The sequence below is a fragment of the Acomys russatus genome, chromosome 26 (genome assembly GCF_903995435.1).
Source record: "Acomys russatus chromosome 26, mAcoRus1.1, whole genome shotgun sequence".
Taxonomy (NCBI): domain Eukaryota; kingdom Metazoa; phylum Chordata; class Mammalia; order Rodentia; family Muridae; genus Acomys; species Acomys russatus.
Genome location: NC_067162.1, coordinates 11,648,427 through 11,791,258, shown reverse-complemented (window position 1 = coordinate 11,791,258; position 142,832 = coordinate 11,648,427). Strand labels below are relative to the sequence as shown.

At 43.8% G+C, this 142,832-nt stretch overlaps 4 protein-coding genes across 4 annotated transcripts; 3 read left to right on the top strand and 1 right to left on the bottom strand.

Moving 5' to 3' along the window:
* Positions 1-2,667: 2,667 nt before the first annotated feature.
* C26H16orf87 (chromosome 26 C16orf87 homolog) lies at positions 2,668-22,864 on the top strand. The gene is made up of 4 exons (XM_051168829.1): positions 2,668-2,840; positions 9,163-9,259; positions 18,301-18,483; positions 22,235-22,864. Exons 1-4 carry the CDS (start codon positions 2,775-2,777, stop codon positions 22,351-22,353), a joined length of 465 nt encoding a protein of 154 aa, XP_051024786.1. The 5' UTR covers positions 2,668-2,774; the 3' UTR covers positions 22,354-22,864.
* Positions 22,865-52,731: 29,867 nt separating this feature from the next.
* On the top strand, positions 52,732-90,208 carry Mylk3 (myosin light chain kinase 3). Its single transcript, XM_051168833.1, is given in 14 exon segments — positions 52,732-53,325; positions 59,240-59,333; positions 60,203-60,599; positions 65,123-65,559; positions 67,347-67,452; positions 67,890-67,983; positions 68,659-68,768; positions 77,334-77,463; positions 77,465-77,476; positions 79,743-79,813; positions 84,282-84,410; positions 87,331-87,483; positions 88,949-89,081; positions 90,052-90,208. Coding segments are annotated over 14 exon segments (2,412 nt in total). The 5' UTR covers positions 52,732-52,839; the 3' UTR covers positions 90,112-90,208.
* Positions 90,209-95,631: 5,423 nt separating this feature from the next.
* Orc6 (origin recognition complex subunit 6) lies at positions 95,632-103,330 on the bottom strand. Its single transcript, XM_051168697.1, has 7 exons — positions 103,174-103,330; positions 102,003-102,132; positions 100,301-100,464; positions 99,880-99,969; positions 98,156-98,268; positions 97,397-97,465; positions 95,632-95,777 (listed from the first exon to the last, which is right to left on the bottom strand). The coding sequence occupies exons 1-7, from the start codon at positions 103,236-103,238 to the stop codon at positions 95,650-95,652; spliced, it is 759 nt and encodes a 252-aa protein (XP_051024654.1). The 5' UTR covers positions 103,239-103,330; the 3' UTR covers positions 95,632-95,649.
* A 252-nt stretch (positions 103,331-103,582) lies between these two features.
* Vps35 (VPS35 retromer complex component) lies at positions 103,583-141,468 on the top strand. The gene is made up of 17 exons (XM_051168493.1): positions 103,583-103,717; positions 109,928-110,026; positions 114,763-114,859; positions 116,957-117,080; positions 118,193-118,375; positions 120,733-120,946; positions 123,576-123,659; positions 124,137-124,246; positions 125,474-125,570; positions 125,675-125,823; positions 128,635-128,842; positions 129,970-130,125; positions 132,893-133,015; positions 136,989-137,168; positions 137,938-138,177; positions 139,734-139,877; positions 140,548-141,468. Exons 1-17 carry the CDS (start codon positions 103,715-103,717, stop codon positions 140,725-140,727), a joined length of 2,391 nt encoding a protein of 796 aa, XP_051024450.1. The 5' UTR covers positions 103,583-103,714; the 3' UTR covers positions 140,728-141,468.
* Positions 141,469-142,832: the final 1,364 nt, after the last annotated feature.

Sequence of the window (142,832 nt, the reverse complement as noted above, 5' to 3'; positions counted from 1 at the left end):
ATGTAGATTAAAAGCATGTATTCCTGTGGCTTGCAGAAGCACGGCAGCCTTAGGGCCAAACAGCCCAGCCTGTAGAAGGGGACTGAAGGAAGGGTTAATAAAGGTGGGCATTACCTATGGATCCACAGCTGGACAAGAAAATTGTTTTCCTCTACTTAGTTGTTTCTCTTTCCCATTTATAGTAGTAAAAACACCACTTCACCCCAGTCCTGCATTGAAAAGTAAAGTTTACAAAAGCAGAAAGCAAGTGGCTAAATCCTTCACAGCAGGAACACCATTATCCTGCCCTAATCTCACCTGCAGGCCACTAGCATCTCACAGGCATTCCAGGGCAAAGGTTGACAATCCTTAAGGGATGCCTGGTGCCATATTGTTTCTTTAGCCATCACAGGGGAGCTACGTATAAATGATCTCACAGGACTGAGCACTCTGGGTGAAGTGTCACTGACTGGGATAGAACAGGCAGTAAGGCACGCCTTTCATCCCAGCACTCGGGAGGCAGAGGCAGGCAGATCACTGTGAGTTCGAGGCCAGCCTGGTGGACCAAGTAAGTCCAGGACAGCCAAGGCTACACAGAGCAACCCTTCTTGAAAAACAAAACAAAACAAACAAACAAACAAACAAACAAAAAAGAACAAGCAGTAACATAGTGCCATCAGGCTGTCATGTCCCTACAAAGTAGACTCTTAAGTGTAATCTGTATTTCCCTGAAGGCTAAGGATGGTGAACACATCTTAAGTGTTTAATAGCCAGTTGTCTTCATTTCTTCTTTTTAAATTAAACGTCTTTCATGTATGTGTGTATATCGTGACGTGTATGCACCGTGCATATGTGTGTGTGTGTATCCACAGGGCCCCCCTCCTTTTTTTAACTTCTAATTTTATTGGCACCTGCTGTAATATCGCCTTCTTACCTCTAATTTCATTAGAGTTTTCTTTTCCTTTTGGTTATTTTGGCTGAGGGTTTGTCAATCTTGTTTACTTGTTTGAAAATCCAATTCTTTGGGCTGGAGAGATGGCTCGGCAGTTAAGCGCATTTGCTACTCTTGCAGAGCACTGGAGCTTGGTTCCTAGCACTGAGTGGCTCACAACTGTCTGCAAATCTAACTTTAGTGGCCTCCGTGGGCACCAGAATCCACAGGCACATACCGCACAACAACAAACTTTGAAAACTATCCTAGCCTTGTGTTATTTCATCAATCTCTTCCTTGATCTTCATTTTTTGTTTTTGTTTTGTTTGTTTGTTTTTCAGTTTTTTGAGACAGAGTTTCTCTGTGTAGCCTTGGCTGTCCTGGACTTACTTTGCAGACCAGGCTGGTCTCGAACTCACAGTGATCTACCAGCCACTGCCTCCTGAGTGCTGGGATTAAAGGTGTGTGCCACCACGCCTGGCTTTGTTTGTTTGTTTTTGTTTTTTGAGACAGGGCTTCTCTGTGTAGCCTTGGCTATCCTGGACTCGCTTTGCAGACCAGGCTGGCCTCGAACTCACAGGAGTGTGCTGGGTTTTGTGAGGGACTCACATCAGATCCTGGGATGGGGCCAGTCTTCCAGTTACCCCACCCACAGCCCACGTGATTCTTCTTCTGGCCCAGACGAGAACTTTTCTTCCAGGGATGTGTCATGTGTCATCTCTAATGTCTTGGGGGGTCTGCGGGAAATCTGATGTTGTCACACACAGCGGGGCCTCTGGAGCTGTAATACAAGGCTCAGTGGCCACACACACACACACACACACACATCTTTCTATCTTGCAAGACTACAAGATGATGGCGTCAACTCCAGATGTCATCTGCTCCTACTGATCCAAAATGGCAGTGTGTGTGTGTGTGTGTGTCCATTTGGATCGGGGAACACACTTTTAAATGATTTTACATTTTCACAATTTCGGCTTTTTTTTTTTTTTTTTGACAGGCAGCGTCTTGCTGTTGGGATATCTTTCCTACAGTACAGAGCATGAGGGTTCTTTCTAACAATTGCAGGCGCTTTGTGTGTTCCCTCCCTTTTCTGCAACTTTAAACCCAACTCACGCTCCTTTCTAAATCAAACTGTAGATTAAAAAAAAAAAAAAAATATATATATATATATATATATCTGTCTGCTCTGTCACCGTCTATCTGAACAAGAGCAGTAAAAGCTGGGATTTACAGGACTGCGTGGCATTGTGTTTCATTTTTCAAATGTTTCACTTTTAATTTTAGCCTAGTCAGTATCAGTGATACACGGAATCAAAACAGGGCAACCTCCCACACCCCGCCAAAAACAAAGCACTGTGGACTGTTCCTTGAAGGCAGATATTTCTTTTTCAGTGTGCCTAACAGTGGATTGTAGGCAATTGCTTATTGAATAATGTACTTTGAATCCCTGACGCTGGGAGCCTAGGGGTTTCATCGAATGTCTATTATAATCTGTCGCGGATTAGCATCGCAGACATTTACAGATATTCTGTTGCCAGTATCCATTTTCAGTCTCAGGTTCTGGGGCCGATAAGGGGGTGTGCCCAAACCCAGGGCCCGACCCACCCTTGCGTTGGTTGGTGGGGTCTCGTCGAAGCCACGCCCCTAAGCGGTCCTCCGCTGTGGAGGGCGTGGCGATGGGACTTCCCTGGGAGGGCCGCGGCCCTCCCTCCCCACCCTCCCACCCCTGCCCGCCCCCCCGGCACGCAGCCCCGCGCACGCGCACGCGCGCCTCCACGGCTGGGTCGCGGCTGGAGTGAGGACGCGCTCAGTGGAGCAGCGGAGCTACGGCGCTGCTGCCACAGCTGCTCAGGAGGGGAGCATGTCTGCAACTCGAGCCAAGAAAGTGAAGATGGCCACCAAATCGTGCCCGGAGTGCGACCAACAGGTGGGCCGGGCCGGCGCGAGGGAGCGGGCGGGGCGGGCTGGGCGGGCGGCCGTTGCTCCGCGGCGGTTGGCGGTGCGCGGCGGCCCGTGGCCCGGCGCGGGTGGCGGGGGCCTGGAAGCGGGGAACGGGCGCTGCCCGTCCTGGTCCCGGGTCGGCCCGAGGAACCCCTGTCTCCCCCGATGGCTTTGTTCGGGGTTGGGGAAGAGCACGGTGGTGCTGCTCCTCCACGGTCGCCCCACCAACCTGGGTGGCAGCAAAAAAAAAAAAAAAAAAAAAACAGACAAAAGGACAGTAACGGTGCTAACTTTTTGCAAATCTGTAGACTTCCGGAACGCCGCAAAACAAACCCCAGTTTTAATGTGTGATTTGTAGTCCTTCCATTACGTTGTTAACGGAACACGATCGAATAAAGTCGGCGTTGAGGCTCTTGCTCTCTGCGTGCGCCCCATCCCACTCCTGCTATTTACTCTTGTAATTTTGACATGTTTGCTTCCGGATATTTAAAGAATAAAATATGCGGCTTCGTGAATTTGAAGTCAGTCATATTTAGGTTGAATCCATGGAGTAGTAGTCGTAATTTTAAAATAACAATCATTTTTTCATTCATTAAAGAAATATTTAAGTGCGCCTTATTTCAGCGTGATGAACAAAAACTCGCTCAATTAAAACCATCCTTAAGGCCCTTCTTGCCGGTATGCAGATCCGAGTATACTTATGTTTCCACAGAACGAATCTTTCTAAAATGACTACCTTTCTCCTCCCCTCCCCCTTCCTTCTCTCTTATTCTGTCTCCGGAGTCACTTGAAATGGGTGGAGTCTTAAAATAAGCCGATTTTTAATATATTACTTAGGGCGCGTTCTTGTAGGTTTCCTAAATCTTTTAACAAAAAGGTATGATGTGTTTTATTCAGTGTGATTTATAGGCAATGTTAAAAATGCTGATCACGGAAAGTGGTGCAAGCAGAGTCGATAGAGCGTACCAGGATGCATTACAAAAACAGTCATGTTTTCCAAAGTGTAGCGTTACGCGCATTCTTTCCACCAAACTAAATTTTATCAAACTTGGACTTTGTGATCAGCCTGCTGGCAGATGACTTCGATGTTTAAATCATTTCCAGTTAAGGCTTATATAATATGAATTAATGCATTCAGTTTCTGTAGGACACAAATCCCTATAAATCCTTTTCTTGTTTTACTTGGCATAAAGTAATCTTTTGGGGGGGGGGGAATATCTGTTTTTAATAGCCCAGCCAGGGGCCAGTGAGATGGCTCAGCAGGTGAAGGAGGTTTCTGCTCAAGGCTGACCTCCTGTGTTAGATCCCCAGTGCCTATGTAAAGGCGGAAGGAGAAAACTGACTACACTGACCTCTGACCTCCACATCCGTGCTGTGGTACTCAGACCTACACAGTCGTATACACACTGATGGTAATAAAAACTGAAACGTGAAAAAAGCAAGCAACCCATAAACCCTGGCCAGTGGAAGAGCAGAAGACGGTAAAGTTGTGCTCGTCTTTGAGACTGTTGACGAAATCAGGTTTTATTTGGGAAGATGACAGTCATCTTAGCATACAAATGCACCTACCTGTATCTTTTTCCATTTTAATGTTGCATATATTTGTGTTCGTCCATGGGAGTCAGAGGACAGCATGTGGCAGTCTGCTCTGTCCTTCAAGTGAGATGCGCAGGTTTGGAATTGAGATTTGGCAGCTGGTCGGTCCCCTTAACTGCTGAGCCTTTTCCCAGGCCCCAATGCATTCCTTTGAATAAAACCAACTCGATCTTGGTCTGTTTTGGATGCAATAATAAATTCCACAGACTGGACATACTAATCTGCATTAATCTGTTTTTTCACAGTTCTGATGGAGTTGAAGGCCAGGGTGTGCTCTAGTGCATGTCCTCTTGGCTTGTGGACGCCAGGTTGTCTTCTTGGTGTCCCCATGAGGCAGAACTTTTTACTCTAGTCTCATTAAGGCCACTGATCCCATTAGGAGATTCCACTTTACTTAAACTCAATTATCTTTTGAAAAGCCTTACTGGGAAATTCTATCACACTGGGGTTTAGGGATTCATTATGCAAATTTTGGACAGTGGACACAATTTAATCCTTTCTAAACTAGGAACTTGGCTTTGTCTTCTTGGCTTCTCAATACTGAAGAGAATATATATGACGGCAAATGGGTTTTTGGTGATTTCCTACTGGTAAGGTTCGAATCCAGGACCTTGAACCCTTTGATTTTTTTTTTTTAAATAATAGTAATTGAGTTGAAGAAAGTAATAGGTTAATTTTAGCTTTCTAATTACTTCAAAAAATAGAGGATTTTAGCTTTCAACTAGAAAAAAATTATAATTGCAAGTAACTTTTAAAACAAAACACTAGGTTTTGCCAAGATTATAAATTATTTCATAAATATTGAGTTACATCTTGCTTATAGTTTTCTTTCTTTCTTTTCTTTCCTTTTTTTTTCTTCCGAGACAGGGTTTCTCTGTGTAGCCTTGGCTGTCCTGGACTCACTTTGTAGACCAGGCTGGCCTCGAACTCACAGCGATCCCCCTGCCTCTGCCTCCCAAGTGCTGGGATTAAAGGCGTATGCCACCACGCCTGGCACCTAGATAGTTTACAAACATAAGTGGCAAATCTTTAAGATTTCTCCAGTTGGCTAGATCTTCTAAACTTAAAAAACTGGTACAAGCCGGGCGTGGTGGGACACGCCTTTAATCCCACCACTTGGGAGGCAGGGGCAGGTGAATCTCTTGTGAGTTCAAGGACAGCCTGGTCTACAAAACAAGTCCAGGACAGTCAGGGCAGTTACACAGAGAAACCCTTTCTTGAAAAAAACCAGAAAAAAAAAAGTTCTGGTTGTCTTGTGAACCAGAATTCTTGAAAAGAAACTGTCTTACAAAGGCTGATTGATTAAAACTTGAGTGATGTGGAGAGGAGGGAATGTTACTGGCTCCATTACAACTTGAGCTATCTTTAGCCCACTAACAGCCATTGCCTGCCCCTCTCTGTGTCAGACCTAAGTCTGAAAAGATAAAAAGCCTTTGGGATGAATCAGCTTAAAACCCTAATTTCTGACCAGTCAAAGGGCTAACAGACTTGTGAGATGACACGGAGGCCTAGCAAGGGTGTCTCAGTTGGCTGTCACCTCCTGCTTAGTGTGTCCGCCTGTGTATGTGGAAAGTGCTTTGATCGGGAGTCTGTTCTCTTACATGACAAGTTCATGGAGCTGCTTTCATGTTGGAACATAGCGTTTGGGGAACCTAAATCTGTTCCCAGGTCTTGGTTCCTCTGTATTTAGCACCAGAACCCCCACCCCCACCCCCACCCCTTTCCGGAAGTGCTGGGTGTTTGCATCAACAATCTCAATCTCTCATGTTTTAATGTGAGCCTGGCCTTTAAAGGCTGAGCCATCTCTCCAGCCCTCAGTTTCTTTCTAAGTAATCGCCGTTTTTTATCCTTGTTATTGACCTCAGAAAACAAAAACAATGAGATATCTTTTCTTTTTTCTTTTTTTGGTTTTTTTGAGACAGGGTTTCTCTGTGTAGCCTTGGCTGTCCTGGACTCACTTTGTAGACCAGGCTGGCCTCAAACTCACAGTGGTCCACCTGCCTCTGCCTCCTGAGTTCTGGCACTAAAGGTGTGCTCTACCACGCCCAGCCCCCCAACAATTAGATTTCTATAAATGAGTTTTCTGTATTGGTTTTGGTTATTTTAGGGATTAAATTAATGAAATACTGTAGTGCCCAAACCTTTTTTTTTTTTTTTTTTTTTTGGTAGCATTTGAAAAACTTTTTTTTTCTTTTCTGGACAATTTCAAGTCCAAATTTTTGCTTGCAGATTCTATCAGTTTTACCATTTTTATATCTAATAGGTTTTTCTTCTCCCACAAATACCTCTTGAATGTCTGTTTTGTGCTGGACACGGGTCTAGTCACCAGTAATATGACACTGAGCAAATGTGTACCCAACTCCTTTTCCCCTTTAAAATATACAACGTAAGTATTTTTAAAAGAATAAATTGGTAAATAATGAATCCTAATAAATAATGCTTTTGATTTTTTTTCATGAAAAATAAAAAATAACACCAGAACTTAAATTATTATTAACTTAATGTCAAATGAAATTTAAGGAGTGTTTAGGGTATTTTTATAAAACCCCCCTAATGCTATAAATTAACGAGACTGACATTACTTAAACAAATTGTTCAACCTGCTTGAAAATTCTTTTTATGGGATCTGATTGCAGTGGTTGTGGTGTGTTTTTGTTTCGTTTCGTTTGTTTGTTTGGTTTTAAATTTCTGGGGCAGGAGTTGAGAGGGATGTGCCATTTTAAAACAGGATTTTAGAATGAATTAGCTCAGACATAGGAAAGTATCTTGAGTGGAACTCATTAAAAGAAATTATCTTGCCAAGCAGGTGGTGGCCCAGGCCTTTAATCTCAGCACCGAGAGACACAGGCAGGCGGATCTTTGTGAGTTTCAGGCCAGCCTGGTCTACTGATAGATTTTTAGGACAGCCAAGACTACACAGAAAAATCTTGTCTGGAAAAACAAACAAACAAAAACAAAAAAATAAAGGAAATCATCTTATCAGTTGAATTAGTTATTGGGCACCTGGGCCTCAAAACCAATTTCCACCTGTTAATTATAGAAATAGTTTATATAATTTTACTTCTTATTTTTTCTTTGGAGGTATTGTTGAATTCAGTACATGCTAGGCAGGTACTCTACCATTGAATTATTACATTCCTAACTGTAAAAAAATTTTTTTTCTTGTGACAGTGTCTAAACAGGCTGCCTAAACTAACCTTGAACTGATTGTGATTGTTCAGCCCAGGCAGGTCTCGAACTTGTGTTCTCCTTCCCTCAGCCTTCTGTGCTAGAATTATAAGTCACATCACCGCGTCCTGCTGTGGTCCTTTGCCTTTTTAATTACTTAGCTAATTAGGGAATGTGTGTACAGCTGCTCCCATGTATGTATATAGGGTACAACTGTTGAGAGTTGGTTCTCTCCTGTCTCTTACCTGGTATTGAATTTAGATCATCAGACAGTTGTTGTCTCTTAAGTGTAAATTAAAGATCTTGTGTTGTAGTGGGCATGGTGACACAAGCTTGTCATTCTAGCACCTGGGAGGTAAAGGCTCTTAGAAGAATCAAGAATTCAAGGGTAACCTTTGCTATATAGGAAGGCCAGTTTGGGCCACATGAGGCCCTGTCTCAATAAAGTGAACACCAGGGCAGCTGAGGTGGTTTGTTCAGTGGGTGAAGGTGTTTGAAAGCAAGCCTTATAACTCGAGTTCGAATGCTGGGTGTGGTGGCGCACGCCTTTAATCCCAGCACTCGGGAGGCAGAGGCAGGCAGATCGCTGTGAGTTCGAGGCCAGCCTGGACTACAAAGCAAGTCTAGGACAGCCAAGGCTACACAGAGAAACCTTGTCTCGAAAAACCAAAAACCAAAAACCAAACCAAAACAAAACAAAAAAACTCCAGTTCGAAGCCAAGTAAAAGTGGAAGGAAAGTAGACTCCACAGGGCCCCCACCTCTCTCCTACACATACACATGCCACTAATGATAATAATAATATATATATTTTTTTTGTTTTTGTTTTTTGAGACAGGGTTTTCCTGTGTAGCCTTGGCCATCCTGGACTCACTTTGTAGACCAGGCTGGCCTCGAACTCACAGCGATCTGCCTGCCTCTGCCTCCTGAGTGCTGGGATTAAAGGCATGCGCCACCACGCCCGGCTAATAATAATATTTTTAAAATGAAAAAGATCCAGTGTTCAGTACTTGAATGTAAAAATAGAAGTGCTTTCCCTGCTGTGGTGTTAATAGCCCTCAGTTGTTTGGGTTCCGCTCATGTGAGCAGTGCTTGGTTTGGTCCATTTCTTGTTTTGTCCTTTTGTGAACCGTGGCTGATCTACCTTTTCAGTTTCCATTCCTTATTCTAGCTGGGCCTCTCAATCTTCTGTTTATCTTAACCACAACCTTAACCACCCTCTTTTTCTCAATTTGCTATAGACTGCTGTCAACTTAACAGTTTAGGCAGTGTAACTGCCTTTTATCATATTTAACCTCCCCGGTCCTGTTGTGTGAAGATTCTCATTGGCCACTCGTATCTGCGCACACTTTCATTGCGTTTAGTATTGATGAGACTGGCGCTGTAAGATCCTCAGGTGTCATAAGCGCTAGGAAAGTGTCAGTGCTTGTGAAATGATAGCTGCCTCAAAGAGCTTTTAATCTGTGGTTCGCCAAGAGCTTCCGTAAGTGCTGAGAAACTCAGCAATGCAAGAAGAGTAATCCAGTTTTTCTTTCTCCCCTGCAGATTCCTGTCGCATGTAAATCATGTCCCTGTGGTTACATATTCATTAGCAGGAAACTACTAAATGCAAAACATTCTGAGAAATCACCACCCTCCACAGGTAATTGTAAAACTTAAACAGAGCAGTTTAGCTCGTGGCACTGGTTTATTTTCACACAAAGTTAACCCCTTATAGCACTGATACAGTTTGTACTACAGCTTTTATTTTTATCTATTTAAAATTGTGTTTAAACACATTAAAACTATCTTAATAAGAATAGTAATTGCTGTTGGGTAGGTGAAGGGCACAGCCTCCCATCTGACTGTCACCACCCTCTCCCTGCTGCTCTTTGTCCCTGTCCTGTCTGTAGAGTCACAGCTTGTGAGACCCTTTGTCTGGCTCCTGTCACTGCACAAGGTATTTGGCGTCACTGTCTTTGTTTTCTGGGTTAGTACAGCTCTTTCTATGGATATGCCATCATCTGTCACTTCGCCTTTTGGGAGGACATTGTCTTTTTGTTCCCGTTCACAATGCTAGTAAAATTTGTAATAACGTCGAATTTTTTTGTTTTATTTTTTATTTTTGCTATTTTGTTTTTGTTCTTGGTTTTCGAGACAGGGTTTCTCTGTGTAGCCTTGGCTGTCCTGGACTAGCTTTGTAGACCAGGCTGGTCACGAACTCACAGCGATCCGCCTGCCTTTGCCGCCCGAGTGCTGGGCTTAAAGGCGTGCGCCACCACACCCTGCTCTATTTTTTGTTTGTTTTTTAAGCTTACAATTATGTCATTTCTCCTATTCCTTTCCTCCCTCCATTCCCTCCCTGTACAACCACATACTCTTTCTCAAGTGCCTGACCTCTGACCTCTTTTTCTTTAGTTGTTGTTGTGTATATGTGTGTGTATGAGAGTGTATTCCTAAATACAGAAATACAGCCTGCTCACTCCATATAACATTAACTGTACGTATGTGTTTTCAGGGCTGACCATATGATATTAGATAGTTAATTGGTGTGCCCCTCCTTGAGGAATATTATTTCTCTCCCTCTTGGCGTTCCTTAGCTTTGTGTTGAGGGCTCATGAGCTTCCTTTCTCATCCCTGTTGAGGTCTTGTTTAGGCAGCCATGTTGGTGAGACTTCATGGGGCTCACCCATGAGACTTGTGCAAACTTCCTGTTCCTCCAGCACTTAGAGTCCTTTACCCCTTTCCTTAGTGTTCCCTGAGTCTTAGGAGCAGGAGCTGGGCTGTAGATGCCCCAGCTGGGGCTGGACTCCACACTCTGCATTGTAGTTGGTTATGGTTTTCTGCAGTGATTTCCATCTGTTGTAAAGAGAAGGTTTTTGTTGTTGTTGTTTTGTTTTTGTTATTTTTTGTTTTTTTGATGAAGAGTAAAGTTTTTTGTTTGTTTGTTTGTTTTAATAATGTCTGGAAAAGAGTAACTTGGTTCAATATGACTGGAATTTATTTTTCACAATTCCCTGCTTGAGAGTATTTGGAAAATATTTTTGCTTATACTTGTTTCTTTTTTGTTAATGTGGACAAATTGGATTTATTCAATAGGCATGTTTATTAAAGGATAAACCTTGTTAATTTAATAAAACTAGAAAAGTGAATTCAGAAAGAGTACATTGGCTGGGTGGTGCACGCCTTTAGTCCCAGCACACAGGGACGCAAAGGCAGGTAGACGTGTGTGTGTGTGTGTGTGTGTGTGTGTGTGTGTGTCAGGTCAGCCAAGGTTACATGGTGAGAGAGACCCTGTCTCAAAAATGAATGAATGGAGAGACCCTCGCATGAGCATGGGCTCTCCTGTGATGCCGTGCTCATTGCTGTCCTGGAGTTTATGTTCTCATGTGTGTGAGGTAGACAGTGCAGATAAGCATGGGAGAGAGCCAAAGGGCCAGTCCTGTCATGTGACCGGAGGCCATATTTGGTATAAATGCTTATGACAGTCTTTCTGAGGTAATGATATTTAAGCTGAGCCTGAGCAGGAGGAAGCGGGTAGCTGTGATAACAGGCGGCTATTCCAGGAAGATGAAAGAGTAAATAGTAGAGTTAGGGCCAGTGAGATGGCTCAGGGGGTCAAGAAAGATGCTTGACGAACAAGCCTAGAAACATGAACTCAGTTTTCAGAACCATGTAAACGTAAAAGGAGAGAACTGAGATGTAGGCTGTCCTCCGCCTTCCCAGGTGGACTGCCAACACGAGGCTAACTTGGGTCATTTGAAACTCAATTAAAAAAACAAACAACAACAAAAAACAGAGGAGGTAGATGGTCTCCATGGGAATGGCACCCCAGGGTGTCCTCTGGTCTCCATTTGTGCACATACAAGTGTACACACACACACACACACACACACACACACACACGTAAAAAAAAAAAAAAAAGAAAAGAAAAGAAAGAGTTATCTTGGTAATCCATACTTTATAGGGAATTTTAAGAAGTACATTTGAAAGCCGGGTGTGGTGGCGCACACCTTTAATCCCAGCACTTGGGAGGCAGAGGCAGGTGGATCGCTGTGAGTTCAGAGGCCAGCCTGGTCTACAGAGTGAGTCCAGGACAGCCAGGGCTACACAGAGAAACCCTGTCTTGAAAAACAACAAAACAAAACAAAAAAGGTCATTTAAAAAATATAATTGATGTATAATACTTGTAAATATCTATAGGGTTTAACCCAAACGTTTAAATCGTACAAGTGATGTATATGGCCAGAGCTATTAGCATTTGTATTTCCTCAAACACTTATTTCTGTAATGGGAGCTTTCGGATATTTTAGTTATTGGAAATCTGTTGTAAATTATCGTAAACTGTAGTTACCAAACTACGCTAAGAACACTGTCGAATTTTATCTTGGTACATGTTACTTATTCTATTTTTATTCCTGTCCTTTGTGCCTTCCCATAACCACTGTTGTGGAAACATGACAATATACAGCATTGCTGGTTTGTCCACTGTTTATTTAATTTAATGCAATGTTCTCTGTGAGGTTAGTCTTCATTGTCAGCTTTATTGGATTTAAAGTCACCTAGGAAACATGTCTCTGGGCATAATGGAGGGGTTTTCCAGAGCGTTAACTGAGGAGGGAAGAGCTTCCCTGAGTGTGAACACCATTCTGTTGGTTATGGTCCTAGACTTAAAGCTCATGCATACATGGGTATGTGATTTTACTCTCCAGTTTATCTTTGATGAACACTGAGTTAATTCCAAGCTATGGAGAGCCACTGTTATGAGTGGTATTGGAGTAAACAGAGAAGTCTAGGCAAGTCTTTCATGTGTTCATTTGATTTGCCTTATATGTGTACCTAGTAATGGAGTCATTGGGTCATATATGATACTTCTAGTGTGCTTAAAAAAAAAATCTGCACTGTTTTCCATAGAGGTTATACTGTGTTTTTATGAGCATAAAAATATGTACAGCAAGCACAAAAGACATAACTCTCACCTCAAAATCATAGAGAATTTATTCTGATGCCAAATATGAGATAACCCAGGAACACAGATGTAGCCTGCCTTAAATCTCATGCTCTAAAATGGTAACAGCTTGATGAAGTTTTAAAAAGTAAGAGAACAAGAAAGGCTACAAGTCCAGGCGCTTTTCAAATACATTAGTAGAAACACTAGGTAGGTGAGTTAAAGCAGAACAGGGAAAGCTCTGCTGTTAATCTGATGCTGTTGATGACACTGAGATTTTTACTTAGTGGAAGCTAGTGAGCTCTGATAGGTTTCAAACCACTTTGTCTGTTAGTCAGAAGGATAAAAGGTAGCCAGGGTAAACTGTGTTAGGTTCTGCGCCTGCAGCCTTCCGTCTCTCCACAGTCATTGAAGTTCTGTTGAGTTAATCCGCCTTGCAGTTCACCGGCAAGTGTGCATTTTTACAGGATCTTTTGTACTTAAACAGTAGGACTAGGCAAAGCCTTTTCATAGTGCAGTCTTAAAGCAATGGTTAGAAATTTTAAGTGTACCTAACCTAGTATCTGGAATTCTTTTTGAGTAGGCATGTAACTTAAGACTTTGTTTATAAGCACAAGGAATTAGGTGAAATTTCAAGGCATCATATTGCAATAGCAAATGTTAACAACCATACGTCACAAGTAGGAGATTGGTTAAAATAGGGTACATCATTTAGAGAACAGTATGTACTAGTTAGAGTGATAAAAATTTTTATGTACTGACCATGGAAAACTTTTCAAAGCAATGTTAAGTGGTAGAACTCCATTAGTCCCTGCCCTCAGCACTGGGGAGTGTATGGCCTATTATAAACAGCGAGGAGTTTTTGGGCTGGAGAGATGGCTCAGCCATTAAAGCGTAGGCTCACAACCACAACATAAGGCAAGGAATTTGTAAATGTTTACAATTAATTTTGGTGAGAAGAAGAGAGATAAGTTTTACAAATAAAGGACTATTAAGAAATAACTGGAGCCAGGCATGGTGCCTTTAATCCCAGTATTCAGGGATGTCTACAAAGTGAGTCCAGGACAGCCAAAGCTACACAGAGAAACCCTGTCTTGAAAAACAAAACAAAGAGAGAGACACACACACACACAAACAGACAGACATAAGGACCAGTGGGATGGCTCAGTGTGCTGGGTGGAGACATCTGTTGTCAGTCTGAGTGTGATCCCCAGACCCATGCAGTGGAAGGAAAGAACTGACTACACAAGTTGTCCTCTGCCCTGCACATGGCACATTCGTGCATGCACATGCACACAAAACCACACATGATAAGTAATAACAAAAAATAATGTTTTGGGCGGAAACCTAGAACCTTAGGCAATTATTCTTTAATGTATTTCCAAATGAGATACGTGTTACATTTTTGTTGTATGAAATAGATAAGTATTTTTAAAAAGAGAAATGGACCAGCAGCTAAGAGCATTGACTACTACTCCCCCAGAGGACTGTGGTTCAATTCCCAGTATCCTTATGAGGCTCACAAATGTCTATGACTCCAGTTCCAAGGACTTCAGCGGCTCCTTCTGGCTTCTGGAGCATTGTATGCATGTGGTACATAGAAATACATGTAGACAGAACACTTGTACACATAAAATAATAGTGTAAGAATTGTTATTAATTGAGGATTGCATTTCTAAAATGAATGGTTGACTGACAGTTTAAGAATTATGCTTTTTAAAGGGGTAGAGGTGTAGATTAGCGGAAGAATGCCTCTTGCATACGCAAAGCTTTTGGCTCAATACCTGTCACTGTTGCTTTAAGCTGTGTTGCCCCTCGTGTGTGTGCGCTGGCACCATGTGCTGCATTAAGCATGGGAGTCAGACAGTAGCTTTCAGAAGTCTGCTTTCTTTTCACCATGGTACAGGGATAAAACTCAGACTGTCAGGCCTGTGCAACTTCTTTACCCACTGAGCACCGCCCCCCCCCCCCCCAAAAGCTTTGCAATGAAGCCTGACGTTCAATATCTATATTACTGTGTGGCCCCTGCTGGCCTAGAACATGGTGTGAGCCCAGGATGGTCAGGTCTTCCAGGTGCTAGCATTTGTGGGCCTGCACCACCGCATCCAGTGCTGAGAGATTTCTGTAAAAGAAGAACTGAAGGAAACTCTGCTTCTTAACATTGTGAATCTACCAAGCCCACATTTACTTACTAGGAACACATGTGCTGGCATGCACGTTGGAAGTGGGGTAAGAAGACAGCATGCCAAAACTGGTTCTCTCTCTTACCATGTGGGTTCCAGGGATCAAAGTGCTCCTCGCCCCCAGACCATCTCAGCCTCCCCAGAGTATTTCTAAATCAACTATTTAGCCAATTACCATTACTAAGGGAGTGTTAATTAACTCAGTGTGCTCTATATCTTTAAGTTTATTTTCCAGATGGAGACTCTCATTAGAGGTACCATTTTACAGTTAATTACTGGCCGTATCTTTTCTTTCTAGAATGTTAACTATAAAACTTGTAGAATAAAATGCCAGCAGAGGTGGCACAGGCCTTTAATCTCAGCATTCAGGGAGGCAGAGGCAGGTGGATCTCCTGAGTTTGAGGCCTCAAAACAAACAAACAAAACCATACACACACACACACAAACTTGGTTTTTGTTTTTTTTGTTTTTGTTGGTGTTTTTTTTTTTTTTTTTTTTTTTTTTGGTTTGTTTGTTTTTCAAGACAGGGTTTCTCTGTGTAGCCTTGGCTGTCCTGGACTCACTTTGTATACCACGCTGACCTCGGACTCACAGCGATCCGCCTGCCCCAAGTGCTGGGATTAAAGGCGTGCGCCACCACGCCCGGCCCCATATTTTTTATATGGGTGCTGAGGATCAAGCTTGAGTTGTCATGCTTGTGTGACAAGCACTTGCTAAGCTGTCTCTTCAGTCCCTAAAAGAAAAGAAAGACCTTTAAAACTGAAAACACCGTACTGTTTTAAAACATTAATGAACATTTCTTAATATTGAATATTCAGCTGTTTAGTTAGGGTTCTGTTGCTGTGAAGAGACACCATGACCACCACAGCAATTTTTTCTCCTGAGACAGGCTGTCCTGGACTCAATTCGTAGACCAGGCTTGCCTCGAACTCCCAGAGATCTGCCTACCCCTGCATTTCTGAGCACAGCAGATCTTAATAAGGAAAACATTGAACTGGGGCTGGCTCACAGTTCAGAGGGTCAGTCCATTATCATCATGGCGGGAAACATGGCGACGTGCAGGCAGACATGGTGCTGGAGAGGGAGCTGAGAGTTCCACATCTGAGTCAGCAGGCAGCAGGAACACACACACACACACACACACACACACACACACACACACACACACACACACACACACACACACACACACACACACACACACACACACACACACACACACACACACACACACTGCCTTGAGCTTCTGAAATCTCAAAGCCTACCCTCAATGACACACTTCCTTCAACAAGGCCATACCTACCCTCCAGTAATGCCATCCCTATGTGTCTGTACGGCCCATTTTCCTTCAAACCATGACACCAGCTTCTGTTCATATTCTGTTTCCCCACTGTCCTAGTTTGCTTTCTGTTGCTGTGATAAGACACTGACCAGAAAGCTTTGTTGTGCTGGTATCCTAGTGATGTAGGCGAGCACATTCCTTAAGTGACCTGTTTTTTATAAGTTGAAAGTCAGGTCTAAAACTGATGCGACTGGCTTTCATTGCCGGTTCTGCTTCTGCTTGTGATGAGCATTCTTTAGACCCGCCAGACATTCTGCAAGAAAGGTGGCAGGCAGCAGCCCCACAGCGTGACCCAACACAGGAAGGGAAAGCGGTGGGTGGCAGGAAACAGTGCACTGCAGCGGGCAGGCCAAGCTATTCTCCCTAAAGCTGCTAAAACTATAGAGAAGACTGTGCTGAGACTCCAGTGTGTTGAGCCCAACTGCGGACCTAAGGGAGCACTAGCTCTTGAGAGAGGTGAACTTTTGACCGGGGAGGCTATGTAAGGAGAGAGGGCGCTGGTCCAGGTGTAAGCTGACTTCCTTATGAAGACAATAAAAACACAAGCTTTTACTCAAAACCAACAAAAAAAACACGAGACTGGATTGTTTATTTGTATTTTTTACCTGACTATAACAGATAATTCGAGTCTGTCTGTCATTTAGTGATGTTGGTAGTTGATGTTTAATTCATTGCAAGTTAAAAAGTGGTGATACTCTGATCTCTCACTCATTTGTTTTGTAGGTTTAATAACTTACAAATGAAAATTTTCTCTGCTTGCTCTTTGTTTAGCAAATGATGTAGCCTAACTAGAAAGACAACAACAGGCTCTTTAATATTATTTATAATATATGTCCATATCTGTGTGTATAATGCGCATGCGTATGAATATATAGTGGCTTATATAATTATCTGTAGCGCCATGTATATGTGGCTAAGTAGTTTGAACTTTTAATATCATATACTGGAAGTTTTAGGATATTCTTGTTACAGCTGTGTTGCTATTGTTTTGTTTTCTTTTAATTAATTTATTTTATTTGCATTGGTGTTTTGCCTGCACGTATGTCTATGAGAGGATGTCAGATCCTCTGGAACTAGAGTTACAGACAGTTGTGAGCGGCCATGTGAGTGCCGGGAATTGAACTCAAAACCTCTGGAAGAGCAGCCAGTACTCTTAACCACTGAGCCATCTCTCCAGCCCCTTGTTTGTTTTTGAGACAGGATCTCTTTAGGTAGTTCTGGCTGTTCTGAAACTCTATGTAGACCAGGCTGTCCTCAAACTCACAGAGATCCACCTGCCTCTGCTTTCCAAGGACATGCGACGCTATGTGTCTCCACCCCCCTCCCCCTTAAAGATCGGCTCACTGCGTAGCTCCCACTGGTCCTGAAGTCGCCATCTTTCCCTCCTAACAATTGTAAAGTTGGGTATTTGGGAAGTTAGCTCTCTGATTTTTGAAGTTAGATGCATTTTGAAGTAAAAATATTTTAATCTTACATTTTGATTTGTTTGGCGTACGGGGAGTAGCTTCTTGCAGTGATGAATCACTGTAGTAGTAAAGTGTCTGGGTTTCTTACTCCATTTATGGAACAAGATTCTGTTACATCAGCGATTAAGTGAAAATTCCTTGTTTTCTGTGTCATATGTCATATGGGTGCTCTGTGCTTTTTTTTTTTTTTTTTTTTTTTTTTTTTTTTTTTTTGCTAACCTTTGTTATGCCTAAGGCCAGTTTTGCGTCTGTACGTTTGACATACTTAATTCAATCAGTAATTTAGGGGCAGGAAGCAGCGGACTCACCCTCCACCCTCTCCGCGTATTTCACTGTGTTAAACTTGGAAAGATGATGAACAGAGCAGAAGGGTTGTGGTGGAGTAGTTCAAACTTACAGGGGCTGAAATTACAGCTGCCAAATGTTTTCCCTCACAAGAGTGTCTCTAACGGGCGCAGATCTGAATCCCGAATCTTTGTCCTGTGTGTGTGTCTGTGTGTGTGTTGGGGGAGTGGGGGGTGGGATGGCCAGAGTTGTGTGTGTGTGTGTGTGTGTGTGTGTGTGTGCGTGTGTGTGTGTGTGTCTGTGTGTCTGTGAGAGAGAGACAGAGAGAGAGAGAGAGAGAGAGAGAGAGAGAGAGAGAGGTGTGTGGCTGGAGTTGTACAGAAGCACAAAATAGCCAGAAAGTAAAAGGAAGGTGCTGAGAACTTGGACAAACAGTTGTTGTGAAGCCCTAAAATAAATCACTTTTATTCATCCGTACAGAAAACAAACACGAGGCCAAGAGGAGGCGAACAGAGAGAGTTAGGAGAGAGAAGATAAATTCTACAGTAAATAAAGATTTAGAAAACAGAAAGCGATCTCGAAGTAACAGCCATTCAGACCATATCAGACGAGGAAGAGGAAGACCGAAAAGCACGTCTGCCAAAAAGCACGAGGAAGAGAGAGGTACGGCTAACCCCGCAGCCTGCTGTCAAGTGTGCTGATAAGAGACCGTAATTCCTTAAGAGTAGTGAATATAATGGGAGCTTTGAGCTCTCACGCATAAAAAAAATCACAATTCATATTTTGGTTCACAAACATTTCCTGTTTTTCATTGCAGTACTGGGCTTTGATCTCAGTACACAGTCCAGATAAGCCTCGACTACTGAACCACACTCCGAGCCCTTACAAAATACAACACCAAGTCTTACTTGAAACATAAAGGGTTACATTATGTAAAATCCACATTGTTATAAACTGGTGGTAAAAAAAAGTTCAAAGATAATTGTATATTTACGACATATTTCAGATACCTGTAAAAATGTACTTTAAAAAAAAAAGCAAATCTTTATATTTATTTAGAACCCTCAGCCAACACAACTTCATCTTCAATATAATTATTATTTGTTAACTACATTTTGCATTTCTTCAAATACTTAATGTTATATATAAAAATATTTTCTCTAAAAATGCAAATGTTAGCTGGGCGTGGTAGTACACGCCTTTAATCCCAGCACTTGGGAGGCGGATCGCTGTGAGTTCGAGGCCAGCCTGGTCTACAAAGTGAGTCCAGGACAGCCAAGGCTACACAGAGAAACCCTGTCTCAAAAAAATTAAAAAAAAAAAATGCTGCTCAGGAAAGAGGAACAAGTGTGGTTGTAAAGACAAAACTCACCTAGAAAATACTTTTTAGAATATCCGCTTTAAAATACTGAAAAACAACATGAAAAACCTTAATAGTTTTAAAAATAAAATTGAAGAAAGAATCCAAGAAGTATAGGAATAAATGGAGAAGATGTGTGAAAGTCTAACATCTGTAAATAGTTTTAGAATCAGAGAGTGTAGAAGACGGAAGACAAGGACATTGCTGAGGAATTCCAGAAATCTCTGCACACCTGAGACACACTGAAAGGGCCCTGAAGCCCCAGCCCAGGGGAAGGTTAAAGTGAGAACAACGCGTATCGTCGTTCTGCTTAGCCAAAGGAAAAATATCTGGACTTTCAGACAAAAAGAATAATCAGTATATTTGAGTGAATGCAGTGGAATACTGCCTCATGAGGAACATACGGGTCTATATGAATAGCACTAGAAAGTGTTAAAACACAGAAGAAAAGAAGCTACACACAATATCTGATGACATTTATTTTAGTCTTAAGAAAAAATCCATTGGGTCACAAATGAGTGCAGTGTGAACAGGAGGGACTTTCTAGGAAGGGACACAGGGATCTTGTGTTAGTTACAAACACAAGGTTTGTGTTAGTGACTTCTCTGTTGCTGTGATGAGACACCGTGACTGAAAACACCGTGTAGAGGAGGCCTGGGCTTGCGCTTCCAGAATGATACTGGAGCATTATGGTGGAGAGGTGCGGCAGGCATGGTGGCAGGAACAGGATGCAGAAAGCTCACATCTCCCCTACAAGCTTGAAGCAGAGAGGGCAAAGGAGGTAGGCAAACCATTTAGGTCTCAGGGCCCCATCACTCGATGCTGTGCTTCCTTCAGCAAGACCACACCACTTACCTAACCAGCCCGGGACCAGGTGGTCAAATGCCCAAGACTGAGAGGTAGTTTTCGGTCAACCCAACAAACTAACATTTGGGTTGCATGAATATATGCACCTGTCAGAGCACAGTATTTCATGGTATGGAAATTAAGCAGTAACTTAAAAAACAGCTTTTAAAAATGGTTTGAGAGCTAAGCGTGCTAGTGCATGCTTTTAATCCCAGCACTCAGGAGGCAGAGGCAGGTGGATCACTGTGAGTTTGAGGCCAGTGGGGTCTACAAAGTGAGTCCAGGACAGCCAAGACTACAGAGAGAAACCCCCCACGCCCCAACCCAATTTTTAAAAAAATTTTCTCAAGCCGGGCGTGGTGGCGCACGCCTTTAATCCCAGCACTGGGAGGCAGAGGCAGGCGGATCGCTGTGAGTTCGAGGCCAGCCTGGTCTACAAAGTGAATCCAGGATGGCCAAGGCTACATAGAGAAACCCTGTCTTGAAAAACCAAAAAAAAAAAAAAAAAAAAAAAAAAATTTTCTCAACAGTGATACCAGTAGTCAGAAGACAATTTATGTCATTAACTGCAATTTACTGTGAAAGTAGACTAATGATACTTTCTGAAATCCAGGGTTTCAAAAAGTATGCTACCCATTACTCCTTTCTCAGGAAGCAACTGAGTGTTGCATACCCCACAATGAAGAAGAGAGCCAAGAAAGAGCACTGGGATCTAGGACAAAGCAGCCCAGAGAGGAGGAGAGGCTCCATTGGAAGAAGGACTGGGGTGAAACTGGCCTGGAAGCCTCCAGAACAGCCATTTCAGACGCAACAGATTGGGGCACTTGAAGAAACCTTCCCATGAAGATAAAATTATGTGTGAACATCCTGAAAGATGTGTACAAGTAGAAGAGAGCTGAGTTGAATTAGAAACGAGAACTAAGCAAATGAAGAATCACTTAAGGCTGGGGAAGTGCTCAGCAAGCACAGGCCCTGCCGCCAGGCCCGCCGCCTCAGCTGGGGCTTTGAAACCCACAAGGAAGGAGAGAACAGACTCTGACCAGCCATCCTTAGCTTCTACCTGTGTGCACGCGCATTCTCCCCCCCCCCCCCCACTCTCTCTCTCTCTCTCTTACAGAATTAAATAAATAGGATTCTTCTGAGAAAATAGTGGTACGTCAAGAAATGTAAACACACTCACAGTCATAATGTAGACATTGAAAATTGATGTTATTAAAATTGTGGATTAAATATAAGATGAAGGGATAAGCAGAGCGTGTGAGACATGCAAAGAGCGAGCCGCTAATTTTCTAGAGTAGAAGATGAACACAGAAAGCTCAGGAAGGAGTGTCATACAAGAGTGTCACATCGCTGCAGGCTTGTTCCATAGCAGCAGGAAGGAGCAACGCACGGGAAGTAGTAAGAAATTAGAAATATGCACATAAAACCAAAACAAGCCGGCCGTGGTGGTGCACGCCTTTAATCCCAGCACTCGGGAGGCAGAGGCAGGTGGATCGCTGTGAGTTCAAGGCCAGCCTGGTCTACAAAGCGAGTCCAGGACAGCCAAGACTACACAGAGAAACCCTGTCTCGAAAAACCAAAAAAGCAAAACCAAATTTTTTCCAAAACGAATTGGCCAAATTTTTTGTATGCTTAATTTTGATTCATGTAGCAAAATATTAAAATAAAAGTAGAATTATTTTAAAATGTGAAAAATAATTTGGAACATGCCCAAAGATGTTGTTGTGGTTGATTTATGGCTCTAGGGAAGTTTTCTCTTGTTTAATTTTCAGAGTTTCTGCTTTGAACATGGTTTGCTTTTGTTATTGGGTAGAAAAAAGATAGCAATTGCAGAGTAAGTTGTTTTTTCTGTAGTGAGGCTGAAGGGAAGATGTTAGTGTATTCAGAAAGTTATGGTTGGTGACCCAAGTGAAAACTTAATCTTGACAGAGACAGTTCATACTGGTGAGGGGAAAGGAAAATAGGAGATGCTTACAGAAATTATATAAATTAGTAGACAAATAGAATTATAGTCTCCACTTGGTCTTCACTTCAAATTTCATTAAAAAGTTTCAGTTTAGTAGAATTACATAGTGTAGCATTATTTATATGTACACACACACACACACATATATGTTTGCCATTTAAATATTTGAAAGCCTCAAAAAATGTTTTTAAGCTACTGCACCTGCTACCTTTATATTAAGCTTTCCCTTTTTCTTTCAACAGAAAAACAGGAAAAGGAAATTGACATCTATGCTAACCTCTCTGATGAAAAGGCTTTCGTGTTTTCAGTCGCCTTGGCAGAAATAAATAGAAAAATCATCAATCAAAGACTTATTCTCTGATACTTGTCTGCAAAATCTGTTGCCACTTTCTTCAGGATTACATCAGCAAATTCTCAAACAGTTGTGGACTCTCAGGAGCGCTCTGACTGTATGAATGAGGGCCATTGATTGCTTTTTTGTTATTTAGTCCGGTGCCATGCTTTGGGAGCAAAGCTGTATGTTTAGACTTTGCTGGGTTTTCCTTGTTTACCAAGGATTATTATCAGTGTTTTGTGTTGGGATATAACTAAATGTATTTTTTTAAAAACCTACCAAAAATAGTCCCCAAAACTGGATGGATATTTACAGAGTGAAGAAATAGGTGTGAAGGTGGAAATACAAAAACTAGGGCAGTTACAGTGCTTCATAGTTTTCAGGTTTGCACCAGAGATGCAATATTTTAAGTACTGTCAAAAGAGTGACTTTTAAATATATATATTTGAGTCTTTCATCGTAAACAGATTGCATATATACAACTCACTGACTTTTAATAAATTGGTAATTGATATTTTATTGAATGGAGAATTACGAATATAGATTATAAATTCTGTCTTCAATTGACCTTTTTCTTGGCCACTATTTTAATGATTTAAGGTAGGAGTTATATTTTCAGAAATCTTTAGGCAGTTTGAAAATTTGGGTGCTATATGAAGAAAAGCATTTAAGGCTGTGTCATATTTCAGATATAAACACCTTGTTTTCTTGAATGTTTATTTATTGGTTAAAAAAACTTTTCTGTTAACAAGATGGTGCCTGTTAACCTAAACACAGGATATATTTATTACATGCAAAATATTTCTTAGCTACTTGTAAACAGTGATGTTTTGTCTGAATGAATGTTCATTTATACATAATTCTGGTAATTATTTAAACTGTTACTTCATCCTGGGAAAAAAATAAACCTTAATATTGAAAGTGAGTGGATTAAATAGTGTGGTATAGTATTTGTGCTAGTTGGATGTTTGTAAAATTTGTGAAGTATTTCAGCAGTGTTCGCAGTGTTAAGTCACTCTTCCGGACACTCTTTGCACTTTGCCTGACAGTGTAGTGATGCAGCTCATCACACCTGTTAGCAACTTGACTTGTTTTCATTCTTTTTTCCCCAATCTGGTTGGAATTTCCACAGCTGTCTTGGGAAAAAGAGTCATTTTTAATGACATTTTTTAAAACGAGTCTTTTAAAAAAAAAAAAAAAAACCCTTACTGTTGTGTGTATGCATGGTGTGCATTAAAATGCATGCACACTCACACGCGTGTATGCCTGGTGTGCATTAAAGTGCACGCACACCCACACACATGCATAACAGTGCCTGGAAGGCTGGAACAGGACGCTGGAGTTAGAGTGCTTGAGAGCCACTGACTGGAACTGTTAGGCCTCTGTGAGAACAGCACGTGATCCTAACCACTGAGCTGACTTGTCAGACATTTTTGCTTTTTTAAAATCCCCCTAGTTTGTATATGTTTATTTTGAGATATACAATTATACATGTTTAGCCAGGAGGTGGTGGTGCATGTCTTTAATTCCAGGACAGGACAAAGAAACCCTCTCTCAAAAAAACAAAACAAAGCCACACACTTTTAATCCTAGCACTCAAGGAGGCAGAGACAGGTGGATCACTGTGAGTTCGAGGCCAGCCTGGTCTACAAAGCGAGTCCAGGACAGCCATGACCACACAGAGAAACCCTGTCTAGAAAAACCAAAAATTTAAAAACAACCCACAAAACAAAAATACATAGCTATGAGTCACATGGTATTATTTTGTAATGTTGTGGTACTATACCACGTACGGATACAACCTGTAGAAGGAAGAATTCATTCTGGACTTGTGGTTCCAGACGATTAGAGTCCGTGAGGATAGAGAAGGAAGGGATCCGAGGCCACAGCCCGCTGGAGCAGTAGCTGAGAGCTCACCGCTCAAACCACAAACAAGCGTGGTTCCTGTGACGTATTTCCTCCAGCCAGACCACACCTCCTAATCGGCCATGAACAGCCACCAATTGGGGACCAGGCATTGAACGGCTCAAGATGGGACCTCCTATTTGAAGGGCCAGTTTCAATTTCATCTGTCGTTTCCCACAACCCGTCCACATTTTTTTCTTCCTTAAGTTGGGATCCAGCAGAGGGAGCTTTGGAGACACCGTAGATAGGATGTGGGTTTTCTTAAGAACCCGCTTCCCCTCCCCCCACCCTTCCCAGCTTTCGTCCCCCTCCCTTCTCTGCCCCCCTCCAACCCCCCCAGTGTCCTTTTGAGAAGGTCTCTCTGTGTAGTGTCTCCCAGTGTGAATCTCAGTCTGGCCTGGAATTCATGGCTTTTTTTTTATTTTTTGCATAAATTGCCTCATCTACCAGCAGATATTACTGTAGTTAAATGCATTTGAAATTCCTAATAAAAGTTTTTTTCTTTTTTAATCTCTGAAACATAAAAACTCTTATTAGTTTTTTTTAATCAAAAAGTTGTAAAGTGATCAACATATAAGAACCTGTGTCTGGACAGAGAAATCTTGTTTTGAAAAACAAAACAACCAACAACAATAAAAGAACCCTCTATAAATTATTGACATCGGAATTTATCCATTCAAAACATTATTTTTAGAGAAAAGTCACGTTAAATTTTCATTGACCATGATAAAGGGTGGTGGCTGTGTTTGCTGTATAGAGAGGATTTTACTTCAGATGATATTAAACTGAGAGGTTTTTTTGTTTGTTTTTGATCAAAGGAGCCAATTAAATTATGCTTTCCTTGTTTGCAGTGTAACTCTTCAGGCAACTTCTCTAAACTATTCTCTAGTTGGTTTAATTGCAAGCTGTGATTAAAAAGCTAATCGATTTAATTCATCTAGATGTGCATCCCAGAACACCACATTGTTTCTGATATTGAAACTTCACATGTTAGTGTCCTTGCAGCAGGTTGTTCTGTAATCGCGTGATCTCAAACCGTAGTATTATCCATATATGATTATTCAATCTCTCTCTTTTGTTTTGTTTCTTTGTGTAGCTTTAGCTGCCCTAGAATTAGCTCTGTAGACTAGGTTTGTCTCTGCTTCCCGAATGCTGGATTAAAGGCGTGTGTGGCTGCCACCACTGCCACCACCAACGTGGCCACTGCATTTGGCTCCCACCTCTGCCACCACTGACATGGCCACTGCCGGCTATTCAAGATTGTTTTGTTGTTGTTTTTTTGTTTTTCAAGACAGGGTTTTTCTGTGTAGCCTTAGCTGTCCTGGAATCACTTTGTAGACCAGGCTCACCTTGAACTCACAGCAATCCCCTGCCTCCGCCTCCCGAGTGGTGGGATTAAAGGTATGCACCACCATGCGGCTCTATTCAAGATATTTTAACGATGATTACAAAATTAGATTAGGTGTTTGGGCTGGGTGTGGTAGCGCACTGCTTGCTCTTCCAAAGGTCCTGAGTTCAATACCCAGCAACCACATCGTGGCTCACAACCATCCATAATGAGATCTGGTGCCCTCTTCTGGCCTTCAGGTGTGCATGCAGGCAAAACACTGTAAACCTAATAAATAAGTATTTTTTTAAAATTGCAATCAGTGTTCTTGGATGCTACTGCTTTATCAACTGACACATATTTGAGTTAAAAACATTTATTTCTAATTACGTGTATGTACATATACCTACGTGTACATGATGAGTGTAGGTGTCCAAGGAGCCTAGAGGAAGACACAGGATCCTCTGGTCATCAAGTGCTCTCAAACACGCCGAGCCATCCCTCCAGTTCCCCATCACTTTTTAAAGATTTTATTTTCATTTTTGTGTCTGTGTTACCTGCATTATCTCTATGAACCCCATGGATATGTGTTGCCCTTGGAGGCCAGAAGAGGACATCGGGATCTGGTAGAATTGGAGTTGCAGGTGGTTGTGAACCACCGTGTGGTTGCTCGGAGCCAAACCAGGCCCTCTACAAATGCAGCACATGCTCTTAACCACTGAGCTGTCTATGGTGCCTTGGCATTTTATCTTAACACTGTTGAGAGCATCTTCATCTGTGATAGATTCCATTTCAGGGAAACCACTTGCTTATCCATAAGAAACAACTATCACATTTTTATTTTAAAGACATGTTTTCATTTATGTGTGTGTCTATGAGTGGATGTCACATGTGTGTGCATGTGCAGGTGTTCAGGGAGGTCAGAGGTTTGGTCCCCTAGAGCTGGTGTTACAGGTAGTAGTGGGGAGCCACCTGGTGTGGGTCCTCCTGGGAACTGAACTCCTGTCCTCTGGAAGAGCAGCAAGTTTTCCTAACTGCTGAGGCATCTCTTCAGCCCCCGTGCAAAGTCTTCTCTGTGGTGTAGTAGTTCATAGCCACCTTAGGTTCTGCTTCAAGTCAACTGTAAAAGTTGGAATCAGCTTCTTCCAAATGCTTTCTGATCCTTAAACAACATTCCTCGAGTTCTGATGGCTTCTGGAGCAGGCTTAGAGCCATCAGCGCAGTCCACTCCTAAAGCACCTTGCAGAATTTCTTGTGACCTGCAGGTCAGGTGCTCCTGATCCATGGCCCACAGAATGGACATGTGAGAGCAGGCACGTAAGCATTAGCCTTGAATATTTTTATTGGCACTCTTAGGGGACCACAGGCATTGTCAGATGAGCAGTAATACTGAGCATTAGATCTCAACGGTGGGCTCAAAAGACTCAGAATGCCATGCTATAAACAAATGTCATTTAGGCCTTGTTCCATTTTCTTAATGCACAACAGATTCATTGTGTATATCTTACCGAAGTTTTCAGAATGAGGATGATTGTTGCCCTAAATGCTGCTCCCAGTTGCACTGGGCCGCAGTGTCAGCCAGCAGACCCTTTGGAACTTTGAAGCCAAGCACAGACATCTGTACAGATATGAAAGTTCTAGGCAGTGTCTTGCAATATAAGGCTGTTTACAGATATGTTGAAAAGCCTGTATTGCCGCTACCTTCATCAGTGATTTTAGCTAGGTCTTCTCACAAGCTTGCTGCATTCACTTGTGCTTTTGTTTTGGAAATGGACATTAAACCTCTGGAATCCGCCTCTGCTAGCCTCAGCCTTCTCCTAAGCAGCTTTCCCACCTCCAGGAACTTTTCCTTTTGTATGGACAGCTTGGCTAACTACTTGTGTTCAAAGAGGCCATAGGTAATCTATTGTATATATGTGTAATAATATAAATGTATATGTACAAAAATAAAATAATTAAAAAATAATTACAAAAAAAAGAATGGCCAGTTAGTAGAGCAGTTAGAGTGCACACAACATGCTGTTTGACATCATGTGTGGGCATGGTTTGTGGGGATCTCAATATCACCCCAACATGCAGAAATACTGAAGAATTTGAAATATTTCAAATATTACCAATATTTTAAAATTTTTGTTTATTTTTATTGCATGTGCATTGGTGTTTTGCCTGCATGTATGTCTGTGTGAGGGTGTCAGATCTTGGAGATACAGACAGTTGTGAGCTGCCATGATGTGGGTGGTAGGAACTGAACCCGGGTCCTTTAGAAGAGCAGTCAGTGCTCTTAACTGCTGAGCCATCTCTCCAGTCCCCCAACATTTGGCAAAATCATATACTTATTCACCTCAGTGTTGCAGTGAATATTCAGTTTCCTCTGTGTGTGTGTGTGTGTGTGTGTTGCACTTATGTGCATACACATGAGTGTGTGGGGGGTACACTTTCCTGTATATGTGTGTTGTTTGTGTGTTCATACGTGTGGGTGTGTGGAAGCCATAGGTGGGCATTCAGGTCATCAAGTGTGCGGCAGATACTTCACTGACCCAGTCACTGGCTCAGCCTCAAATTTTCCATTTCCTAAGGAAAAAAAAATTAGGTGATGTGGGCACAGGGAGATGACTCTGTGGGGAAGAGGCGTAGAGGAGCTGCACTCCGGATGGGAGAGGAAGGCTTGATGGCTTCAGAGATCCCTTAATAACTGTAAAGTGGGTATGTTCATAAAGCGGATCGTGTGGTGAAATTTTGCTAATCTCTAGGGTTTGGAACGAAACAGCAGCCAAGGTTTGTGGGCACAGGGCAGCCTTTTGCAAATAAGCTTTGGGAGAATAGGAATCTTCTTTCCTTTGACAGCTGCTCAGTTTGTCCCTGAGCGGAGTGAAGGAAAAAAAAAGTCTGATGGGTCCAGAAGTGACAGGGTCCTGGGACAGGCCATGTTTAAACTGATCTGTGGAGCCCTGATGGGACTGCATAGAGAGGAGAGGTTCCTCTCTGAGCCCCTTAGTGGCCTCATGGTGGGTGGGTGGGGGGCACTATCTGTGAGGCGTTAGGAACCCAGATATGGAAAAAGCTATGAGGTCTCCCTTTATCTTGGGTAGGGGTCCCGGACAGACCTCTCCCATCTTAGAAGACCTGCCTGCTCACACACAGAACAGGATTTGTGGGGAGCAGATTCTCTAAAGGGCTAGAGGAAGAAGCTTTATCTAGTCTAAGTTCAGTTCCAGGAAACTTTGGTCCTTAAGAGCTCAGTGAGTTCATTTCAGCTTCCCAGAGGACTGTGGGCGATAAGGGATGTGGGACGTCCAGTGTAAGTTAAGAAAAGAAACGAGGTGTTGGGAGATAACAGAAGTGAACTCGCTGGACTGAATAGAGAGGTTGGGAGGCCAAAGAGGCGAATAATTGTAGACAGAGGGACCTGACCGGGTGATGGTGGAGGGTCCTTTGCTGGAGACAGGAAACTCCCTCGCGTCCCGAGAAAGTGTCAGCTAGAACCAGGAGATATTCACGTCTTTATTGAGGCAGACATGTCATTAGCCTGTGGCAGGCAGAAGCTCTCTCCTCTGGTGAGTGGGAAGGAGGTGGCCTGAGGTTAATACGCAAGCGGATACGTCAGTCTGGGAGAGTTGCCGAAGAAAACCCTCATCTTCCTGCCCAGGCCAGATGGGGTATTGTGAGGGACGCGAAAATATGATTAGCTGGGTGGAATAGGGAGTGCAAGTGGGTAAGAAACGTGCGTGCGCGCGTGCGTGCGTGCGTGCGTGTGTGTGTGTGTGCGTGCGCGCGCGCGTGCGTGTGCGTGTTGTGTAGGGGGAAGGGAGCTTGAGGCTTAAAGTATGGGGGTTCTCTTTCTGTCCCTTGACGCCCTGGTTGGTGACAGCAGCTTCCCTGGCCATTTTATCAGCCAGGGAGATATATTGCTTATTTTCTTTGTGTGTGGGTCCCCTGCAAAGACTGTGGTGGTGAATTTTTTTCCCCCCTCCTCGAGACAGGCTTTCTCTGTGTAGCCTTGGCTGTCCTGGACTCACTTTGTAGACAGGGCTGGCCTCGAACTCACAGCGATCCACCTGCCTCTGCCTCCCGAGTGCTGGGATTAAAGACATGTGCCACCACGCCGGCTAGTGGTGAATCTTTTGAACTGGAAGCCAAATATACGTTGGTGCTAGTGATACAGATACATGTAACTTTTGCCCCTCGTTAGGGATCTTAGATGAAAAATTTAAATGTAATTTCTGGGGCTGTAGAAATAGAAAAGAATAAAGCGAAGCCTATATATTATGGACTAGATACAAAATGTCTGCCCATAGGCTCATGTCTTTGAACGCTTGGTCTTCAGCCAGTGCACTGACTCGGGAGGTGCTGCAGTGTATCAGGGACAGGGGTTGGCTGAGGGAGTGTGTTGCTGGGAGGTGGGTTTTGAGGCCTACACCTCAGCTCCACTTCCCCGCTTCTGATTCTGTTTATGCTGCAGTGTGCGCAAACTGGTGCCATACTCCCTGGCCATCCTGCCTTCCGACATGTTTTCCCTGCCATGATGAGCAATATATTCCCAATCAAAATAACCCTTCCAGAAGTTGCTTCGTGTCAGGTGTTTGGTCACAGCAATGAGAAAAAGTATGAATGCAGAAAGTTGGTACCAAGCGGAGGGGTGCTTCTGTGATAAACCTGAGCACATGGTTGCTTACCACTCTAGAGCCGGTGGGACCTGGGGGAGCCAGGCCTGAAAGTAAGGCGGGCCGACCGAACACGCAATAGCCAACTTCATGTGGCGCATCGGCCAATTTATCTAAGGGTAAAGAAGAATCACATGCATAAAACATACAATCACAAGGAAAAGCTGCACGTGGCAGACGTGTCACATGTGGCAAAAACATGTCTTTCCGTAGAGGCATATAAGCAAATAAGCAATGGCCAGCTGTAATGAAGAGCAAACTGCTGCCCACCACACCTGGAGGAGCACCAAAGCACGGTCCAAGAACAACCCCGTGGGTTTGAAGACACTGAAGTCATAAGACTCTTGGTGTCTCGGAGTTGTTTTTACAAGCACTCAGAAATCGACTGTGTTCTGACACGTGCTTTTTGGGCCTTTGGAATGGATTTCTAGAAGAAGTGCTGAAGATCTGAACAACTATTTAGAAGATGTACATAAGAAGTCACTGTTCCGAAGGGGAATGAGGTTGAAGAGAGAGAGCCAGGGAGGGGAGAGGAAAGGCAGGAGGGAGAAAAAAGAAAGAGAAAATGGAATCCTTTTTTTTTTTTTTTAATTTGACTGCCTTCCATCAGTTCACCTTTTTGATTTGGTGAGCAGGTAAGTCTAAGGAACCATTCCCCCACAGTGGCCGCCAGATGGGTTTCTATTGAAGTTTTCCTGGGAACAAGGGATATAAAGATAGGAAAATGGCTAGAGTAACTCATAAGCCATCCCCCTTGTCGGTGACAATTCCAGGAGAAAAGCTGTGTCTGCGACGACTGATTGGGGTGATTAGAAATGCAGTGGTGTGGAGAGGTTGGGATGTTGCAACTCCAGAGGCCAACTACTTTATCTTGAACTAGCTTTAGCTTGGAACAGCCATTTCTTGGCCACTGCTGTCTTGGAACTAACACCCTGTGATTAATAGATTTAAAAAAAACCAAAACTTTTGCAATCTCTTAACTTAGTAAATCCCTACTGTGCCGGCTAGACTTAGATCAACTTGATACAAACGAAAGTCATTTTGGAAGCGAGAACCTTAGTTGAGAAAATGTCCCCACTAGATTGGCTTGTGATGCATCTTCTTGATTGATGGTTGATACGGGAGGATCCAGTTCACTGTGGGTGATGCCACCCCTGGGATGGTGGTCCTGGGTTCTATTAAAAAGCAGACTGTGAAAGTCATGCGGAGCAAGCCAGTAAGCAGCACCCTTCCTTAGTCTCTGCATCAGCTCCTGCCTCTGGGTTCCTTTCTTGAGTTCCTGCCCTGACTTCCCTCAGTAATGGACTGTTACCTGGAAGTCTAAGTGACATAAACCCTTTCTTCCCCAAATTGCTCTTGGCCATGGCATTTATCATAGCAATAGAAATTCTAACTAAGGGCTGGAAAGATGGCTTGTAGGTTAAGAGCACTGTCTGCTCTTCCAACAGTCCTGAGTTAAATTCCCAGGAACTACATGGCGGTTCACACCCATCTACAATGAGATCTGGTGCCCTCTTCTGGTGTGCAGGCACACATGTGGGCAGAATACTGTATATATAATAAATACATAAATATTTAGAAAGAAAAAGAAATTCTAAGACACTGTGGTGGCTTCAATTGGAATGGCCCCTAGGGAATGGCACTACTGGGAGGTTTGGCCTTGTTGGAATAGGTGTGGCCTTGTTAGAGAAAGTGTGTCTCTGTGGAGGAAGGGCTCTGAGGTCTTGTATATGCTCAAGCTATGCCCAGTGAAGCACACAGTCTCCTGCTGTCTGTGGGTCAGGATGTAGAACTCTCGGCTCCTCCAGCACCATGTCTGCCTGCATGCCAGCATGCTCCCACCATGATGATAATGGACTAACCCTTGAACTGTAAGCCAGCCCCGACCAAATGTTTTTCTCTGTAAGAGTTGCTGTGGTTGGATTGGAGAGATGGCTAAGTGGTTAAGAGCACTGGCTGCTCTTCCAGAGGACCTGGGTTCAATTACCAGCACCCACATGGCAGCTCACAACTGTAATTCCAAGATCTGACACCCTCACACAGATACATGCAGGCAAAGCATCAATGCACATTAAAAAAAAAAAAAAAAAGAGTTGCTGTGGTCATGGTGTTTCTTCACAGCAATGAGACCCTAAGACAGACACCTAGCTACCACCAACCCAAAGGCTAAGAATGTCATCAGACAGCATCTGGGAACTATAGAAAAGCTTCCTCAGCTGGGTGGTGCTGGCGCGCGCCTTTAATCCCAGCATTCAGGAGGCAGAGGCAGGTGGATCGTTGTGAGTTCAAGGCCAGCCTGGTCTACAAAGTGAGTCCAGGACAGCCAAGGCTACAAAAAGAAACTCTGTCTCGAAAAACAAAAAACAAACAAACAAAAAAGAAAAGCTTCCTCTGTCTTGCTGTATCTGCCTCTGATGGACCCACCGGTGTAGATTTATGACTTTGTTCTGTGAAACTATAAAACTTCATGAAACTGCTTCCACATTGGAACATGGAATTTAGAGTAACCAAAATCTGTGTTTCTTGGCCGTGGACACTCAAAATGGCTCCAGAATAAATTGTCCTCTTATTACTCTCTCTCTTTCTTCCTTTCTTCTTCCCTCCCTCTCTCTCTCCCTCCCCCTAACTCTCTTTTGGTTTATTTTGAAAAAGGGTTTTTCTATGTAGCTTAGACCTAGGTATGGACTCTGTTGACCTTGAACTTACTGAGATCCACCTGCCTCTGTCTCTCCAGTGCTTGGGTTAAAGGCATGCACTGCCTTCCTGACTCCTTTTAATATTTCGCTTTGGGTTACATAACAAGTCAAAGGGGTCATGGCAGAGAATGTACCTGGCTCATTTTTAAAGCCTCCACATACAGGGCCTGGAGAGGTGGCTCAGCAATTAAGAGCAGTTGTTGCTCTTTCAGAGGGCCTGAATTTGGTTCCTGGTACCCAACACGGTGGCTCACAACCATCTGTTCCAGGGAATCTGACACCTTCTGATGTATACACAAGCATGCAGGCAAGACACTCATATATAACATAAAATAAATATGTAAAAATGTTTTTCAAATAAAAACAAACAAAAAAAGCCTTGCACATACAATCTTCCCAAGAAAGCACAAATCCATTTACTGTTTGTTACTCCACAAATAATGTATAAATTGAAGCATTATTTACATTACATAGTTTTTCTTGCTTAAAAGGATTCACAAGTAGTCGTGCATGAGGGCACATGTCTTCAATTCTAGAGCTGTGTAAGCAGAGGCAGGTGGATCTCTGTGAGGTCAAGGGTAGCCTGATCTACACTGGGATTTCTAGGTCATCTGAAGCTACATAGCAAGACCCTGTCTCAAACCAAACCAAACCAAACAAGCAAACAAAACCAAAACGTAAAAAAAACCACAACCAAACATGCAAAAAACCCCATTCCTTATGAAAATGAGAATACAAGGTATACATGCTGTACAGGACAGGGACAATGGCCGCCCTCTCAGTGCAGCTGCTGTCAGTGGTAGGGCCACGCCCTCCTCACACATCTGTCTCTTCATCCTCTTGGTTAGGAGGAGTCTGTCCTTTTCATACAGGCTGGATTTGATTTTGTGTATCCCGAGTTCTTTGCCGCTTGTCCAAGTGTCAGATTTCTCTCCACAGCTGTAGCTATAACAGTTACCATTCTCTTTCCTATCCATCCACGTAGAAGTAGCCTAAGGTTTTCTCTTTTTCTAGAAAGTCCAAATCTCTCACTTTCTTATTTCATTGACCTTTGACAGATGTCCCACTCAACCTGAGAAGCCCACATCACAGCTGTAGAGAATTCCAACAGATCAAGCCGAAAACCTTAAGTGGATAAAATACAACATGTTAAACAATCATTTATAACATATAATAATATTTAGAAATATAGTTCAAAAAACAAAGAAATGACATACCAAGACTTTATTAAAATTCATGCTATCAGTGAGTGGAGAGATGATGGCTCAGTGGTTAAGAGCACTGGCTGCTCTCCCAGAGGACCTGAGTTCAATTCCCAGGATCCACATGGAAGCTCGTAAGTGTAACTCCAGTCTCAGGGGATCTGACATTCACAAAGACACACATGCAGGAACAACAGCGATACACATAAGATTTTTTTTTTTTTAAGTTCATGTTATCGTTTTCTAGCTCCTGCGTGAGGCAGAATCAAATTTCACTTATTTTGCTTATAGTCAATAAACCTTTTCACATTTTTGTTTTGTTTTGTTTTGCTTTGACTGTCCTGGGCTCACTTTGTAGACCAAGCTGGCCTCGATCTCACAGAGATCTGCCTGCCTCTGCCTCCTGAGTGCTGGGATTAAAGATGTGTACCACCACGCCCGGCTCCTACTCTCTTTTCCTAGTTTGGTCCCCACACACACACAGCTCTTCTTTCATAGCATCCTCTTTGTTGTTTTTCTGCCTTGCAGTTCTCAGAATCTCTCTCTCAGGGTCTCGACAGGCTGGGCAGGTACTCTGGCCAGTTAACCTCACTTTTGGTAGTGATCTTGACAGTGGCCACAGCTTATCAGAAAAACACTATTCTGGAAGCAGTCCCCTGGTTACCTGTTAAATACTTCGGGGACTTCCTTAGCTTTCTGGACCTGATCTGAATGACCATTCTATGACAAATTAATAAGTGAAAGTAACGCTGCTGCTGGGAATTACACCTGGCCAATCAATGGCCAGGATTAACGGATGGGGGACTATCCTGGACTACAGGCCTGAGTCCCAGATATCAAAGAGTCGTTTCTTCCTGTGGCTACACTGGGCAGTGCAGTGTGGGGCTGTGGGGCTGCCAGGAAGGAGTTCACAGTTATTTACACAGTACTAAGAGACGCTATTGCTGGGTGTGGTGGTGCACGCCTTTAATCCCAGCACTCGGGAGGCAGAGGCAGGCGAATCTCTGTGAGTCCACAAAAGTGAGTCCAGGACAGCCAAGGCTACACAGAGAAACCTTCTCCCAAAAAACCAAAAAACCAAAACAAAACAAAACCAACCAACCAAACCCAAACAAAACAAAACAAACAAACAAAAAACAAAACACAGAGATGCTATCACATTCCTATTAGGTTGTACAGATTGAATCATAGAAGAGTTTGCAGTGACACGGAGGAGCTCTCAGTGGGCTGGGGCCAACGGACAAATGCCACTTAGGTTTCCAAGGAGCCAAACTCCCCACTCACGCATGGCTGATGCACTTGTGTCTAAATGTGGTGCTGCCAGGGCCCCTAGCCAGCTTCAGGGCAGGAAATAGAATGTCCCTTTCTTCGCCACTGAAAACAGTCTGTGCATGATTTATGCTGGGGCCAATGAAAGAGCTCAGAGGGACAGCCAGCTGAGCGAGGGCGCCAGGAGAGAGCTTTCACAGCTCCTGCTCAGGGTCATAACTGTTGACGAGAGCCTCTTACCTGCCCAGGTCTAAGGACATCTGCCTGGAAGATGGAGCTATTTCCACATCTTACTGCAGACTTAGGAAAACAATGTTTCTGACTGGCCTCTTGGGATCCACAGATCAAGGCACTAGTGGAGTTCAGGTGACAAATTGACTGTGTGTTTGTGTTTTTTAGCAGTGTTTTGGGTGCATGCAAACCCTCCAGAAAGTGCTTTCGGAGTCCAGTTTTTTAAAACAACCACAATAACAATGACAAAAAATGAACAGTTTGTTGGTCTTGGGTGCGTACATTGGTTTTTTGTTTGACCAGGTTTGGGGAAATTGCATGTGTAATTTAGAGTTCATAGTGCTTTTTTCAAACCTGTTGACCTGATTAGCAATACAGATGCTTAGATCATCTGAAAATGTTGTAGCTAGTGACTGTTCCCCAATGCTCACTAACTTTGCTTTATTAAAATTCCCAAATTAATTATACTGTGTAGGTTATGAATTTGTGCATGGGGTCAAGAACCTATTTTCCTAAGTTGAATAGGAGTCTATTTAAAAAAAAAAAAAAAGGCAGTACAACTGGTATCATGGCTCATGCCTGAAATACCAGTCAGGACTTGGGAGACTGAGGCAAGAGGATTGCTGAGTGTTTGAAGACAACGTGGGCCACATAGTGTGTTCCAGGCTAGCTTATGTTATTAAGTGGCTGAAAAATTAAAAGTACCAACCCCCCAAAAAATGTTGCTTTTTCTCCCATGGGATTTGCTCCTTTTGAAGAGTTTTGTTTGGCTATGTCCAAGCCGTTGATCTTACATGTAACCACCACACGAGACTTAAAAATGTTCTCTGCATCCCGGAAGTGGCTTGTGTCAGGCCCCTTTGTCCATTCTTCTAGTCGCTTCATCATGGCACACCCCATCTTGAGAAATTCTATGAGTGGTTGGTTATCTCCCTCGCTGCTTTCGGTCTAAATATGTTTCAACTCATCTTATTAAATCTACTGAGTTTCGCTGGCACCTGGACCTGAGGACTGGTCCTAAATAGAAACCTGATGTTGCCAGGCCCTCCCAGGAATTTTTGTTTCTTGGTTTGTTTTTGTTTTTTTGAGACCAGGTTTCTCTGTGTAGCCTTGGCTGTCTGGACTTACTTTTGAAGACCAGGCTGGCCTGGAACTCACAGACATCCGCCTGCCTCTGCCTCCTGAGTCCTGGGATTAAAGGCGTGCGTCACCACGCCCGGCCTAGGAGTTTCGTTAGCCCGTTCTTCTCTAGAATCATCTGTCTTTGGCCTCTTACATCGCTCATCTTTCAAAGCTCGGCTTAAACTTTGTTTTCTCCAGAATCTCCGCTCAAACCCTTTGCCTCCCCTTTCACAGTGACACTCCGTAGGTACGTTTGTGGAAAAGCGATGCTGGATGACCCATTGTTGTGTCGTCCCCGTGTCCCACTCCCCCCACCCTCCCCCACCCCTACCCCCGCTGCAGACGCTTGCTTTCTGAACTCTGTCCTCACTGCCCTCTCCTGGCAGGGTCTGTCGGTCCTCAAACCCCAGACCTGCCTGTTGTCTTCATCTTCATCTTCTTTCTCTGTTCTTAAAACTCATCAGGATGAGCCAGGAGCCTCTTCTGTAGACCTTTGGTCAGCACTCCCGCCCCCCCACCCCACCCCGTCCCCGCCAGGTCTAGATAAAGAAAGTCTGTAAACAAAGGAAACTCCTTTTATCATACATAGGCAGGCTAGAAACACTTGTTTTGTACCCTTTCTCCTCTGCCCCCTCACACTCACGTCCTTTGCATGTATCTGCTAATGACTGTGATGGCTAATATTGCTTGTCAACCTCATACACCTGACAAAGAGGAACCCAGGAGGAACCCCAACTGAGAAATTAGCTCCATCAGATTGGCCTGCCGGCACTTCTGTGAGGCCAGTTTCTTGACTGCTTATTAACGCAGTGGAGCCCAGTTCACCGTGGGTTGGTGCCACCCCTGGATGGGAGGAGGAGAGGGAAGTGACTGCACAGGCCATGGGAGCGAGCCAGGATGAGGTGCTCTTCTGTGGTCCCGCAAGGTCCTACCTTGAGCTCTTGCCTGGTCCTCCTGTGGTGGTGACTGTAACACAAAAGCTGAAGCCGACCCTGTGTTCCCACAAATCTGTGTTGGCCGTGCTGTTTATCACAACACCATAAAGGAAACTAGACAGAATTCAGCACCTACCAGCAGTGGTAGCACACTAGCCTCAGCACTCAGGAGGCAGAGGCAGGTGGATCTCTGTGAGTTCAAGGCCAGCTTGGTCTATAGAGTGAGTTCCAGGACAGCCAGGACTACACGGAGAAATCCTGTCTTGAAAAACCAAAGGAAAAAAAAATGGCATTTGGCACCTACAGTTGGGTGTTGCTGTAATGGACCTGTCGTTTTGCGGGAGGATTATGGAAATGTTTGAAGATTTGGCCTGGAAAAGCCAGAATCTAATGAGCTCTTGTGGGAACTTGGGATATGATGCTGAGGGCAACGTAAGTTATGGAGCCCTGGCTTATGAAGTGTCAGAGGGAAGTTAGAAAGTCCCTTAAAGGTTCCATCAGGGTCATTCATGTGAGATTTTGGATTAAGAATCTGTGCTGTGGGAAGGAGAGATGGCTCAGAGGTTAAGAGCATTGACTGCTCTTCTAAAGGTCCTGAGTTCAATTCCCAGCAACCACATGGTGGCTCACAACCATCTATAATGAGATCTGGTGCCCTCTTCTGGAGTACAGGCCTACATGCAGGCAGAACACTGTATACATAATAAATAAATAAATCTTAAAAGAAGAAGAAGAGGAAGAAGAGTAATCTGTGCTGTTTTGACTCTTTGGTGCTGAAGAATTAGGGGTGATTAACAAGAGACCAGCACCAATGAGGTAAAACTGGACCAATGGTGGTTGGTGAGCCAGGCCCGAAACACCAGCTGCAATAAATAAGGGACTGGAATCAGTGAAGTGAAATCTTGTGGGAAGTGTTTCCTCTGGGTCAGCACCCAGGGGCTGCAGTACGGAGGGGGGCGGGGCTGCGTTTCCAGGAGGTACCTGGGTAATCTGCAAGAGTCTTCCTCTCACTGTTGAAGGCAGAAGGGGTCATGGGGAGCAGCTAAGATTTAGCATGAGGTGGCAAGGTTGGGGTCCCTGCGGAGAGCCAGGAGGCCATTGTTCAAAGTGCCACCTCAGTTTCAGAGGAGACACCAGGATGACAGAGAGGCAGGGACATCCACCAAAGACAGAAAGCAGGGTAGAGCCAACCTGAGCCTACAAGGCTCACAGTGTGCGCTGCTGACTGCAGCTATATGGGATTGTCCGAGCCCCCTGGATTCCAGAGGGGCATAGGTCCCAGACACAGCTTTTTACACTGTTGGATTTTGGTGTTTGCTTTATCTTTAATCTGATGGTATCTGTGTTCTGGTTCTGCCATCTAGGGATAAAAAGGATTATTTCAGATTTTACAGAAGCCCACAGTTAGGAGAGTTTGGATTAAAAAAAAAAAACCTAAAATTTTAAAGTGTTTGGTTTTTGAGACAAGGTTGCTCTATGTCTTTGGCTGTCCTGGACTCACTCTGTAGACCACGCTGGCCTCGAACTTAGAGTGATCCACCTGCCTCTGCCTCCCCAGAGTGCTGGGATTTACAGGCATGCACCACTGTGCCCAGCTCCTCAGGTGTTGAAGTTTTAAAAAACTGAGTAACTTTTGAAATTTTACTGTGGTTTTTTGTTTGTTTGGTTTGTTTTTGTTTTTGTTCTTGCTTTTTCAAGACAGGGTTTCTCTGTGTAGCCCTGGCTGTCCTGGACTCACTTTGTAGACCAGGCTGGCCTCGAACTCACATCGACCCACCTGCCTCCGCCTCCCCAGAGTGCTGGGATTAAAGGCGTGCGCCACCACTCCTGGCACTGTGTTTTATATTGTGATATCAAGATGAGAACTTGGGGACATGAAAAGGTTATGATTTAACTGTGATGGCCTGTCAGCTAACGGAAACCCTTTCTTCCTCAAGCTGCCTTCGGTCAGCAATTTGTCACACTCATTCAGTTGTCACGTTAATGTTACTCTTACTTTCTTACAGCACAAGTAGAGAGAGCTCTTGAGCTCACACGTAAATAAATACAGCCAAGCAGCTTAAATAAGGCCGCAGTTAAAACAACCTACTGTCAAAAGTCTGCAGCTTTTACTCTGATTAGAATTAGTCCTAGCCACGGGGTGTAGTGTCTCACGCCTGTAATCCCAACACTCGGGAGGCAGAGGCAGGTGGATCTCTGTGAGTTCGAGGCCAGCCTGGTCTACAGAGAGTGCAGGACAGCCAAGGCTACACAGAGAAACCCTGTCCTGAGGCTCCCATACCCCCAAAAAGAGTTAGCCCTAGCAGATGAGGGGGGGGTCTTCAACCAATGTGTGTGTGGAAGTCTACAGAAAGTCTTCCTCTATCGTGAGCACCAGCTTCGGAGGGGGAGAGGCCCAGCTCCCCACTGGCTCACTGGGAGCTTCCATCTCTTCCAGAGGCAAGCTGAGGCCCTACCCCTTCCTCCTCAGCTGGGCAGCAACTGTGAGGCACATGTGAAAACATGCTACGATGAGGTGTGAGCTGGCAGGGGCATAGACAGGCGATTGTCAGCATCGAACTGGTTGGCCCGGTTCTAACTTGTAAATTTATTTGGGTTTTGGGGGATTGGCACTTGGCAAACACAACCCTCTAGAGACAAATGCAGATTCTAGATGGACAACAGGAAGGTTTAGACTAATGGAATAGATTAAGCTTAAATTTGAGGGTTTTTTTTTTGTTTTTTTGGTTTTTTTTTTTTTTTTTTGCATACTTTAGACATTTCCTGGATTCTTACAAGCCTGCGTTTGTCTTTGTCTTTTGGTTTTTGTTTTTTTGTTTTTCCAAGATAGGGGCCTAAGTTTGTCTTTAAAGATAAAGATAATAGTTCCATCCTCCTAGACTTGTTGGGAGGGGCAAATAAAGTAATTTATATAGAGATGTTGGACCACTGCGTGGCACATAAAAGTCTAGTGTCTGCCAGCACCTTAAATGTGTTTTCTTTTCAATAAATAATGAATAAGTAAATGAATTACTTATGACTATTCATTTGGATTTGGTTTCTGGTAATGTTTTTTTTTTTTTTTTTTTTTTTTTTTTTTTCTTCTGGAGTGTCAGGCTAATTTCATCTGACCTTGGTGGGGCAGGGAACTATTTAACAGGAGGTGCAGAGAAGGAAGAAATGGGGGGGAAAGGGGGCGGGGCTTCAGGCAGGGATAAGATGGCTGAATTCGGAAGACTGGAGACAAATCCACCGACCACCAAGGGGGGGAGGGGACTGCCACACCCAGGCAGGGTTTCAGCACAGTGTTCCACCTACACTGCTTTTTCTCAGGGGCCAGCTTGGCTTGGATACTGTTTCGAAACTCATCCTGTTGGGCTTTGTGTCAGCTTCAATGCGCTTCCTGGGTTTGCTATAATGAGACAAGTTACCCACTTTTTTTTTTTCTGTGAAAGAATTAGCAACTGAGCTTGGTATCTGTGAGGCCCTGCACTTCAGCCCCGTCCTTATATCCTCAGACGACTGTTAGAGCTGAGCCCATGTCCCACGGGCTGATCTGACCCACCTAGCTGTCCCTGAGATCTCTCAACCCACAGCACAGGTGGTGAGCCCCACGGTCTCTGCAAGGGCATCCGTTTAGTCTTTGCCAGTTGCCTGCTGTGTGGTCCACAGACACCCCTGTCCCTTCTCTGCCCCTTACGTTTTCCATCTGAAAGTGGAGGGAAGTTACTTGCACCTTCTGACGTTTCCTTGACAATCCACTCAGCAGAAGCCTTGAGTCACTGCTCTCTCCCGGCTACAGTGTGCCTGCGTTCTTACGGAATCTATACTTACTTCTGGCTTCCTGAGTCCTTCTATTTGGAAAGGAACTTGCTGGATCCTCTTATTCCAGAAGTGACCAGTTAGGCTCTCAGCCAGAGTGCGAGCAGCCTGGGTAGAAGAAAATTAGAGCCTCTGATCCGTTCTGTCGTTGGCTGGGACCTTCTCTGACCTGAAAGGCTGAAGACAGGATTCCCAGTTCGTCTAAGGCCTGCACCAGATCCTGATCTGAGTTTTTCAAGTCAGCTCAGCCCGGCCCCAGGGCTCCCTCTCTTCTCTCTCCCGCCCTTTGGGCTACATGCTGTTTGTTTCACAATTAGGCAGTCTGCTAAGTGATGCAGGAAGTAGAGAAAGCAGATACAGGCCGGGAAAGCAGATAACCAGGTGAAGCCTCTGAATGCTTCTGGGGGCCTGGACAGGGTCACAGATAAGCGGAAATACCAGGCTTATCGCTAAGCCTGAGCTCTTCCAGAGAAGCCACCCCAGCCAACCAGCCCACCTCATTCACCCCGGGGCCTCCACAGAGTTAGGTAACATTCATCTCCAGGCAAAGTAAACACGGCTTGGCCACTGCGGCCACAGGATGGGAACCCTGTGCCCTCACCCAGCACTGTGCAGGCTCGGCAGCAGAGGCCAGCAGCGGGCATCAGATTACACCCAGATATTTGCGGTAAGGGTGGCGTCAAGCTTTGAAGTTAGAGCCCCAGGAACAATTGGTAAGGTGGCAGGACCAAAGGAGATGGGTCCTGAGGCCTTAATCCTCTTGGACAAAGAAAGGCAGTCAATAGAAAGCTTTGATGGATGGGTACAGTCTGTGGATAGCCATCTTAGGTCTCCTTAGCTACTAGCAGGGTGTAAAGGACAGGCAATGTCAAACGCCAACTAACCCTCAAGTGTGCACTGGACTCTTGTGTGGCTTTCTGAGAGTGCTTTTCATTTGCTTTCCTTTCTTAACTAAGCTTAGCTCCACAGAGAACGCACCCGTACCTTCTAGGCGTTTGTCATCTAGCGGCGCGGATGGAAGGCGCAGACAGGTGTAGGGCGCACTAACTGGAGATTGTCCTCTCTGCCTGAGTCCATTACTGTCTACTGTACTGCTGACAGCCTCGGGGCGGAGGTTTAAAAATACAGTTTAAAAATACCAGCCGAGCAGGGCAGTGGTGGCGCATGCCTTTAATCCCAGCACTCAGGAGGCAGAGGCAGGAGGATCGATGTGAGTTCGAGGCCAGCCTGGTCTACAAAGCGAGTCCAGGACAGCCAAGGCTACACAGAGAAACCCCGTCTCGATTGAAAAAAAAAAAATGCTAGCCATGTGCTGGACACTGCAGGTGCTGGACTGTCATTCGCTGTCAACCACACCGATCACAAGCCTCGGTGGAGGGGAAAACGCTGCAGGCAGACAGGCAGTGTCCATGCGTGCAGCGTCCCTGGGGCATTGTGAGGGGTACTCTCTCGGCATCTGCTGCTTTCTCTTGGGGGAAAAAAATCTCTTCATATTTGAATCGGTTAGACTAGGACCCTTCTCTGCCGTATTGTTATAAATATACAAAAAGAGGGGTACCCTGTGCTCTGCTTCTTAGATGTGTGCCTTGAGTTCCCCGTAACAGACCTCTCTCCCTACAGACTGTGGGGATCTTTCAGCTGTTTCTTTTATTGGCCTCTGTTGTCTGTGGTTAACTCCATTCCTGGACTCCCCTCGGATAAATGGACGCAGACCTCTCTCACTCCAGCCTCAAGCTCGTCCTAAACTCGATACATTTCTGCTTTTGCGTAATAGAGCTTTTACGTCATTAGAGCTGTAAATATTCATCACTAAATCAATGATTGTACCTTAATATCATTCTTTCTGTAAGATGGTCTTTCTGGGGGGGGGGCGGGCTTCTGTTTCTGTTTGTTCCTTGTTGGCCGTGCCTGCCGCCATCAGGCTAACCTCTGAATACTTCCAATGTGTCAATCACTGATAAGCCTTGTAGGGCTCAGCATTCTCCTGTACCCTTCTGCCAAGCTCAGGAAATGCACATATAGTTATTTTTCTTATGCCACAGAACAGGAAAGAAGTGGAGAAGCTAAGTAACCCTTGGCCACGGTTCTAGATAATAACTGCGGGGGGGGGGTATGGGGGAAGGAGGGAGGGAGGGAGGGAGAGAGAGAGAGAGAGAGAGAGAGAGAGAGAGAGGGGCAGGAGTTAAATCTAGTTAGCCTGACTGTAGGCCCCAAGCTCTTAACATTTCTCACATATCTTTGGGACTGGGAGTATAGCTCAGAGGCAGAAAGCTTGCCTAGCAGGTGCAAATCACTCCCCCAGCTCCCTAACAACAAAACAAAGGATTGTGTGTGGTGTGTGTGTGTGTGTGTGTGTGTGTGTGTGGTGTGTGTATGTGTGTGTGTGTGTGTGTGGTGTGTGTGTGTGGTGTGTATGTGTGTGTGTGTGTAGGGGGAAGTAGGGGTGGGTAAGGATGGGTTTTGAGACAGGAGCTCCCGTTCTCAGGTAGCTCTGGGTGGTTTCAAGCTTGCTCTGTTCATCTTCCTGCCTCTACTTCCCAAGTGTTAGGATCACAGGCATGCTACCAGCTACCAGCCCTGGCTAGCTATTTCATGTACCCTGCAGGGGCCACTCCCTTAGAGTCCTCCTCTGGTGGGGGGGGGGAATTCTTCATGATACTGTTGCAGCTTTGTGCCTGTGTTGAAACTCTCCCCCCACCCTTTGGTGGGATTTCATCTTTAAAACAGCTGCCCTAGGAAACTAAAGCATTCATGTTTATAGTAGGAGGTTTTTCCTCCCATCCTTAAGCTCCCTAAACAAGGATTCATTAAATGTTATACAAACACCTAGGCCATATGGCTAGGCTCTTCTCCACATCTGTGCGTGCTACAGAACTCTCCAGCAAGGGTACAATGCGATCAGAACTCTGAGGGGCAGCACTTCCCAATCGAGAACTCTTAAGTCCAACCTAACTGTTTTCCAGTCCAGTTGTCAGGGTGGGAAGCCTGATGTCCAGCTTCAGGTGTTTGCTGTGTGGTTTTGTTTTCTAACTTCCAGAAGCTTCTATTTGTGTTTTAATTAAAAATTATTTGTAGCTGGGCGTGGTGGCGCACGCCTTTAATCCCAGCACTCGGGAGGCAGAGGCAGGCAGATCACTGTGAGTTCGAGGCCAGCCTGGTCTACAAAGTGAGTCCAGGATGGCCAAGGCTACACAGAGAAACCCTGTCTCGAAAAACCAAAAAAAAAAAAAAATTATTTGTTTTATTATAAAGTATGCGTGTGTGTGTGTGTGTGTGTGTGTGTGTGTGTAGAGGCGTGTACATGCTAGTGCTCATGGAGGCCAGAGGTATCAGATTGTCCTTTGGAGATGGAGTTACAGGCTGTTGTGAGCTACTGGTCCCGGGTGCTGGTCCTCTGGAAAGGTAGTATGGGCTCCTAGCCACTGGGCCATCTCTGCCATAAAATTGCATAATGACTATAGTGTTTGTTTGACAAGTTCCAGAAATTCCAGTTAACGAGACGTGACACTAGCTGGACACATAGTCTCATGTGTTTTTGTTTATTTTCTTAAATGCTTTTCATTTTATGTGTAGGGATGTTTTTGTCTGCACATGTGTGCCTGGTGCCAGATCTTCTGGAACTGGAGTTCCAGGTGGTTGTAAGGTGTCATGTGGGTGCTAGAAATCAAACCCAGGCTCCCTTTCTCTTTGCATATGTCTTCATTTAGCTTTTTGTTATTTTAAATTTTAAGTTACATTTGTCTGTTTCTTTTTGTTGGTTTGTTTGTTTGTTTGGTTGGTTGGTTTTTCAAGACAGGGTTTCTCTGTATAGCCCTGGCTGTCCTGGACTGATTTTGTAGATCAGGCTAGCCTCAAACTCACAGCAATCCACCTGCCTCTGCCTCCCAAGTGCTGGGATTAAAGGCGGCTATGTGTGTTCTTGTGTGTCTATACTCAAATGCCATGGCACACATGTGCAGGTCAGAAGGCAGCCTGTGGGAGTTAGTTCTTCCACCAGAGGGTTCTTGGGGGATCAAACTCAGGTTGCCAAGCTTGGTAGCAGTGCCTTTACCTACTGAGCCATCTCACTAACCCTATGTCTTCATTTTTAGTTTCACTGTCTGAAAGAATTTTTAAATTTTTAAAGATACACTTTACATGTACAAGTGTTTTGCCTGCACGTATGTGTGCACCATGTGCAAGCCTTGTGCCCATAGAGATAAGAAAAGGGCATTGGATTCCCTGAAACTGGAATTAAAGATGGTTTGAATTATTATATGGGTGCTGTGAACCAAACAAAAGTCCTCTGAAAGAGCAGCAAGTGCTCTTAACAGTTGAGCCATCTCTCCAGCCCTGGGATAGTATCTTAAATTTGTTTTATAATCCATGTTTTTGTATTTTTATAATGCACTGTTCATGTTTTTAATTTTCACCACCATTTGCACCCTGTTCTTTCCATTATAATTGCCACTTATAATTGCCAGAACAAACAACCTTCCACAGGGTTTGTGGCTATGAATGGAAGCCATTTTGAATTATTTTATTTCTCATATTCTTCATTTTCTCTTTCATGATATTTCTTTCTTTACTGATGTTCTGTCTTTATTGTGGGGCTTTCTTTGAATACTGGCAGTCCTTCGTTGTCACTGTGTATTTCTGAATATGGTGGTGTGCACTGAGTGGATGAGGCTTACGGAGTGCTTGGTGGTTGAAGATCATTCTCAGAGTGTCTCCAAGGTGTCTCTACTGCAGTCTATAGAACCCTGGTGCTTGAATCTCCCTGGGAGCAGACTCACTGTCAGGAGGATTCAGTCTCCTGGTTGGGCAGAAATGTAGAGAAGAGTGCACCAAGAATGAACCCCATCAGTACCTCAGGGATCAGAGGCTTCTCTGGGGTTGTGTAGAGAAAGGCGGCTCTGCTGCATCTGTATTCACCTTTGTTCCAAGTTAAGCAGGTGTTCCCTCTTTCTTTTCTTCTTCTTCTTCTTCTTCTTCTTCTTCTTCTTCTTCTTCTTCTTCTTCTTCTTTCTTCTTCTTCTTCTTCTTCTTCTTCTTCTTCTTCTTCTTCTTCTTCTTCTTCTTTTCTCTCTCTCTCTCTCTCTCTTTTGGTTTTTCGAGACAGTGTTTCTCTGTGTAGCCCTTGGCCATCCTGGACTCACTTTGTAGACGAGGCTGGCCTCGAACTCACAGCGATCTGCCTGCCTCTGCCTCCCGAGTGCTGGGATTAAAGGCGTGCGCCACCATGCCTGGCTCTAGTTACTTCTCTTCAACATCTTTCCTTCTTCCAAAACGTCACTGATAACCCTTACCCACCAGTGACTCAACATCCCATCCTCTGACTCTCTTTTCCGTTCACTTCCTTTCCTATCAGGTTTCTGGAGGGCACAGCCTCACAGCCAGCAGGGAGACAATTTGCACAACGTGTAGAATGGAACTCAAGTCAGTACCATCTTTGCAGGCACCGGGTCAAAACTTCCAGAGTCTGACCTCATGCTTTATTCTTCTTACACATTTAAGCATATTACGCAAACTTGGGGAAAAGGTGCCCACGTGACAGCTACCACAGCCAAGCTTCAGGCACAGCCACATACAAACTCTGTAGCAAAGTAGCAAAGCACCTGCAATCTGTGCAGTAGGGATGAATTCTATTGGCTGATAGATAAAGAGGACTGGGGCGGGGCGTAAGGAGGAAGGATTTATTATAAGCATAAGGTTAGATTCTATTAGTGGAAGATGCACTGTACGTGGGGCCTCTCTCTCATAAGGACGGGTTTTATTCAGTGAGAGACAAGGCTTGGGATTAGCGCCCAAACAATGCCCACGAATTGGGGGGAGGGGGGCATTCAGGAAGGCTGGCTACACAGAATAGCAAAAAGAGCGCCAGGTTGTCGATAACAGTCGCTCCAGGGTGAAGAGGACACACACATCATTGACTTTCCCTGGAGAAAATAAAAAGCCTTCATGTTTGAGAATTCTGGAGTTTCTAATGCTTTCTGTGAGCTGTGCCTCCTACAGGGAAAGAGATAAATGCGGAAGATGAGTTTTCAATGCGAGGCTTGATTTAACACATGCAGCTCTGGGTGTGTGTGTGTGTGTGTGTGTGGAGGGGGGTAGACGAAGAAGTTGCAGGTTCTGCCACCTCTTTACAGTGCATGGTGGAGACACAAGGAGACAGTTTATTGAGGAAAAGGTACAGAGGAAGCTGAAGGTGTGCCACAGCTCGCCTGTGGCTAGGCTCCAAGCAACAAAGGGGGGGGGGGGGAAGGGTGAAGTGAGGTCCTATAGTGACCCTTTATGGGTCATCGACATAGCACTTAGTTCTGCCAAGTTCTTATGATGCAAGCTTTTCTGAGCATGCTCCCTTGACTGAATAAAGCTCTGTGGGTGACTTCTGTGGCAGATGAGGTCTTTCATGCCCAAGACAGGCGGAAGCATTGTGTTCCCCAAATTTCTTTTTGCACGGATAATTTAATTGTGCTTTCTTTGTTTCTTTGTTTCTTTTCTCTCACTGAGACAGGGTCTCACTTGAAACCTTCCTGTCTTCCTCTTAAGTACTGGGAATGTAGGTATGCGCTTATTATGCCTGGCTTGTGTGACTTTTACCCCAGGCCGGCTTCAAAGTCAATATGTAGACAAGGAGATAACCTTAGACTTCAGATCCTTCTGCCTCCAGCTCCTAAATGCTGAGGGTACAGGTGCACACTGCTGCTATCAGACTCAAGCTTAAAGCTGGGTCCCAATGACCCAGTTTTGCCCCCCCCCCCCCATTAAGGTGATTAAAAGACACAGATTAACAGGAAAGAGGAAAAAAAGAAAAAGAAAAGAAAGGAAAAGAAAGAGGAGATTTATTTAACATGGCTGCAGTGGAAAGAAGGTTGTGCCCGGCTGTGGTGGCGCACGCCTTTAATCCCAGCGCTTGGGAGGCAAAGGCAGGTGGATCGCTGTGAGTTCGAGGCCAGCCTGGTCTACAAAGTGAGTCCAGGACAGCCAAGGCTAACACAGAGAGACCCTGTCTCAAAAAACCAAAAAACAAAACAAAACAAAACAAAAAAAACACCCCCCCCCCAAAAAAAAAGAAGAAGAAAGAAAGAAAGAAAGAAAGAAAGAAAGAAGGTTGTTTTAGTTAGGGTGTCTATGGCTGCCACGAAACATCATGACCAAAAAGCAAGTTGAGGAGGAAATTGGCTTATTTGGTTTATCCTTCCATATCGCTGGTTATCATCAAAGGAACTTAAACAGGGCAGGAACCTGGAGGCAGGAGCTCATGCAGAAGTCATAGAGGGGTGCTGCTTACTGGTTTGCTCATCATAGCTTGCTCAGCCTGCTTTCTTTTCTTTCTTTCTTTCTTTCTTTCTCTTTTTTTTTTTTGAAACAGGGTTTCTCTCTTATGTTATCTTGGCTGTCCTAGACTCACTTTGTAGACCAGGCAGGCCTCGAACTCACAGCGATCTGCCTGCCTCTGCCTCCGGAGTGCTGGGATTAAAGGCATGCACCACCACGGCCAGCCTGCTTTCTTACAGAACTCAGGACCACCACCAGCCCAGAGAAGACCCCACCCACAGTGGGCGGGCCCCTCCCCCATCAGTCACTAATTTAAAAAACGCCTTGCAGACAGATCTTATAGAGGCGTTTCCTCAGCTGAGGTTCTCTAGCTTGTGTGAAGCTGACATAAAGCTGGCCAGCACCGGAACATACAAAACTCGGAGAGGGTTAACAGCGATAACAATTCTATTTTACAGAATAGCATCTTTGTAAAGTGTTCCCTTAAGACTTGTATTGTAGGCAGGCATGGTGGCACACACCTTAACCCCAGCACTTGGAAGGCAGAGGCAGGCAGATCTCTGTGAGTTCGAGGCCAGCCTGGTCTACAAAGTGAGTCCAGGACAGTCAAGGCTACACAGAGAAACCCTGTCTCAAAAAACAACAACAACAAAAAAAAAAAAAAAAAAAAAAAAAAAAAAGAAAGAAAGAAAAAAAAAAAGACTTGTAGACTGTTTATAGAATACATATATACATATGTAAAAGAGCTAAAACAATAAACACCATTCATAGAATCACACAGAAGGCTTTTTAAATATATGAAGCCAGCTTCTCCTATGAAAGTGAGATTCCAAACTTTTCTCTCTGCAGGGCAATGGGGCTGCAGCATTGGCTAAAATCTTACACCTCTTACAGAGTGCGGAGGAGGGCCAGTTGTTACAAATAGACCACGTACAAGTGCAACTCATCTACGATAACACATGCTTATTTTGGTCAGGTCAAACAGACGTACACCAGGGTTTCAAACAGCAAGGTTGTCCGGGTGGAAGATTTTCTTCCGATGCTATTCAAGCTGAGCAAGAGGTCAGCATCACACCACGTGTCCTGGGAAGCCTTTCCCAGAGGGGGTTGGCTGGGTAGGATCTCCCCGGGCTCCCCATTATCCATTTTAAGCAGGAACTGGACAGTGTCAGGAGTCAGTAGAGGACTATAGGACCTAAAGAAACAAACAAATAAACAAAAACACACACACACAAACAAAAACAAACAAACTTAGGCATAGCTTGCGGATGGGAGGCCTTTTCTTGTCAGCTTTCCATGAGCCACAGGTCCTATGTCCTGCCACTTTCTCATCCAGGGTGCTGCTGTGGGGGTGCCTTGCATTTCTCCTGCTTAGTTTAGCTTGGCTCAAGGCCAAGGGGAAGCAGGACTGTACTCTGGCCTAACTGACGAGCCCACTGCTTGGGTTGACTGTGGCTGCAGCAGCTGTTTTCCCCTCAGCCACATCTTAAAGGAAGCTGGGCAATGTGGTAAAGTAACTTCCCAAGCAGCCCAAGATTGAAACAAACGATTTAAAAAAAAATGGAATCTTATCTTTTAGGTTAAATATAAAATGTTATTAAGAGCAGAACAGTGTACTTCAGTTTTAAAATGCTATACAGGGAGCTGGAGAGAGATGGTTCAGTGGTTTAAGAGCACTGTCTGCTCCTGCAGAGGTCCTGAGTTCAATTCCCAGCAACCACATGGTGGCTCACAACCATCTATAATGAGATCTGGTGCCCTCTTCTGGCCTTCAGGTGTACATGCAGGCAGAGCTCTCATATACATAAAATAAATAAATAAATATTAAAAAATAATAAAATGCCATATGATGGCATAATGCTCTATGGCTGCAGGCTGCCTTGTAATTTTTCCAGATCTCCAACAAACTTTTAAAACAATGGCCTACATTTTAAGAACCAAGAAACAGCGGAGTCCACTTCTGCATCCTCAGGATTCTGAACTGCTGATATCATTCATAATCAATGGAAGACTAGAAAGGAAAAATAAAATTTAGTATATTTTGGGCATCAATAGGCACTCACTTTGAGTCCTTGAAAAACTGAATTACGTCTAATTTCTAAATCAAAATTATTTTTAAGACCTTTCCAAACATCAATGTGTTAAAAATAGTATAATTTTTCTGTAACAATAACTAGATGAACTTCTTATTTTCTTCCCCCAAGTTACCTTGGAGTTTATTCAAACTAAAGAAAAAGTCATGTTTTCATGCAATACACACTTGGTTCTTTAAATAACAACTGTGACAAACAGGAAAAGATTTAGAGAATGCTGCACTGTGATCCACTTCTTAATTGAGTAAAAATTGAAAACTTGAAAAGTTGGCTTGTTATCTCTATCTCCTAAGTCATACTGAAGAGATGAGAACTCAAGATACAAACACAGAAAAGCATCCAACCGGTCAACAGGGCAAAATCCGAAACTGTTATCTACCAAGGAAGAGTGGCCAAACAGCAGATAGTGGGAGACAAAGGGAAAGCGTTTACAGGCATCAGCCTTTGCTGTGCTCTCCCTAGGCAGCAACTGGACCATGCATTCAGTGCTTAGCCAGTAGGGGATGTTTCTTTAAACGAGGCTGGGCAAAGAGAGAGAGGAAACAGCAGCTGTTTCTTAGGCCTGCCCATTGCTGCTTGGCACCTACAGAGGCCAGAAGAAGGCATTGGATAGCCCGGAACTGGAGCTACACACAGCTGTGAGCCTCCATACAGATGCTGGGAGTTGAACTCAGGTCCTCTGGAAAAACAGCCAATGTCCTTAACCACTGAGCCATCTCTCTGGCCCTGTGGACTAATAGCATTTTTCACCATGTTGCATCTGTCAGAGTCACATAGTGCTACATGTATCACGAGAATATTCTGTCTGGTGACATGAGCACTGGATTTAACAGTCCCTGGTGGCAAAAGGCAGAACGAATGGAATGGCCTCAGTTTGCTCAGCCTTGGTCTTGTCTTTTGTGAATTAAATGTATGTGTGGCTTGTGGGACACCAACCCCTCAGTGTCTGGAATTCTGAAAAAGCCCATGTGTAGTCCAGATGAGGATACAATATATTCTCTTAGGGAGTTTTTGTTTGTTTTTGCTAATAATATAAACCATAAAGACATTTATTTTAAGACAATTTGTTAGTATACATATACTTTTATCATTTAAAAAAACCAAAGTGAATTTGTGTGGTCAATGAGAACATGCTTTTTTGTATTTTTATTTTGTTTGATTTCAACTTTGGTTTTTCAAAACAGCGTTTCTCTGCATAACCCTGGCTGTCCTGGAACTCGATCTGTAGACCAGGCTGGCCTTGACTGGAACTCCCAGAGATCCACCTGCCTCTGCCTCCCGAGTGATGGGATTAAAGGCGTGGGCTACCACCACTGGTTATTTTTATTTGTAATTCAATTACATCATTTCCCCTTTCCTTTTTCTCTATCCAACCCCTCCTATGTCCCCCTCCCACTCCCTTCAAATTCATGTCTTTTTTGTTATTGTTATTATTATATGTATAAAAATGCATAAATCCATAAATCCAACCTACCGGGTTTGTTTAGTGTCATTTGTATGTACATGATTTCAGGGCTGACCACCTGATATTGGATAACCCATTAGGTTATCCAAGTCTGCTCTCGCTTTCCTTAGTTGTCTGTAATTCTTCATCTGGGGACAGGGTCCCTTGGACTCTTCCTTCCCTGTTTGCATGGTAAAAGACAGCTTTCTTCCAACCTTTAGATAGCTTCAGCTGCATGAACCCCAGCACTCTCTGGGCCGACTCTTAAAATATCTGCCTCTCAGCAGCCTCTCAAAGAGGAATGTTAATTGTTACCAAGATGTCAAAGAGGCCCCGGGAGAAAGGCCTGGGCCAAACTCTGCCTGTCACTCTCTGACAGTGGCTAAGTTGGGGATAGGCCACTCTCAGTTCCCCCCAACGCCTGGGCGAGCAGAGCAGGCTGGCTGTGCGGCAAGGGTCTTACCAGCCTCGGACCATGGCCTTCCAGACGCTATCACCTAAGTGAGAAGCCAGCCTGCCTGCGGTACTTCGTTTCCTTGTCTTTGCCCTTACCAAACCGGAACTGGAATGTCAGGGGTTTCAGAGGAGGATCCTGAGGGTCTGGGCCCCTTGAGCCCGCCAGCGTCAGGCAGAGCCTGCTTAGCCACCATGGACAAAAAACTTAACGTGCTGAGCGAGAAGGTCGACAGACTCTTGCATTTCCAAGAAGACGTCACAGAAAAGTTGCATTGTATGTGCCGAGGCATGGACCACCTGGAACAAGGCTTGCAGCGGCTGGAAGCCTCCCGGGAGTTGGCTCTGGGAGAGCCTGGCAGCACTCCCCCAGCCACGGCTCAGGCCGCGTGGCCCGAGATCCTGGAGCTGGTGAGGGCTGTGCGGCAGGAGGGCGCCCAGCATGGTGCCAGGCTCGAAACCCTCTTCAAGATGGTGGCAGCTGTGGACAGGGCGATTGCCTTGGTAGGGGCCACATCCCAGCACTCAAAGGTGGATGCTTTCATCATGCAAGGCAGCGTGGCCTGCAGGAAAGGCAGCCTGGCTGATGGCCCTGAGGAGGTTGGTTCTGGATACTTTACCCTGCCTGGAAAGGGGTTCCTAGGACCCTAGTGGGGAACCTGGCCAGGAAGTGATTCTTAGGGGAGCTGGGGACATTGCTTCTTTATCATGTATTGTGTGTCCTGTTGATGGAGAAATGAAAAACGGGAATTTAGGGATCATAGGTGGCATTCTGTATAGTCCAATGATACCTGCTGTCTCCAGGGAAGAATGAGGCGGTGGTCCAGTCAGAATGTAGGTCCTTGGGCAACTCTAGGTAACCTGGATGTGAGGGACAAGCTAGCTGTGAGGTAGAGGAAGGGGTTCACCTGACCGTCCCTGGGGCTTCTCTCATACCCCTTTCTGCTCCTTTACACTTGGAATAAGAGACGTGGTCAATTTACCCCACAGCCCTTAGGAAACTATCTGAGCCTCACTGTCCCCTAGACTAGACTGTGGTTTGTCTCAAAATGTGTAGCTGCCTGTGAGGAAGTGAGTTGTGGACAATGATTCACAGGGGACACAAGCGGAAGCCAGACCCCAAGGTGAAAGATGGCATTTCTGGGAGTGGCTGTTCCCAAGGGTTGTATTATCAGATCTACTGGCTAGTAGAAGGTTGTCCACTGTGTGTGTGTGTGTGTGTGTGTGTGTGTGTGTGTGTGTGTGTAGAGGGAACACCCTGTTTGAGAAAAACTGAGGGCCAGCCACTTAGCAACACCAGATGGCCTGGAACCCCCATGTAAGAATCCGTGGTTATCACCTGCCTGTGGCTTGGGCTTGAGAAGAGTGCCTTCCTGCCAGCCCAGCCAGGACCCAGGCTACATTGCTGCCCTTCTACTTCCTGTCCAAAGCTCCTCCCTCCCGCAGCACACCCCTCCCTCAGCTCCCTGACCCTCTGCTCTGCAACCCTGGAAATGCTGGCCTGAGGGACACATGCAGTAGCTCTGGCCACTGATAACCAACCTGGACTTTGTGAAAGAAAAAAAAAAAAATCTAATTACACTCTTAAAATACATTTAAGTAATGGCCCTAAAAAGAGAACTAAACTAATAACATTTTAAATTTGTTAGTTTAACATGGGAAAAGAGAAACACTTATGATATTACAATTCCTAGGTTTAATCTTCAACACCAAAATGAGAGTGAAAACCAACCAACCAACCAAACTAGTGTGACAAGCATCATCTTTTTCCTACTCTGTCCCTGGATCCCCAGGAGAACTATTTTCCAGTTTCTTGTGAGCTTTCCAGGTACAGGTTTTACAATTAAAAGCACAAGCACATTGTTTGGATGAAGCCTGACCAGCCTTCAAAAAAGTGTGGCAGCACATGCCTGTAGGAAGATTAAGGAACTCAGGGCCAGCCAGGGCTATATTCAGCCTTTAAACGCAGCACTCAGGAGGCAGAGGCAGGAGGATCTCTGTGAGTTCTAGGCCAACCTGGTCCACAAAGTGAGTCTAGGACAGCCAAGGCTCCACAGAGAAACCCTGTCTCAATCTCCCCAGCCCCCCACCCAAAAGAAAAACCAAATATATATAAAGTCGTTCCAGGGACTGAGTGGAGGTTCATTGTACCTTCAGTAAAGAGCTTTCTCCTTAGTTTTCCTGACTGTGGGGAGTGAATTCCACCCGTTTTGTGGGGCTATTTCTGCTGCAAGATAAGACCTATTTACACAGCACATTATATCGGGAACTATACCACACAATGCATAATGTTGTCCTGGATATTGTGGGGTGAGTGTTCTTAAAGGTTTTAAAAAAAATGTTTTTGAAGTTTATCATATTTAAATGCTAAAAATGCACATAAGATCCCGTTTTCACCCATTAGAATGAAAAGAAGAACAGAAGAGAATCAAACTGTTGGCTAGTGTGTTTTTAGAGGCAGTTAGTGCTCTCCTATGTACCGGAGAGAACCATGTTAGAATGAGTGATGTTACTTAAAGGGGGCGCTTAGCCAGCAGGCAAGAGGCCCACGTTTCAAACCTGCAACAAACAACAGGTGAACAGGTGCTGTCCCAGAAACATAATCACATTGCATTGTTACCGTGTCACATTGTTATTATAGCCTCAAGGGAAACAATTTTGCTATTATTTAAAGTTAGTATTCAAGCTTCCCAGAATGTCTTAACCTCTTGAAATTCTTACAATTTCCTTATTAAAGCAAACCCAAATGAAGCAATTGGTGATATATTGTATAAAGCTAATTCTTTTGAATTCATAAAAATCCCAAGAGATGACAGGATGAAATACCTTAAAGCTTCAACGTCTTTTACTAAGGGATGGACCGTCATTTAAAAGCTATCACATTTCCTGCAAACTATTTGTACGAGAACTTCCTTGTTTTGTGTTCCACCCTTTCCTTATTTATTTATAAGAGCTATTTGTAGAATGATGGACTTAGCTGATGGCCCATATGTAAACATATAGGCATTGCGGAACAGGGGAGTCATGGGACTGTTTTTTCATTCTTTCTACCTTACTGGGCATATTGCCCCACTGGATCTCCCGCTGATGATTGTGTTTAATTCATATGTCCGACTGTCTGCTGGCTTGGGTCCTGTCTCCCAATCAGACTGCCAGTTGTTAACTGGGTCATGGCCTGAAGTGCCTACTGGTCAGGGATGAATTTGCAGCTCAGAGGACTTGTGTGTCTTGAATACATCCTCACTACCCAAATCGAGACTCTGGAGACTTCTGGAGCCCCTCCATTTGTTTCTTAGGGGAGCGGGGGTGCAGTAATCTTATGTAGAACTGAACTACATCCTAACATTGTTAAATCTGGAAATTATGCCAGGCGTGGCTTGGTCAAGGTAATGCTGGGGATTGAACAAGGCAGGCATCCTGCCATTGAACTACAGCTCCAGCATAGCACCCACTGCCTGTTTCATCTTCTAACGTGCTCACTGAACTTTATTTGGCTGTAATAACGGATTACATTATCACTAGAAGTCAGCCGCCAACAGCTTCAGGCTCAGTTGCAGGTGGGCCCAGCACCACTGTCCAGCTGTTCAGGACATCACAGGAGCAGGCAGGCACAGGAGCCGTCCCATACTGAAGAAAACAAGGAAAATGACAGTTCGATCCAACAAATTCTGCCTCAGGACAGTCTGTAAGAGTCAGTTTCTACTGATGAGGAGGGCTGTGGCTGTGCCTCTAGTTTCCTAAACAGGAGTGGCAGGATAGAACCTGCAGAGGAACGAAGGTACCGACTGCTCCACAGGCCTGGGCCACACTGATGACGCGATGATCACAATAACAGCTAGCATATTCTTTTTTTATGTGCTGGACACTGGGCTGTGTGTTCTATATGTATCGCGTCATTATTATTATTATTTTTGTTGTTGTTATTTTTTTTTCTGAGACAGGGTCTCTCTGTGTATCCTTGGCTGTCCTGAACTTGCTTTGCAGACCAGGTTGGCCTCGAACTCACAATGATCCACCTGCCTCTGCCTCTCAAGTGCTGGGATCAAAGGCGTGCGCCACAACACCTGGCTGCGTCCTTATTATTTAGAAGCCAAAACTGGGCTGGCAAGATGCTCAGTGGGTAGAGATGACTGCCACCAAACTCTGTGAACTGAGTTTGATTCCCTCAGACCAACAAGTTATCCTCTGACCTCCACATGTGCACTGTGCACTGAAAGGAAAACAAAAAAGAGAAGGAAGGAGGAAGGGAGGGAGGGAGGAAAGAAGAGAAAGATGGAGTAAAACTTAGTGTCCTTGGGTTTACAAGATGGCTCAGTTGGGCAGGGTGTTGTGGCACACACCTTTAATCCCAGTGCTCGGGAGGCAGAGGCAGATGGATCACTGTGAGTTTAAAGCCAGGTCTACAGAGGGAGTTCAGGACAGCCAAGGCTACACAGAGAAACCCTGTCTCAAAAATTAAAAAAACAAAACAACAAAAAAGATGGCTCAGTGGGTAAAGATGCTTGTTGCAGTCTGACAACCTGAGTTTGGTCTCTGGGACCCATGAGGTAGAAGGATGAGACCAATTCCGCAAGTTGTCATGTGACCTCCAAGGTTGGGGTTCATGCTCTGGAACCACCAAAGGGTGAGAAGGGAATGGGAGTGAGAGAGGCTGAAACAGCACAGGAGAAACGGGCGTGGGGATTTGGGGTGAGGGAAGGCCTTTGGGAGGCTGCCTTGGAGGGTGAACAAAGGGCGTAGGCCAGGAATGGATAAATATACCCCATCCTAAACCATCAACTCAGGTCAACCATTCATGTTGCTCCAGCTCTGATGGAGACTGGATTCCGAAGTCAAATCGTGCTTTGGGGGCGGGAGCACGAAGCTAACCCCAGTCTTGGAGCTGGGTGTGTGGCTCCCACACCGCCCTTTGCAGTGCAGCAGTGTGGCAGGAACCTGGCCTCTCAAATCAAATTTGCTGCTTTTAAACTCTGCCTTCATTACTTGGCTGACTCCTCAGCTTCTCATTTTTCTCTCTGTAAATCAGGAATTATCCCATTCATAAATATCTGCCTCAAAGAGAGGGGAGGGAGATTAGGGAACCGATCTGTGAAAAGCTTTGAAGATCGTGCCCAGCACACAAAAGGGGCTCAACATCTATAGCTATTTTGAAACAAAGAGTGACCAGTGTCAAGGAGCACACTCTATAAGGATGCTGAAGCACTGGTCCAGAGGGATGCTCGGCAGCTTTTTTAAATCTAAAAGGTCTGCTAGAGACCAGGGACTGATATACATGTTCAAAGCCCTATAGCTGGTCCTGGTCCCTCTGTGATGATCAGGGAGCTCCCCAGAAAAGGTTTCCATCTCTTGCTGGGACCCCCCTCCCTCCAGTGGATTTGAGCCTCTGACCAGTAAAGTCTCAAGTATGGCTCTTGGTGTTGAGTCACAACAACAGCCCTGGTTAATAAGCCCCTGGTCCCCTTTATATATGACCCATTAGTAACAGGACTCTCTCCCTAATGGGGAGCCCAGGGATAAGAAGCAGCTAAAGATACATTTTGTCAAGCTGGGCGTGGTGGCACACACCTGTAATCCAGCACTCGGGAGGCAGAGGCTGATGGATCTCTGTGAGTTCAAGGCCAGCCTGGTCTACAAAGTGAGTCCAAGGCACCCAAGGCTACACAGAAAAACCCTGTCTTGAAAGTCTGCATCAATTAATTTCCAACCCTGAAAATTTAAATCTTTGGATTAAATTCTAGGGATCTCTTTAGGAGTGACAAAACTGTTCTATATTTTGTACATTTGTTGACTGGTGTGGTGGCACCTGCCTTTAACCTTAGTACTCAGGAGGCAGAGGCAGGTAGATTTCTATGAGTCTGGTCTTTATAAAAAGCTCTAGATTAGCCAAGGCTACATAGTAAGATCTGGTCTTTAAAAAAAAAAAGTTTATAGTGTATATGTATAACTTGCTGTATACAAATGGTGCTTTAGTAAATTAAATTTTATGCCTTGATAAATCTGATTAAAGCAAAATCTAATACCAGTTTCTTTTGGAAAACAAAGCAGATCTGGCAGCTCTAGGCCATGACAAAACCCAGCTAGAGGCAATTCCTTAGATCCTAGGCTGAGCTTAGCCACTGACGGTGGTGACCCATCACGTCTGGTCCCTCAAGCATGGATTTGACTTCTGACTCTCTCCCAACCAGAACAATAACAGCGTGAATAGTTGATCTGAGGTGATGACTGAGGATTCCTGGCCTAAGGTGTTTGTACCCTAGTCTACTTGGAATTCCCTCACAGGAGACCCTAGCTCCCTAGCCGGTCAGTGAAGCCCTGGAAAGAATGTGGGTTCTGAGTTTGAAACTGGCCCCCTCCTGCCTCCGTGTCTTTATCTCCAGAGTGATAATAGCATGTGTCCCCTACCGCTGCTGTGGGTCATACGAAATAACCTAACTAGGTAAGCACGTCATAGGCGGCTCACAGATGTTTGAAGTCTGAATGACGGTGATTTCTTTATTTATTTAAAAACATTTAGAGCAAGGAGCAGGCAGAGGGTACGGGAGTAAAGCCAAGGCATGTGCTGAGTACCGGAAGTGCGCAAGCTGACCCCTCCAGGAGGCTGTGGGAAGGTGAGTGGCCACACCTGCTTCTTCCTTCTGCATACATAGTGGTTCAGAATAAAAGTATCACCTGCACCGCCTGTGATATGGGTGTTTGAATTTTGTTTGACTTTTGGAGACAGGGTCTCATTTAGCCCAGGCTGCTCTCAAACTCCACAGTGTGGCTGAGGATGACCTTGATGGAGTTCTCCTGACTCCATCTCTAGAGTGCTGGAATTAAGAGTTTGGCTGGGCCAGGCGGTGGCGGCATGCACCTTTAATCCCAGCACTCGGGAGGCAGAGGCAGGCGGATCGCTGTGAGTTCGAGGCCAGCCTGGTGTACAGAGTGAGTCTAGGACAGCCAAGGCTACACAGAGAATCCCTGTCTCGGAAAAACCAAAACCAAAACCCAAAACAAACAAACAAGAAATGCCCTTCTCTCTCTGGTGTGGTCCAGTCTGTGCAAAGCACATTATAAGTAGCTGTAAGTTTATACACATCCCCCCTTCTTTTCTCAGTGTGCACTGGTGTTTTGTCTCTCTGTGTCTGTGTGCCTGTTGTCTGTGGAGGCCACAGAGGGCATCGGATTTTCTGGAACTGGGGCTTACACACAATTGTGAGCTACCGTGTAGGAGCTAGGGCTCAAACATGGAAGAGCAGCCAGTGTTCTTAACCGCTGAGCCGCCTCTCCAGCTCCTATTCTCTCATCAACATTCCATTGGGTGGACGTTCCTGATGGCAGCGTGGGTTAGGTCAGGTTTTTGGCTTTTTATAGATGTGGTATGGAGTGTGTGTGTGTGTGTGTGTGTGTGTGTGTGTGTGTGTGTGTGTGTGTGTGCTCTTCTTTGTAATATGTGCCTCCTAAAGAGTGTTTTTTTACCCTGACTGTTACCTTGTAGAAAGCCCGGAGGAGGACATACCAGCGGGGACAGTGGCAAGGCTGCCTCTCATTTTCAATACTCCATCAAAGGGAGCTGACTTCACCCAGGCAGGAGCCTCACTGAGGCAGGGTGTTGAAGTTCTTAGCCCAGGTCAAGTGTCCCCACCCACAGAAGCAGAGTCCAGGATCCCTGCAGTATCCAGTGAGAACCCTGGGACTACCCTGGAACTGTCTGTGGCGATCGGCAGAATCAGCGAGGTCCTCACTAGCCTCACGATGTCACAAAGTGCAGGTGGAGGAAGCTCGCCCAGCAAGCCTGACTGTTGTCTCTCAGAAGAGGCCAAGTGGCCGAGTTCAGGGCCTAGCCCTCAGCCCCTAGGGCCACTGACTCCAAGTGGTGAGGTCCACAGTCCCAGGTAAGGGATGTTCTTCTGTGTTGGACAAAGGGTGGAATTAGCTACATCACTTCACACGCAGCACGGCCCATGGACCAGTGGCACTTGTTGGGTGACCACTGTATATGTTGAGCTGCACCGAATCCCAGGGGGAAGAACTTATGTTTGAGATCCTAAGGCACTAGTGTCCACCTGCTGGCTGTGAGAATTGCCTGGGGGATCAGGAATGGGCATTAAAAAGAAATATCCATGCCCAGAGATCCTGATTCCTTTGGTCTGGGGTACCATTGGTATCATTGGGTCCTCAAGTACCACTGGGGTGTTTTTGCTTTTCACTCTAATGAGGAATAGGGTTGAGAATGACTTTTAGATAAGTGATTACTTCAACAAATGGGGTTCGTGGGCACTTTACCTCTGGCCTAGCCTTCAGCAGCCATCACCTCATTTCTTTTTTTCCAAGACAGGCTTTCTCTGTGTAATAGCCCTGGCTGTCCTGGACTCACTTTGTAGTCCAGGCTGGCCTTGAACTCACAGAGATCCAGCTGCCTCTGCCTCCCAAGTGCGGAATTAAAGGCGTGTGCCACCAAGCCTGGCATGCCATCACCTCCTTTTATCCTCCCAGTATTCCCATCATGTGAAGGTGGTTCTCATATTAGTTTTCTGAGGGTGAAATTCAGGCTCAGAGTGCCATCAACATACAAAGCTGGGATCTGAGACCAGCTTACCAAAATCTGTGTGTTTAACTGCACACCTGCTTCCTTGGGCCAGCATTTAAGTCTTAAACAAAATGGTTAGGAGAGAAGGGGAGGGCAGGTGGAGTCATTCTAGGGCCTTTGGGGAGGTTTATGTCAGAGGTTCTGGAGGGGGAGAGTTGCCAGGGACATAGCTTTCAGAGCTGTGCTCAGTAGACACTATAGGAAAGAACTTGCTGGCTATATCCTATCTGCATTTTATGGTGCAGCCTGGGAGGACACTGGCTTTCGAGGCTTCTCTCATAACTGCCCCCAAATCCCTTAATCTGTCACAGAGACCACAAGACCTGGCACTGACTGGCTATCTAGCCCCTTTCTGCCATGGTGACTGGTTCTGGAAGGCAATGGGATCCCACCCCACCCATTCTGCCCCAGGAAGAGCCCTTGACAGGTTGGAAAGAGGGTAGATGTGCTTAATCCTGGCCAAAGCTCTGAATGTGGAAACTGCAGCAGGAATAAACTTTCTGTCACTTGTTAGGCCTCTCCAGAAGCCTCTTTGTGAGGAGTGCTTCCCCTCCACAGCCCCGAGCTGAATTTCAGACACACCAGACCGAAACAGATCTCAGGAAGTGGGGAGGTCACCACCTGCCCTTCTTCCCCTACGATGTGCTTTTTTGTTTGTTTTATTTCTGAGAAAAGTAAGTTGGAAATAAGTGTCAGTTGTGGCCAGAAGGAGCTGCTTCTGTAGGTGTCTTGAGACCCTACCTGAACTTGGCAGCATGAAGCTTGTCGTTAATTGGCAATGCCCATGGCGGATGTTCTGTGTAGTAGGTAAAGGCAGCTTTGAACACCAAACACAACAGAACCTTGTGACACTGGGCTCACTTCCTACCCCACTGGAAGAGAAGACCAGAGAGGGCTGCAGTGGCCAACGGCCTTTTCCACTGAGCTCCTCCAGCAACTGGCTTGTCAAGTTTTCTGTATCTCTTGGTCTGAGGTAGGCTCAGGGAGACTTAGCTTGGATGCCACCTTCTATCCCACTGTCACAGTGACGCACATCTAGGCCCAAACACTCTTGCCCAGTGCTTAACTTAGATGGGCTGCTATGTCTCTCAGATGCACCACTTGGGGTTAATCTCAAACACCTGAACCTCAAGGAGGGACCAGGGCTTTCAGCTGCTGGAGAATGGTCTTGTATTTTTTTCTTTTCCCTTTTTATTATAATAATGGATATATAACATAGAATTCACCACCCGTCTCTGTCTCTGTCTCTGTCTCTGTCTCTGTCTCTCTCTCTCCCTGTGTGTGTGTGTGTGTGTGTGTGTGTGTGTGTGTGTGTGTGTGCGCATGTGCGTGTAGTATGTGTGGAATTTTCCTTTCCCACTAAAGCTTCACCCCTGGCCCAACCTAACCACTTTTTATTTCTCTTTAATAATCTAAAGAAAAGAAAAAGCCATATTTTTAGGGCTTGGTTGTTTGTTTGGTTTTGGTTTTTTGAGACAGGGTTTCTCTGTGTAGCCCTGACTGTCCTGGACTCACTCTGTAGACCAGGCTGGCCTCGAACTCACAGAGATCTGCCTCTGTCTCCTGAGTGCTGGGATTAAAGGCATGTACCACCATGCCTGGCTTTGTATTTATTTTTGTATAAAGTTTTTTTTTTTAAAGGATTTACTTGTTTACCTATTTATTAAGTGTGTCTATGTCTGCAGGTGTATGTGCACTTGTGTTTTCAGGGATATGTGCCTGTGCACATGGTGTCTGGGAAGGCATCAGTATTTTCCTCTATTGCTCTCTGTCTACTCTTTTGTCTCCCTGAAATCTGGGGCTCATGGGTTTCTGTTGTGGTTGTTGTTTGCTTCAGTTTTGCTAGATTGGAAGCTCTAGTGATCCCTTGTCTCAGACCTGTCACAGCTGGGCTTAGAGAATTCATGAGATGTCCAGATTGTTAAATGGGTGTTAGGATTTGAACTCTAACCTTTATGATTGGCAGCCATTTCTCCAATCTCAATGTTTTCAAAGACATTTGAGCTTCAAACTTGGTTGCTAATTTTCCTTAAGAGGATAAGTGCAGAACTAACATGATGTTAATCTTGACTTAACTTCTAATTCATGATTTTATATCATATACACTACAAACTAAAAAAAAAATTGAGACAAGGTTTCTCTGTGTAGCCCTGGATGTTCTGGAACTTACTCTGTAGACCAGCCTGGCCTTGGACTCAGAGATCTGTCTGCCTCTGCCTCCCAAGTACTGGCTGAGATTAAAGGATGCACCACCATCACCAGGCAGTCAAACTCAAATTTTTTTATCTTTCATAGCAAATTAAAAATTATTAGTGAGGGGGGAATATGTAGCTATAGTTTACTTAAATAAAAATAAGACAATTATGCCTACCGTCATACAAATGTATGAAGTGTAGAAAATATACCTACAAACATAGAAAATATAATTTAGTATTCTTGTTATCACAAATATTATATTACAAATGTTATTGAAGCAGTTTTGTTATTTGTATTGCTAAACCCCTAAATATTTGTTTTATTTTTTTATAACACTTTTAAAACCTAAACAAGTCCTTTCATCAGTTGGCTTAAAACAAAATTATTAGAACTGGACTACCATGATACCGAGATATTACATGAAGTACACAGTTCTGACAAGGCAATGATTGGACCCAGGAACTTGTGCATGCTATGTGCCTTAGTTTGCTTCTTTTGCTGTGATGAAATACCATGACCATAAGCAATGTAAGAAAGGAAGACCTTGTTTGGCTTTCAGGTTACAGCCAGCAAGGGTGTAGTAAGAGAAGCCAAGGCAGGAACTCAAAACAGGAACTCAAGGCAGGAACCCAGGGCAGGAACTCAAGGCAGAAATCCAAGGCATGAACCCAAGGCAGGAACTCAAGGCAGGAACCCAAGGCAGGAACTCAAGGCAGAACTCAAGGCAGGAACTCAAGGCAGGAACTCAAGGCAGGGACCTAAGCAGAGACTATGGAGGAGTGCAGCCTACTGGCTCTGTCTTCTGGCTTGCTCAGCCTTTCTTTCTTTTCTTTTTTCATTATTAACTTATTAATACTCTCATATATTCCATCCCAGCTGCAGTTTCCCCTCCCTCCTTTCTTCCCAGTCCCTACTCCTGCCTCTTTCCCCCAGATCCACTCTTCCTCTGTTTCCCTTCAGAAAAGTGATGGCTTCCCAGGGAATCAACCAAACATGGCATAACAAATTATGACAAGACTAGGCACATGCCCTCATTTCAAGGCTGGACGAGGTGGAGGAAAAGGGTCCCAAAAGCAGGCAAAAGAGTCAGAAACAGCTTCTACTTCCACTGTTAGTAGTCCCACAAGAACACCAAGCTACAGAACTGTACGTACATGCAAGAGACCCAGGTAAGACCCATGCAGGCTCCCTGATTGTCAGTTCAGTCTTTGTGAGCCCTAGTTAGTTGATTCTGTGGGCCACGTTCTTGTGGTGTCCTTGACCCCTCTGGCTCCTACAGTCCTTTCTCCCCTCTTCCACGGGATTTCCTAAGCTCCACCTAATCTTTGGCTGTGGGTTTCTGCATCTCAACTACCTTTCTTATAGGCCCATCTATCTACTGAAAGTGCTGCCTTTAGGAGGCTAGGCCCTCCTACATCAATTAGCAATTAAGAAAAGGCTTCATAGACATGGCCACAGGCCAATCTGATCTGGACAGTTCTTCAGTTGGGGGTTTTCTATTTCTAGGTGACTCTAAGTTGTGTCACATTGACAGTTGAAGCCAGCTGTGACACTAGGCAAGGCACTGCTGGTGAGTTTCATTGCCTGAGCATCCTTGTTCTGAACCCCAGGGCCATATTTCTCTTTGCCCAGGATCTCTATCCATGTGCCAGAGATGGCTACTCCTGGGAAGCTGCTGGAGACACAGAGGGGCAGCCCCATTGCTTCTGCAGAAACTCCAGTGGTTGCCCACCCTGAGGAGCAGGACCCACATCCCAAAGGCTCTGGGACTGAGTTGGAAGACCAGATCCCTAAAGGAGCCAGACCATTTCCACCCCTGCTAAAAAGGAGCAGCAATGCGGAAGCAAGCACCGAGGAGACAGGGCCTGGGGCTGAGCCTATTATAGGATCGAATTTGGCCACAAGGGACTGGGGAGGTGAGACTGTCAGGACCACAGACCTGCAGCAAGACGTAGACCCAGGAGCAAGGAACTCTGAGCCTGGGAAGGACCACACAGCCAAGGGTTCAGAGAGAAATGAAGCCGGAAGGAGGGTGTCTACTGCTGCAGAGGCTGCCATTACGGTTCTAGGTAAGTGAGCCCATGGCCCGGCTCATTCGACACAGCCTTGTGGTGAGTGGCGGGGAGCCTTCCTAAACCTTCCATAGATTATGTGGTTCTGAGGAAGTCTAACGCTCTGCATAGTTAAGTCCTGGGACTTGAGTCCAAGATACAGAAATGTGAAGGGCTAAACTTGGGTCTTATTTGTTTTGTTGTTGTTTGGTTTTTTGAGACAGGGTTTCTCTGTGGAGCCTTGGCTGTCCTGGACTTACTTTGTAGACCAGGCTGGCCTTGAACTCACAGAGGTCTGCCTGCCTCTGCCTCCCGAGTGCTGGGATTAAAGGCGTGCACCACCACGCCCAGCTTAAATTTGGGTCTTAAATCAGCTTTGATGGTTGGGAAGCGGGAACCTCTGTGGCCCAACTGGGTATATTTCTCAAAGCAACTTCCCTGCATGAGGGTTCAACCATTGGCATCATTTTAAGTTAAAGTAGTCAAGAATGCCAAAAGCATGAGGGCTAGGGCTGTGGCTCAGTCGGTAGAGTGTTTGCTTAGTGCACGTAAAGCTGAGGCCCTGGGCTTGATCCCTATGCTGCATAAAACCGAATGTGGTGCTGCACGTCTGATCCAAGCACCTGGGAGATGGAGGTAGGAGGATAATTTCAAGGTCATCTGTAGCTACGTAGTGAATTTGAGGTCAGCTTAGATTACATGTGTTGCTCCCCATCAAAGGGGAGAAAAGAGAAGTAGAGACAAGGCTCTGAGTGATGTGTGTCAGCCACTGTCAGCCACTCCCACTGCCATTTGCTATAGGTGGAAGTGCTGAGGTTTCGACCTACTTGTCCTTCCAGAGGGGCATTAGGTGTCTTTTCCACTGCAAGGACCTTTAACTCCAACAGTCCTGGAGTCTCCCCCCTGGTGGGAGAATTGTTTGTGGGGTGCTCTCTGAAGTCAGGGTGCAAGCGGGTCGTTGCCAGGCCGAGTTTGAACAGATGCGAACCCAGCCTCGGTAGCATTGTGATTTCTGCATGTGTCCTTCTTTTATGGTTTCACATGACATTTCTAGGCACTCAGTACCCAATTAAAATGAAAACCAAGGGCCAGTTCAGCAGGTAAAGGCATTTGCTGCCAAGCCTGAAGACCTGAGTCCAGTCCCTGAAACCATACGGTAGAAGCTGAACCAACACACACATACACACACACACGTGCACACACGCACACACGCATACACACGCACACGCATACACACGCATACACACATGCACACACATGCACACACACACACACTCACACACAGAGTAATAAAATTAAAAAGAAAAAACCCATTCCCGAGTGCCATTACCCATTGTCTTTCCAAATGCCAGCAGCCCTTTGCTTCCTCTCTAGATCCGCTAACCCTCTTTACCATCCCATGCCCTAAGAGAGGCCCACCGTGGCCTCCACCACAGGCTCTCTTGCCCTCTGGGGTCTAGTTGAGGTTAGATACCAGGGAGCCAAGGCCAAGAGGTGAGAATAGTGTGTTTGTTTTTCCAGCTGCCTCCCTCTCACACTCCCCTGACTCTTTCCCACAGCCCATTGGCCTTTAAGTCTTCCTCTTCCTCCTCTTCTTCCTCCTCCTCAAGAAAACCTGCCCAGTGACCCAATGAGCTCAGTTTCTTTTCCATCCATTGGGATGATTCTAGAGACCAGGCTTTGACATACTGAGGCCATAAGAAGGGCAACGGCCTTGCCACCTGGGGATCCCATTGAGGTTTAGTGGGTTTATAGTGCAAACCTACTTGAAGGAGACTCACGGGTTCTACGTTGTCTCTCTACAGATGACAGTGCAGCGCCCCCAGCCCCGTTTGAACACCGGATAGTGAGCATCAAGGATACCCTGATCTCAGCAGGCTACACAGTGTCCCAACATGAAGTCCTGGGAGGGTGAGTGCAGCAGCCGTCAGGGTGAGGGGGCAGGGCTGGAGCACTGAGACCAACCTCCACAGAGAATGAATAGAGCCGTCCCTAGCATGCGGATGGCTGCACGTGTGAGGGGGCAGAGGTAGGACATGGGAAACATCCCTGAGGTAGCAGGAGCGCCCGGCATGGGTGTGGTAAATAGGCTGGTGTGACGTGGCATGGATAGGGGGGATATTCCTATAGCCAGAATCACCCATGGTTAGTAAGGTGAGAATGGCTTTTCCTCCTCTTAGGCTGTAGAGTAGATTACGTTAGCCCAGGAGTGAATGGTGACTAAGACAGTCGCCAGTGGGTGGGATGGTCCACATGATGATGTGTGTATGGAGGAAAGTAATGGCAGCCCTCATGAGTTTGGTGAGCTTTCCCTAATCTCAGTGTACTGCGTCCCTGATTCTCTGTAGGGGCCGGTTTGGCCAGGTGCACAGGTGTATGGAGAGGTCTTCTGGCCTTGCCCTGGCAGCCAAGATCATCAAAGTGAAGAGCGTAAAGGACCGGGTGAGACATCGGCCCCAGGCTGGACAGATCTTTCTAGCTGAGACTCAGACTCTCATTTCCTTCTCAAGGCCCCAGCTCCAGCCCCTCATACCCAGCCTGCTCCATGCCACACGGGAAACGTCATGTTATCCCTCCCTCTTTACCTCCACTCTCACACATCGCTCACTAAGTCACCCATAGTCCTTAGTACAGACCTCATTTGTGTGGATGGCCTGGGGTGGCTCTGCCATGCTTGTTGGACCTTGGGCAACAAGGACTTTTCCTTCTTGGGCCTTACGTCTGTGAGATAAGTGGGTGGTTCGAACCAAGGTCCTCTCTGTTATAAGAACACATTTGGGTGGTAGCCAAGGAGACCTGGTGTGACTGTAGAGGTTGGAAGAAGCGTAAGATGCGCGCACGTGTGTGTGTGTGTGTGTGTGTGTGTGTGTGTGTGTGTGTGTGTATGAATGTGTGACTGTACATGTGAATGTACATATGTGTGAGTGTGTGTATGTGGGTGAGTGTGTGTATACGTGTGACTGTGTATGCATGTGAGTGAGTGAGTATATGTTTGTGAATATGAGTGAGTGTGTCTGGTTTGTGCACGCATGTCGTGGGCACACATCTTGAGAGATGCAGGTGGCTTCTCTCTCTGATCTATTTTCTTGGAAACCCTTTTTCCTCTGGCCCCACAAGGAGGATGTGAAGAATGAGATCAACATCATGAACCAGCTCAGCCATGTAAACCTCATCCAGCTTTATGACGCCTTTGAGAGCAAGAACAGCTTCACGCTGATTATGGAGTAGTGAGTATCTCAGACGTGGGGCAGTGGCTTCCCTTCAGGGTGGGCTCAAGGCTGGGAGTGAGAGTCTAAGCAAAGCTCCTCACAGGCATGCCCAGAGCCCTGTCATCCTCCCTGGTTTAGCCCTTTGAACCTGAACATGGAACTTGGGGGACAAAGTTCTTATGTCACAGACCAGTGTCTAGCATTACTAATTTGACCTGCAGATGTTAGGCTAGCTTGTCCTAAATAGTGTTTAGCGATTTCATGTGAGAGAGAAACAGTTGGAAATTAGAAAGTGTAGACAGAAATTAGAAAATCTTTATATCCAGCTTATGAAAATACAAAGAATATAGTTACATTGGATCTACTCCTATGTCTGTAGAGGTAAACTACGGTTCTCTCTGTATGAGGTGAACTACAGCTCTCTCTGTATGAGGTGAACTATGGCTCACTCCATGTGCGATGTACTGTAGCTCTCTCTGGGGGTGAACTACAACTTGTTCTGTGTGGGGAGTACTGCAGCTCTCTGTGTGAGGTGAGCAACAGCTTTCGTGTGAGGTGAATTACAACTCTCTCTATTTGGGGTGAACTACAGCTCACTCTGTGTGAGGTGTACTGCAGCTCTCTCTGTTTGGGGTGTACTATAGCCCACTCTGTGGGGGTATGTAAAAGTATCTTTTATTCACCTTATGTAATTGTTGTCTTGAAATCTTACTTCTTCTGTATGCTAGCCTAGGACTAGTCCTGGAAGCTTCTAGTCTAGGCCTAGAATATCTTCAGCTTCTAAGACTTACTGCTTAATGAGCTCACCCTTTCTATCTCTTTCTGAACCCTGGCTGGCTAGTTCAACTCAACTGTTCTGCCTCAAACTCCTCTCCAAGCTGACTGATCCAAACTGGCTTCTCTCGCTTCTGACTGAATTGCTCTGCTTGGCCTCAAACTAACTCTGGCAACCTGTCCTAATCTGGCTCCTTCTCATTCTCTGACTTGTTCTGTCTTCACCTGTGTCTAGCTTGTTCTCTCTGTAACCTGTCTCTGTAAAACTCTTCTGGTAAAACTGTCTCCTGCTGTCTCTCTCTGTACTGCTCTCTCGGGTAGCTTCTCTTTCCTCTTCTGTCCTCATGAGAGATGGGCATATCCTATTTGTCAAATCTTTCTATGATTTGTCACTTTGTCTGCCTCACAATTAGACACTACTTTCAAACATGGGTGCTTCCTTCTACAAACTAACCTTACCTTCATTGTTAGGGATTAAAGGTGAGTACTAAGGGTGTGTCTATAGACTTAGAAGGTCTTCGGATATGATCAGAGCAGCCATGTTTCTGGGTTAAAATAAGAGAAAGGAGAAGGTCTTTATTAGAATGGGCTAAGAGGCCCTGGTATATTTTGATTGGACATGCTAATTAGGTGAGTCAAAGGGGGCTTTTGATTGCTGGACTTCAATAGGTGGGCCTTAGTAGTCAACCTCAGGAGGAGGAAGTGGCCAAATAAGGGACTAGACCTTTGTGGCTAGCTTTAGGAATGTAATCTAATGGTTCTTAGCAAGGCAGAGGGAATCGGGTAGAATGGCAAGGCCTGCCAGAGCCACACTGGCCAGAGTCCCTTCATTCCCACCTTTTTTGTTTTATTATTAGGTGGCTGGATGTTGGGTTAAGTGGGCAGTGTTCTTTCTGGCTGCTTCCTGCTGACATGAGGGTGTTGTTGTTAGGGTGTTGTTGTTAGGCGACCCAAGATATGTGGATTGCTGGTCAAGGCTGGAAAAAACAGAGCGTTCCACTTGATATCTTCGTCCTGTAGGATCATCTGAGGCTATGGAAGTGAAGTCTGTGAGGCTGGACCAGGATATGGATTCTGAGGAAACAGCTGGGTCTGATGCTAATGTTGACTTGGAATCTATTGGGATAGATAGCTTAGGGACAGAGGTGAAGTTAAGGAGTTTAGGGGAAAAAAATTTTTTTTTGGATGTACATTTGAAACTGTTAGGTTCATGGTCCTGGTGGTTGGGAAGAGGAATCCCAAGAGCAGGTAAAGGGAGGGAGATACCACCCTTAGGGATAGGCAACAGGCAGGAAAGCTTAGGCTGCCAACCTTAGGATGACAGGAGTACATGTCCGGAGTCTGGGAGGTTGTTTTTGTTTTGTTTTGTGTTTTGTTTTTTTTGTTTTTTGTTTTGTTTTTTTTGTTTTTCGATACAGGGTTTCTCTGTGTAGCCTTGGCCATCCTGGACTCACTTTGTAGACCAGGCTGGCCTCGAACTCACAGCGATCCGCCTGCCTCTGCCTCCCGAGTGCTGGGATTAAAGGCGTGTACCACCACGTCCAGCGAGTCTGGGAGTTCTTAAGAGGAACAAGGAAGTGCTGGAGAGATGGCTCAGTGGTTAAGAGCACTGTCTGCTCTTCCAAAGGACCTGGGTTCAATACCCAGCACCCACATGGCAGCTCACAATGGTCTGTAATTCCAGTTCCAATGGCTCTGACACCCTCACACCAATGCACATGAAATTAAAAAAAAAAAAAAAAAAAAAAAAAAGAGGAACCAGGAAAAGTTAGATTGGCTATATAAGGTTAGTTGGGGAACAACTATTATCTGAGAGTAGGGTCTGGTTGTGTTGGGGAGACTATTTTTGTTACATCAGAATAGTTTCGGGGGGGTGTTCAGGGAGGTTTTGAAATAGAAATATTTTAGGAACATGGATGATCAGCGAGGCTCTTGACAAACAGTGAGAAGAACAACAGTTGGTAACAGTTTTTTTTTTTTTTTTTTTTTTTTTTTTGGTTGTTGTTGTTTTGGTTGCTGTGCAAAGGTTGAGGGGACTTGGATGGTTAAGAGGGCAAGCAGTCATTAAGGGGGGCATTGGTAACTAGATTGTGGTAGTGAGAGGGATTGTGACTAACAGAGGGCTTTGAAGAGAGATGCAAAGAAAGGAGTGGGAGGCCTTGAAGGAGGGATCGGTGGAGGTGAGGAGGGAGCTTGTTGGATGACCTTGACTCAACGAAGGACTTGGCCGCGAGAGAGTATGTGTGCTGCAGAGGAGATGTTACAGTTTAGCTGTGTCCTGTAATTTGGAGTGTAGGACTTGTTTGGAGTGTCTGATGTCTGAGGGTTTAGGGGAGGCAGTTGGCAGTGGACGCGTGGCAATCTTTCCGGGCAGAAGAAAAGATGAGATTTGTGGGGGGAACAGGGGAGCTTGAGAGAACAGGAACAGGAGGGTGGGGATGCATGCTGACAGTGGAGGGGCCAGTCTTGATGAGGCTGCTGGGCAGGGAGGAGCTGGCATCTGGATGAAAAGTGTGGGCAGAAATAGCCAGAGGCCCCCTCCTGTGCGTGAGAGGGATGAGTAGGTGGGCCTTTGAGGATGTTTGGACAGGAGTGAGGAGGATCTGTGGCACAAAGGAGAACATTTTAAGTTCAAGGATTGTTTGTGGATGGGAGGAAGGAGGCCATGAGGGGTCCAGAAGTAGCTTGGCATAGGCGGTGTATCAGAAGTATTTAAGGATCTAGGAGAGGAGGAAAGTGGCCACGAGGGCAGAGATAAGGCGTGGAGACGGCCGAGGTGAGGTGCCTATGGGTCGGTGTGAGAGACAATTTAAGACAGGTGTCTTGGGGAGAGGAGAGGTGAGCTTTGGAAAGGAAGAGCTGCTAACTTTTGGAACTGAGGAAACTGAGGAGTGAGTTGGTGTCAGATTGGCTATTAGAGAGGGAAGGGCCGTCAGGGAGGAGGTTATCTATATACTGACACAGGCAGGAGGAAATGGGGAGAGGGCAGCCAAGTCTGTAGTGAGTGCCTGTCCCACATTGGGGCGCTGTCTTGTCATCCCTGGAGAGGGACAGTGCAGGGCAGTTTGTCAGGGTTGTTGGGTCTCAGAATCCATCTATGTGAAGGTAAAATGGCCTTGACAGTGGATATCCGAAAGCATTGAGGAGAGGGCTGGAGAGACAGCTCAGCCGTTAAAGGCTAGGCTCACACCCAAAGAGTATCGAGAAGAAAGTATCTTTAAGATTTAGCAGCCGGGGGCCAGGCGTGGTGGCGCACGCCTTTAATCCCGGCACTCGCGAGGCAGAGGCAGGCAGATTGCTGTGAGTTCGAGGCCAGCCTGGTCTACAAAGTGAGTCAAGGACAACCAAGGCTACACAAAGAGACCCTGTCTCAAAAAACCAATAAATAAATAAATATTTAGGACCGAAGCCAGGTGTGGTGGCACACACCTTTAACCCCAGCACTGAGAAGACAGAGGCAGGTGGATCTCTGTGGGTTCGAGGCCAGCCTGGTCTACAAAGCGAGCCCAGGGCAGCCAAGGCTACACAGAGAAACCCTGTCTCGAGAAACAAAACAAAACAAAAAGCCTAATGGTTAGAGCCTTAGGGCATAAAGAGACAATAGTTCATGGCACGAAGGTCCTGGACTAGGTGGAAGGTTTCATTAGTTTTGTGTTTGTTTGGTTTTCACTATGTTAGTATAGGAGTGCGGTAGGGTGAAGAAGTGTGACATAGAAACGATGGATTGGAGGCCTAGGCAGAGGCTGGTAACGGGTAGGGAGTATTAGAGATGGTAAGTGTAGGCGGAAGGGTCTTGAGGGGGGGTATGCTGTCCAGCAAGGGGTGTGGCCCACATGATGGGGTTCACCAGAGAAGCGGCAGAGGGCAAGAGGCTTCAGGATTTTGAAGAGTGAGGGTGTAGAAATGGAGGCTGAGGAGAAGGAGAAAAGTAGGAGCTGTTGTCAGGGTAAAGGCGAAAGTCACGTTCGCTCAGGAGAGGACATCTTTCCCTAGGAAGAGAATAAGACATGAGGGGATGAGGAGAAAAAGCCTTGAAAGGAGCAAGTTAAGGGAGAGGCCTGGGGTGGTCTGTGGGGTGGGTTGTGCATTCTGGCTCTCGGTGAGGGAGAGGGGGACCCCAACAATAGCATAGAGACAAGACGATAAATATGAAACAACCTTTTATATACCTTAGATTGCTTTCTTGGACCCACAAATGACTTATTAAGCGTTCTTATCTTAATTTCAAACTTATAAATTTCTTTCTTTCTTTCTTTCTTTCTTTCTTTCTTTCTTTCTTTCTTTCTTCTTTCTTTTCTTTCTTTCTTTCTTTCTTTCTTTCTTTCTTTCTTTCTTTCTTCTTTTTCCACTGAGACAGGGTTTCTCTGTGTAGCCTTGGCTGTCCTGGACTCACTTTGTAGACCAGGTTGGCCTCGAACTCACAGCGATCCACCTCCCTCTGCCTCCCGAGTGCTGGGATTAAAGGTGTGTGCCACCACCGCCTGGCCATAAATTATTTTCTTAACCCTGTATCATTTCTCTTCCTTGGCCTATATAATTTACTAGTCTGTTTGTCATAACTTTTAGAAGCACAGAACTTGGTTAGTTTGAAGTCTGTCTGTCAGAAGGACCAGGCAGCTGGGAGTTTGCTGTTATTAAAGTGCAGTTAGTCATCAGTGTCCTCAGATACCTGTGAAGGACACATTTGATTTTTTGTTTTTTGTTTTGTTTTTCGAGACAAGGTCTCTCTGTGTAGCCTTGGCTGTCCTGGACTTACTTTGTAGACCAGGCCTTGAACTCTGTCTATCCTGGGAAGTCTTTTATTGAACATTTGAAATGCTGTATTTAGCAGTTCTCTGAGGAGTCTGTAGACTGCTATCTCTCTATCAAGTACATATAAAATAGACAGACTCTGTTTGTTAATAGTTACTTGTTTCAAAGGCTTAACTTTGAAAATACAGACACTGGAGGCCAAATAAAACTTATCTTGTTAACTAATTGTGAACATAGGTATAGTTATGAACAAAGTAAAGAATATGATTATGAGGTAACTGGTAATTATCTTGTCTGTTTTAATTATCTAATAGTTTATAATAAGTTAGTAATATCATAGTTTTTGTGTCATTAGGTTTATGCTGAAGGCAGTGTCAGGACAGGAAGGGGTTAATAAACTGGGCTAATGGCAAAGGGCCTTTGGCCATAAATTGTATTGTAGCTTATTTGGTTATCAACAGTGGAGAATTTGGTATTAGCGAAGGAGGGAGAGCAGGTGCATCAGGCTAAAAGAGCTTTTTGGAGCCACTGCAGTGAGGAGGAGGCGGTACTTTTGGAGCATGCAGCTAGAACACGTTTTGGGATCCATGGCGGGGGTGGGGGAGGGTGGGGAGTGGGGGAGGGGAGAGGTGGGGTGTTACAGGAGCTCTACACTTGCCTAAGGACATGGCAGAACTCCAGGAGGAATCTAGGGGGCCTGAGGGATGGAAGGGTGTCAGAAGCCCAAAGGCCCTGGGGTGGGGGTGTCGCCTGTAGCCCAGACATGGGCCTAAGAAACATTCAGTTCCTGAAGAGATGGGAGTGACCGGTTGTTAAGGAATGTTGAAGGGGTTGCTGTGCTCCAAACTGAATCATTGGTGCATCCCAGCCCGGCCAGGCTGGACCGCGGAGAGTGGGCGGGGCTGAAGAGAGATTGGGCGTGGCCTGGCTAGTTGGATGGCGGGTGGCGAGAAGCGGGTTTACCTCGAGAAGGGATTAGACTGCCGGAGCCTTGCCAGAGCTCGGGTAGGCTAGAAGGAAGTGGGTATCTTTGGCTTCTGTAGGCTCTAGGGACGGTAGCAGTGGCTTCACAGCCCAGGCCTGAGAGTCTGGCCTGTGAAGCTGTGGGTTTTGCTGGGCCTAGGGCTGTACTGCAGTGAAGTTGCACGAGCTGGTGGGCCCCAGAGGGCCCGGGAGTCGGTATTTCTGCAGAGTGCAGAGAGTTAAATAGGACGTGAAATGGCAGGAAGGGTTACAGTGGAGTTTGGGAAAGTTCAGAGAGTATAGGGGCCACACAGAAGGCTTGGATTAGGCAGAAGAAAAGGCGAAACTCTTTCCATTTTCCCGTGGGCTCACAAAAAATTGTAAAGAATCTGAATAATGTTAGGATCCAGAGAGCCGTTAGGCAGCCATTTACATGGACACACAGGCCAAGCCTGGGTGCTATAGTGAACTGGTTTAGGAGGTTTGATGTATGAGAGTTTTAGCCGTTTGAGATTCTGGAGGAGAGACATCGGAAGGTGAGTCAGTGAGAGTAGAGGGGCAGAATCCATCATCCTTGGTGGTAGGAGGGCCTAAGTCAAGATACCAGCCATCCCTGTGTATCTCCAGAGGCTGAGGAGCGGCCTCTGGGAGGGAGTGGCTCATCACCCAGGTTCCATTAACAAGAGGGAAACCACCAGTGGGTTAGAGGAGGAATGTGGGACCCGGCAGCAGGATATTCCGAGGGGCAGGAGGACTGGACACAGGATTCCAGGCGTGTGCTCATCAGAGTGAAAGGGGGAAGCCCCATTCCAAACCAGACTGGACGAAATGTGCCTCACTAGCAGCCAGGCTGTGGGAGTCCACCGTAACCAAGGAGGGTCATGGTGGGGTGCAGTCTTCCCCGTCCCACAGGACAGAGGGAGGACACCGGACACGTGACGGTTGTCACCCGATAACCTGAGTACTGTTTAGGACAGCCAGGGTGGGGACCTGAATGTGTGAAAAAGTGTAGGGGGGTTACTGGCCCATCTGAGGCACGACATCAATCCTAGGAGACCCCCCGCATTGAAGGGTTCCCTTTCAGACCCCAAATTAGGCACAAACCATACCCAAACACCTGTTTTCGCAGAGAAATCCTATATTAAGCAGAGAAGACACCTTGTGGGTGTAACTTTTATTATTTATTTATTTATTTTGGGGTTTTCAAGACAGAGTTTCTCTGTGTAGCCTTGGCTGTCCTGGACCCACTTTGCTGACCAGGCTGGTCTCGAACTCACAGCCACTGCCTGCCTCTGCCTCCTGAGTGCTGGGATTAAAGGCATGCGCCACCATGCCCAGCTGGGTGTAAATTTTTTTGTTTTTGTTTTTGTTTTTGTTTTTTTGAGACAAGGTTTCTCTGTGCTGCCCGGGTATAACTTTTAAAAAGAGAAAAAGGGGAGGTCTGTATTAGAATAGGCTAAGAGGCAGTGATTTATTTTGTTTCTGTTCTGTTTTGATTTGTTCTTGTTTTTGTTTTTCAAGTCAGAGTCTCTCTGTGCTATCCTTGGCTGTCCTGAACTCTCCCTGTAGACCAGGCTGGCCTCGAACTCACAGCGATCAGCCTGCCTCTGCCTCCCGAGTGCTGGGATTAAAGACGTGCACCACTACACCCGGTGCAGTGGTATTTTTTTAATTGGGCATGTTAATTAGATGAGCAAAGGGGGCTTTTGATTGCTGGATTTCAATAGCTGGACCATGGTAGTCAGCCTCAGGAGGGAAAAGAAATGGCCAAATAAGGGACTAGACCTCGGTGGCTGGTTTTAGGAATGTAATCTAACGGTTCTTAGCAAGGCAGAGGGAATGTGGGAGAAGGGCAAGGTGTGCCAGAGCCATGCTGGCCACAGTCCTTCACAGAGTTTCCAGGTTCTAAGAAAACCTGCAGGGAATATGCCAATACCCAACAAAACCCCATAGAGCTGTGTCAGGAGCCCTTTGTAACCAGCCTTGGGTATCCAGTAGGCTGAGACCAACTTTCAGCACAGCTGGACTGGCTGCTCTCAGCCTCTCGGAGGGCTTTCCCCAGGTTGACGCCTGCCTCTTACTTTTCTCTGGCAGTGTGGATGGAGGTGAACTCTTTGACCGGATCACAGATGACAAGTACCACCTGACTGAACTGGACGTGGTTTTGTTCACAAAGCAGATCTGTGAGGGTGTGCACTACCTCCACCAGCGCTACATACTGCACCCTGGATCTCAAGGTCAGTGGTGTGCCTTGCGAGCATCCTGTGTGTGTGTCAAGACCAACATTATAATCCCATGGAATTGTTCCTTTGCATGATAGGCAAGTGCTCTGCCACTGATCTACACCCCCAACCTCTTCTTTCTTTCTTTATTTTAGTGTTTTTGAGACAGGGTTTCTCTGTGTAACAGCCCTGGCTGTCCTTGACTCGCTTTGTAGACCAGGCTTGTCCTAGAACTCACAAAGATCTGCTTGTCTCTGCCTCCCGAGTGCTGGGATTAGAGGCGTGCGCCACCACATCCAGCTCCTTTCTACCCTTTTCTGAGATGAGGGTTTCACTAGACAGTTGAGGATGGCCTCAGATTTGCACCACTCCTCGTTTCAGCCTTCTGAGTGCCAGGGCTGATGCGTGTGCACCATGTCTGGCTTGCCCTCTTCTCTGTGACCAAACCAATGTTGCTTTTGGTCTCATTCCTGGAATTCTGTGGATCTGAGCACTGGGATTTAAAAAATAAAAACAAACAAACCAAAAACCTTCCCCGATGGTGGTTTGGGAATGTGGCTGAGTTGGTAGAGTGCTTGTTTACTATGCATAAGGCCCTGGGTTTGAGATTGGGCAGCACATGAAACTGGGTGGGATAGTATCCATTTGTGGTCCGGGCATTCAGAGCTAGAGGCAGGAGAATCAGAAATTAAGGACCATTCTTTTTTTTTTCTTCTGGGAGAAATAGTTTATTTTGATTCATTGTTCAATGCTGGTACAGACCATCACAGGGAGGAAGATGTGGTTAAAGACCATTCTTGACTGTCTAGCAAATTTAAGGCCAGTATGGGATGGATACATGAGGACCTTGTCTCCAAAACATAGAAACAAGTCAACTAAACATAGCTTTTCTGATTCTAATGTACAGCCGGTGCGGTGGTGAGAAACCCTGTCCCAAAGGAGTTGTCTCACATAGGCCAAATCTCCGTCACAGAGGCATGCTCTTCGGTTCTCACATGATGCCTGCTTGTTGGCATTCATGTCATTGACATGGCAGTTCATATCAATGACAATCATGTCGTTGTCAACGTTTTAAAACATGGCCTTGGCACCAATGTTAAATATGAAATATGCGCCACACAACATGTATGGTGTAAGATTTATTGTAAAAGTGTGGAAGAGAAGGAGTGGGGAGGGGCACCCCAGGGGAACAGAGACAGGAGACAGGCAGAGAGAGAGAGAGAGAGAGAGAGAGAGAGAGAGAGAGAGAGAGAAGGAGAGACAGACAGACAGATAGACACAGACACAGAGAGACACACAGAGAGAGATACACACGGAGAGAGAGAGACACAGAGAGAGAGAGAGAGAGAGAGAGAGAGAAGGAGAGACAGACAGACAGATAGACACAGACACAGAGAGACACACAGAGAGAGATACACACGGAGAGACACACACACACACACAGAGAGAGAGAGAGAGAGAGAGAGAGAGAGAGAGAAGGAGAGACAGACAGACAGATAGACACAGACACAGAGAGACACACAGAGAGAGATACACACGGAGAGACACAGAGAGAGAGGGGGGGGAGGGAGGGGAGGGAGGGGGAACCAGTTGATCCTTTTTATATCTGGTGCCTCTGACACATACCTGGTGGCAGCAGATGATGATGTCAGAAGTTTCTAAGCAACCTGGAGGCAGGCCACTTATATGCCAACAGGTTCATATAAAAAAGATTCTGGATCTTTCACTTCTCTTCAAAACTGAGAATCTCTGTGTCTGGCTTCCTTTTTGGTGAACAGCAAGTGGTACTGAGTGAGCAAGGTCCCCCTTTCCACAAGACAAAAGTCCTATTTCCTCACAGCTCATACCAATGCCTTTAAAAAAACTTTTTAATTCTCTCTTTTCCATGTGTGTGTGTGTGTGTGTGTGTGTGTGTGTATCTGTCTAAGAATGTGCATGTGAGTGCAATTGTCCATGGAGACCAAAAGGTGGTGGTAGATACACCGGAGCTGGAGTTACAGGTGGTTGTGAACTGTCCAGCATGGATGCTAGGAACTGAACGCAGCTTCTCCACAGGAGTAGCACGTGCTCTTAACCACTGCGCCCTCTCTCCAAGCCCCCAAGCCAACAACTGTTTCATTAGTGCAGCTCACTCACTTCTATTATTTGTCCAGCCCTATATGTCTACCCTGAGCCATTTGCTTCCCTTGGAGTCTGGGAAAGTGAGGCCTGTGGGCAGTAAGTGTGAGAGCTGTAGGCTTTCCTAGCCAGGGTGATAATTCTCACTCCTTTTTTATTCCAGCCGGAGAACATACTGTGCGTCAGCCAGACAGGACATCAAATTAAGATCATTGACTTTGGGCTGGCTAGAAGGTAAGGGTCTGGACACTGACAAAATTCCTTCTTCAGTGGCATCTCTAGCTCTCTTGAGTTTGGGGATGGAGACAATAAAATTCTCACACAGACGCTGGTGGCCTTCAGCTTGCTATTCATACAGTGGGTTTTTGTAGTACAGGCTCCGTTTGTCCTAAAAGATTGTGACATTATCTGTACTTTGAACCACGTGCCTAAGCAGAGGAAAATAGTTATAGGGCTTGCTGACCAGGGTTCAAGGAAAACTAAATTCCATCAGTTCTCCGTTCTGCAAGGGACTAAGCTACTCAATACACCCACTGCGCACCTTGCACTCTGAGAAATCTCCAGCTTACATATGAAAACACATTGTGACAGGACAGGGTCATGAGGCGGATCTGGAGCCACCAAAGTACCGTGGTGACACGATGACATTCTTGCTCATATGGAGATAGTCACGAGAGCTGAGTGGGATGGGTAGTGCAAACTCCATTAGGTCCTCAAGTCTCAGTATGTTAAGTGATTATTGTATATGGTTAAAGTTTTTTGTTACCTCTGAGGAAGCAGACAGTGCTCTTAACCGCTCAGCCATCTCTCCAGCCGATTTTGTTACATTTATTTATGTATGTAAGAACAGGGAGGCACAGTGCAGGCCGTAGATCCAGGTAGAACACAGCTTCTAGGAATTGATTCTTTCTTTCCTCTGTATGGACCCTAGGAGCTAAACTCATCATAAGACTTGGCAGAAAGCACCTGAATATCTCACTGGCTCTTGTATGGAATTTTTAAAAGACTTACTTATTTTGTGTACAGTTGTTTTGCCTGCCTGTGTGTCTATGCACCACAGGCATGCAGTACCCACACGAGGCAGAAGAGGATGTCAGATCCCCTGGCACTGAAGTAAACCTAGTTGTGACTTTTCATATGGATGCTGGGGACCAAACCTAGGGCCTCTGAAAGAGCAGCCAGTGCTCTTAACCATTTATTTCTCTAGCCCTCCTTGTATATAATCTTCAAAGTATTTTAAAAACCCTTAGATTTCATAGAGCCTAAAGTACACATAATTTTACTTCCTACTCTTGATGGTCTCATGCCCATGACAGGCACAACTGGCAGTGTGGATTCCCAGAAGAGGCTGCAGCAAGTGTAGGCTCCTTAGAAAGATTGTCCACCAAACCTCCAGTCTCAGGATGCTAAGTGCTGTTGGTTCACTAGTTGTATGGCTATCCTCCATCCTCCAAGCTTCCCTCAAATTTTCTTTCTTTCTTTTTCTTTCTTTCTTTCTTTTTTCTTTTTGGTTTCTTGACACAGCTTTCTCTGTGTAGCCTTGGCTTTTCTGGACTCGCTTTGTAGACCAGGCTAGCTCACAGACATCTGCCTGCCTCTGTTGCCCTGCTGGGATTAAAGGCACCACGCCCAGCCTCCAATGTTCTTTCCTCCAAGAATGACTCTTTTCTGAGAATCACATATTTTCTGGATAGTTCTACATATAGTAGCTGAATTTCAGGTCTTTCTGAAGTTTTCTGGACATTTCTCTTTTGCTTTTCTTTCCTCCTTCCTTACCTGCTTCCTTCCTTTTTTCTTTCTTTCTTTCTTTTTTCTTTGTTTTTGAGGGGGCGAGTTTCAGGTAGCTTAGCCTGGCCTCACACTTATTCTGCATTGAGGCTGACTTTGACTTTTAAGTCTTGCTCTTCCTGCCTCCCATGTCCTTATATTGGGATTCTATCATGTACCACCACATAGCTTTGTTTATCTGTTTGATTTTTAGACAGGGTCTTATTATGTAGCCCTTGGCTGGCCTCGAACCTGTGATCTTCCTTCTTCAGCCTCCTGGGTGCTAGGATTACGTGTGTGCCTCTGTGGCCCAATTTTCTGTCATCTTGATGGCTGTTTCCCACAAGGAGCTGTTGTCCTTGCTTTCTGAGCTGCTAGGTCTCCTCCCCTCCCCCATCACCCACCGGGGTTCAGAGCCACTCACCAGGCTAGCCTCTGGCTTCTGCCCCTGCTCCCAGGCAACATCCTGAACCACAATGGTAATCTTTTGGGGGTCACTCCTCTACTGGCTGAAGTGTCCCCTATTTGCAGGAGTAAAGATACACTGTATTGCCCCACATGCTGTTGCTATAACAGAAAGTTGTTACCCACCACCTTCAGTGAACAATATAAGCCCCCTCCCCCACTTGAAAATTATATTCAGTCTATAATGTAGAAAACCTGCTTCATCGTTTCCTAAATGATGCTTTCTAAAACTGGGGTTGTTTTGCACATATGTGTGTCTTAGACAAGAGAGTGGTACTTTTCAACCTATTTCTCATCACTATTTACCCCCAGCAGACCTTTTCCCATACTCACTTTGTCCCCCACTCCATGGAGTGCAGTGCCACAGAAGCACTGTGTATGTATGTTTGTCCTCTGGCCCTTTGCAAAGCCATAAACAGCTAAATAATTTTTCATGCCCCAGGGCTCCCCCCTTTTGGATCCTTGTGCCAGAACATTGTACTTACTGCAATGCACATACACGATTTGCAGGACACACTCGAATGCCAGATGACCAATTGTCATATGCCCACTTACATATGACAGACTGAATTGGAAGCTCCTGGTGTGAGGGAAGGAAGGCGTCTCATGGGCAGGATCTGTCATGTGCAGGTAGTGATGCTGCTGACAAATGTTTAGTAACCAGCTCAGAAGAGGAGGGAAGTGGAGACACAGGCTTGATTCGAAATAGTTTGCAGTTTTTGCAAATTGATGAACACAACCAGCTTTAGTGATCTTCTGAGGGCCGGAGCCAGTGTGAACAGGAGCCGTAAAAGGGTATCAGGGCAGATGGCTTTAGTTATCCCCTGAGAAGAGGTGTGCAAGTCTAAGCAGGCTACTCTAAGGAGAGCACAGTATAGGATGAGAGCATTAAAGAGGAATCCTGAATCCTGGGCTCAAAAGTTTGAATGTTATTGGACAAGCCACTAAATGTTACCACTCCATAACTTCGTGATGGTCTCTGAAAAAAAAAATTCAGTATTTATATCACCCAAATAGGCAATTACTGAAGATCAAGTCTTAAAAACCTGGACTACGAATTTCAAATATTTACCTACAGACTGCTGCTTGAGATCATGGAGCTGACTCTATTTAGTTAGTTTAACTATTTATTCATTCATTGTTCATTATTCATTCAGGGTGTTTGCCTGTATGTATGTCTGTGCACATGTGTACAGTAACCACAGAGGCCCAAAGAGGGCATTGAGTGCTCTGCAACTAGAGTTACAAATGGTTGTGAGCCACCATATGGGTTCTGGGAACTCAGCCTGGGTCTTAACCAATGAGCCATCTCTTCCACCCCTCAGTGAGGTCAGACATACACTGTGTCTCTCTTTTCTTGCGGTGGTGACACAGGAGCAGTTATGACCTAGCTTGGTATTGGCCAAGTGAGAATTTTTACTCACATCTCATTGACTAACGGAACCCTGCGGCCAGCCCCAACATCAGAGAAGCGGCGCTGATTTCAAGGTATTTCCACTTGAAGTGGAAGGAATATCACATTTCAAATAGGACACAATAAAGCACATGACTGTCTCCTGGACCTCTACTTTGATTTCTTTTGGATGTATGCTCAAAAGAATCCTAGATCACATAATTCTAATTTTTTTTATTAGTTACCTCTCTGGATTTTGTTTTGTTTTATTGAGACGGAGTCTGTCACTCAAGCTTGGTAAAACTAAATGTGTCACTTATCCTGGTCTCAAACTTGTTTCTGTCCTCCTGTGTCAGCCTCCTGAGTGTTGGAATCAGGGTTTAAGACACCACACCCTGCTCATGTTTCTGTTTCCAGCGCTGCCTGCTCCATTTCGCATTCCTTACTTAGACTGCATAAAGGATCCGGATTCTCTACCTTCTTACTTAGCACCTGCTGTGTCCTCTCTCCCTCCCTCCCTCGTGTGTTTTAGTACTGCAGACATTTATATAGTTGCATGTAGAAACACATTATGGTTTTTAATTTGTATTTCCTTCGTGAATGTTGATAACGACCATCTTTCCCTTTTCCTTTCCTTCCCTCCTTCCTTTCTTTCGAGACAGGGTTTCTCTGTGTGGCCTTGCCTGTCCTAGACTTGCTTTGTAGATCAGGCTGGCCTTGAACTCACATCAATCCGCCTGCCTCTGCCTCCTGAGTGCTGGGATTACAGGCGTGTGCCACCAGGCCTGCCACATTTGTTTGTGCTTATTCATGTGGTTGCTGGCCAAGTAAGATATATTGGTCTCCTCTCATCCTCAGACTGTAAATGGCTAAGAGGATTGTAGTTTTTTGGTCTACCACTAACTTAGCAAGGCTGAAAGGCTTGTCTAAGGGTGTGGTTATTCCCTGGGAAAGCGCTTGTGTAGTGAGTGTGGGGCCCAGGCAACATGCCTGATGGGGAAATGTTTCCTTTTGGATCGACGTCTGCAACCACTTTTTCTCTCCCATGGTGCTCTGAACTCTCTCCCTTTTTCTCAGGTACAAGCCTCGGGAGAAGCTAAAGGTGAACTTTGGTACTCCGGAGTTCCTGGCCCCGGAAGTTGTTAACTATGAGTTTGTCTCATTCCCAACAGACATGTGGAGTGTGGGAGTTATCACCTACATGCTGTGAGTACTGGGGCTTGGGCTAGCCATCCTATCCTGGTACTCTTAGAAGCACAATTTGGGAGGTGTTGTCAGGAACACTGATGGAGGAGCTGGGTACCCGCTGCTGTTAACATAAAGCTACAGTTTGCTATCAATATCATCAGAGGTCTGAGAAGGATAAATCATAGTAGGAAATATCATCCAAGTGGCCTATATATCAATTAAAGTGCTGTAGCTTACCACTACCTGGATGGTTACCTTAAGCTTCCTTGGTCCTGGTCGCTTTGTTGGGGGCAGTGGTCTTAGGTTTTTGGCTGCCACACAGGACAGCATTGCATCCTTAGCTGCCAGACCTAGAAGGTCTCAGAGATTTTCCTGTGGAGGAAGAACCCGGGAAAACTGACCTGTTGTGGCAAGGAGCGTTGGGCAGTCAAACCAACAGTGTTCATAGTTTGGGCAGGGTCCTGGCAGCAGTGAGGCATGGGGCAGTTCTTTGCCAGTGGTCAGCATTACCATAATCCAGGCCTTCTATGCTCCATTGTCTTCTTTGGGGACCTTAGGGTCACTTCTAGGAGCTGACATTTCTATCACAGGAAGTTTGTTTTTTTTGTTGTTGTTTTTGTTTGTTTGCTTTTGTTTTTGTTTTTGTTTTTTTGTTTTGTTTTGTTTTTGAGACAGGGTTTCTTTGTGTAGCCTTGGCTGTCCTGGACTCCCTTTGTAGTCCAGGCTGGCCTTGAACTCACATCTATCCATTTGCCTCTGCCTCCCGAGTGCCCAGAGTTGTTTTTGTTTTTAATTAAACACTTTAAATGTCATATTCAGCAGACCTCTGAAGAGTTTGAGGACCATTATCTATTAAGTATAGCTGATCTAAGCAAACTTTACTTGGTTTTAGTAACTTTAGTAACTTGTTGTCTTAGTTGGAGTTTCTACTACTGTGACAAAACACCGTGACCAACAAGCAAGTTGGAGTGGAAAGGGCTTATTTGCCTTACACTTCCACATTGCTGTTCATCATCAAAGGAAGTCAGGACAGGAACTCAAACAGGGTTGGAACCTGCAGGCAGGAGGTGATGCAGAGGACATGGAGGGGTGCTGCTTAGTTGCTTGCTCAGCTAGATTTCTTATGGGACCCATGACCACCAGGCCAGGCATGGCACAACCCTCAATGGCATGGGCCCTCCCCCACCAACCACTGATTAAGAAAATGCGCACACCTGGAACTTAGGGAGGCATTTTTTCTCACTTGAGGTTCCCGCCTTTCAAGTGACTCAAATTGGAAATCTGCCTGAGAGGCCAGAAGGGTACAGAGAAGCTGCAGGACTGCAGATGCCCGTGCAAGACTAGGAAACAACAATTCCACTGTGGAATGTCCCTCAGAGCTATTTTATCCGAGGGGTGAGAGAGTTGGATATCTACAACCAGGGCTTTTAGCGGTTCTTTTTCTGTGGAATCTTCTTAAATGTGGGGCCTGAGTTAATTTCCTGATATTTCTGGGTGATAAAAACAAGCTTCAGTTGGAAAGACATCAAGCAAAGAAATACAGGTTCAAGGAACCAGTCAAAAGAGGGGTGTGTTTTCTGTGTTGTGTAACTACATCGCTTCTGATACAGAGTGGCCCCTTTTTCCTCTCTGACTGGATTTCCTCAAGCATGTTCTAATTTCATTCTTGTTGCTGTGATAAACCTTGGATGGAAGCAATTTAGGGGAGGACAGAGTTTCAGATCACTGGCAGCCTTGAGGGAAGTCAGGGAAGGAACGCAGGCAGGAACGCAAGGCAGGAACGCAAGGCAGGAACGCAAGGCAGGAACGCAAGGCAGGAATGAAAGACAAGAGCTTGAAGCTGAAACCATAGAGGAAAGATGATTTGGGCTCATTTGTATGCTCATGCTTTTCTTCCTTTCTTTCTCATTATTTATTTATTTTTTGGTTTTTCGAGGCTGGGTGTCTCTGTGTTAGCCTTGGCTATCCTGGACTTGCTTTGTAGACCAGGCTGGCCTCACTCACAGCAGTCCATCTGTCTCTGCCTCCCAAGTGCTGACATTAAAGGTGTGTGCCACCACTCATTGCGTGCCCATGCTTAGCTAGCTTTCTTTAAAACCCCAGGGAATATAAAAGGCTTTGTGTCTGCCATACCAGGCTGGGAAAGCTTAAAGCCTTGGCCAGTCAGTTAGCTTATCTAGTCTCCCTGCCTTAGCCTGGGCCTAGTAAAGCCACTGTTTCATTGGCTTAAAGCAATAGTATCTATTAGAGCCTGGCTGTCTCAGAAAAACAGAAAGCTGTTTTTAAATAAAAACATGCACTGGGTGTTGTGGTGCACACCTTTAATCCCAACACTCAGAGGGCAGGGGAAGGAGGATCTCTGTGAGTTCAAAGCCAGGTTGGTGTACATAGTGAGTCCAGCACAGCCAGGGCTATATAGAGAAAGCCTGTCTCAAAAAAAAAAAAAAAAAAAAAAAAAGACGACAGCATAAGTAAATAAATACACACTTGGTAACCGGGCACACTGTCTTAGACTCCACTTCAGTTACTCTAGAGCGGTAGTTCTCCACCCCTTTGGTGATGGAATGACACTTTCACTGGGGTCACCTGAGACCACTGGAAAACACCGATATTTACATTACGATTCATACAAGTAGCAAAATTACAGTTATGAAGTAGCAACAAAAGTAATTTTGTGGTTAGGGGGTCACCACAACAGGAAGAACTGTATCAAAGGGTCACAGCATCTAGAAGGTTGAGAATCCTTGCTGTAGAGACAAGGGAAGGGTTGCCTGTGATAGGATTGTTCAGAGCGTCCCTTCCCCTCCCACCCAAGCCCCGCCCACCCCACCCAAAGCCCCGCCCACCTCCTCTATGTGCACACGAGGGAGAGATACTAGAGCTCCCCTTCTGCTGCGCTGAGCTTGTGCTGCACTCATGGTCCTTCTCTCCTCCACAGGCTCAGCGGTCTGTCTCCGTTTCTAGGGGAAACAGATGCGGAGACCATGAATTTTATTGTGAACTGCAGCTGGGATTTTGATGCCGATACCTTCAAAGGGCTGTCAGAGGAAGCCAGGGACTTTGTTTCCCGGTTGCTCATCAAAGAGAAGAGGTATTTTTAGTTGCTGGCCACTCAGTGGCCATTATAATGGGCGAGGATCTGTGTGCTGGATCCTTTCTTCCTGTGGGATTTTTTGTCTGTTACTTGCTTGGAGCAGCAGCAGAGTCTTAGAGTCATATTACAAAAGAGTCCTATTTCCAAGATATCGCTTATACTAAGCTAATGCTGGGAACAAAGTTGAGCTGTGTAGATGCCATCCCTCAGGATATAGGTCAGAGGACTTCTTAGACTTCAAAAGTGTCTTTGGGTGACTGTTGCTGTGATGAAACATCATGGCCAAAAGCAACTTGTGGAGGGAGGAACGGGTTTATTTCATTCACGGTTCCATAGAACAGTTCATCATCCAAAGCAGTTAGGGCAGGAACTCAAACCAGGCAGGAACCGGGAGGCAGGAACTGATGCAGAGGCCATAGATGAGTGCTGCTTACTGTCTCGCTCCTCATAGCCTGCTCTGCTTTCTTATAGAACCCAGGACCACCAGCCCAGGGGTAGCACTACCCTAAAGGACTGGGCCCTCCACCATCAATCGCTAATCAAGAAAATGCCCTACAGCCCCACCTGATGGAGGCATTTTCTCATTTGAGGTTCCCTCCTCTCAGATGACCCTAGCTTGTCTCAAGGTGGCTTAAAACTAGCCTGTACAAGCAGCTCTATCTAGGACGCAGACTGAGGAGATAAGGTTTTTGTTTGTTTTCTTTTCTTTTTCTGAGACAGGGTTTCTCTGTGTTAACAGCCCTCGCTGTCCTGGAACTCAATCTGTAGACCAGGTGGCTGTACCATTACCAACCGGCTGAGGGCTTGTTTTTTTGGTTTTTGTTGTTGTTGTTGTTTGTTTGTTTATTCGTTTCTGATACTCAGGCACAAAATAATTGGAAACAACAAAGTATACACCAAGGTGGGGCAATGGTAGCACAAGCCTTTAATCCTGGCACTTGGGAGGCAGAGACAGGCAGATCTCTGTGAGTTCAAGGCCAGCCTGGACTACAAAGGGAGTCCAGGACAGCCAAGGCTACACAGAGAAACCCTGCCTCGAAAAACAAAACAAAAACAAAAACATGGGTGGGAGAGATGGCTCAGAGGTTAAGAGCACTGTCTACTCTTCCAAAGGTCCTGAGTTCAATTCCCGGTAACCACATGGTGGCCCATAACCATCTATACTGGGATCTGATGCCGTTTCCTGGCATGCGGGTATACAAGCAGATAGAGACAGAGAGTACTCATGTATGTAAAATAAATAAGTAAAAAACAAAAGTATCCCTGTCCCTCCAGGGAGAAAGGCCCAAGAGCCCAGGCTTTGGGACAGGCAACTGCTCTCTGATCTTCAGAGTTTCCTATTGTCAAAACTTTCTGAGTGAGAAAACCCATCGATTCAGACTTCTTATGCAGCAACAATAGAACAGGCCTTTTAGACAACTTGAAAAGGAACTCACCGTCTCTCTGATGCTCCTCTCCGCAGCTGCAGGATGAGCGCCACACAGTGCCTGAAACACGAGTGGTTAAATCACCTGCCGGCCAAGGCTTCAGGCTCCAACGTTCGTCTCAGGTCCCAACTACTGCTGCAGAAATATATGGCCCAGAGCAAATGGAAGGTATTTTGGTTTTCCTTCAGTGAAAGCTGCATTTGTCTTCTATCCTTTGAAAGATTTACAGCCAAGTTTTTATTCATACATGGATTCTGAATATGAGGGTTATTTAAAGGGAAGATTTCCCTCTGGTGTTATAGCTGCCGGCTTGGTTAGAAGATGCCACAGGGCTGGGAGTGATGGTGCAAGCCTTTAATTCCAGCGCTTTGAGAGGCAGAGACAGAGGCAGGCAGATCATGATGAGTTCAAGGCTAGCCTAGTCTACATACCCAGCTCCAGGAATGCCAGGGCTACACAGTAAGACCGGTTCTAAAAAACAAACAAACAAACAAACATGCCACACAACAGAAATTACTGGTATTAAAGTGGTATAGCCCATAATTATCTGAATTCTTGACGAAACAGGATAGAACTGAGTGCATATTCCCAGGGCTGGCAGCAAGGAGGGCCCTGGCTTAGCTGTGTGCAGCTTGAGGCTCGGTTCCACTGCATTTGAGAAAGTGAGTCAGGAATTGTAGGGTTAAACATTTCAAAATCTACTTTATTTAGGGTCCGTAAACACTTCAACCTCGCTTCTGATCCACCAACCAGAGGAAGGGAGGAAGAATGTTAATAGGAAAATGGGGTTGTGGGCCTGTTTAGACGTAGTTTCTCATGCCAATTCCACTGTGAATTGTCAGGATACCAACAGTCCAGTCCAAGAGCCAACACCAAACAGCACAGGAATCTGTAGAGGTAGCCGAATCCAGCAGAAACTGGCTTCTGATAGGCTAAAGGCGACTGCAGGTGTTAACAGAGGAGCTACAGTTTTATTAAGAACTAAAGTAGGTCTGAACAGCGGGGCTATAGAGTTTAAGCAGGTTAAAACAGAAGAAGCCCAAATGGGTAGACTTGTCTTTTTTTTATCATTTCTTCTTAAGTACTTGATCTAAAGATGCACCTTTTCTTTTCTTTTCCTTCCTCCCCTTACTTCAAGAAACATTTCCATGTGGTGACTGCAGTCAACAGATTAAAGAAATTTCCAACATGTCCCTAATCTCCAACTCCGCTGCTCCATCGGGCCAGGAATTCTTGAGGCAACATCAAGTGGTCATATGAAAATATTGTTCAAGATTTTCTGTAGTCCGGCGCTTTGCTATTATAGATTCTTCTTACTTTGCAAAGAATGATGGAAGGAAGAAAGAGAGAGAAAGAAAGAAGAAAAAGGAGAGAAGAAAAGGAAAAGGAAGAAAGAAAGGAAGGGAAAAAAAGGCTATGTTTTTCTCTTCCTTGTGGATGAACAGTGGTTTTTGTCTTCTAAGCTCAGGTCTGAAATGCTGCTTCCTCTCTGAGTACTCCTCCCTCTGGTAATAGGATGGGCTGGGGTCAAATATGAATTCTAAACTTGTCATGATTAAAGCACTCAGTAGGAAGGGAAGTATGGATCTGGGAGGGCTTAGTTGCAAGAGTGGAGAGTAAAATATTATCAAAACATATTGTGTAAAAGTTTCAAGGCATTAATAAAAATATTTTTTAAAAGGAGTCAGTAGGTTTGAGCTGCTTGCAACCTTGGTCAGAGAAGCTTTTTTTTTTTTTTTTTTTTTTTTCAGTGGGTAGTTAGTGCAAGGGCTCAGAATGGGTGCTCAGCTCTGGATGCGTCATCTGAACCCCCACTTACCAAGATTCAGGGAGCGTCACAGGAGAAGCGGCAGAAAGGAAGTAAGGGTTGGTAGAGGAGGACGGCTGCTATGCAAGGCTGTCTTCAAGAGATGACATGACTTTCGCAGGCATCCAACTCAGAACCTGTACAAGATCGAGTCCGTCAAAACTCTGGCACGATGGGAGGCCCACCGCTGTTGGTGGAGCTACTGGGAATTGATGGCTGATGAGGCAGGGGGAACTGTTCTCCTTCTGCCTCTGGTACTTGTTGTTTATGCCCCAGTGGACGCCACTTACACATGTGCACATGGCGGTACTAATTAGACTTGGAAGGTAAATAACAGCAAAATAAATAAATAAATAAATAAATAAATAAATAGAGGCTATGAAGGTAGGAGGAAGACGGGGGATGGGATGTTAGGGAGACTTGGAAGCAGGTGGATGGGATGTGATCAATTTGCTTTGTACTAATGTATGGAATGCTCAAAGAATAAAATATATCATTCAAAAAAGGAACTCAGTAGAGTCTTTTGCAAGGAAAAGCATGTCATCCAGCATTGTTCCTCCCAGGGCGAAGACTTCCAGTGTCAAGGACTAACTTACGACTGACTTAGGGGCTCTGACCTCAAAATGTGTGAGGAGAGCAACCCTCAAATAGGTTTTAACTTCCCTTTTGAAAATCACCATTGGCCGGGCAGTGGTTTAGTCGCCCGCCTTTAATCCAGGCCTCAGGAGGCAGAGGCAGGTGGTTCTCTGTGAGTTTGAGGCCAGCCTGGTCTACAGAGTGAGTTCCAGGACAGCCAGGGCTACACGGCTCAATCTTGTCTCAGAAAAACCGAACCGAACCAAACCAACGTCATCCAGGTATAGTGGCTGCACCTGCAATCCCAACACTCCAAAGTGTGAGGCAGGAGGATTACAAGTTTGAGGCCAGAAAACCAAACCAAAACACCCAATAGGTTTCTTTAGTATTATTTGAAATTTGAAAACCTATCAACTTTCATGATCAAATTTGATTTTTTGAATGTGCTTTTAAAACTTCATACGGACCCCCCGCCCCCAGGCTTCTCTTCCAGTTCTTACACCCCCTTCCTTAGTTATGAATTTCTGGTCTTATAAGTCTGTACACTGGTACACACTTTATGGAAGAAAACGGTTACTGTAAAGTTTAGCTTCCTGATGGCAACTCAGAAATGACCCACCGCAGAGCAATGGAGAAAAGCTGCTCTTCTCCAGTCTGTGCAGCTTAAGCACCAATTTCTAGTCGAGGATATGTAATCACTGCGGTGTGCGTTGTCACTGGTCCACGGAGAAGACAGCACTGAATGTGATGAGCAGCTTACACCCTGCAAACTTCTCATGGGTGTTTAAATACTTTGCCAGCTTGTGAAGTGATTTGAAAGGGTGTTATTCAAAACTAAACCTATTTCTATTTGTTGCTTGTGTGTAGCCATCCTAGTACTGTGTGTGTGTCTGTGTGTGTGTACATGCCTCCATGTTCCCATTGGGGGCAGAGATCTGTGTTGAGTCTTCCACGCTTGTCCTTTGCTTCCTGCTCTGGCTAGACTGGCTAGCCAGCAAGCCCCAGGGATGCTCCTGTCTCTGCTGCTTACGGGCTTTGCTGTGGATGCTGAGGATGCTGAGGATTGAGTTCAGGTCCTGTGCTTGTGTGGCAAGCAGTTTACCCACTGGACCACCTCTCCAGCCCTCAGATCCCTTTTCATCAAGGTCTTTCAGTTTCTGTAGTGACTTGTAGACTTTGGGTAACCGTGCATCAGTTTCACACCTTTCTTACCCGCCCTCTGGCCCCCCCTAAAGTCTTTCTGGCAGAGATCCTGGGTGCAGACAAAGAGGCCATGCTGCTACCGTCTTTCTCAAAATGCACATCCCTCAGCCATGCTGGCCCTTGACAGGATGCTGAGATTTCCAGAACATAATGCAGAGGTTTGCTCCAAGATGACAACAAGGAATGGCTGAAGCAGGGCTGTGGGCCCGCTGGCAGTGATGCAGTCAGTGATCTGGCAAAGTGTCTGTTTATCCTTCTGGGAAAGGGCTTAAGGGCAGTCTCAGGAGGGGGGCTAGAAAGGATGTTTTGAGATCTGGGATAGTGATCCTCACCCTCCCAGGACTCAGGACCCTTGGTGGATGCTGGGTCTTCCTGGAAACACACACAGGGTGCCATGCTGATCTGGAGGAGCTTGTCCGATAGAAATGCAAAACAAGTGATGCACAGTTTGGATTTTCCAATCATTCCTCTAAAACATGCACATAAACTAACATTAATAATTTAACCCCGTGTGCTGCTTCTGTCCACATTAAGTCTCCAAAATATGGCACGTAATTTATACTTACAACACATGCCAGATCAGATGGTATGCATTTATTGGACAGAATCTGTACTTAAGTTCATAAAATATACTATAGAAAATGTATTTGTTGCCGGGTGTGGTGGCGCACGTCTTTAATCCCAGCACTCAGGAGGTGGAGGGAGGTGGGTCGCTGTTAGTTTGAGACCAGCCTGGTCTACAAAGTGAGTCTAGGACATCCAGGGCTCCACAGAGAAACTGTTGGGTGGGTGGGGGGGGGGCGTGTTTTGTGGCTACATTTCCCATGGAGTAGATTCAAGGGAGTCAGTGAAGCCATCAGGAATACACAGTACAGAGTAATAGCATTGTCATTTTTGAGTTAGCAACTTGAATGAAACAATACAGGTACAGAATGCAAAAGCAAAGACATCATCATTCTTAAGTTATTGGCTTGATAACAGTATGCATGTGCCCTCTTTGTCAAGGATCAATGTTCTCTCATTTTTTGCTCAGCACCTATGTGCTGGGAGTGTGGGAACCAAGACAGTTTTTTCTTAGTTCTCCTTTCTAATATCTGAGCGCCACTATTTGGAGCTTTCTGAAACACTTTATTTCTTTGTAAGTCATAATCTAAATTATTAACTAATTCCAAGCCATGTTTCTTTTAATAAGTGAAGACTGGCAGACCTTGGCAGTGAACTCTGGGTTTGAACAGTCCCTGGCTGCAGTCCCATGTTAGGGCATTTCACTGAAACGTTGTCATGTTTGAAGGGTCCTGGTATGGGAGTAAGGTTAGGAGAAAGAATAAAGACAGGTACGCCAATACAATGAAAAAAAAAAAAAGGCTGCAATCAATTACTCCTGGCAGGAGGCTCTCCTTGGGCAGGGGTCGTCACTGAGGGTTGTGCAACAGCATTTGTCACAGACTCCACTGGAGGGGTCGTGACAAATAAGTCTGTTTTTTTAATGGCTTTTGTGTTGGGCTGGGCAAGTCTAGAGTGAATCTTGTGTCTTTCATTTCTGCTATTCCTTCCCTATGTTTTTACTCTTTGCCTAGAGAAACAATTTTATTACTGGAGAATCAATCTACATACTTTAGTTGCAGGATATGGGGGAATCAAGGTGGAGCTGAGCTTATGACTGGCTGGCGTTCCTAATGCTGGAAGGGGCTATACAGGCTGCTGAAGTGTCACCCAGTCTTGTCCGGCTTTGGAACCTACAGTGTTAGGCAAGATGTGCCTGGTGACATCAGAGTGATACAACTGTTGAAGGTATAACCAAGTTTTCCAATAGGATTTTAAGCCCACCTCACAGCCCATTCTTCCTCTTGTAAAACAGAACAAAACTCTGGCTAGGAAAGACTTGGTCCGCAATGAGGAAGCATTCCTGGAAATACAGATGCTCTAATCCCGCTCCCCTTATCAAACTATGTCTTGATGCTGATTTGCAGTGTTAGCTGTTTTAATGGTTTTACGTAAGTATTCTTGATAGTTATGCAGTGATGCTTAATAAATTGAGTTTTTTTGGGAAACTATAATGTTTCCTAATTGTATGAGTCCATTTCTTTTACCTACCATTGCCAGGGCACTGTCAGTGATTATACCAACCCTCTTGACAATGTAAGGAAACAATATTAGCAGAAATTAATCAAGAGATGTGAGTTGAGGACCATAGTTTTACAAGAGAGCTACTATAGACTGTATGTTGCTCAAACATAATCTTGGCTGTCTACAATTTCCTGGCATGTGTGCTTTAATATGTCAGGTTTTCCTCATACTAATGATAGTCAAATTGATGATTTGCATGATTCTCTGCCGCTTGCCTATACTAGGCTAGCCAGAGGCGATTCATTCAACCCTGGCCTCTATTATAGCCACTATATTTTCTTTAAAGATTTAGAAGGGGTTCGAGGCCAGCCTGGTCTACAAAGTGAGTCCAGGACAGCCATGGCTACACAAAGAAACCCTGTCTCAAAAAACCAAAATGAAAAAAAATTTTTAGAAGGGAAGGGATGTGGGAACACAAAGGTTTTTGTGTTCACAGAGTGTAACCAGGAATATTAAACACACAGTATTGTCTTTTCAAGGGGAAAGATATATAATGTGTTTTCTGCCCAGAAGGCTGAGACTGGAGGTGCCTAATAGCCTACATGATTCTTGTGCTATCTGCAGGGGATCCAACATCCTTTTCTGGCCTCCACTGGCACCAAGAACACGTATGTGTGTATATGTATATATATGCATGCAAAATACTCATACACATAAAAAAGTAAATGAATCTTTAAAAAAATAAGCATTTATTAACAGAATATATAACACTGATTTAGTAAAATAAAATTAAAAAGCAAATAAAATATCTAAGATGCCTTTCAGCTTGAAATTTCATTCTACTGGGTTACGTCAGGAGATGTCCTTACGCTTAACATAATAGAAGCTAACTAATCCCAATTCCATCCCATAGAGAGGACAGACTTGAGTTGTGGAGGTACTACAGGTGGTCTAATCTCCAGGTGAGGGGCCTGGTGCTAGTGTCTTCGCTCCTGAGACATTCGCAGCATGCCTTGTACACAAGTTTAGACAAACCCCCTTGCCCTTCATCTCCCAACCGAAGCACAGGACTGCACATGGAAATCACTCTGCCGTAGCTGCTTGAGCTTTGGCAGCATTTTCCAAAATCTTCCTTTTCCATTCTTCATAATCCTGGTTCAGGTCTTCATCTTTTGGTGGTTTATGTGGGGTTTCTATTACTTCTTCTGTTTCTGTGAGAGAAAGTTATCAAATGTAATTTCACACTTTGAGAGAAGAGTACAGCACCCGCCTGGGAAGCACAGAAATGCTATTTAACACCTAAAAAAGCGCAGAGCCCTTTAAGCTAATACCAAATGATTTTAGCAGTACGGATGGTAGCAGTACAAAAGGCTTATCTGAAGTCCATAAAACTCTTTGCACTGGACTTAAGAGATAGCCCTATCTGATGGCAAGTGACCTGACCCCTGAGACGGGATTATACTCGCCTGAGCAAATGGCAAGGGAAAAAAAAAAAAAAAAACAAAGAAAGGCGGCCCTGGCACCTTTCCTCTCTGTAGTCTGTAGTCTTTGTCGTAGATTTTAGAACCCGCTTCTCATGTCAACTATAATAAGTCCCCCAGGCTGGTGTCTGAGACCTTTGAATTGGAGATCGGATGCAACCCAGCACCCGGGGCCGAATAAAAGATTCTCTTGTTTTTACAGTGGTCTCAGGTATCCCTGGTTCTTTTTTTGGGATCGATCTGGGCACAGCAACTTAGATGTACCTCAATTAAGGTGAAAGAGTCAGGTCTCAAACTTAAATGTAGCATGGCAACTTTTGCTTTTCTTCTTCTTATGCCCTAAGCATTCTAAGATACCAAACAAGTGTGTATCTCAAGTAATCCCATCACAAACATTATGACGTAGGCACTAACGTCACTTTTTTCAGACTAGGAAACCAAATCCATAGAAACTGTGTCCTTTTCAAATGCACACAGCCAATAGATGGTGTTCAGCAATACAGGATGCCATTAGCATCAGAATGTCTTTGTAGCTGGCGTTCCTATGTAAGTAACACAGGACTTCACATCAGACATGCTAAGTAAAAGTAGTTGGACTCACTTGGATCTTTTCTTGATCTTTTAGTTTCAGTCTATTAGGACTTGCTGTTCAACTACTGAGCAGAGTTTTCTGAACCAAATTTGGAAAAGTTTGATGTTACCCAATTTATGAGTCAGTCTCTGCTTAAATTGTTTGATTTGCCTAAACAGTAGCAAAGCAGAATACGAGCCCAGCCCAGTTTAGTTACCCACACTCACACACTTTGTTTTGATAAGGTCTCATTGTGTGGCCCTGAGTGGTCTAGAACTAGCTTTGTAGAGCCGGCTGGCCTAGAATTCAGAGTTCTGCCTGTATCTGAGTGCTGGTACTAAAGGAGTGCTGGGATTAAGGGCATTTTCACCACACATGTACCATATATACTTTTAAAAAATAGAATGTTTTTCTTCTTTGGCCATTTTGGATATATTGTTACTTACATGTCTTTACAACATTTAATTGTTGTTTAAAGGGCTGTTCATATTGTCATGAGATGGCATCAATGTGTAGCCCATGCTGGCATGGAATTCACTTTATAGACGAAGCTAGCTTTGAACTTACATCAATCCTCTTGCGTCTACTTCTAAGTGCCGGGCTTACAGGTGTGTACAACCTTACCTGGCTTGAAAATAGGTTCTTACTAGGTAATTAGCGGTCAGACTTTTTTCTAGTGCTGGCTTTTGTCAAGAAAGCTGTTGGGATTGTCACAGAACTGCTCACTGCATAAATCGCACGGCACCATGTTCAGCACCAAGACAGCCAGCGTGCCTACCTTCTGCTGCTGGTTCAAGCACTAGCTTCTTTTTCTTCAGTACTGGACTAGCTAAATCTGCAGCGTCTCCTTTCAGAAAAAGAAAAGGCGGTTTTGAGGTTAATTTTTGTATTTGGTCATTTAGGTCCTCAGCTGGATCACAGAAATTCAGCGCCCAGAGGAGTAAAGAGAGATGAAGGAAAGGCAAGCTGATCTTGCCGCTCTGTTCTCTGGCTACTTCTCTTCTTGACATGAGAACTGCTTCCATCCAGCTTACGTAAACAGAAGCTAGGCCGAGGCATTTAACACCCGAGTTTGTTTCTTTTGATACGGGTTTCTCTGTGTAGTCCTGGCTGACCTGGAACTTACTACATAGACCATGCTAGCCTTGAACACAGAGATCTGCCTGCTTTTGCCTCCCAAGTGCTGGGATTACAAGGGGTGTGCCACCATGCCTGGCTGACACTGATGTTTCTTAAAGAATCTATTTTCTAGGCATGGATTTGTAGAATCATATTTTTTGTTTTTGTTTTTTCGAGACAGGGTTTCTCTGTGTAGCCCTGGCTGTCCTGGACTCGCTTTGTAACCAGGCTGGCCTTGAACTCACAGTGGTCCACCTGCCTCTGCTTCCTGAGTACTGGGATGAAAGGAATGGGCTACCACGTCCGGCATAGAATCATATTTTTTAAAGGCACTAAACTACTTTATTTGAAGAACAGACATGTCAGTTTTCTCACTAAAGAATTCATAAGTCAGCATTTTCAACTACAGAATACTCACTGTTAATCTGCTGCCCAATCTTTTCTAACTGCTTACACAGCCGATCAAATATTGCTTTTTTCACACCGGATGTAGTTATCATTTTGGTTTTGTCCACGTTTAGCTTTAGAATTCTAAAAAACAATTTCATAATTTTACCTCTTTTCACTATCACCAGTTTTCTTGGCAAGTAAACCAGATCACAAACTTACTACCTTTGCCCACACTGTTCTAAGATTCTTCAGCTGTCTAGATTTTCCTTTATCCTCTATGTTGTTAGCGAGAAGCTTGGAATTTTGCTCTTAAGCTCTTTAGCTAAGATGCAGCTGTCTGGCAATGAACAGGACAAATGAAGAATGTGTTACAGAGCTTCGCGGGTCTCAGGTGTTACCTCTCTGCAGAATGGACTCACAGTATCTCTAAGTGTTCCATTCACTTTGAGAATGTTTTTTGTTTTTTGTTTTTTTTTTTGAGAATGTTTCTGTTTATACAGGAGTGTCATATCTCTTTGCCCCCACGCTAAAGCCCAAATCCTGCTCATATTCCTCTACAGCAAGCAATTAAAAATAAAACAAAACAACTGAGGCTGGAGAGATGGCTCAGTGGTTAAGAGCACTAGCTACTTTTTTAAGAGGTCTGGGTTCAATCCCAACACCCACACAGTGGCTCACAACCACCTGTAACTCCAGTTCCAGGGGATCCAATGCCCTCTTTTGGCCTTCACAGGCAGCACATATGTGATGCACTGACACACATGCAGGCACACACACACACACACACCCAAGGTAATCATTTCATGTCCAGTTTAATACAGTTCCAAAAGTGCAGTTATTTGACTGTTTACTTTTCTCTTTTGACATGGACTGCATCCCCTCCCTGTACACCCCACAGCCTTGTTGAATTAGAAGGTTGTTATTATCTACCAACAACAATCAGTCCTAGCTGTGCTGCCAATAGAGCCAAGTCCACCAAAAGTAATGACCAGACAGTGAGAAATAGTTTAAAAAAAAATTTTTTTTTTTCTTCTGAGACAGGGTTTCTTTGTGTAGCCTTGGCTGTCCTGGACTCCCTTTGTAGACCAGGCTGGCCTCGAACTCACAGAGATCCAGCTGCCTCTGCCTCCCGAGTGCTGGGATGAAAGGCATGCGCCTGGCTGAGAAATATTGTCTTTAACAGACTACCACATGATTTTTCTGTAGAAAGTTTTCTCAAAAGGTGAAATAGCACTTCAAAGATTGATTCAAACGTAAGAATTTGTTTCAGAAACGTTTTATACTCAAATGAACAGTTGTAGGCAATACTTTTAAAATAATATGCCTGGAAAAATCAAACATGACCACTGTCCTGACAGATTTTTATCACTTATAAAAAGCAGGTCTGAAATGAGAATACCTTGTATACATACATGGTTCCCACTTGGCAAGCAAAGGTCTTAAAATACTAGTTCTAAGCTGGCAGCTATATTACGAGCTAACAGGAGAATCTGATCAGTAGGCCACAAACCAGGTTTCTAGTACAAGAAGCACTGGGCTGACTGTCAGTGAAATTAGACGTTTTGGGACTGAAGAATTCATATACTGGTGTTGAGGAACATACATTTGAATCTCAGCATCTGGGAGTCCGAGGCACGAGGAGCACCCTGAGTTTAAAGCAGGCCTAGGACACACAGTGCCTTCCAGGCCAGCATGACCGCACAGCAAAACTCTTGTCTCAAAACAACACGGAGTCCCCCAAAGAACACTTACTTGCATGCTGAAAGTAGTGCGGCAGTGGTGAACAGCGGCCTGGACAAGTCAAGGTCTGCTCGCTGCACCTCGGGAAGACTGGACTCATAGCTGGGGGACAGCAAAGTTTGTGGAATCATTTGTCAGGAAGTATTATTTCAAAGGGACTGAAAATGCAATGAAACAACTTAGAAAAAACCACAACCTGGCCTCTAACTTGAATTGTCCTGACCTAGTTAGCATTTATTTACCAGCTGTACTGTAACCACTGACTCAAAATTTTTGTCTTTAAATATTGAGTTCATACCCATCCGTAACTCCAGTCCAAAGGACCTGATGTCTTTTTCTGACTGGGCAGCACCAGGCACACATGTGGTGCACATATATACATACAGGCAAACTCTTACACACATTAAATAACTCTGTAAAAGATTATACATACCCTTGCAGTATCTTTGCAGCCATGTTCACTGCTTCTGTACAGCTGAACTGTACAGCTAGGTCTCTTATTCCAATATTTGAATTTAATCCCAGTAAACACTCAAAAGATTTAAGACAGCTCTGATACGTCTTCTTGTTCAAACCTGAGAGCTTAATTAAATAAGCCTTTGAAAGAAAAAACACAAATTTTAAACTCAATATTATTATCCTTAACTATTTATTAAGTGGTATTAATTATGCTTTTGAATTTGAGTCCAGCCTTTAATGGACTCTCTCCAGCTTGTGGTATTAATTATGTACTAATTTTATTTAACCTAAAAATCATCAATCACATCAAGCAGGCCATTTCAAAGAATTCATACTATAGAAGGGCACAATCATGCATGTGTACAAATTTAAAAAAATTTTATTTTTTTGGAGACAGGGTTTCTCTGTGTAACCTTGGCTATCCTGGACTCCCTTTATAGACCAGGCTGGCTTTGATCTGTCTGCCTGTCTCGCTGGATTAAAGGTATACGCCACCATGCCCAGCTACAAATAATTTAAAAGTGATTAAACAATACAGCTTTCCTAAGCTGCACACAAAAAAAAAATTACTGGGAAAAAAAGAGAAGTATTGGCATAGAGTGAGGAAAGTGTGGGTCTGGAAAAAAGGGGGACAGAGGAGGATAATCCACCAGTGTGGGGACTCACTCTGTCTGGGGGAAATCAGGGAAAGCTTCATAAAAGTTATGTAACAAAGCAGAGTCACATTAAGACAAAAAGGAACTTGGCAGAAAAGCATTCCAGGGGTGCTGCATTTACAAAACCACACGTCACTAAGTGAACATCATAGCTCGAGGGCAGGGTAAGAGGCTGAAGAGTTTGACAGCAACGGAAAGTTAACAGAGCTTTAATGAATACATCCTTTATGGCACAAGTGCTGTTAGCTATATTACATAAAGAATACAGTCTTTAGTCATAACAATCCAGCAAAAGACATTTTTTATCCTCATTTTATGGACGAAGAAACTGGCAGCTCACAGAGTTAGTATATAGTACTGACATTTGGTTTCAACACATACTCTTCCTGATTTAAGATTTTAAAACATTAAGGATTTAGACAAGGGCCTGGCCGAACAGTGAGAGTTAATCTCGACTGTCAACTTGATGAGATACAGAGCCCTTGGGCATGCCTGGGTTAACTGAGGTGGAAAGACCGGCCCACAGCGTCCTGTATGCGTAAAAAGGAGAAAGTGAATTGAGTACAAAGATTTATTAATTTCTGCTTCCTGACTATAAATGCCATGGAGACCCTTGGAATTGCTTAAATTTTTTTGTGCCAGGATAGACTGTACCCCTGAAGTGTAAGCTTAAAAACCCTCTCTTGTGAGCTGCATTTATCCGGGTAATTTATCACAACAGCATGCAGGAAGAGTTAGATGAAGAAACAAAGAAGCAGCTGGGCGTGGTGGCGCACGCCTTTAATCCCAGCACTCGGGAGGCAGAGGCAGGCGGACTGCTGTGAGTTCGAGGCCAGCCTGGTCTACAAAGCGAGTCCAGGGCAGCCAAGGCTACACAGAGAAACCCTGTCTCAAAAAAACAAAAACAAAAACAAAACAAAACAAAAAAAAAACCCCAACCAACCAACCAAACAAAAAAACCAAAACCAAAAAGCTTCAGTGTTACATCAAATCATTCAGTGTCCTATGGAACCAACTTACTCTATCCAAGGGGCACTTCATACAGGAAGCTGCGAGGTCCAGGCATATGATAGCATTGCTCGTTTCTGAGCTCCGTGCTGACAGACCGATGCACTTCACCTTCGAGAGCCGCAGGTACTCCTCTGCTTTCCTGGTTATAAAGGCAGTATGTTCACTGAAACTGTCCCAGAACTGTGTCCAACATTTAGGCAAAGAACCAAATGGAGCATGGTAGATTTGTATCCCTCCTAACTACTGTGCAAGTTTATTTGGGGCCCAAAATGCACATCCTTTGTAGAGCGGAAGTTCTTCAGAGAGGACCAAATTGACTCCAGACTTAGCTGTGTCCAAAGGCTTTTAAAGAAAAGTGAATTCATGTCTCCCCAAAACAACCCCTTTTCTTCTAATATTACTTGAATAAGTATAGATTTGGAGGCAGACAGGTTAGAGGAAATCAAATTCTTTCTTTTTCTTCCTTAAATGAGTGGTTCTCAGTTTTGGCGGCTTGGGACAAAACAGTTCTGGATCCCATCCCATTTCTGGTCAGTCGTCCTGGGATGAGGCCTACGAACTTTTAAATTTCTAACTAGATGACATTGTTGTTGTTGTTTGTTTTTCGAGACAGGGTTTCTCTGTGTAGCCTTGGCTGTCCTGGACTCGCTTTGTAGACCAGGCTGGCCTCAAACTCACAGCGATCCACCTGCCTCTGCCTCCCAAGTGCTGGGATTAAAGGCGTGCGCCACCACCGGCTAGATGGCATGGTTGCTGCTGCGGATTCAGGACCACACTTTAAGAGCTGCTGTTTTAATGATTACAGAGTCCTCTCTTCAGATCTACTGAGTGACCCCTCGTCCCCTTCTCTCACCTGACTGGGTGCTGAGACCCACGGGCTGGTTCTCCTACACGCCTGCCTGCTGTAGCGTTCCTTCCAACGACAGGTCGATCACACAACGATCCTCCCAATCTCAATGGCTTCTGAAAACTGATGCTATCTGGGCCACTCTTGCCACGTTTTCCCCATGCATGGCACTATCTAACCAATCAGTCCCCAAAGTCACTGGGGCCTTTCTGGATTTCTCACGCCCTGACCTGTGAGCCGTCATTCTCCCACCGCCAGTGTCTCCGGTGTTGCCTTAGGACAACCCATGGCCACAAGTCAGGGATGTCTCCCGGCACGGGCGGCCACACTCACCTCAGTACACTGGGCTCCGCAAGGCCGAGGCGAGGGGCGAAGCGCCGCACGAGCTCCGACTCCATCACCGGAAGAAATGCGCGCGGAAAGAAGTGCGCGCGCAGACGTCAAGAAGGGCTAAGACCCACCCCCGGCGCGTCCAGATTGGTGGCGACCGCCCCCCCCCCAAAAAAAACAATCCTGGTCTTCCCTCTGCGCATGTGCACACGAGGATGCGGGCGGATCGGGTGAAGGGAAACAGCACAGAGATCTATCTCTGCCCTTCCTCTGCCGCGGACTCCCTGAACTAAGACTTCCCTTCCGGTTGTCCCCTAGCCCGCCGCGGCTCCGTACTAGTCTCGCTCCGCCCGGTGCACCCCGCACCGCAGCCTGACCCCCCCGCCTCTCTCCAAACCACGCGAGACTTGAAGTAGGCCAATCGGAAGCCCGCTCCCGGCCGAGGGCGGGGCTAGGGAGGGCGGGGCTCGGAAGGCAGCGTCACCTGACGGCGGGCGGCTCCGGAGGAGTAAGCTCTGCTGCTTGCGGGTCCCCGGTAGTAGCCATGGTGAGTGAGGGGAAGCGGTGGGCCTGGGTTGCCCGGGGTCGCAGGCCAGGGCTTTCTTCCAGCGGACGGGAGCCGTGGCGCGCAGAGTAGGGGCCCCGACGTTCCGTTCGAGCCCGATCCCAGCTGGGCTGGGCCTGCGGGATATAGGGCACGGGCTGGGAAGGCCGCGAGGAGGCTGCGGTGGGTTGCGGTGGGCGGTGGCGCTGGATTTGGTGCTAGCTCCGAGCCCCGGCGGCTCTCTCTAAAGGGGGGTGTCTCTCGGGGTTGTGGGTGTCGGTGGAGGCTTGCGTCAGCCCCTTGTGTGTGGAATGGCCACCTTCCCTTCCGAGAGTCGGGAGCCCGGGGCTGTGGGGAGTTGAGGCAGCCAGGAGCGCCTTGAGCTGCTGGGCAGGCGCTGAGGCTGGGTCGCGCGCGCCCACATGGTGCATTTCCTTCCAACCTTTGTGCTCAGCTGTGCTCGCGGGCCCCGCGCCTTTTTTTTTTTTTTTTCCCCCCTTCAAGAATGATCTTTCAGTGGGGAGCCTCATGAACCCCCTTCATCTTGCAAGTGTCCGCCAGCGAATTCTAGGGACCTGCTCATGTGAGTTTCCCGAACGACTCACGCGGTCTTTGAGTGAACCCAGCCATCAGAAAGGGGACAACTTTTTCTCTCGCGTTTGTTCCCTGAGGCTCCTAGCTCACTTGCTGGAAGCAGTCATTCCCCTTTGGGGTTCTCTGCGGCGGTAGCAGTGTGGCCCTGGCCGTACAAACAAGAACTTCCTCAAAATTCGAGTCCTGTCTTTTCCACAGGGCAAGTTGTCACTCGCATCATACTGGAATTTAATGTAATCTGCACTGAACAGATAATGTTTGGGGGCGTTGGTATGCTAATGTCCGTTTTAATTATTTCAATATTCATTCTTTGTGTTGAGGATTCTCTATGCCTTGGCACATATTTCACTTTAAGGTGTTAACAGGAAAAAAAACAGCATTAAAACTTTGCTGTTGATTTTTTTTTTTTTTTTTTGGGCTGAAAGTTTGAGATCTTGTTAGGCTCTGACCACCCTGGTGTTCATGGCCATCCTCAGTTCCAGCGTGTTGAGTTCTGATCTTTTGCTCCCATAATTCGGTAAATCTTTTGATATATACTGCCTAATGCAATATATTGTCTTACAAGATGATTTTTTTCCCCCTCAGAACTTGTATAATCAGGATTTGGTACATAACTAGTGTGGTTTAATTTTAGAATTTGTTTCTCAACACTTACTGGTTGACCCCGTGTTATAATACAAAGCATTTGAGAATACACCATAAACATCACCAATTATGTGCTGAGTGAACCAGACTGGAGCACAATTTTCCCTGTAGATCTATTGGAAAATGGAACCTAGGTATCAGTTCTGTCAAAGGCAGTTTTTATGATTTGAATAGGCATTCAGTCTTTAAGCCTCATTTTTACATCTGGAAACAAGTGCTGATCTCATTGGTTCTGTACTCTTCAATATCGAGAGTCCAGTTCAACTAATCAAACATCTGGTGTACTTTCAGTTTTATAGAATGTGCTAGACACTCGATAGAAATAAGTGGTGGAGATGTGCTTTTGAAACATACTGTGTAATACAGTACTTTAGGGTCATAATGGGAAAGAATTGTGTTAGGAGCTTGGGAAAGGCTTGGGGGGGGGGGTAACGCAAACAGATTCTGAGGAGAATGAGCAGAAATTCTCCACAAAGAGAAGAAAGAATCTTGCCATTCAGTGTTCATGGTGTGCTCCATCACAGCATTTCTGGGGTGTTGCTGAGTTAGTGTAAGTATGGGACTCAGCTGTAGAGTTAGTTCTTTGTTTACTTTTTCTTTTTTCAGTCCTGGGAATTGAACCCAAGGCCTTCATTCAGCCTGCTAGACACAAACTCCAGCACAAAGTTCCCAGCCCAAGTTCCTGTTCAATTGTTATTCTCAGTTCTCTTTGAAGTATAAATATGTGCTTTATTATCAGTTTTAAATAACACTTTTGGGGGGGGTGTTCGAGACAGGGTTTCTCTGTGTAGCCTTGGCTGTCCTGGACTCGCTTTGTACACCAGGCTGGCCTCAAACTTACAGTGATCCGCCTACCTCTGCCTCCTGAGTGCTGGCATTGAAGGCATGCACCACCATGCCCGACTTTTTCTTTTTCTTTTTCTTTAAGAAAAAGAAAAGCCCTTTCAACAACATGATGATTCTGTATCTTGAAGGGATTAGTTTTCACTTTACAATTTATATTGCATTGTCATATTGCACCTGCAGTTTATAAGTGTGAAAATTGACCAACAAATAGGTTCCTACAACCTTTCAAACTGGATATAGTGATAACTAACACTTATGGAATGTTCATTACTAAGTTTATACCAAAAACTTGTGACCTCTCATGGCCCATTTTATAGGCTATTTACACACAGTAACCAAAGCTGGAAACAATCCAGATTGAGTGAATCAATAAATGTATATATGTAAAAATACATACATATAGACATATATAAATACAGTGGAATATTGCACAGTCTTTAAAAAGAGAGAAATCCGAGCTGGGCGTGGTGGTGCATGCCTTTAATCCCAACACTCAGGAGGCAGAGGCAGGAGGATTACTGTGAGTTTGAGGCCAGCCTGGACAAAGCGAGTCCAGGACAGCCAGGGCTTCGTACACAGAGAAACCCTGTCTCGAACCCCCCCCCCCCAAAAGAGAAATCTTGACAAATGCTTTTATACAGATAATCCTTGGACATAATCCTAAATGAAATAAGCCAGACCCAAAAGGAAAGTTGGTACATAATTCTATGTTTATAAGTACCTATAGTAGTACAACTTACAGAAAAAAGTAGAAATGCTGAGGGACATTGGGTATATGATAACTTCAGTGGCCTAGTTTCTATTTGGAAAGATGAAAATGTTTTGGAGATAGAAAGTGATGATTACTGTACAGCACTATGCGTGTGGTAAATCTTACTGTTACGAAGTTGTTCTAGGACTGGAGAGATGGCACAGCAGTTAAAAGCATTTAAAATCATTTACTCTTTCTGAAGACCCAAGTTCAGTTTCTAGAACCCTTGTTGGGTGGCTTACAGCTGCCCCAAACTCCTGCTCTCCATGATCCTTACAGTCTCTGTGGCACAACATGCACCCTCCCCCAGATACACATACATAAATACAAAAATGATAAGCCTTAAAAGTCCTGATCACTGCTGTCAAGTTCGCCCTGAGCTATTGTAAACTTAGAGGACTAGCCACTCTGTAGTAAATGTCATCTAGTTAGAGTCTGGGGATGTGGCTCGGTTGGGAGTGTCTGCCTAGCATGTATGAGGCCCTCAGGGTCTAGCCACAGCATCACAGAAACCAGGACAGAGGAGCATGTGTTTGCAGTCCCAGCACTAGGCATGTAGAGACCAGAAGATTGGAAGTTCAGGGCCATCCTCAGCTACAAAGTGAGTTCAAAGCTAGTCTGGGCTATATCAGACCCTGACACAAGAAAAAAAAAGCATTTTTCATTAAGTTAGACTTTTTTTTTTAACCTTTGTTTTGGTTTTGGTCCCTTTTTCTCTCTTTTTAAAACAGGATTTTACACTGTAGGTGAGACTGGCCTTGGATTTGTTATCTTCAACCTTCTGGACACAGATTATAAGCATGAGCCACCTAGTTTAAGTCTGAATCCTTAAATGCTACTGCCCTTTTCTGAAAAAAAAAAATCATCTTTTTTTTAATAGTTCTTTTTTGTTTAAGATTTATTTATTGCTTATTATGTATACAGTGCTCTGTCTGCATATACTCCAGCAGGCCAGAAGAGGGCATCAGATCACACTATAGATGGCTGTGAGCCACCATGTGTTTGCTGGGAATTGAACTCAGGACCTCTGGAAGAGCAGTCAGTGCTCTTAACCTCTGAGCCATCTCTCCAGCCTTGAACAGAATCATCTTATGCTAATATTTCTCCTATATAAATTAACAGTTTTTTAAAGTTAAGATACTCATTTTCTTTTAAATTCATTTATAGTTAAAATAAATATTTTAATTAAAAAATTTAAATTATGTGCATGCACGTGTTTATATGTGCTTGTGAATGCAGGTGCCCGTGGAAGCCAGAGGTGTTGGATTTCCAGGAGCTGAAGTTATAGTTGGTTGTGAGTCACCCAGTGTGTGGGTGCTAAGAACTGGACTCAGATCTTCTTCAGGAGCCCCAGGCACTCTTAACTACTGGGCTACCTCTTCAACCCTCTATGATTTTTTTAAAAGAAATAGTTGTGGGGAAACTTCATTTACTAGTTTATTAGCAAAACAGCACAGGGAGGTACATGGCATTGCTCATTACTCAGTTTTTTTTTTTCTTTACCCAAAATAAACCAAGACAAAGTTTTCAATTCAAAATTAAGCCTAGACAAAGCTTTTAATTTTTATAAACCATTGCATTTCAGAAGCAGATTTTGTTTGTTTGTTTGTTTGTTTGTTTGTTTAATCTTAATGAACTAAGCCACATGTGGTGGTGCACACCTTTAAAACCAGCAGGCAGAGGCAGGCGGATCTCTGCGTTCAAGGCCAGTCTGGGAAACTGACTTGAAACAAAACAAAAAACAACAACAAAGAAGGATTTTCATTGTCTTAGATAAAAAACATGAAATTTTACTTTCATGTTTATATGTAAATCCTACCTTTTGTATCATTGTGTAGAAAGGTACTTTTCTTCTAGTCACTCTTAAATTTTTTTTAGTGAAACTTACATAAAATGATCAGGTCAGTGGTTTTTGATACATTCCCTTTTGTTCCAAAATATCTTCATTATCTCAAGAAAGTTTCTGTACTCGTTAATTGGCAGTTTGCCCTCTTTTCTTCCTCTAAATCAGTATACCTGTGGATGATTTATCTGCTTAAGGTATTTCATATAAATGGAGCAAGCATTTGGTGTGTGTGTCTACCTTTATTATATAATGTTTATGCTTCAATACTAGAGACATGTTAACAGCTTAACAGTAGTCGATTGTGTGTATGTACTACAAATCCATTAATCTACGGGTTAGTTATCTTTTAAATCACATATGTGATCTGAACGGTCTCAAATCAGCTGATCTGCAGTGAACGCTCTTGAAGCACACACTGTGTATACTGGATCTCAAACACATGATTATATATAATTACATTGTTGGGCGTGCTGTGGTAGTAACGTAAGCATGATGTTATTTAACATGAAATATGGGTTAATTCAACTTGACAGGGAAAATGAATTCACTTCGCGAGCAGAGTTTTGCTGATGGCGTGCAAGAATAGATTTACTTTGTTCCTTTAGCGGTTTACCTGTGTATTTGAAATAGTAGATATTTGAGGAAACTATCTTTACCATTTTCTATTATAAGTCATTAACAATTCCAGCTATTTTATTTCCAAATTGTTTAGTTTTTGTTATGAGGGAGGGGACTGTATAAACTCATTTCTGTCTACATTTCTACATTTCTTCCTACATTTCTACATTTCAAAATGTAGATGAATGAAATTGAGAGGGAAAGAGAAGTTCTTACAATTTTGGATTATGAAAAAAAATTTTGGGTTATGGTAGAGTTATCATAAGAAATAGCAAGGCTCTATGGCTGTGTTCCAGTTGGGTTTAGAGAATATTAGCAGAACATAACTATAAAGTACCACCACAGGTTTCTTTGACACCACTTATTATTTTTTAATTTAATTAAATTAATTAATTTATTTGTTTTGGTTTTTTTGAGACAGAGTTTCTGTATGATAGCCTTGGCTGTCCTGGATTCGCTTTGTAGGCCAGGCTGACCTCGAACTCTCAGAGATCTGCCTGCCTCTGCCTCTGCCTCTTGAGTGCTGGGATTAAAGACGTGTGCCACCACCACCTGGCTTTATTTTGGTTTTTCAAGACAGGCGTTCTCTGTGTAGCCTTGGCTGTCTTGGACATGCTTTGTAGACCAGGCTGGCCTTGAACTCAAAATGCCTGCCTCGCACTTTACGTCTGCCTCTGTCTCCCAAGTGCTGGGACTAAAGGCATGTATCACCACACTAGCTAAGGCCAGAAATTTTCAGTCACTTCAATATTTGTCAAAATTTGACAAATTAGTTTGGGATATGTACCTGGAATGAACCTTACGTGAATGTTTTGGAAAGGGAGCAGGACAAAAACTATAGAATTTTTAAAAAATTTATAGGAGAAAGTGCTTATGAGCCATTAATGAAAGTGTTTTAAAATTTTCATTTCAGCCTACAACACAGCAATCACCCCAGGATGAGCAAGAAAAACTCTTGGATGAAGCCATCCAGGCTGTGAAGGTTCAATCATTCCAGATGAAAAGATGCCTGGTAAGAATGAAAATGTGAGAGATACAGTTGTATGTTGTAGATTCCTAAGCAAGCGTCTCCAGTGCTATAACTATGTAGCTGCTTTTAGTCATTCTAATCACCACCAGCAGCTGTCTTCGTTCCATCTGTGTTCAGCACTGTAGGTACTTATGAACAGAGAGCCTTGCTTTCTCCTAATTGTGTGGCTGCCTAGTGACTGTAAACTCAGAAGGAGAGATCCAGACTTTCAGTTACACGTTGGCACGTTAGCATCTAATCCGAATGTCTGAACCTCTTTGGTTTTATATCTTAGACATGAGGAGAACTTAATATGTAATAGGTGATCAGGAAATACTAATGAATGGATTTGAATGCCTCTGTTTGAATTATTTATTCAGCTATATTTTATCACTGGAGTATCCTGAGAACTCTTAAATATGTACATTTTTTTAAGACAGGGTTTCTCTGGGTAGCCTCGCCTGTCCTGGACTCACTTTGTAGACCAGGCTGGCCTCGAACTCACAGAGACCCGCCTGCCTCTGCCTCTGCCTCTGCCTCTGCCTCTGCCTCTGCCTCTGCCTCTGCCTCTGCCTCTGTCTCTGTGAGTGCTGGGATTACAGGCATGTGTCACTGTGCCCAGCTGAATATGTGCTTTTATTGTAGGAACTAACTTAAAACCTATACTTAAAGATACGTGTGGTCAGTTCCTCTGGAGGTAAAAATAAGAGGACCATGAACTTGAAGCCAGTCTACATAGTGAGACCCCTTAAAACATGAAAACAAAAATTACTCCTATACCTGTTTATATGTTTTTATAGTCTAAAGCTAGGAATAATCAGCATAGGTATTTTATATCCTGTGTGTTAAAGTTTAAAGACTTGAACCAAATAGGCAGATACTTTATAAGCTGCTGGCATAATGAAGATATCTGTAAAGCGTCTTATGTTTTCCATGTGTGTATGTGGTATGTGTGTTTATTTGTGCATGTGTATGGAATCCAGAAGTTGGTGCTAGATGTTTTCTTTTTTTGTGTGTGTGTGTTTTCTAAACTTTCTTTAATGCTTTCAATATAATAAACACAAACACACAAGGATATGTACATAAATGCCCCACCTTCATGATAGAACCCTGCCTAGACTATTCCCATGGGCCATGGTAACTCAACAGTACATGCGTATCACTCTTTTTTTTTTATTTTTATTTTTTATTTTTTTTTTATTAATTTATTCTTGTTACATCTCAATGTTTATCCCATCCCTTGTATCCTCCCATTCCTCCCCCCCCCCATTTTCCCATTATTCCCCTCCCCTATGACTGTTCCTGAGGGGGATTACGTCCCCCTATATATTCTCATAGGGTATCAAGTCTCTTCTTGGCTACTTGCTGTCCTTCCTCTGAGTGGCTAGATGTTTTCTTAAGTTACTCTTGATCTCCTTAACAATTTTAATTATATATATATATAATCTCCAAAATAAAGTTCTCTTTCTATATATATATTTATAATTGAACCAAGTTTAATTATGTAGGCTTGCATGATTATGAGTGAGGGGCTGTGTCCCAAAACATGATCAACTTATCAGCGGCTACACTACTGAGAAAAAGGACACACTCTCTCCCAGAACCAATTAAACGCCCATAGTGCCTCAGTGAGCGTTAGAACCTTACTAGCTCTTTCCCCGTGCAGGGTGAAACAGTGACAGATGCAGTGGTGTATAGCTATCCATGGCTGCAGTGAGTGCGGTGGCCAGTTCAGGTTCAGAAGTCTGCTTTACAGCATTCCTGCCCAACTTCTGGCTCCTGCAGTCTTACCACCCTCTTCTGAGATGCTCCATGAGCCTTGGGGATTCTGCAGTCACTCTGGCCAGTTGTGACTCTGTATTAGCCTCACTCCTTTAAAGGCAGTGTCACTGATGAAGGTAGAGAGCTGTACTAATCTATAGGTATAATTATAAGCATTTAGTAGGCAGTTTGTTATTGTGTAGCAAAGCAGTAGGAGTAGATTTTCCCCAAGAACCTGTGCCCTTTCAGCAGAATTAATTATTTATTTTTTAGACTTATTATTTTATGTGTATGAATGTTATTTGCCTGTATGTATATGTACCTGTGTATACTTGGTGGAGATGAGGACATCTGATCCTTTGGAACGAATAGATGTTGGGAACTGAACCCAGGTCCTGCACAAGAGCAACAGGTGCTCATAGCAGCTCCAGTCGTGGGTTGTTAAGGCTTATGGTGCTGTGAAAAGGGCCTTAAATCCAGTTAAGAACTGGTTAGTTACTCCTATAACATTCATGGCTACTATTGCACCAATGGGCACAGCTTGCCAGGCTGGTCATTGTTGTAGCTTTAAGGGTTCCCAACTGAGTAAGATTGTAGGTGATTTTCTTCCCCTAGTGTCACACCCTCTGGTACTATGAAAGGCAGCCAGTTGGGAGGAGGCTTTCTGTTCAGTTATAGCTTTTTGTCCCAACTATTGCAACCGGAGTGTGTGGCCTTTTCAGCAATAGAGTCTTATCATCAAGTTCTAGTGGGAAAAACATGAGCAGTGGAAATAGCCTGTATTGTTTTGGAGACTTCTGGGACCTCCCTGACTAACACTCATAGGAAGATATTCTATACCTGGCTTAGGATTTTTGTTTATTAAGCTATGGCTTCTGGGAGGACCATTATCTTCCTGTGTAGGGTTCTCCAGTTAAGCTCTTTATAAAAATTACGTATTCTTAAATAAGCTTATAAATAATAGGTTACCAAATGGCATCTTCCTACATCCTTAGTGTTAGCATCCTCTGCGACTCCCTCCTCCCTTCCGTCTGTCCCACCCTTCTCCTTATGTACATCTTTGCTACTCCTCTTGCTTTCTTTCTACTCCATACTACTTTGTTCTGCTGTGCCCCTTTCCTGCAGGCTCTTTTGCCTTCCACCCTTTCCCTTCACTTCTCCCCACCGCCACCCTAAAGCCCCTTTCTAGTTGTGTGTGTGTGTGTGTATGTGTGTGTGTGTTTGTTTTTTGGAGACAGGTTTCTCTGTGTAGCCTTGGCTGTCCTAAACTTGCTTTGTAGACCAGGCTGGCCTCAAACTCACAGGAGCCCGCCTGCCTCTGCTTCCTGAGTGCTGGGATTAAAGGCGTGCGCCACCACACCCGGCTCCTTTTCTAGTTTTTTAAGCGTCTACAGGTATTCCTAGTTTAATACAACTAAAGATTTAAACCTAAGATTCACATAAGAGAAACAATGTGCAATGTCTTTGTCTTTATGGGTGTCTGTTACCTTACTCAATGTGATTTATTTTTTTCAGTTCTATATATTTACAGCAAATTCATCTTTCTTTACAGCTGAATAAAGTTCAACTGTGCATATATGTGCCATGTTTTCTTTTTCCCACTTATCAGAAAGGAAATAGAGCTAGGTGGAGACCAGCTTCTCAGCAAGCTCCTTTACCTTGCAAGGTGACTTGGTGTGTTGGGGGCTGAAGCCCATATGTATTATTATATTTTATGTGTATGAGTATTTTGCCTCCATGTGCCACATGTGTACCTTGAGCCCATGGAGGCCAGAAGAGGATGTCGATTCACCTAGAACTGGAGTTACAGACAGCTGTGAGCTGCCATGTGGGTGCTGGGAATTGAACCTGGGTCCTCTGGAAGAGCAGACAGTGCTCTTAACCACTGAGCCGCCTCCAGCCCTTTGCTTTCTTCTCGACCTTAGAGTGCCACTGGCAGTGGCGTCCCAAGTCTCCATACACTCTCTGCTATCAGAGTGGAACCAGTAAGGGAAACCGAAGCCCTGGCACCCGTCTGTAGCCTTAGATTATGATTGGCAGTGAGTTCTTAAGCCTTTGCACACCACCTGGCTTCAGGTTGTAACTGCTACTGGGGCCCTAAGTCCTGATTTTTCTCCCATTCTCAGAGTGTGACTGACAACAGCAAGGTCCCAAGTCCCAGTGGCCCTTTCTCACCTCTCTTCCCATCTTATTTTTTGAGATGGCATCTCTAACCTGGAGTTCATGCATTAGGCTAGACTGCCTGTGAGCTCCAGGGATCTTCTGTGTCTTCCTTCCAAGTGCTTGGATTACAGATGTGTGCTGTCATACCTCAGCTTTTTACCTGGCTAGGGAGGATCCAAATTCATACCCTTGCATAGGAATCACTTTGCTCACTGAGCCATCTCCCTAGCCCTGTTTCTTATATTTTCCATAGCTTAATATTCTCTTATGTCAAAGTAAATGCCTTAGAATAAAAATGGGGTTTTTCTTCTTAAGCATTAATAATATTTCTTACCGTGTCTCAAAAGTTGTGTCTATCTGTGAGTCAAGTGGGGCATATGGTGGTTAGGCGGCTTTGAAGAACACAAGGGAAGCCCTGTGTGAATAGTCACTGCAGAAGCTGCGGAGAGCCTGAAGCTCTGGGCAAAGCCATTGTTAGGATAGTTGTTAAGAAACCTAGCAACATGCCTACTCTCTTGACTCAGGTCAAATGTGGACTGTTGGAAGTATTTCCTGGTCTCTAGAGGTTGAGACGTTTGAAGTTACTCTGTAAAACATGCGGTCTCAGTTATGGAAGCCCTGCAAGCTTTGAAGCCCTGGAAGAAGTTAGGCTTTTTTGTTTTCCATTTAAATTTTCCATAAGGAGAAACTTGTGAAGTTGATTCAATTAAAATACGTGTGTAGACTCTTAAAACTATGTAACATATTTTTGGTTAAATAAACCAAGATAAATGTTAAGTTAAGCATTCTCATCGATGTTTTTGTTATTTCTGTAGGACAAAAACAAGCTGATGGATGCTCTGAAACATGCCTCTAACATGCTGGGAGAGCTCCGGACTTCTATGTTATCACCAAAGAGCTACTATGAACTTTGTATCCTTTGAATGTTGAAAGATAGACATTTGGGCCATTCTTACTACTTTTTTCCCCTTTTTTGTCTTTTTAAAGACAAGGTTGCTCTGTGTTAGCCCTGGCTGTTCAGGTACTTACTCTGTAGACCAGGCTAGCCTTGAACTCATGTAGATCCACCTGCCTCTGCCTGAGTGCTGGGATTAAAGATGTGTGCTACCACGCCCGTCTTACTGTATTATTTCTTGATAGGGCCAATTTTGTTGTTGCTGGATTTGATTTTAAAGCAGAACCAGTACAGATTTATTAATGAAAAGTAAGAAAAGAACTCTTGAGAGTGGAAGGGCCTCCAAGGAGGAATACCCTATAGTTTTAATTTTTTTAAAGATTTATTTTACTTTATATGTATGCGTGTTTTGTCTGCATGTATGTATGTATGTATGTATGTATGTATATGCACCACACTCATGACTAGTGGCTGCAGAGGCCAGAAGAGGGTGTTGGATCTCCTGGAACTGGAGTCACAGATGGTTGTAAACCACTACGTGGGTGCTGGAACTCGACCCCATGTCCCCTAGAAGAGCAACCAGGCCTCTTCTTCTCTCTTTATGAAATGTATTCTTACTTCTTAGCCCAGGTTAACCTCAAACTCACAGCAGTCCTCCTGCCTCAACCTCATAAGTGCTAGGGTTATAGGCATGAACCATCATGCCTGGCTTTTGTTTTTTTCTTTGTTAAATATTTCTGGAGTTGCTGGTGGTGGTGGTGGTGGTGCACACCTTAAATTCCAGCACTCAGGAGACAGAGGCATGTGATCTCTGTGAGTTCAAGGCCAGCCTGGTCTACAAAGTGAGTCTAGGACAGCTAAGGCTACACAGAGAAACTCTTGTCTCAAAAACAAACAAAAAAATTTTTTCTGGAGTCAATTGTTCTATTAATTTTTAAGACAATATTGTCCTTCTCCAGACAAATATTCTAAGTGAGAAAAGGAAGTTACTTTCAGAGTACCCTTTTTTATTCTTTCAAAATACCCCCAATCTCTGCAGAGTTGCTATTGACCTTAATTTTAGGAAGGCAGTCTGCTAGTTGGACTAAATCCATACCCATATGCTTAAGTTTCTCAAAATAGATTGCTTTTAATTTTTAAAAAGTATTGAGGCTATTAAGTGGCAGTTGTTTGCTGTATTTTTTGTTGTTGTTGTTTTTGAGGCAAGATCTTGCTGTGTGGCCTTTCTGGCATCTTAACTCACAGTAATCCTCTTGCGTTGCCACATGCCCAGCAGTCTTCCTCCCTTACTTTAAGAGATGAGGTTGGTCTTGAATTCTTGGCTTCAGCTGATCCTATCTTCAGCCTCCCAAGGAGCTGGGAGGGTTTTGTTTTGTTTTGTTTTGTTTTAAGACAATGTATTGTGGTGTTGCTCAGGCTGCCTTTGAACTCACTGTTCTTCATGAGTGCTGGTTTCAGACATGTGCTACTTACTATATGAGCTTGAAAAAATTTTTAAATTTATTTTTATGTGTGCGACTGCTTGCCTGCATGTATGAATGTGTATCACATGTGTACTGGTGCCCAGAGTGGTCAGAAGAGGGCATTAGATCCCCCTGGAACTGGAGATAGTGATGGGTGGGTATTGGGAACTGAACCCCAGTCCTCTACAAGAACAGTTGGTTTTAACTGCTGAACCATCTCTACAGCCCACCAAATTTTTATTTTAAAGTAATATAAGCCAACTGTAATTCTATCTTCCCTTTAAATATTCATTCTCATTGGAAGCATAAATGTAAAGTACCTTATCAGTGGGTTTTGTTTTGAGCTCAGTCCTCAAGCTGCAGCCTCATGAGTAGCTGGGATTATAAGGTTTATGTCTCTATGCCTGGCAGTTCAAAGGTGTGTGCATTTTTGTTTTGTTTTGCTTGGCAGTGTTGGAAATAAAATACAAGGCTTTTCTCGTGAGAGGTTAATGCTAGCACTACTGAGCTATAATATCACTAGCCCTGCCCAATAGTTTTAATTATTCCAATGAGAAGTTGTAGAGTTGGTTTTGGGGGTGTTCTTTTGTTTTATTGTTTGTTTGTTTTATGAATTTACCTTTATTCTTAATCCTTAACCATGATTAAAAGACATGGCTATTTCTGATGAACTTCACTACTTGGAGGTCTACCTGACTGATGAGTTTGCGAAAGGAAGAAAGGTGGCAGACCTCTATGAACTGGTGCAGTACGCTGGGAACATTATTCCAAGGCTGTGAGTAACATCTCTTATAGCTGCACTCTCCAGGCTTTGTGTTGTGGGGAAGTCTCATCTGATACACAGTTAGCACTCGTTTAAAGCTCACCCTTGCATTTCTTGCCTTATGTAGCATGTGTTTTCTTTTTTGAAATCTCTCCCTTCTCCTTATTTTAGACAGCATCTCATTACTTTGAATTCATCATCCTCCTGGCTCAGTCTCCCAAATGCTGGGCATACAAGCATGAGGCACCATGACTAACACTGGCTTTATTTAAAAGACAGACAAGGTGGCATATACCTGTAATCCCAGTGCTTGGAGGCAGAAGCACTGCTGCAGGTTGACGGGCAGCCTGGGTTACATAGCAAATATCTAAGTCAGCTGGTGAGAAAGAGCAGATGTGTGTGTAAGAGAATCAAAAAAGGAAAAAAAAAATCAGTAGTAGTTCCCACAAGCAACCTTAATCATCATAGTCTAAGGTTATTAAACAGGAAAATCCTAGAAGTAATTAAGTTTAAAATTGTATGCTACTCTAAGTAGCCTGATAAAACTTTTTATTGTTGTGCTGGGGGTGTGAATCATCCTTGGTTGAGCACACTATGTGTTACCCACCCTTTACTCTTTTGGTAGCCATCTTGCTTGTTGGAGCAGTGGTGCTGCTTACTCATCGTGCTTTACTCTCATTGCATAGTCCCCGCACCACCTCACATCATTGCAGGAATGCTGGATGTGGCACAGCAGGACAGAGGAGAGACATTATTCACTTGCATTTTCTTTTATTACAATGTGCTTTACAGCTGTTTTGCTAGTTACTGTGGTTAATCCCTTTAATTAATAAACTTACAAATGTGCATGTATAAGGGAAATAATTTTACCTACTAGTTGCAGTTTTGGTTATCATTAGGTATCTTGACCACTGGGATCAGTCAGTAATTTTTTTTTTAAATGTTTGGTAGTTATAGTTAAAGTTAGATTTTTCTCTTCATAAAGAAAGAATACTGTTTAGAACAACATAGTGTCTGTCTTTATTTAATATGTGTGTAGTGTGTTTGAACACAATCAAGTTTTCCCATATTCCGTCTCTATTCAAATGTTTTTTATTTTATTTTATTTTATTTTTTTCTCCTAGTTATCTGTTGATCACAGTTGGAGTTGTATATGTCAAGTCGTTTCCTCAGTCCAGGAAAGATATTTTGAAAGATTTGGTAGAAATGTGCCGTGGTGTACAGCATCCGCTAAGGGGTTTGTTTCTTCGAAATTATCTTCTTCAGTGTACTAGGAACATTTTGCCCGATGAAGGAGAGCCAACAGAGTAAGTAATCTTGGTTTAGTTGTCGCGTTTCCCCCCCCATAGTAAAATGTCTTAAAATTGTAGAAAAGTATACAGCAATAAAAACATGGGTGTAAGTAATTTTCTCAAATTCATGTAGCATTTTCTGTATAGACTTTCATTGATGTGCAGAATTGATTCATATGCGTGGTATGAGGCAAAATGTACCTATATTCAAATACATATTTGGAACAATTCTTTGGATTAGAATAGGCTTTTAAAAAATGTAATATTTTGTTTTGAGATAGAATTTTGCTGTGTAGCCTTGACTGGCTGGTACTTACTGTGTAGCCCAGGCTAGCCTTGAATTTTCAGCAGCTCTCCTGTATGCAGACTCCCATGAATGGGATGATAGGGCTGGAGAGATGGCTCAGAGGTTAAGAGCACTGGCTGTTCTTCCAAAGGTCCTGAGTTCAATTCCCAGCAACCACATGGTGGTTCACAACCATCTATAATATGATCTGATGCCCTCTTCTGGCCTGCATACTGTATACACAATAAATAAATCTTTAAAACAAAACAAAACAAAGTGGGATGATAGCTATCTAATGTAGTTTAGAACATTTTCCTGTTTCGTTACATAATTTTTGTAAGTATGAATTTTATTTATTTTTTATTTTTATGGGGTTTTTTGTTTTTGTTTTGTTTTTTTGAAACAGGGTTTCTCTGGTAACCTTGGCTGTCGTGGACTCACCTGTAGACCAGGCTGTCCTCGAAATTAACAAAGATCCACCTGCTTTTGCCTCCCAAGTGCTGGGATTAAAGGTGTGCGCCACCATGCCCAGCTGTAAGTACGAATTTTAAAGGTGTTTACTAGTTGGGGGAAAAACAAACAAAAATAATTTATAAAGACCTCTGTTTCCTTAGTGGCTTCTATTCTAGCATTAAAATCCATGATACTTTTTTCTCACAGCAATGGCAGATGGTTAGCTAGATGTGGTGAACTTTTTATGTGATGATGGGTCCCTGAATTGAAGAACTAATAATTTCCTTTTATTTAAAATTTATCTAACAATTGAGATGTAATCTGAATCAATTAGTTACATAAAATTTAAAAAATTACTATGTTTTAAGTTTCTAAGACAAATAAGTCAGCAATTTTCAGCATCTTCATTAATCCCTTTAAAAAGTGCATTATTTGTATGTTATGGTGTGTGGGAATGTGCCTTGGTGTACATGTGGGGGTCAGAGTATAACTTGTGGAGTTGGTTCTTCTACCTTTACATGGGTTTTGGGGACCAAATTCAGACCAGCAGGCTTGCATGACGAGTGCCTCTGCCCTCTGAGCCCACCACCTCTCCAGCACTCCCCATTCCCTTTCATGTTTCCACAGGGTCTCACTATGTGCCTCGTGTTTGTCTTAGCATGGGATCCTCCGATCTTTGTTTCCCACATGTCTATATTACAGCCATGTGTTAACATGCCAAGGACTGCTTACTTTTAATACTAATAACAACAATAATAATAAAAAACAATGTCTATCAACAAAGTTAAACCACACAGAAAAGATATATAAAAATAATGCTGTTATTTTTGCTTTATTATAATTTGACTCTAAATTTTAAACATTAAGCAGTCAGTAAAATACTTAAACTAAATTCCCTGTCTTGGAAGATGTAGAAAAATAGTCTTTCTTCATAAAGCAAATTTCATTTGAAACCAAAATATCTAACAATAATGGCAGTTATCGATATACCCTAAATGTCTAATTTTGAGGTCTTTTTAAATTTATTTTTGTTTTTGTTTTTAATCAGTTACCTTTTATTGGACAATAGTTTTGCCAGGGTATGGAAAGGTTCAGCTGTAGTTGAACTCTTTATGGTGGGAGCTGGTAAGCCTTTATGTTGAGGAGTGCAGTGCCTCCATTCTGACCCCTTCAGTGGGACTTGTGTCACCAGTCCTGTGTGAGTTCTGTGTAACAGATGCCGTAGCTGAAGAGTAACAGGCTGCCAGCGGCATGCTAAGCCCTCTGGTGCTCTCTTATAAACACGGGCGCTTTACAGATTTGCCTGTCACTATGCTAACCTCTGCTGTCTCGGTTTTACCACATGGGCTGCCAGATCAAGCACATCTTTTTGTATTTTAATGAGTTGCTGTAAGGGCAAGTCCAAGGAGCTCAGAAAGGGAGTTGTGGAAAGTGATTTGCCCCATAAAATGTTTTGTGTTTTCCCCTGGTGTTTATTTTTTAATGTTAGAATCTGTTCTTGAAATTTAACACTGAGCCAAATGAAACCAAGTTGAAAATGGCTGTTTGAAGCATGATTATTTGCAGAAGGAAATGAAAGGAGGAGGAGTAAACTGATCCTGCTGTGTGTAAAGGCTTTTCTTTTTCTTGGCAGTGAAGAAACAACTGGTGATATCAGTGATTCCATGGATTTTGTACTACTCAACTTTGCAGAAATGAACAAGCTCTGGGTCCGGATGCAGCATCAAGGACATAGTCGAGATAGAGAAAAGAGAGAACGAGAGAGACAAGAACTGAGGATTTTAGTGGGGACCAATTTGGTGCGCCTCAGTCAGTTGGAAGGTGTAAATGTGGAACGTTACAAACAGGTTCTTATTTTTTTCGTCGTCACTTTTTTACATTATGAGATATAAACTGGAACTTTAAGTATATTTTTGTTAAATGTTATATTGGAAAAATAATCTAACTCTTTTACTAAAAAGACCTAGTTAAAAGTACTACCATGTTTATGGGTTAGAGATTCAGTGTCGTCAAGGTAGTAGTTTTTCTTAATTCTGACTATACATTCAGTGCAATGTCACTCACATCCACCCATCTTATTAAGTCAGCAAACAGATTCTAAAATATAAGAAAGCAGAGAATGTATAATACCCACAGCAATTTTGAAAGAGTAGGACAAAAGGACCTTGCTGCAGTGGAGGTTTTGTGGTATTGACACATACTGCCGAGGAGAAGCTTAAAGGGAAAGTGATGAAAGGAACAGGCACATAAGTCAGTGACGGGGAGGAGAGTAGGGTCAGCAAACTTTTCTAAAGACTTTGTTGGTTGGTTGGGTTTTTTTTGTTTTTTTCCAGACAGGGTTTCTCTTATCTGTCCTGGACTTGCTTTGTAGACCACGATGGGCTCGAACTCACAGAGAACCGTCTGCCTCTGCCTCTCTGATTGCTGGGATTATAAGGTTGTGCCATTGTGCCTGGCTTCCTAAAGCCTTAAAAAAAAAAAAAGATTATGGGGGGCTGGAGAGTTGGCTCCGTGGTTAAGAGCACTGTCTGCTCTTCCAAAGGTCCCGGGTTCAATTCCCAGCACCCACATGGCAATCTGTAACTCCAAGATCCGACACCCTCACACCAATGCACATAAATGAAAATTAAATAAAAATATTTTGAAAAAAAAAAAAAAAGATTATATGGGGGCTAGAAAGATGATTGCTCAGTGGTGAAGAGCACTGTTTGCTCTTCCAGAGGTCCTGAGTTCAATTCCCAGCAACCACATGGTGGTTCATGACCATCGATAATGAGATCTGGTGCCCTCTTCTTGCGTGCAGATGCACAAGCAGATAGGGCGTTCATACATAACATACATTTTTAAAAAGATTACGTGTATGGGTTTTTTTGCCTACGTGTGTGATTACGTAGTATGTGTGTGCCTGTGCCCAAGGACGCCAACAGAGGGTGTCGAATCCGGCGGAACTGGATTTACAGATAGATGTGAGCCACCATGGGAATCGAGTACATGTTCTCTAGAAGAGCATTTGGCTTTTAACAGCTCCTAGCAAAAATTTCCTGTAAAAGGCTACATAGCTTTGAACTGTGTAAGTTATACCTAGTAAACTAAGTGGACTTAGCGCAGAAGCAGCCAACACATTAAGAAAACGAGCAGGGCAGGGCTTGGTCCCATTGACATGTTAGAGCATAGCTTAGTGCAATGGCTGTTCCTAGACATGCTTAAGGCTCTGGATTTGGATCCTTAGCACCGAAAATACGAAACAAAATCCCAAAACTTCAGGCAGTGCGTTAGGCTTGTCAACCCTGCATTAGATAGTCCACACAGACTCACGGGCTGGACTCTGTTCTTCTTTTTCCCTGTCCCCTGACAGTCTTAAGGCTGTCCTTCAGCTCACTGCCCTCCTATGTGTACTTGTCAAGGAGTGTTGGGATTACCATCACATCTGGTCTCTGTGGTGCTGCCCATCAAAGTCAGGGCTTTGTGCACGCTAGAGATCACTCTGCCAGCTGAGCTCCATCTTTATCCCTGCAGTTGATTTTTATAAAGGTGCAAAGGCAACCTTCTTTGTTTTTTGAGGCAGGCGGTCTTCTCTGTGTTCTGGTTGTCCTGGAGCTTGCTATGTAGATTAGGATGGCCTTGAACTCAGAGATCTGCCTGCTTAGTGTTGAGATTAAAGGTATGCACTACTGTGCCTGCCTGCTCAGGGTAATGTTTTTGTTGTTGTTTTGTTTTTCTTTCTTTCTTTTTCCTTTTTTTTTTTTTTTTTTTTTTTTTTGGTTTTTCAAGACAGGGTTTTCTTGTGTAGCCTTGGCTGTCCTGGATGCACCTAGTAGACCAGGCTAGGCTGCCTTTGAACTCGCAGAGATCTGCCTGCCTCTGCCTCTAGAGTGCTGGGATTACAGGTGTGCGCCACTATGTCTGGCTTGTTTTGTTTTTCAAGACAGGGTTTCTCTGTGTATCCATGGCTGTCCTGGAACTTGCTTTGTAGGCTGGCCTTGAACTCACAGAGACCCTCCTGCCTCTGCCTCCCTGAGTGCTGGGATTACAAGTGTATGCCTGGCTTTCAAGGTAACATTCTTAATAAATGGCTTTGGAACAATTGAATATCCACTTAATATGTGTAAACAAAGAAACATTTAAGTCTTGAGCTATTGCTCACACTGTAGAGGCTCTAGAGAAGTTGAACAGAGACATATACAATCTAAAAGTTTTAGGAGAAAACACAAGGGAAGTAAGTCTTCATGGTCTTGGATTAGATGAAGACTTGTTCGTACACACGAAAAAGCACAAACTATAGAAACAAAATAAAACCTTACATTTTATATAACCAAACTTTTATATTTAATAAGCTAATTTTTAAAGTTGAGCATTGAAGTGTGAATGAGAGCAATATAAAATATGATTCTCAAGCTAGTGTATTGCTAGAGGAGCAGTTTGGGATTTTTAAACTGATTTTTAACTTGCTTTTTTTTTTTTCTTTCCTATTTTTAGATTGTTCTAACAGGCATTTTGGAGCAAGTTGTGAATTGTAGAGATGCTTTGGCTCAAGAGTATCTTATGGAGTGTATTATTCAAGTAAGTAAGAATGTTAATTTCTTAAAAACAGTTTTATTAACTTTCATTGTTTAGGAAAAAGAAATCTTAGGCCCAATGTGGAGGCATACGCCTGTAGTGCTAGCCACTTGTGAGGATGAAGCCCTGAGGTTAAGATCACTGTAGGCAGTGTGTCTAGACTGTTTCAGAAAAAGGAAAAAAAAATCTTAGGAAAAAAAAAAAGGTTTTCCTGAATAAAAAACTTTCTCCAGAAATTTCCACATTTTAAACTTGGTCTTTGTACTAATAATCTGTTTTGTTTTCTCAAAAATCTAGGAAAATAATCTTGACTTCTCAAGGTCTTATTAGTTGTATTCTGGAAATAGAATATTTCTAGTTTTGATTTTAATTATCTAAGATTAAGTTTTTCTATAAATAATGATTCTGTATACCATTCATACGATCAGAATATTTTGTGAAGTTTTTTCCCCGTATCGATTAATCATATCTGACTTTTAGGTTTTTCCTGATGAGTTCCATCTTCAGACTTTGAATCCTTTTCTTAGAGCTTGTGCTGAATTACACCAAAATGTAAATGTGAAAAACATAATCATTGCTTTAATTGACAGGTAAGACTGCTCAACACTGGAAGGTAAATGCTCTGAAACGGAAATAAGAAACTTACATTTTCATGAGTCATTTGTTTGTTTTATTCCTTTAAGTACTGATTGCTATAATTAATTTAACACTTAGTATCCAGTTAGTGTTTGCCTGACTTACGTGTGAAAGCTTAACTTTTCATTTGAAGGCATATGGAGGTGATTTTTTTTTTTTTTTTAAGTTTTTTTTTTTATGTTCCCATGGTGCCTCAGACTCACTATGCACTTGAGGATGACCCTGACTTTCTGATTCTCTTGTCTTAATTCAAGTGCTAGGATTAGACATGAGTCACCATACCTGGATTACGTTGAGTATCTTTAATCTGTTTAACTGGTATATATAGGTGTTACTGTGTAGACCTTTCCTTGAATCTTATAACTCTAAAGTCCATTGAAGAACCAAATTTCTCACAATTATGTAAATTATCTTCGAGTGGTAACTTACTTGACTTAGTTTCTTTTTTAAAAAACCATTTATTCACTTTATATCTCGATTGTAGCCCCCTCCCTCTTCTCCCAGTCCCACCCTTCCTCCCTCTTCTCCCTATCTCCCTCCCCAACTCCTCAGAAAAGGGGAGCCCCTACCAACCCACCTTGGTACATCAAGTTGCGTTAACACTGAGTACTTTCTCTTCCCCTGTGTTCTTGTGAGGCAGCCCCACTGGGGGAAGTGATCAAAAAGCAGGCAACAGAGCCCATGTCAGGGACAGCCCTGCTCCCCTTACTAGGGGGCCCACACGAAGACCGAGTTACCCATCTGCTGCATCTGTGTCGGGGCCTAGCTCCAGTCCATGAATGGTCCTTGGTTGGTGCTTCAGTCTCCACAAGCCCCTCTGGGCCCTGGTTAGTTGGCTCTGTTGGTCCTATGCTCATCCTGAATGAGGTAACCCAGAGAGACACCCATGGTATGTACTCACTTATAAGTGGATTTTAGCCACATAGTACAGGATAAACATACTACAGTTCACAGACCCAGAGAAGGTGAGTGGCAAGGAGGACCCTAGGAAGGATGATTAAATCCCACTCAGAGGCATCATTACAAAAATATTGTTAAGAAGTTGAAAAAAAAATTTATACGTTGTAGCTCTTGTTTTAAAAACCATTCTTAATGTTCTAATAGAAAAGTAGTAAGGCAAAAATGATGCCACCGCTCAGATCCAAGTGTTTTTTGGTTTTTTTTTTTTTTTTTTTTTTTAGATTAGCTTTATTTGCTCATCGTGAAGATGGACCTGGAATTCCAGCTGAGATTAAACTTTTTGACATATTTTCACAACAGGTGGCTACAGTAATACAGGTTTGTATAGTATTTTCTCTTAAGTTCTCAACTTTGAAACTTCTCTGTCGATCTATTCTTTTGCAATTGTTTAAATTAATTATATGATTTTCTAAACATTGCAGTCCAGACAAGACATGCCATCAGAGGATGTTGTGTCTTTACAAGTCTCTCTCATTAATCTTGCTATGAAATGTTACCCTGATCGTGTGGACTATGTTGATAAAGTTCTAGAAACAACAGTGGAGATATTCAATAAGCTTAACCTTGAACAGTAAGTCAAAATTGTATTTAAGAAAAATTTAAGCTACATTTATTCATTGGGGAGGGGTTAGAAAACACACATGTGGAGGTCAGAGAAAAACTTGCTGCGGTTGTTTGCCTCTCCTTCCAGGTGGGTTCTGTGGGTAGACCTCAGGGTGCTAGGCTTAGTGCCAAGCACTTTTACTGTTAAGCCAGCTTGTCTACCCTACAGTTACAGCTTTGGAAACAATTCTTAGCACTGTATTTATTTTTCTTTTCTCAATTGTTCTTTGAAATGTTAGCATTTGTTTTGTTTGAAGTATATGCTGAGATTGTCCCGTGTGGTGCTAAACAGGGTGGAAAGGTTTGCTAGCGGCTTACGTGGTTGTGTACTGTAGTGAGGTAGTGTCCCATAAGGCTTGTAGGCAGTCTTCAAAGTTCAATGTCCACAATTCAGATCCCTTTCTGTATGTGAATGAGCTAGGGTTTTTTTGTTTTGTTTTGTTTTGTTTTTGTATGTTTGTTTGTTTTGTTTTTTTATTTACTGTTTTATTCTATGTGTATAAATGTTTTGCCTGAGTATGTGAATATGCATTATGTGTGTACCTGGTGCCTTCAAGGGCGAGAAGAGAGGGTTGAAGCCCTCTGGAACTGGAGTTATAGACTGTTATAAGCCACTGTGTGGATGTTGGAAACAGAAATTGAATCTTTTTTATGAACAGTCAATGCTTGTAACCTTTTGAGCCATCTCGTCAGCCTCAGGAATGAGCCAGGTTTTTTGTGTGTTTGTTTGTCTGTTTTTGTTTTTTCGAGACAGGGTTTCTCTGTAATGAGCCAGTTTTTAAACTAGTTGGGAAACAGCATCAAACAGTATCCTCTACTCCCACCCCACAAAAAAGAAAAAGAAGAAAAAGGTTTCCTGTAGATGAGTACATTGTAAAAACTAATATATATATATTTGAAGTATAACAAATTGATTTAAATATTTTTCATATTTGAGCTTTGGTTTGATACTTCAGGGAAAGAATAATGTTCCCTAATGGATGCTTCCTCAGTCATACTGTCCTACCCCTATGGTATCCTACACGGAGTACTTTGGGCAATTTTTTTTGAGACAGGGTTTCTCTGTGTAGCCTTAGCTGTCCTAGACCTTGCTCTATAGACTAGGCTGGTGATTGAAGGGGTGTGCTGCCACCACCCAGCTTCACTTTGGGCAGTTTTGATGCTATTGCCTTTTCCCCGAAAGTTGCCTACTCAGCCCCTTGCTTAGTTAGACTTCTGCTTTTCTCTTAGGTTATTTGTAATTTTGAGGTGTGAATGCATTTTTTTTCTTTTCTATTTTCCACCCATTGGTTCAGACGCATCAGGAAAATTTCTTTCCTCTTTATACCCTTTTATTTTGTTTTTGAATCATTCCATTTTCTTGTGAACTGAAAAACACTGCAGATCTTAACAAGTAAGAGAGAAAATTAAGTGATATGTTTGTATTCCCCTTATCCCCCAAAAATAAGCTTTAAGAAAAAGTAAAATAACTAGAAAGCCCAGTGTCTAAAGGTCTTGTAAATACTAAATTATGTCTCTGCCTCCAGAAAATACTCTTATACAAGATGCTACTTTAAATTAGACTTGTTCTCCCTGAGTCACCAGACGCAAATTTTCTTCTGGATGGTTTTTGCTGGATTTCTCTCCTACTACTTTCCTCATGGATGGATAAAACTTGCTGGTGATCCAAGGAATCAATGTATCACTTGAAACAGTTTTCTGAGGAACATGAAATTGTAGACAGTTACCTTCATTGTCCCTATATGAGCTCTTAAGAGTTCATGATCTGGAAGCTATTATTAAGAGAACTGTAGTGAATAAAAAAGTGTGTATGTTTAAGTAGGTATCTTTATCTTCTTTTTATTTGTCTTGTTTTTGGTTTTTGTTTTAAGGTGGAATCTTGCTGTGTAGTCCATGCTAACTTAGAACTCTATTACTCTCCTAAGTGCTAGAATTATAGGAGTGGGCCAGGCCTGGCTATATTTATCTTGAAAGGAGGTAACTTTGAAATAGGAGAGATTGAGTGTACTATCTTTTCAATTCACTTGACCTATTTCTTTTAATGTGTAAATGAAGATTTTTAAAAACTTTTTATTGGTTCTTTATGTATTTCATGTCATGCACCCCAATTCCACTCATCCCCCACTCCTCGTACCTGCCCTCTACCCTTGCAACCTCCCCCACAACAGAGAAAAAAAAAAATTTGTTGTGGAAGCTGTAGTGTGTCACAGTGTGTCCTGCAGTGTACCCCTTTGTCCATACTTCTTTGCTTGCAAGTGCTCATTGCAGTGACTCTGTTATGAGGCCTCTGGCGCCTGCTGCTCTTACCAATATGGGACCTCGCTGGGACTCTGCTCGGATACCCTGTTGTTGCCTTTTGTCATGGAGGTCCTGTAGTTTTGGATCTGTCTGACCAGCCCCTTCATGCACTTCAGCAGTTCATCAATGGGGTAGATGTAGGGGTGGGCCAGGTTAAAGCCCTAGATCTGGCTCTGAGAGGTATCTGGTCAGCCCTCCAGCTCTCACACTCTCAAGCTTTTGGGCTGGGCTCACCAACAACCCCTGCAACCAGGGCCAGCTCTATCCTGATGCCCAGGCAAGGTGCAGGGCCCGCTCTCCCAAGTGCTGCAGCTCGTGAGGGACATGGTCAGTTTTCCCAATCTCATGATTCTGGGGCCAGCTCTCTGCCCCGCCATGGATGGTAAATGAAGATTTTTTTAAAAATATATGAAACAAGTGCTATGTGTTGTATAAAAGGTTAATTATGTTCCTGAAAGGGTTGCTGTTTTTCTCTTTGTAGTATTGCTACCAGTAGTGCAGTTTCAAAGGAGCTTACCAGACTTTTGAAGATACCTGTCGATACTTACAACAATATCCTAACAGTCTTAAAGTTAAAGCATTTCCACCCACTTTTTGAGTACTTTGACTACGAGTCCAGAAAGAGCATGAGCTGTTATGTGCTTAGTAATGTTCTGGATTATAACACAGAAATCGTCTCTCAGGACCAGGTAAGAGAGTAGAGATATGTTGTTTTGAGAAATAGAGCATGTGGTTGGTTAGATTTAGACAGTGAGCCCTAGACACTGGTGACAAATGGGGAGGTAACATAATAATAAAAACTATAAATATCTTACTTGTTGTAGAAGTTAAACCGCTAGAGATGTAAGTAGCATTGTTAAGTACCCCTGATTTCACCAAAAGGAGAATAACCATAGTTGATTAGCATTCAACATATTTCTTTTCAGATTTTGTCCATAAATGTATATGTTGACCTGTCAACTTTCTTTTCAATGCCTCCTACCTCCTCCCAATTAAAAAAAATTCAGCTCAGTTCTTGCTGCCTGTATATGAATGGGTGGGGTCACCTGCTGGAGTCTGAGCAGCCTGCCTGTGGCTGTACCCCATGGAAAGTGACTGTCCCTTTTTCAGCAGCCAGCATTTGCCAATAGCTCCTCAGCTAGGGGTGGATCCTTGGGAGCTGCTCCCTATCCAGCATGAATCACAGCTGCTGTGAGAAAATACTACTTGGCAGAGTCCTTTGACATCTGACTCTTAAAATCTTTGTCTTCTCTTCAGTATTCCCTGAGCCATGTCAGGGAGGAGGTGTGATAAAGACGTCCTGTGTAGGGCTTAACATTCCATAGTCATTTATTTTCTACCCTTTGAGTTATATTAACTGCTGTCCACTGCGGGGGAAGTCTTTGATGAGGAAGGAAGAACTGTAGTTATCTATGGGTGGATGGGTAAGTATTTAGAAAGCAATTTGATACTATGTTCATTTAGCAAAATAATAGTAGTGTTCTGCCCCAGGCCTCTTACTTCATAATCCTTTGTCAGTTTATAGTACCAGGCATGAATCCCACTGTGTGTAACAAACTTTAAGTCTAAGTAGAAAGCCACTGGTTATTCTCGTAACATCACTCTACTGTTGTAACAATGGACTAACCTTGCCAAACAGGCTGCTAGTGTAGCTTAAAGGGTTCACAGCTGCGTCAGACTGTTCATGCCAACTTTTTTTTTTTTAAATACAAAAACTGAATTATTTTGCTGATACTATTTCATAATTTATACACTTAGAAACTTAACCTTTTCTGTTGATGGTTTCACACTAATATTTTCTATTTCCATGTTGCAGGTAGATTCCATAATGAACTTGGTGTCCACGTTGATTCAGGATCAGCCAGACCAACCTGTAGAAGACCCTGATCCAGAAGACTTTGCTGATGAGCAGAGCCTTGTTGGCCGATTCATTCACCTTCTGCGTTCTGATGATCCTGATCAGCAGTACTTGGTATGAGTTACCCCTGACTATAACCTCATCACTCATAATGAGTGGAGAAGTGTTTAACATGGCTTAATGTAGCTTTTACCTTAGATTATGGTGTTGACAAACTGCTCCTGAATTAAAGTTCATGGACTTAAAAAACTTATTTAGTTTTTTTGAGGCATGGTCTTACTATAGCCAGCTTGGTCTCAAAGTCATGATGCTGCTGTCTTAGCTTTCTGAGTGCTGGGATTTTAGGTATGTGCCACATGCCCAGCTGGGTTTTCCTTTTATATAAGTGAGTAAACTGTTGGAGCTCATGAGGAACAAGTCAGCTATTCCAGCTGCTTTTGAAAACATGAGAATTGCAGAAAAGTGTGCCTCCCATGCCCCAGACCCTCGACAGTTTCTCTGTGTAGCCTTGGCTGTCCTAGACTCACTTTGTAGACCAGGCTGGCCTTAAACTCAGAGATCCACCTGCCTCTGCCTCCGAGTGCTGGGATTACAGGTGTACACTACTTTTTTCTTTTAGCTGGATATTCCACAATTACTCTGGTTGTTTCTTTTTCAACAGTGTTTTACTTTTAGGATGTTTAGTTGCTTGTCATAATGAATTTCATGAGGCAGTCTGATAGGAAAATGTACTTACTTGTCAGATGAAAATGTCTGAAGGACTTTAAAGTTTAGTATGCTTTTCCCTTCTTATTTCCATGTAATCAGACAAAACTTTCTCTTTTATCATAGTCCTCATTAATCTTTATGAAATGAAGAATTAAATGTGGCCTAAGTAGGTATGTTGGCGTCTGATGGTGGATGGTGAAGAGGCTGATTCTGTTAGTACAGCGGTAGCCTTTGATTCGGGGAGAGGTTTCCTTGTTGTTGTTGTCGTTTTAAGCACGATGTGGTCAGTACAGTGTTAATTGTGTGCTTTCATATCAAATATATCATATACTGTGTTTTACATATTTAGATGTTTAGCTCATAAATTCTTTGATTATCCTCTTTAGTGTGTATATTAATGTGTTTATATGTAGGTGTCCCTGAAAGTAGTCAGCATCAAGTGTCTTCCTTAGGTGCTCTCCATTTTATTTTTCTAGGCAGGGTTCCCGAGTGAGCTCCATGGAGTTACCTGCTTCTGCCTTTCCAGTGCTGGGATTGCAGTTGCGTGGCTGCATCTGGCTTTTTACGTAGATTTTGGGGATCTGAACTCAGGTCCTCATGCTTGTGCAGGAAGCATGTTACTGACTGAACCATCTACCCAGTCCTTTGGTTTTCTTTTTTTCCCTGAGCCATCCATACGTTGTTTCATAAGGCTCTTTTAAATATATTGGTATTTTTCTTAGTTTAAATGGGCTTAGGAAGTTTGATTTACCTGTAAGGATTAAAAAAGAATTAAGTTTCTAGAAGAACAAGATCAGAAGTTAGACGACCTCCAATGGCTAGAGCAGGCTTTATTTAATGCCAGGAAGGTGGCTTTTCTAATTCTGGCCAACTAAGCAGGATCAGTCACTCAGTGATCAGAGCTCAAGAGAGTGCAGATTACATGGTACACGCTTTAGGCTAGGGTTTCTGAAGCTAAGGATGGGAAGGCAGAAAGGAGAATTTAGGTATTTTCCTTAGGCAACCTGTTTTGTGGTTTGTTTGTTTATTTGTTTGTCTTTTTTTGAGACTGTAGGGTCTATTATCTTTTTATAAAACTACAGGGTATCTGAGGCAGCTACTTTGCTTCTGCAATTCCCAAATAGCTGGCTTCCTGGAGCTCTGAGCTCAGTTTAGGGCCTTGGCTTTTGGGAGTGATTCTTCTACTATTAAAACACACACACACACACACACACACACACACACACACACACACACACACACTGTTTTCCCACAATGGCCAATATTTTCTGAGCATATACTTTGTGCAAGGTATTGAAGACATAATTGAAACTTTGCACATTTACTTTTCCCAGCAGTTATATAGGAGTATGCAACCTCATTTTTCAAGTGAAATTTGTGCTAAGAGGAGGGCAGTTGTTATATGAGACTTACCCTTGGGAGATGTAACACAGACATCTATTCACTCCTATGAGGAACAGATGACAGACCCAAATAATGATTCTACCAATGTCCAATTTGGCAAACCAGAGAGTTTATTGGGATTACTTAACTGGGAGTGTGGGCAGTTGGGGGGTGGGGTAGGGTTACTCACAGGAACAGGGCTCTCTCAAAGGCAGTGGCATAGCTGAACAATCCTACTCCAGTGCTGGTGACAGCTCATCAGAGCCTCAGTCCTGGGCTCTGCATGGTTTCCCAGGTGGCTTCCATGTTGGAGAAGATGTCCTGATCCTTCGGGAGGGGCCTTTGTTAGTCTTACAAGTTTCAGCTATCTGGGACTTGTAAGGTTATTTACTTCCTGAGTCTTAGGAGCTTCCCTCCAGGATGGAATGTTTCAACAGATTACTGTACAACAGCAATAAAGAATAGAGTACTAGAATCTCCTTTTACATGTACGTCTGATTGGCTTCATCAGCCTGCATTCTTTATCAACAAAGTACAGTTTGTACACATGTGTGTGAAAAAAACATATATCTGCTCTCGACTAGTTATCTAAGGCTACAAGCTTCTAGCTTACTCATATATAAAATGGATTAGTATTTTAGAATGATTAATATAGGAAGTATGTATATCAATAAAGCCTGGTCTGTTACAAAAAGGTAGCAGTAAAGATTAGAGTTACCATGTAATTTTGTAAACAACTAATTATAGTGTGGAAATTTTATTTTTAATTATTATTATTTTTTTTTGTCAGATTTTGAATACAGCACGAAAACATTTTGGAGCTGGTGGAAATCAACGAATTCGCTTCACACTGCCACCCTTGGTATTTGCAGCTTACCAGTTGGCTTTTCGATACAAAGAGAATTCTCAAGTGGTGAGTTTACTTTGAAATATGTCACTAAAATTTTCCTTTTTCTTTATCGTATCTTCTAAGTTGCAGAAAAGCTCAAACACACACACAAATACATGATAACGATATTAGATCCTATTTTTAGGAGCTCCTGATTCATTCATTACTCACCTTTGCTGTTCTGACGCTGGTGAACCATACACTGCTGAGAAATCACATAACAGCACTTGGAAATATGTGACTGAATCAGCTCCAGTTGATGCTAAAACTTTTCCTTATGGTCTGAATCAGTTTAACTTTGCCTAGTGGTAAGGTCCAGCATTGCACACTCACTTCTCAAGAAAGCTTGCGATTGAATAATGTTAGGAATTGTGTGCAACTTCTCTGTGAGTTTATTTCTTCCTAAAGCAGAGTCATGGCTTGTGTTCAGTGGCATAATTTTAAAGAAATTTCATTTACATGAATGTTGAACATCCAGGTTTATGTGAGGAATAAAGCTCAGTAAACTTAATTTTCTAATAATTAAAAAAAATTGTAATATTCTTACTAGCTTGCATACTAGTTTTTTGTTCGTTTGGTTTTGTTTTTTTGAGACAGGTTTCTTTGTATAGTCTTGGCTGCCCTGGGGACAGAGATCTGCCTGCTTCTGCTGCCCTGAGTGCTGGGATTAAAGGCGTGCACCACCATGCCTGGCTTCCTACCAGGCTGTTAGGATAGCTTGTCTTATTTTCCAGCACGTTATGACTACGTACTTGTCACTATAGCAATAGAAGTGGCCATAGTGTGAAGCAATCGTGATCAAAATGGTAGTGTACTAAATCCAAATAGACGCGTGGAGCTGAGGAGGGGCCCAGTACACCAAGCATGTGCGCTCATCTCCCCCTCCCGCCCCACCCCGCCCCCGATAAGGTTTCTCAGTGTAGACTAGGCGGGCCTTGAACTCAGATCTGTCTACCTCTTCTTCCCAAGTGCTGGGATGAAAGACAGTGCGCCACCATGGCCTAGCTAATGGATCAGCTTCTCTTAATCCTCATTCCATGCCAGAAACACAAGGGGCAAAGGGCAGTTTTTAATGAATGGGGATGGATGTCCACTTTCAGCAGAATAGAACTGGATCTTTATTTTACGTCATGCACAAAAATGAATTAAGGAACCAAACCTTGGTCTTGTCATTGCTTTTTTTTTTTCTTTTTTCTTTTTCTTTTTTTTTGAGATGGGAATACTAAAAGCACAGGCAACAAAAGCAAAAAAGCAAAATAGATTGTATAAAACTAAAATGTTTTGCATAGCAAAGGAAACAGTGCAATGAGATAGTATACAGAATGGGAACAAAAATTTGTAAACCATACATTTGATAAGGGCTAGATCCAAAATAAGGACCCTCAACTGGAGAGATGGCTCAGTGGTTAAAGGTGCTTATTGTTCTTTCAGGGGACCTGGGTTTAATTACTAGCACATACATGGTGGCTCACAATTATCTTTAACTACAGTTTTGAGGTATTTGTCCTCCCTTTCTGACCTTCATGAGCACCAAGAATGCACACAGTGTACTTATATACCTGCAGACAAAGCAGTTATACACATAAAATAAAATGAAAAACTCTTAACATCCCTTGAAACAGAATAAGGGACTCAGTTCAATAGTAGAAACATAAATAACTTGATCTAACAATGGGCAGAGGGTGCTGGTCTGGGCTACAGAATGGAACTCTGTCTCCAAAACAGAAATGAGTAGGGATGTCTTCAAGGAGCACATAGAGATGGCAGATGGGTCAGAGAAGATGCTGACTCATTAATCATGAAAGAAATGCAAATAAAAAGTACAATGGCAATGATCCATCTTGAGTGGGCTATTGTCAAAGAGATGGGGGATGACTGGGACCGTAGCCGCGCTGGTAGAGAACACTTGTGCTGCATGCACAAGGCTTTAGGATTAGTTCTTGGCATCACAAACAGACAAATAAAACCTTTATGGTTTGGTGAAAAGGGAACATGGTGAGAGTATAAATTAGTACAGCCACTATAGAAAACAGCATGGGCTGGGCATGATGACACAAAACTTTAATCACAGCACCCAGAAAGCAGAGGCAGGCGAGTCTCTGAATTTGAGGCCAACTTGGTTCATAAAGTGAGTTCCAGGACAGTTAGGGCTGTTACAGAGTTGAGAAGAAACCCCCTCTCAAAAAACAAAAAGACCCCCCCCCAAAAAAAAGAAAGAGGAGGAAAAAGAAGGAGAAGGAAATTATATGGAGACTACCCCACAAAAGAACAGTAAGTGTACCTCAGTGTTAGAGTACATTATTGAATAATTATCCAAAGGAGATGACATCAGGTTTTGTTAATGAGACATCTACACTTCCATGTTTATTGCAGCATTACAGCATTATGTACAGTGGCCATGTGTGTGGCCAAACACGTCAACGATGGATAATGAAAATATGAGGTGTATATACACACACATATGTGCATACAATACTAGAACATTATTCTAAATGAATAAGATGAAAGAAACCCTGCCATTTGTGATGATATAGGTGGTCCTGGAAGATCGTATGCTGAGTAAAACAAATCAGTTTACTTGTCTCACATGTCTTAATCTAAAATTGTCAACAGTAGACCAATGGCTGGCAAATTCTACAGAATGCTACCAGATGAAAAAAATTGGGAACCAAAAAAAGGAGGGCAAGGGGGGCCCGGGGGGACAGGATTTGAGATACCCTCCCCAAATAACAGCTAGTATTTGTACTGTAACAAGGACTATAATCTTGGATTATTGTATTTAATCCTTGTAACAAGTCTTTCTGTCATCTTTTACAAGTAAAAGAGAACTTACTCCTTTATAGGAGAAGTTTGGATGGTGTAGCATGATGGAGTATTTAGCCTCACTGGTATTTTCAACTTCTTAGAAATTAGATTGGCAAAGGGAAAGAAAAATAATTTTCACCAATAGCCATGTTAAGAATGTATTCTAAGGTGGCTGTGGTGGTGCACACCTGTAACCCCAGCACTGGGTAGGCAGAGGAAGGTGGATCTCAGTAAATTCGAGGCCAGCCTGGTCTACAAAATGAAAGGATAACCAAGGCTACACAGAGAAACTCTGTCTTGACTCCCCCCCTCCCCACCCCAAATAAAACAAAAAACAAACAAACAAACCACGTAGTTACATTTTTTATTATTGTGTGTCTATTGGCTGGAGGAACCCTCATGTTGTGCTGTGCATATGGAGGGTGAAGGACAAGTTTATGGAGTCGGTTCTCCTTCCGCTCTATGGGGTTTCAGGGTTGAGCTCAGATTCTCTGAACTTGTGTAGCAAACGTTTGTACCTGCTGAGCCATACCACTGGGCAGAGAATTAGGGTCTTAATAAACTTTATATTATACTGACCATACAGTATGTTTTTAGAGATGCTTTCTAAAGGGGAACAGTATAACCAATTAGATTATAAATGAGTTGATGGAATATTTTCTTGTTAGAATAATATTAAATAACTTAGCACTATGAAGAAACTCGTTTTGACAGAAGTTGCATAAAAAATCGTTTGCAGTATGAACCCAATTTTAACTTTCTCCCAGAAATCTGCCTTAAAGAAACACACACACACACACACACACACACACACACACACACACACAACTATACACAGATATCTCCACTATATTTACATTTTTAAAAAGTAGACAGGAAGACATTAGTAGCTCTGTTACCGCAGAGGATTTTATTTTCTAAATTTGTTTGTTGTTTTGGGGATGTATTGCCTTTCTGATTAGAAAAATAAGTTATCAAGTTTCTATAAATTACAGAAGCAGCAGCTTTCATTGGGTTTAGTTTTTAAGGAGACATCCTGCTTGGTTTACGTCTATGTTTTATGAATGAGAGAGAAGAAGAATTGAGCTCAGTGAAGAACTCTGCTTCAGTGCTTTTGCTTAGAACCTTTATGAGACATTTTCAGTAGAATGAATAAAGTACTCTTGAACTTGATATGTTTTTCCTGTTTCAGGATGACAAGTGGGAAAAGAAGTGCCAGAAGATTTTTTCATTTGCTCACCAGACTATTAGTGCTTTGATCAAAGCTGAGCTGGCTGAATTACCACTGAGACTTTTTCTTCAAGGAGCACTAGCTGCTGGAGAAATTGGCTTTGAAAATCATGAAACAGTAGCATATGAATTTATGTCCCAGGTGATTCTGTCTTCCTTCTTGGGTTGTCTAGTCCAGTCTGTTGGGTTCAGTCACTGAACCATTAGTTTTGGGGTAATGCATTTAGTGTTACTGGTTTACTCAGTATGGAGATCTGGCTGATCTGAAACTCGGAGAGACCCACCTGCTTCTGCCTCTTGTATGCTGGGATTAAAGGTGTTCACCACCATTCCTGGCACTCTTCTTTATCTTTTAATATGCAACTAACACTGTGACCATTCATATGGTAGTCATGTGTAGTGCCTGTGACAAGCAGCAAAATTGTTGAGCACTGGGAACAGAAGAAACCCAAGGTTCACTGGCAGGTAGTGGTAAAAGTGTTTTCAGAAACAAAAAGTCCTGTGGTTCATTTGAGAAGTATGAGGCCAACGAAGTTGGAACAGGTTTCTTTTTTTTTTTTTTTTTTTTTTTGGTTTCTCAAGACAGGGTCTCTCTGTGTAGCCTTGGCCATCCTGGACTCACTTTGTAGACCAGGCTGGCCTCGAACTCATAGCGATCTGCCTGCCTCTGCCTCCCGAGTGCTGGGATTATAGGCTTGCGCCACCACGCCCGGCTTGGAACAGGTTTCTTAATTGTAACCTGTTAGCCCCTTCCCATATTGCTGTAGCTTAATCCTCTTCACTGGAGGAAGGTGCAGCACACACTGGTGTAAGTGTACTTAGACCATCTCACAGAATGGGGTTTGGAAGAACTTTGCAAAACACTCTATTGATGGTTGCTTCCTGAGTATTCTTTGTTGTGTGTCTACCAGGCGTTTTCTCTATATGAAGATGAAATCAGCGACTCTAAAGCACAGCTGGCTGCGATCACCTTGATCATTGGTACTTTTGAGAGGATGAAGTGCTTCAGCGAAGAGAACCATGAGCCCCTGAGAACTCAGTGTGCACTTGCTGCATCAAAACTTCTGAAAAAGCCAGATCAAGGCCGAGCTGTGAGCACATGTGCACATCTCTTTTGGTCTGGCCGAAACACAGACAAAAATGGGGAGGAGGTAAGGTTCCTTTTGACTGCTACAGGAGACAGAATTGGCAACAGCGATTAGTCACCTGGGCCTCGTGCTTTGGAAGTGAAACATTTGGGTGCTTAGAAATCTGACCAAGACTATCGCTTTGCTTTATTAGAGGAAAGGAATAGGCCATGATATTAGCATCTCATCCTGTAGTAAAAGGTATGCTTTAAAAAGGATATGCTTACAGCAATTTGTGTAGCGGCTCTTGCTTCTTTGTGGGGTCTTTTTTTCTTCCGCCCTTCTCCACTCCTTTTGTTCCACCCTAACACTAGATAGGAGATAGAAAAGGATAGAGGGGAGAGGGGGCAACATTACCATTAGACAGCTGCTTCCTGCTGATTAGGGGCTTCAGGTTCCTTGAGCGAGTTTGATCTGTGTAGTAAGGATATCTAGTTTCTCGTTGTTTCTTCTTTGCACATTACTACTTAACCACAGCCAACAACAATCAACAACCCACCACCAACAAGCCCACCTCTCAGGGCCCTAGTATTTATTATATACCCTCCCAAAAGTCCCCAGAATTCCGAATGCCACACAATCGCAGACATTTTCTGCAGCTGGCAAAATTAGGCACCTGCACAAGGCAAATCATAGTCTGCTGCTGTGGGTAATCTGAGCAGCCCCATATACCACACCTGGTATTAAAATGAAAACATATTCTTATAATATTTATGTATTTCTTTTTTAAAGAAACCAAAATGCCAAAATTGTCACTACAATTTATTTACCACTAGTTGTAATTTTCTTTTAGTTTGTTTGTTTTGAGGTGGGGTGTCTGTATGTAGCTTTGGCTGTCCTGGAAATCACTCTGTAGACTAGGCTGGCCTTGAATTCACGGAGACCCATCCACCGGCCTCTGCCTCCTGAGTGCTGGGGTTAAATGAGATATGTGCCACCACTCCTGACACCAGTTCTGTTTTCAAATACAGTTGCTTTGTTTTAGGGTTTATTTTTTTATGTTTCTTTTCAACATAAAAGCCTTATAGTATTGTGTGTAGGCTTTGATTTTTTTTTTTTTTTTTTAAACCTACTTTATTTGGGATTCCTTAATGCCTCTACCTCCCTTCCAACCCACCAACCTTAGATAGCAGAGAAAGAAGGTTAAGGGAAAAGGGGGGTTCTCTTTGGCTACCTCTTTACAGTCCTCAGGTTCTTGGGGCAGTACCACTGTCCATTGTCAGGATGTTCAGTCAGCAACAGCAAACGCAGCAGCAGCCTTCTCTTCCTCCTCCAACTGTCTGCTCCAATAAAGAATTCGTCTTGCAGTCCTAGTGTGTCCTCCCCAACCTCCCTCCCCTCTCAAATTTTTTCCAACTGGTAAAGACTATACCTCCTCATGAGACTATTTATCAGCTATTGCTATTGGAGCAGCCCCCATATCTTACACCTAGGATTAAAACAAAAGCATGCTTACATAACATAGCTGAGTTTTTAAAGAAACCAAAAACTTCCACAACAGCTGTATTTTTTTGATGGTGAGAAAATGGGATATTTCTTGTTCATTAATCCTTTTAATATTTTCCTGCCCTTTAATTTAGCTTCATGGAGGTAAAAGAGTCATGGAATGCCTGAAGAAGGCTCTGAAAATAGCCAATCAGTGCATGGACCCCTCTCTACAAGTTCAGCTCTTCATAGAGATTCTGAACAGGTACATCTATTTCTATGAAAAGGAAAGCGATGCGGTAAGTGAGCAGCTTTCTCTTTCTGTAGATTTGATGATGTGCTCCGTTAGGCTGTGCTTAGGGCGCCTGCCGTCTTCTTCTATTCTCCAGAACCCCTTCTGTTCGCACAGACTGTGCAAGTAAAAAAAATACCAGATACACATTGCCAACTTGTAGGCTTGATTAGTCATTATGTTGCAGTTCTGAGTCCACTCCTAAGGGTGTTGTCCATTTATAGCATTATGTATTCATTAAGATTTTTAGGTTAGCCAGCATGGCGGTGCACACTTGTAATCCCAGCACTTGGGAGGCAGAGGCAGGTGGATCTCTATGAGTTCGAGGCCAGCCTGGTCTAAATCCAGGACAGCCAGGGCTACACAGAGAAATCCTGTCTCAAAGAGGAAAAAAAGAAAAAGAAAAAACCAAAACAAACCCACCACCAGTAACAGAAAGGATTTTTAGGTTAAATACAATTTGGTCTTTTTGTTCCTTTGCTGATTTATGTTACTCTGTATTTTGAGTTTTTTACAATTCTTGTTCTTTCCTTTGTGAATAGTTAATAGATGTTGTTTAAACTTGGAATCACACTCTTACCTCTCTTTATATAATTATTCAGGTGTTTGGTGAAAGTAACAGGGCTATAAATTTTCTTTTGTGATACATGTCTGCTACACAATTTTTCTTTTTGTAGGTAACAATTCAGGTCTTGAACCAACTTATTCAAAAGATTCGAGAAGATCTCCCAAATCTTGAGTCCAGTGAAGAAACAGAGCAAATTAACAAGCATTTTCATAACACATTGGAACATTTGCGCTCAAGGCGGGAATCACCAGAGTCTGAGGGGCCAATCTATGAAGGTCTCATCCTTTAAAAGAAAGACAGCTCAGCATACTCCTTTCTCCACATCAGAAAGGGCTTAACTAGGTCTCCCTTCCATAGATTGTGCCTTTCAGAAATGCTGAGGTAGGTTTCCCATTCCTTACCTGTGATGTGTTTACCCAGCACCTCCAGACGCCTTCAGGACCTTAACTCACTTCATAATTGTTTAAGTCTGTCTGATCACCCCAAGTAGCATGACTGATCTGCTCTTTAAACTTCTTGTGATCTGTGAAAATTGAAAACAAACCCCACTTATCCTGGCTACTAATGGAGCTCTCCTTTCTTATTTTTATTTTGTTGCATTGTTGATTGTGTATTTTCTTCATTAATGGGGAATACTAACCCAAACACACTTGTTTATTTGTTCTCTGGTCCTATCTGAGATTACTTTAGAGGACAGGAGTACTGTGTGTGAAATTCAGCTTGGGCTTTCCCTGAATGCAAAATAAAGCCTATGTGTAATATATTCCCTACAACTAGAATATATTAATGCATGTTGAAGAATTTTAAAGCACCATGGTCAGAAGCAGAAGCTATATTTTGCATATTTGGACTCAGCTATCCATTAAGAACTATGTCATCATCTGGACACATCAAAGTAATTTGATTCTATAAAACAGAAATTTTGTGACTTAATGTAATTTATGTATAACCTCCACTATTGTAAATTTATGTGAAATGCATCACAATTACAACTTTTTCATCAGTGAAATAATAAAGTTGCTGTTAACAATTTTGGGTCTTTTTTGGCTTTTGTATGATTGGTGAAAGGAGCTAGTAGATTACCTGTGAAGTACCATGCAGTCTCATATGCTTATGGAATTCTCTTATTTAACTCTAAGCACTTACTGTAAAAATCTGTTATTTCAGACTTTTACAGCTAATTGCCTTCTTTGATGACTCCTGCTTTTTTGTAGGGCACGATGAGTTACTGTAACATCCCTAAAGGCTCTCTACCTGTGTAGTTAATGAGTGTGTAATAGACACTCCTAGAACTGCGTAAGAAACACTCACTTCACCATTAGCCAGTGTATGGAGTAGAGGAAGGCTTAAATGATCAAAGTCCTGAGTGACTATGCATTGCTGACATAGGGACTGCCATGTTGAGGACTCCAGTGCCTCGTCCCAACAAGTGGTAAAAGCCTTACCCTCAGTGAGGAATAGCAAGTCTTTCCTCTGGAATCTGAATGAGTATTCATGAACAGTTGCCAATTGCAGCTTCCTCTTCCTTGGTGTTTGTCTGCACACCTACAAGACCTCCTCCCTCCCCTCTGCTGTACCTAATAAACACTATACGGTTTTAGGTCTCCCTACCTGGTCCCAGCTTTCTGTCCATCCTTTCTTCATTTCCTCACCTCCTTGTCAGGGTTTCAGGACCCGAGCTGGTAGGTTGTGGATCAGGAATTTGAGAACAAGCTTAGCTTGGGCTCTAGGTCACCATTTTTTATCACATCTTTGGGTGCTGCCATCTGAAGGTTTGGTTATGACTGACTCCTGAGTATACACACCCATAATTGTTAGCTGGAGGATTTAGTTTCTTTTTCATGGCCTTTTCCACAATGTAGTTTACAGTCCCTTCTAATATGGCAGCTGGCTTATCCAGGATAAATCCCAGGAAAAACAAGGGGGGAATGCCACAATATTGTGAGATAACCTGATCTCAGAAATCTAGCCCATACTCAAAAGAGAATTATGCTCCAAATTTTGTTTTTCTTCTATAGCACAGGCTGACTTCCAACTTGTGACTCTGCTTCTCAGAGTTGGGATTGAAGTCCTCTTCTACCATTGCCCCTTTGGTATTTTGCTCGTTCGTTTTTTTTTTTTTTTTTTTTTTTTTAAGAAAAAATTTTAATTGTGCTTTTGGGATTTTATAGAAATAGACATAGTATCTGTTGGCTTGGTTTTTGAAATAGGGTTTCTCTCTGTAGCTCTTGCTGTCCTGGAACTCACTCTGTTACCAGGCTGGCCTCAAACTCACAGGGATCTGCTTGCCTCAGAGTGCTGGGGTTAAATGCATGGGTCATTACCAGCCCACTAGGCTACAATATAACTTAAGTACACACACACATACCTACTTCTTCCTCTTCATGTTCTTTT

Excerpts from the sequence above, each read along its gene's own strand:
- C26H16orf87 (XM_051168829.1), top strand. The coding sequence starts at position 2,775 with ATGTCTGCAACTCGAGCCAAGAAAGTGAAGATGGCCACCAAATCGTGC. Across the intron at positions 9,260-18,300 it reads GAAATCACCACCCTCCACAG|AAAACAAACACGAGGCCAAG; the intron begins GTAATTGTAAAA and ends TCATCCGTACAG. Across the intron at positions 18,484-22,234 it reads AAAGCACGAGGAAGAGAGAG|AAAAACAGGAAAAGGAAATT; the intron begins GTACGGCTAACC and ends TTCTTTCAACAG.
- Orc6 (XM_051168697.1), bottom strand. The coding sequence starts at position 103,238 with ATGGAGTCGGAGCTCGTGCGGCGCTTCGCCCCTCGCCTCGGCCTTGCG. Across the intron at positions 100,465-102,002 it reads TGAAGTGCCCCTTGGATAGA|GCTTATTTAATTAAGCTCTC; the intron begins GTAAGTTGGTTC and ends TTTCTTTCAAAG. Across the intron at positions 97,466-98,155 it reads GATTGGGCAGCAGATTAACA|GAGACGCTGCAGATTTAGCT; the intron begins GTGAGTATTCTG and ends TTTTTCTGAAAG.
- Vps35 (XM_051168493.1), top strand. Across the intron at positions 110,027-114,762 it reads TCCAGATGAAAAGATGCCTG|GACAAAAACAAGCTGATGGA; the intron begins GTAAGAATGAAA and ends TTATTTCTGTAG. Across the intron at positions 114,860-116,956 it reads AAAGAGCTACTATGAACTTT|ACATGGCTATTTCTGATGAA; the intron begins GTATCCTTTGAA and ends CATGATTAAAAG.